The 144,179-nt window shown below is 42.3% G+C and overlaps 1 protein-coding gene across 1 annotated transcript; it reads right to left on the bottom strand.

Annotated features, from left to right (window-relative positions):
• Positions 1–50,133: 50,133 nt before the first annotated feature.
• LOC119652398 (neurogenic protein big brain) lies at positions 50,134–103,247 on the bottom strand. Its single transcript, XM_038056505.1, has 5 exons — positions 102,346–103,247; positions 94,968–95,134; positions 91,919–92,045; positions 54,974–55,181; positions 50,134–51,977 (listed from the first exon to the last, which is right to left on the bottom strand). Exons 1-5 carry the CDS (start codon positions 102,537–102,539, stop codon positions 50,826–50,828), a joined length of 1,848 nt encoding a protein of 615 aa, XP_037912433.1. The 5' UTR covers positions 102,540–103,247; the 3' UTR covers positions 50,134–50,825.
• Between the last annotated feature and the right edge of the window lie 40,932 nt (positions 103,248–144,179).

Genomic DNA, 144,179 nt, shown 5'->3' with positions numbered 1-144,179 from the left:
TAGATGGCGAAAATACCTCGAGCAGATTTCAACTGAAGAATTTAATCACCCTCAACTTCCACAATTATTCTCGACATTTCGATCAGTTCCACCTGTCAGCGCAACTGAAGTTGTGGAGGCAATAAAACGAATGAAATCGGGGAAAGTCACATGACCTGATGACATTGCATCTGAGCTCTGGAAAGCGAAGAGCTGGGACCCAACACTGTGGCGGACGGAGGAACACCATCTGACTGGCAAGAAAGTACCACAGTTCCAATATGGAAACAAGTCGGAATACCGGAAGCTCGCGCTTCGGGTATAAAGGTTTTGTGTTCATCTTATGTAAGAAATTTCAACGCACATTTCTCTATCCGTATACAGCTACAAATCCAACATAATCCTTCATATTTTTCCAAACTACGAGACATACGTACATATTACGCTCACCCTAAACAAACAAACTACCTATTTCCGAATACTGTACACATATAGGCACGTATATCAATTGATCGTACCCATATTTCTTCTTCTTATATCTATCTGAATTAGGCACTACCCGCGAAGTTCATTAGCACGCATATACTATATACCTACATACACACATGTCTGGTTGGAGTAATTGATATGATTAAAAAACTAAAACAAAATAATTCTTTGCGACCCCATCCATAACAACTCATTTCGTTGTGGTATTGACGAAATGATATGGGATGATGACGTCATGCGGGTTGTAGAGTACACGAAATTCACAAAAAATGGTAAAGTTTTACCCCCTATAACTTTGTTAGTAATAATTGGATTTTCTTCAAACTTGACCAAACTGTGCACTATGTTCTTCAGTATATGCATGCCAAATTTTGTACTTCTGGGATGAACTTAAGCGGGGTGCCAGGTAAATTTATAAAATGTGGAAATATACTATTATTAGCTTTATTTGTGGAGATATCGGAACCATATATATTTTGAGGCCTAGATTTCGTAGAGATGCACCACTATGATTTTTTTCAGATTTTTCGGTTGGATAGGTTCTGAGAACGAGAACTGTTACACTTTTTGGGGGTCATATTTTGAGCCCTCACTCCCCTATGTTTCACCCAATATCAAATATTGAACCAGTTTCGAAAAGCACTAGTTGAGACCTTTCATTTGATACCCCACATGGCTACATTCTATGAAAAAAAAATTTGCACCCTCCATTCACATGTATGGGGAGCCCCCTCTTAGACTTAACACAAGATGGCGCCAGTTACTGCATGTAAAGGGAACACCAGATTACATACTCTCACCAATTTTCGTGATAATCGGTCTAGCCGTTTCCGAATAAATTGGGTGTGACAGACAGACAGAGAGACAGACAGACAGACAGACGGACAGACGGACAGACAGACACCGTCTCGATTCTAATAAGGTTTTGTTTCAGACAAAACCTTAAAAAAGGTAGTCCAGCAGAATGTTCAAATTACCGTCCGATCCGGTTATTTTCCCATACCATGAAGATTTTTAAACGCATTCTTGACAACCGTATTCGCGAAATCGTTGAAATACCCGTGAATCAAGTCGGATTTGTCAAAAATTGCGGAACTACTGACGCAATACACGCTGTGCAGTTACTCATGGAGAAACACCGTGAGAAGCATCGCCCTCTTTACATTGCCTTTCTGAATCTAGAGAAAGCGTTTGACCGTGTACCACACGAACTCATCTGGTATGCTTTACCACAACACTTCGTGCCAGAAGAACTCGTGTGCTCGGTTCAATTGCTCTACCACGATCCGAAAAGTAAAGTTCGAAGTATGGCGGGTGTATCAAAACCGCTTCGTGTCTCTGTTGGAGTTCATCAAGGAAGTGCCCTCTCACCACTCCTCTTTGTCCTTGTTATGGACACCGTCACACGGGATATCCAACGTCCAGCGCCCTACACACTGCTTTATGCAGATGATGTTTTCCTAGCATCTGATAGCAAAAATGATCTCCAGCAACTTGTTCAAAAGTGGAATGATCGCCTCATGCAACACGGTCTCAGATTGAATTTAAACAAAACTGAATTTTTGACGACCGATCCCCATGAAACAGGCACAATCACTGTCAGCGGCAGTGATCTGCCCAGAACTGAGTGATTTAAATACCCCGGGTCAACGCTATCAGCCAAGCGAGAACTGCGTTATGAAATTGCTTCTCGCATTAACGCAACCTGGATGAAGTGGCGTTCCACTGGTACTGGTGTTCTTTGTGATCGACGTATCAACGAACGTCTCAAATCTAAAATTTACCGCAATGTCGTCCGTCCAGTCGCTCTCTATGGTTCTGAGTGTTGGCCGACCATAAAAGACAATGAACGGCGTCTCGCGGTAATGGAGACGAAGATGCTACGCTGGACTAGTGGCGTCACACGTTTAGATCACATCCGAAATGAGGATATCTGCGATCGTTATGGGGTTGCACCGATCGTGGAAAAGTTGCGAGAGAGGCGCCTTCGATGGTATGGGCAAGCAATTTGTGCCAACGAGAATTCACTTGCCAAGATTGGTCTGAACTTCGAAGTCGACGGTAAACGACCAAAAGGCAGACCTAAACAACGGTGGCTTGATACGCTAGATGGGAATTTAAAAGCCTCGAGATTGTACCCAGACCAAGCATTCGATAGAGCCGAATGGCGAAACCGGCCACACCGAGCCGACCCCGCTTGTGAACAGGATAAAGGCTGAAGAAAAAAGGAAGATGTCAGTACCACAACCAAGTGAACTCATATAAACCGGGACCTGGGCATATCTTATTTTTGCTTTTTTACTTTTTAAGGTTATGTGTAAACGCAAAACCTTATTAGAACTGATTCGATGTCTGTCTGCGCGCTCGCCTGTCTGTCCCTCAAACCTGATTTATTCGAAAGTGGCTGAACGAATTGTCATGAAATTCAGTGAGAACGTGTGGTTTTTGAATCCTTTTACGTATAGCAAGTGGCGCCATTTTGCGTTGAGTTTAAGCGGGGGCTCCTCATACATGCTGAGATCAGGGAAAGAGATAAATAGAGTATAGTTGGAGTTATTCTACTATGCTAAATCCTACCTGATCTCTCTTGGTGACAGGCCCCGCGACAGGTCGACCAAGAAAATGCATAGAATGTCGTTACAAATATGATGATCGGATTAAGTCACAGGCCTCGGAGAAATGCTAGGGCGTCCTCCTCAGTCGACGCGGCAGGACGGGCCCCGGTCCTGTCGAGAAATGGGCAAGGGTTCTTGACGCATGGACGGCGTCAGGACGTAAGCAAGTTAGTCCGCACACAACGAACAAAACAAATACGTGCCTGCACGCTAAATCTTGGTACCCTAACTGGAAAGACCGAGGAACTCGCAAGAGCCCTTCGGAAAAGGTGCATTGACATCTGCGCTCTGCAAGAAACCCGATGGTCTGGTTCCAAAAGCTACGACATTGAACGCGAACGCGGTAAAAGTGGCTACAAACTTCTCTATTTTGGTAACCCACACACTCAATATGGTGTTGGCATTGCCATCTCAGAGGGTTTCCGTGATGCCATTAAAGAAGTCGAACGATTTGATGATCGGCTGATGAAGCTCACCATTATATCAGCTGATCGCACTATTCACTTCTTCACCGCGTACGCACCACAGACAGGCCGACCAGATGCCGAGAAAGATGCCTTCTGGCAACTTCTCGATGAAAAGACTTGTCACGTGCCTGCTGACGATTACATAATCATTGCCGGCGACCTTAATGGTCATGTGGGTGAAAAGGCAGACGGTAACAGGTGCCATGGGGGAAAGGGGTTCGGAGCGCGCAATGAAGGTGGCGAGCGTATAATCGATTTTGCGGACACACATGACCTTGTACTTATGAATACATGGTTCATCAAATGATTGTCTCATCTTCCTACATTTTATAGTGGGAACAGTAAAATGAAAATCGACTATATTCTCATAAGACGTCAACATTTTACCACTGTCACTGATTGCAAAGTCGTTCCCTATGAGACCATCGCACCTCAGCATCGGCCGTCGATTGCTGTCCTGCGAATTAAGCCACCGATAAAACGGCGTGAGGAACGCACTGGCCCGCCGCGCATTAAATGGTGGCAATTTGGTGAGAAGAATGAAGAAACGGCCTCACTCATACGATTGGCAACCATTACGAATGTGGAAGAATCATGGAACCAAATGAAAGACACGATCCACAAAGCGGCCTCTGCAACTCTCGGGGTCACCAAGCCGGGTAAGCGGTACATCAACCGAGATACTTGGCTTTGGAATGATGATGTTGAAATGAACGTCCGTGAAAAGAAACGCCTCTACCACAAATTTCTCGACGATAAAACGCCTGCTAATTGGCACATTTATAAGAATGCCAACCGGGAAGCAAAGAAAGCGGTCGCAGTCACCCGAGCGAACCATTTCAAAAATCTTTACGATAAACTGGACACTCGGGATGGCGAGAGAGATCTGTATCGACTTGCTAAAAGCCGTGATGAACGCACACAGGATATCGAACACTTGTGTTGTGTTAATGACAAGAACGGTACTTTGCTTACCAATCGTCGAACCGCAACGGATAGATGGCGAGAATACTTCGAGCAGATTTCAACTGAAGAATTTGCTCATCCTCCACTTCCACAATCATTGCCGACATTTGGAGCAGTTCCACCAGTCAGCGCAACTGAAGTCGAGGAGGCAATAAAACAAATGATATCGGGGAAGGCAAGAGGACCTGACGACATCGCATCTGAGCTCTGGAAAGCGAAGAGCTGGGACCCAACACTGTGGCGGACGGAGGAGCACCATCTGACTGGCAAGAAAGTACCACAGTTCCAATATGGAAAAAAAGGTAGTCCAGCAGAATGTTCAAATTACCGTCCGATCCGGTTATTTTCCCATACCATGAAAATTTTTGAACGCATTCTTGACAACCGTATTCGCGAAATCGTTGAAATACACGTGAATCAAGTCGGATTTGTCAAAAATTGCGGAACTACTGACGCAATACACGCTGTGCAGTTACTCATGGAGAAACACTGTGAGAAGCATCGCCCCTTTACATTGCCTCTCTGGATCTAGAGAAAACGTTTGATCGTGTACCACACGAACTCATCTGGTATGCTTTACGACAACACTTCGTGCCAGAAAAACTCGTGCGCTGGGTTCAATTGCTCTACCATGATCCAAAAAGTAAAGTTCGAAATATGGCGGGTGTATCAAAACCGCTTCGTGTCTCTGTTGATGTTCATCAAGCAAACACCCTCCCAGCACTCCTCTTTGTTCTTGTTATGGACACCGCCACACGGGATATCCAACGTCCAGCGCCCTATACACTGCTTTATGCAGATGATGTTTTCCTAGCATCTGATAGCAAAAATGATCTCCAGCAACTTGTTCAAAAGTGGAATGATCGCCTCATGCAACACGGTCTCAGATTGAATTTAAACAAAACTGAATTTTTGACGACCGATCCCCATGAAACAAGCACAATCACTGTCAGCGGCAGTGATCTGCCCAGAACTGAGTGATTTAAATACCTCGGGTCAACGCTATCAGCCAATGGAGAGCTGCGTTATGAAATTGCTTCACGCATTAACGCAACCTGGATGAAGTGGCGTTCCACAACTGGTGTCCTTTGTGATCGACGTATCAACGACCGTCTCAAATCTAAAATTTACCGCAATGTCGTCCGTCCAGTCGCTCTCTATGGTTCTGAGTGTTGGCCGACCATAAAAGACAATGAACGGCGTCTCGCGGTAATGGAGACGAAGATGCTACGCTGGACTAGTGGCGTCACACGTTTAGATCACATCCGAAATGAGGATATCCGCGATCGTTATGGGGTTGCACCGATCGTGGAAAAGTTGCGAGAGAGGCGTCTTCGATGGTATGGTCACGCAATTCGTGCAAACGAGAATTCACTTGCAAAGATTGGTCTGAACATCGAAGTCGATGGTAAACGACCAAAAGGCAGACCTAAGCAACGGTGGCTTGATACGCTGGATGGGGATTTGAAAGCCTCGAGATTGCACCCAGATCAGGCATTCGATAGAGCCAAATGGCGAAACCGATCACGACGAGCCGACCCCGCTTGTGAACGGGACAAAGGCTGAAGAAAAAGAAGAAGAAAATATGGCTATGTGGGGTATCAAATGAAAGGGAAGAACCTCTTCCCTCGTAAATTCATCCTAGAAGTACAAAATTCGGCAATGGTATAAGGCATAATTTTATTAAGTTGGAAGGACATGCAACTACTAAAGCAGCAAGCAAAGTTATAGCAGATAAAATTTTCCATTTTGTGTAAATTTAGTTCATTCTAAGACGGCTTATAATGCGAAGCCGAATGAAAACTTTTTTTTTCCATTTTTAGCTTTTTTGGTCATTTATATATTAGTTCCAATTAGACCTTAATACCCGAAGCGTCCAGCTTGCGGTATTCCTTCTTTGACCATTTTAAAATTTTTTACTGACTGCAGGATTTTTTGCTGGCAAAGGACAATAAAGCTGCCATGTTATTGCAAATATTGCATTTGAAATTTCTGCGAATACGGGAACTCTGCGATTTTGATTTGATTTTATAGACAGCTGAAGATGATTTTTGTTTTTTTAGGGAGGCACGGCTTATAAAATGTTACTTTTTAAGGTTTTGTGTAAAACAAAACCTTATTAGAATCGAGACGGTGTCTGTCTGTCCGTCTGTCTGTCTGTCTGTCTGTCACACTCGATTTATTCGGAAACGGCTAGACGGATTGTCACGAAAATTGGTGAGAGTATGTAATCTGATGTTCCCTTTACATGCAATAAATGGCGCCATCTTGTGTTAAATTTAAGGGGGGCTCCCCATACAAGTGAAAGGAGGGTTCACATTTTTTTTCACAGAATGTAGCCATGTGGGCTATCAAACGAAAGGTCTCAATTAGTACTTTTCGAAACTGGTTTAATATTTGATATTGGGTGAACAATAAGCGAGTGAGGGCTCAAAATATGACCCCCAAAAAGTGTAACAGGTCTCGCTCTCAGAACTTATCCAACCGAAAAATCTGAAAAAAATCACAGTGATGGATCACTATAAAATCTAGGCCTCAAAATATATCCGGTTCCGATATCTGTACAAATAAAGTTAATAATAGTATATTTCCATATTTTAGAAATTTACCCGGCACCCCCCTTATGTTTATCACAGAAGTACAAAATTTGGCATGCGTGTAATCAAGAATATAATGCACGGTTCGGTCAAGTTTGAAGAAAATCCAACTATTATTAGCAAAGTTATAGGCGATGAAACTTCACATTGTTTTGTGAATTTCGTGCACTCTACAACCTGCATGACGTCATCATCACATATCAATTCGTCAATACCCCAACGAAATGAGTTCTTATGAATTGGGTCGCAGAGAATTATTTTGTTTTAGTTTTTTAGTTATTTGTCAGCCAGACATGTGTGTATGTAGGTACATAATATATGCGTGCTAATGAACTTTGCGGGTAGTGTCTAATTCAAATATTATAGATATAAGAAGTAAATCGGAAATATGGGTACGATCAATTTATATACGTGCATATATGTGTACAGTATTCGGAAATAGGCAGTTTGTTTGTTTAGGGTGAGGATAATATCTATGGCTGTAATATGTACGTATGTCCCGTAGTTTGGAAAAATATGAAGGATTATGTTGGATTTGTAGCTATATACGGACAGAAAAATGTGCGTTGAAGTTTCTTACATAAGATGAACACAAAACCTTTATACACGAAGCGCGAGCTTCCTGTATTCTGACTTGTTTTAGAAATGTTAAGGAAAATATTTGATGTTGGATATAACTTACTATTTCGTCGATCAATTGCATTTTTTTTGTAGCCATTTATGAGTTCAAACTCGTAGTTAGATATTATTTCGTTTTCTCAACCCGAGGTGGCAACTTGCTTAGCACGACAGGGGTAGCTGGGGTTTTGGGTTCATTCATCATCATCATCAACGGCGCAACAACCGGTATCGGGTCTAGGCCTGCCTTAATAAGCAACTCCAGACATTCCGATTTTGCGCCGTGGTCCACCAATTCGATATCCCTAAAAGCTGTGTGCCGTCCTGGCCTCCGCCATCGCTCCATCTTAGGCAGGGTCTGCCTCGCCTTCTTCTTCTACCATAGATATTGCCCTTATAGACTTTCCGGGTGGGATCATCTTCATCAATACGGATTAAGTGACCCGCTCACCGTAACCTATTGAGCCGGATTTTATCCACAACCGGGCGGTCATGGTATCGCTCATAGATTTCGTCATTGTGTAGGTTACGGAATCGTCCATCCTCATGTAGGGAGCCAAAAATTCTTCGGAGGATTCATCTCTCGAACGTGACCAAGAGTTCGCAATTTTTCTTGCTGAGAACCCAAGTTTCCGAGGAATACATGAGGACTGGCAAGATCATAGTCTTGTACAGTAAGAGCTTTGACCATATGGTGAGACGTTTCGAGCGGAAAAGTTTTTGTAAACTGAAATAGGCTCTGTTGGCTGACAACAACCGTGCGCGGATTTCATCATCGTAGCTGTTATCGGTTGTGATTTTCGACCCTAGATAGGAGAAATTGTCAATGGTCTCAAAGTTGTATTCTCCTTTCCTTATTCTTCTTCGTGTTTGACCAGTGCGGTTCGATGTTGTTGGTTGATTCGTCTTCGGTGCTGACGTTGCCACCATATATTTTGTCTTGCCTTCATTGATGTGCAGCCCAAGATCTCGCCCCAATGGCCGCCTGCTCGATCTGGATGAAGGCAGTTTGTACATCTCGGGTGGTTCTTCCCATGATGTCGAGATCGTCAGTGTAGGCCAGTAGTTGGGTGGACTTGAAGAAGATCGTACCTCTTGCATTTACATCAGCATCACGGATCACTTTCTCGAGAGCTAGGTTAAAGAGGACTCATGGCATCTCCTTGTCGTAGACCGTTGTTGATGTCGAATGGTCTTGAGAGTGACCCTGCTGCTTTTATCTGGCCTCGCACATTGGTCAGGGTCAGCCTAGTCAGTGTCATCAATTTCGACGGGATAGCGAATTCTCTCATGGCCGTGCACAGTTTTATCCTGGCGATACTATCATAGGCGGCTTTAAACTCGATGAATAGATGGTGCAACTGTTGTCCATATTCCAACAGTTTTTCCATCGCCTGCCGCATAGAGAAAATCTGATCTGTTGCTGATTTGCTTGAAGTGAAGCCTCTTTGGTATGAGCCAATGATGTTCTGGGCGTATGGGACTATCCGGCCTAGCAAGATAATGGAGAATATCTTATAGATGGTATTGAGCAACGTGATACCTCTATAATTGCTGCACTGTGTGATATCTCCCTTTTTATGTATGAGACAGATAATGCCTCGTTGCCAATCGTCAGGCATTGATTCGCTGTCCCATACTTTGAGCACAAGTTGATGAACCACCTGGTGTAACTGGTCGCCTCCATATTTAACCAATTCGGCTGTAATTCCATCGGCTCCTGGCGATTTATGCTTTTTTAGCCGATGAATTGCACGGAATGTTTCTCCTAAACTTGGTGGTGGCAGTATTTGTCCGTTGTCTTCAGTTGGCGGGACCTCCAACTCGCCGATGTTCTGGTTGTTCAGTAGTTCATCAAAGTACTCAACCCATCGCTCCAATATACCCATTCTGTCGGAAATCAGATTTCCCTCTTTGTCTCGGTGGGATGAGCGTCGAGCTGTATAAGGCTTCATCCTGCTGACTTGTTGGTAAAACTTCCGCCTTCTATGCCTGGTGCGGTTGCTCCCTGCAATTTCTAGTTCACAGATTTGTTGGTTCTCCCAGGCTTCCTTTTTCCGTCTGTGAAGTCGCTTCTCCGCTCGACGGAGTTCGTGATAAGTCTCCGCGCGTGCCCGCGTGCTTTGAGAGGGAAGCATTACTCGGTATGCGGCATTCTTCCGTTCCATTGCTAGCTTACATTCATCGTCAAACCAGCCGTTCCGACTCCTTTTGCGGTTGGGGCCAAGCATTTTTGTGGCCGTATTTATGATAACGTTCTTCAGGTGGTTGTGAAGGTCATTTGTTGATGCTTGATCTCCAGGTCCTCTGTTGATTGCGGTTATTGCGGCATCCATTTCCCTCTTATAGGTGTCGCGGAGGGTTGTGTTATGGATGGCTTCAGTGTTCACTCTCACCTGATTGTCAGAGAGGATTCTGGGTGGTGTTTTTATTCTAGCTCGGAGCACCATGCCAACGAGATAGTGATCCGAGTCTATATTGGCCCCCCTATATGTTCTGACATTCATCAAGGCTGAGAGGTGGCGGCGTTCGATCAACACGTGGTCAATTTGGTTGAAAGTGGTCCCGCCTGGAGAGGCCACCGTATGTTTGTGGACCGCTTTCCTCGCAAACCAGGTACTTCCAACAACCATTTCGTGTGACCCTGCTAACTGAATAGTCCGCAGTCCGTTATCATTTGTATTTTGGTGTAAGCTATGGAAGCCAACGTATCGCCTGAATACGGGCTCCTTGATATCATATCTGGGACAGGCTTCGAGGGTTCGTTCTACTGCCTCGTAGAAGGTATCCTTTTCCGACTCTGCAGTCTCCTCTGTAGGGGCGCGAATGTTAATGAAGCTTATATTTCTAAACTTGCCTCGCAAGCGCAGAGTGCATAGCCGTTCGCTTATGTTTTCAAAGCCGATAATAGCAGGTTTCATTTTTAGGCTGACTAAGAAACCTACTCCGAGCACATGGTTTACTGGATGACCGCTATAATATATAGTGTAGCGGCTCTTCTCCAGGAAACCGGTCCCTGACCATCGCATCTCTTGTAACGCTGTTATATCAGCCCTATATTGGGACAGGGTATCGGCTAGCTGTTCATCAGCTTCATCTCTGTACAGGGAGGGCACGTTCTATGAGAAAATGCGCAAATCGTTGATCCGTTGTCGTTGCCGGGTCCGTCGTTTTAAAGTCCATCCTGTCCGAGGCTCCTGTTGCGGCTTCGTAACAAGTTGTTTTCCATGTAGGGTTGTCAGCCCTATCCAACCCCGAACCTGGAGGACCAGTTGGTACAGTTTGTCCCGTTTTTAGGCGCGGAAGACTCGCCTTCATCCTTCTCCGTCTGTCTTTTCGTTAAGAAAGAGCTCCCAGCGGTCACCACGTGGAGGTGGAGATAGGGTTTGGTAGTAGAGCTGTTGGTATTGGTTCAGCAGGCATTTGCCAGGTTTTATGCTCCATCATGGGTACCAATCCACGTTTCACCCTGGGACCTATACTACCCTTTGACCACTACACTGGGTTCATTGGTTGGGGTAAAAGTGTGCTGAGCTGGGCTGTGTTTTTGTTGTTGTTGTGTTAACTAAGGGGATAGAAATCAAATGGAACTGCTCTCTTTCGTGTTGGCCTCCTTTATGGGTGGTTTATAACTAGCCTCTTTTTGGCTGGAGACTAGGGTTAGGTGTCCAGTTAAAGACAGATTTTACTTCGCTGTCTACTATCTTGTAGTCTGTGGAGATTTTTTTCAAATTTTTCTGTTGCTATTGGTTTTTCGATCTCTTTGGTTGTTTTCTAAATCAAGCTGTTATTATCAGCTTTTTGATAGAGATCATTAATAAGGTCCTTACTTTCGAAGTTTTTGTCTATACCTATCTAAAGTTTGAAAATTATATTTTTTTAAATACAGTTCCGCGAGATTACTCCACAAATGATTTTAAAAATTATCGAAAATAAGGTTAAAGAGTGCATCAAGTTTCCCACCCTCCCTAATAAAAGTTTCGCACTGCTGAATAACACCTGGATCGCTAAAGGTTTTATGTTGAACATGCAGGGTGAATCTCCTCTTCTAGCTTATATGCGCAACACATGTCTGAGGATATGCAACTTCTATTCTTCTTCTTATCGATCCTATTTGATGCATATTTCCAGTCAGTTTGTTTTAAGTATATGCCATTGTAATCAATTTGTTGAAATTAAGAAACTTCCAACCCCTTTCATTAAAAACAGACAGAATTTAGTAGTAGCCAAGCCTTGATGACTAGAACGACTAAATGGAATTTAATTAAGCAAAAATAGTTTTGTTACATACATGCAGGAAAAATAAAATGAAAAAGATTTGCTTTTTTAGAGTAAGCATTGTATCAAGCTTAATGCTGCATGGGAAGATTAAGAAACAAATTTCTTAAAGGCTGCTTCTAGTTTGTTTCAGAAGATAATTGACACAATAATTAAGTATTTACCATCGCAACCCCAAGTAATTTTATTAAGAATGATTCAAGCTCTAGAGATACAATTCTTGATTAGCGATCACTGTTCGTCACATCTGCCGAGACCTTTGGGGTCAACTTGCTTCATTCAGACAATTTGAGTTTAATAATTTGGTTAAGTGAATCTTTGCCGACTCCCTAAGGAAATTTAATTGGATCGTATGAATTACCGACTTCCGCTTTGTCACCATTTTTCATTGCATATTTTAATCATAATGGCCTGGAGGGATAATTTAACCTTTGGTAATTAATTTCATTTGCATACATTTTAGGACAATTTGTCGTTAACACCGAAAAGCAGTTGTGGACTTACAGTATTGTGTAATTCTGTGAGCAGGGTGACGAAACCACCATACATGTTATCGGGGATTGTCCGGCCCTTGTGAAAACTAGGTTAAGGAACTTGGAAGAATATTTAATACCAGATGCCAGGCTGAAATACTTGGAAGTAGGGAGCTATTGAAGTTCCCATCGTCGTTTATAGGCTTTATTGATATACTAAAGTTAATAGGTAGGGTGCAGTGCAATTTGTCTTGACAGTATTATTGCCGAGTTATCACAATCTCGGCAGATGCCAGATTTTACCTAATACCAGCACTAAGTGCCAAACATTTAAACTCGGACAATCCTACCTACTTAAAAGATAAAGGGACTCTGGTGGTCGTGGTGGTGGCAGTTTAATGAGAGATTCATCGATCTGCATTCATATTGTACATCAGATTAATGGCGAAAGGAAAAACATCATAGCTGCCTTCGCTTATTTGCCTTATGATTCTTTATATCCTCCGCCGACGCAAGAGCTAGGAGATCTGGTAGCGAATGCAGAATCAAGTGGTCTCGAATTCTTAATAGGTTAGGATGCGAATGCTTAACATATTTGTTGAGGCAGTAGCAAATGCAATCCAAGACGAGAGAAGCTATTTGACTTCAGCACTTTAGCTAGTCTCATGACTACAAACGTAAGGTGCACCGAACGTAATTTGTGGGACCGAGAAGAAGCGAAGTAGTTGACCTAACAATCTGTACCTGTAATTGTTGAGAGTTGATTACACACTAGCGGGTGCTATCATAGATGAGGTCTCAATGTCAGATCACCGGCACCTAGAATTCAATCTGATTATTGCGGGCGAACAGTCTGCAATACGAAGACGGAATCCTAGGAAAACGGATTGGACAAAGTTCATTGAGCTTCTTGGCAATAAAGTACAGCTCCCTAGACGACTAAGGACCCTTTTGGCGCTGGAAGATGAATTGAAAACTCTGAATTGTACACTTTTAGAGTGCTATGAAGAGACTTGTTCTATTTCCCGAGGCCAAAGCGGTAAAACGGTTCCTTTGTGGAATCACTAACTGCAAAAGCTCAGAAAATCAACCAGGCAACTTCTGAACAGTGCTTACAAAAGCGATAAGGACGAAGACTGGTTAAACTTCCGGAACCCTCAGCGTAAATATAACAGGCTCGTTAGGTTTTCGACATGAGACTCCTTTAGAGCCTACTGTGAGGAATTGGAAAGCAAAGAGAGACTTCAAGGCTTGGCAGAGTCCTTAAAAGGGATGAGCCGGCCAAGTTGAACTGTCTTAGCAAACCCGATGGCATTCTGATGACTTTCAGACAGGAATCAGAATAGACCCTCCTGGAAATACACCATTCGGGAGAACGAGTGGGAGAAGTGGTAGGGGGAGAGTTTATGGTTCATGCAACGCCTTCAACACGAAAGTGCTGCAAAGGGAACTGTAACACTGCAAAAGCGGTTGTTACCTATGAAAAGATGAGAGCTGCCATACTGTCTTTGAACATTTCAAAGGTTCAAAGCGCCTGGCATGGATGGCATCTATCCAGTAATGCGAAATGAGGGTATGGAGCATTTAGAGCGATTGCTAAGAAATATTTATCTAGCAAGCCTTGCTTGGGCTGTGTGCCTACCCCTTGGCAAAAGGTTAAAGTAGTCTTCATTCCGAAGCCCGGAAAAGATGACTATTCTAATCCAAAGCACTTCAGACAGATCAGCTTGACTTCATTCTTGCTGAAAAGTTTGTAGAGACTGGTTGAGCCTTACATTCATGGAACGCACTTAATTCGCACCCACTTAATGAAAACCAACATGCTTACCAGCGTGGAAAGTCCTCTGTGTCTGCTCTTCATTCTTTGGTTACAAAGATAGAGGATGCAACTCTGAAGGTTGAGTACAAGATGGGGATGTTCGTGGACATTGAAGGGGAGCTTGACTGGGCGCCTTTTCAAAAACTGCTGATGCTGCAAAGAATGCTTATCGACTCACTGCTACGCGAACTGCAGAGATGAGGGGTATAATCCTTCAACTTTCCGAAGAAGTGAAATATCTGGGAGTCACTCTAGATAAAAAGCTTCTTTGAAACAAACATGACGAGGTAAAGTTAAACCGAACTCTCACAGCTTATGGGCTGTGCAGACGGACCTTTGCCTCAACATGGGGACTTAGGCCTCATGCGGTAATGTGGAGATACATTGCAATCATTAGGCCGATGTTTGCTTATGCATCCATAGTGTGGCGGTGGTGAGACAAAAAGGTTTTCACCCTAAAATAGTCGCACTGCAAAGAACTGTGTGACTGGGTATCACCGGTGCTATGAGCAGCTCTGAATGCATTACTCAATGGCAGCGCCTGGATATATTTATTCAAAGCACTGCAATGAGAGCAGCTCATAGACTATTTCGATTAGATCTATGGGGAAACAATGAATGTAGGAGGCACTGAGCATTGGAAGAGTTACTGAGAGTACTGAATCCTGTTTTTACAATGCCTTCCGATTCTCGTGCCCCCACACATCTGTTTGGTAGAAGATTTGAGTAGTTCTCCACCTCCACCTCGAAAATCGTTCAGGAATGCAGAAACTGTTTGAACTCTCTCTCTAGATTCAATACGGTGGAACTACTGTGGGTACCTGGTCACTGTAGCGTAGATGGAAATGAAATCTCGGATGCTTTAGCGAAAGAGGGTTCAATCTCCTCCATGCCGGAACCGAAACCAGCAATTGGAGTACCAGTAGCATTGGCTAAGCCTGTCTTCAAAAACTGGGAACAAGCTTCCCACAGTTAAAGGTGGCAGAGCCCAAATGCTGCTAGACACACCAAACTAGAACCGAACATACGTACCGCAAAGTTCATCCTGTTGAAAAGCAGGAGGACTCGTAGGAGTATTATAGGCATTCTGACAGGCCATAATTCACTAGCTGGACATATGTCCAGAATAGGAATTATTCAAAATGATACGTGCCCCTCCTGTAATGAGGAAGCAGAATCCACGGAGTATTCCTATGTGAATGCTCCGCCTATGGTCGCATCCAGGATCAGATCGTCGGTGCCGATGTTCTCCAGTTGCGATACCACTAACGGAAATTCTGTGATACGTTAACGAATGCGGGATACTCCGTTAGATGGCGGTGTCGAGTACAATGGGCCACCACGGCCTGAGTGCTCAGAAACTATAGCTTTTCCCCCACCACACACACACATGGATTTGCTCTTGGTCTAATTTTACTCCACTCAGAGAATTGAGATATCAATCCTTTAAATTAAGTGGAGTCAGTCCACAAACTGCCTTACAAACAGTCGCACGCAAGTGACTCGCCGCTTCTTGCTATAAAAATAAGTGTGTAGCGAGTCGACTTGGTGACGCTCTTAGTTCGCTCGATGTTGCAAAGCTTCTGATGGATTCGGAATTTGGAGATATTAATCCGTATCCACCACTGGACGTTTTCCAAATGGATCTTCGTCCACGGCGATATTTTGAATGCATAGGCGTATTTTCTCATGGAATGTGCCTCCACGCCCCACGATCCGCTTCTGATGGATTCGGAATTTGGGGATATTAATCCGTATCCACCACTAGACGTTTTCCAGATGGATCTTCGTCCAAGGCGATATTCTGAATGCATAGGCATATTTTCTCATGGAATGTGCCGACACCCTGTCCCAATATAACACTGATGTAACAGTATGGCAAGAGATACGTTGGACAAGGACCGGTTTCTTGGAGAGAGCCTATATACCATATGTTATAGTGGCCATTCAGTAGACCATGTGCTCCTAGTCAGCCAAGAAATGAAACCTGCTGTTATCGGCTTTGAAAACATAAGCGGAAGTAATAAAACTTGTTTTTCCTGTTCACTAGTGTTGATTTTTATTTCGCATATATCGATATTTCGGGAACCACTTGTTCTCTTCCCTTCATCAGTGCTAACAAGCAGTTCCCGAAAAGTAAAAGTCAACACTAGCGAATAGAAAAAACAAGTTTTATAATTTCAAATAATTAATCGCTAGAAACACCGCGTAATAACACTCAGATAAGCGGAGGCAAGTTGTAATGCTTAGAGTGGAAATAGGAGATCAGGTCGATCATCCTGAGTGGCCGATAACGACCTAGAGGGCAGAGCTATCCCAAAAATCTAAACAAATTGGCTAAATTGACCGTGAAGGTCCGCTCACAAAGATTGAAGCTCCATCAAAGTGCTCGGTCGACACGTTCTTGCACGCCTCTGTGCTAGCCATGCTCGGGAATGTGGGGGGGGGGGGGGGTCCTTTGAGCGCTTTGATCCCTCACGCTTCTTTACTCAAAACAACGTGTCTATTCCGATGCGTGGGTCCGCACCGGATTCTAAACTCGACATTAAAACGAATTTCGCGACGGCCTATCGAAGGACAAACAGAACGCGAACTAAAATTGGAAATTAAAAGAAAAAAAAGCAAAAACGGCTCGACCGCGCGCGTAGAGCCGTAAGTCTCCGGACCCGAGTGCCGTGATCAAGGAGGGGAAGATCCACGACGGTTCACCGACTCAATGATCGTCTCTTCCGCCTCAGATCTTGTGTGAGGCACGGCCTCTGAGGTTCCCACCCTACCTCGACATCCTCAGGCCGGATATTCACTTTGAGGATGTCCCTTTAAAAAAACAGTTCCGCGGGAGGGAAAAAGGAGGATTTGAAAGGAAGGAAGTCCTCAAACCACCATCACTCTATTCACATTTCATCGTTTATCAAATTTCATAACATTAATCATAACAAAAGAAAAAGGAAAATAAAAATAAACAATTGGTAAAATTCAAAGAAGAAAATAATAAAAACAAAAGAAGAATAAATAAAAATAAAAAGAAAATAAAAACAATGACTCACCCAGGTCGTCACTCCGAGCTCGGTTGGCGCCTGGTGTACCAAGTTCTAAAAAAACCAAAATTTTATCAGAAATATGATTATACTATTTATATGCATATATCAATAACACCTAGTGCAAGTTGTGTAGGTAGCAGCTTTCGCCGTTGCGCATGCTCTGTGTCCTTTGATGTTACTAGTGATAATAAACACGAAATATTGAATGCACAAAAATCTGATCACTATTTATGTCACAGGATATCATCAATATCTAACGCCGTAATTTTTACTCTTGTGTAAGGTACTTGTGTACTTTTAGATTTATTCTAATTTATATTTCAAATATTTCCCGTTAGAGCACTAACGAAAGAGTAAAATCCACATCAATATTATTTCTATTAGTTTTCTACTTCCAGCTTAATGCAACTTCAAATTAAGCATAAACCTTTCACTCACTTTCTCCTTTCTTTCTTTCTCTTTATAATTTAATCAATTAAAAATTAAATATAATTCTACTTCCAGCTTAATGCAACTTCAAATTAAGCATAAACCTTTCACTCACTTTCTCCTTTCTTTCTTTCTCTTTATAATTTAATCAATTTTTAATTTAATATATTATATTTTTTTGTATCGAAACAAAGCACTCCACTTCTCGTGTACAAAGCTACACTTCCTTTGTCTTCCGCTTCGTCTCCTACACTCCAAAAGAAAAGACTCCCTTCTTGCTCTTCCTCCGTTGCTCCTCCAACCTTTCCACTTCCTCTTTTTCTTTTATCCAACTTCTTCAAGTCTTTCACCTTCTTGCTCCTTCAACCTGTCCACCTCCTCACACGCCAAATCGAAATCTCCTCCGTTACTTGTTCGCGCACCGCTTCCACGCTCACCAAGTAACACTCTCACTGTTCTTTGTTCGCGCACCGCTTCTATTCCCGCTACATAGCCTTTCTCGCTCGCTAGGCAATGTTGCGGCAACATGCGCATGCGCCTGCGGATGCGCAAATCATTCGCCTCTTGTCAAGATTAATTCGCCCGAATGCATTCAATAATGTGCAACCTACGGCGAACAATAAGCAATTGTACACTATTAAATGCATTGTTTAAGCAAATTAATTAAGAAAGAGCCGAATGAGATTCCGCTCCCGTCGCGCAGCTGCGGTCACTACAAAGTTTAGAAATATAAGCCTCATTAACGTGCACACCCCTACAGAGAAGACTGCAAAGTTGGAGAAGGACACCTTCTACGAAGTAGTTGAGCGGAACCCCGAAACCTGTCCCAGGTATCATATGAAAATAATACTTGGAGATGTTAACAGTCAAATAGGGACAGAGCTGTGTTCAGGTGATACGTGTACTCTCATAGCTTACACCAATGATAACGGACTGCGGATTATTCAGTTAGCAGTATCATACGAAATGGTGGCTGGTTTGCGCGGAAAGCGGAAATTAGTCCCAGACGGGACTAATTTCAACCAAATTGAACGCCGCCATCTCTCAGCCTTGATGAATGTCAGAACATATAGGGAACCAATATAGACTCGGATTACTATCTCGTTGGCGTAGTGCTCCGAGCTTACAACACCTACAATCCTTCTGACAATCAGGTGAGAGTGAATACTGCCGCCATCCACAACAAAGCCCTCCGTAACACCTATAAGGGGGAAATGGATGTTGCAATAACCCCAGCTAACAGATGTCCTGGAGATTAACCACCAGCAAATGATCTTCACAACCACCTGAAGGGCGTTATGATTGATATGGTCATAAACATAAGAGTCCCAACCGAATCTAAGCCAGCAACGAAACGGAAGAATGGCGCATACCGAGCAATGCCTCCCCTCTCAAAGCACGCGGGCACGCACAGAGGCCTATCACGATCTCCGTCGAGTGGAGGAGCGCCTACATAGACATAAGAAGGAAGCCTGGGAAAACTAACAGATCTGTGAACTCGAGAAGTACAGGGAGCAACCACACCAGGCGCGCAAGTTTTATTGATAAGTCAGCAGGATGAAACTTTATACACCTCGATGCTCATCCTGCCGAGACAAAGAGGGAAATCTGATTTCCGACAAAATGGGCATGCATATTGGAGCGATGGGTTGAGTACTTTGATGAACTACTGAACAACCAGAACATCGGCGAGTTGAAAATCCCGCCAACTGAAGACGACAGACAAATACTGCCACCACCAAGTATAGAAGATGCAGTCCGTACAATTCATCCGTTTAAAATGTAAATATATATTTCCAATGTATTAATATATGTTTCCAATGTAAAAATATATTTCGAGAGCAACCTACCACCTTCATCAGTATAAGGCTACTAAAAACAATTGCAATTAGTCGGTTCTTTTATATTTATTCATTAATTACTTAAGTTAGTTTTAAACATTTTTCAAACTATCAATTAGTTGTTAATTACTGCGGTGAGTCTTATTGATTTTTGAGGGGCAGTTACCTGAATTCGTGTTTAGTAACCCGGTCGCATCTTCTCTCAAAATTTCTAAACTTTCCCAAGGGGCCAAGGTTGTCGTTCGGTTTGTATGACGCAAGAGCTCAAGATTTTCCCGTTGAATGGTACGGGCTTCTACGATTATGTGCGCTGCCAACGTTAATCTTATGCACGACTTTTGTTTCTGAGCACTACTTACCGCTCCCTTGATGTGTTCATTACATCTAGTCGTTATCAGGCGTTTAGTCTGTCCTATTACAGTACGTTATTCGGTAGATCCCGCTTTTCTCCTCCGCTGCTAAAAGATCTTTGACGCTTCGCAGTAAATTGCGCAAAGTGGACGATTGACTCGAACCTACAACTTCTAGTTGAAACTTTTTTAACCTTCTTGATGTTGTTAAATAGGTAGGAATGCGGGATACTTTTCCATCTCGTGGTTGCCTCCTTATGCTGCGAGAATAGCGGCCTATAGGCATGCCTACTATGTTACTTGATTTTCCTTACGAGCTTCTCATTAGTCTGAAGATTATACCCATTCTTAATAGCGGTGTCAATAATATGCTGTCGTTCCTTATTGAATCCGCATTCCGAGAGAGGGTATGTGATCAGTCGGTGAATCATGCAATTATAGGGTTGCTGGTATCGTTTTTTGCGTTGCTGTAGGCTTATGGTATATCTCGAAATTAAGCTTCCCGTTAGAGTTGACATATTCAGATCTAGGAAAGGGTAGAGCCCATTCTTTTCTATCTCTAGTGTAAACACATTTTATGATGAATCTTGTATATAAAAGAGATGACCATGTCGATATCGTTCCCTCTAACAATCGTTAATACGTCATTTACATACCTAAACCAAACCTAAAGGTTATAAAACGTTCAAACACAGATTTAGAATCTGTTAGTACCGAAGCATTCCTAACTTAAAATCATGATGCTTCACTCACAACAAAAAATTACAAACGGTACATCCTTCATAACTCCTCAATCACTAACTCCAGTTGTAGGTTATGCAACTGTGAGGAGGAGACCATCCAGCACATAACATCTGCGTGCAGGATGTTGAGCAGTACCGAGTACACCAATCGTCATAACTCCGTCTGTAAGATTCACCATCCAAACCTTGCGTTGAAATATAACTTAGTGGCAACCTACCATCGTTATTATAAATATACTAATGTGAGAACGCTCAATTGATACCGACCACAGTTTAGTCACAATACACGAATGTGCTTCATAATCAATGTAGCCGTACCGTTAGGTCGGAACATTTTGAACAGCAGCACGAAAAAAATCCGGAACTACGGCCCCTTGGCGGATGATATGAAGCAGACTTGGAGACTGCAAAAGATAGAAGTAGTCCCAGTGGTAATTTCAGCGACGGAGTTAGTCTCGGAAAATTGACATAAAGCGGTTAAATTGCTCGATCTTAGGATTAGACTATTCATGGAGTTGCAAAAAGCGTTTATTCTTCCAACCTGTGCTATACTCCGAAGAGTCCGGTCCGGTAACAGTCTGGCCTAGTGGGCTCCAATCTTGATTCGTACTGTTTTCGGTTGACATCAATATATATCTGAAGTTTATAACCAAAGCGTCGCTGCTTGAAGTGTTTGCGACACTCGGTGATGTCGCAATACATTTTCGCATGGTCGCAAACACTTTGCGTTGAAGCGCAGCATCGCTGTGATGCGCGCATTTAGATGTTGCGTTCAGCCCATCCTGAGGTTGGTCGCCCCTCGGTCCAGTTGGGCGGGAAGAGGGTTGGTTTTCGGCTCAAATATTATATGTAATATTACAAAAAAATACTTACGGTTGATTCTGTCGATTTATTATTATTCTAGCTGCGCAAACGCTCCTGATAGTGAATGACGTCACCCTTGTAGTGAGCGAGCAAACGCATCGCGATAAATGTGCAGCCCTATCTATGGATATAACATAACTACTTGCTAGTGCGGCCTTGAACGGTCGACCCCGCTTGTGAACGGGACAAAGGCTGAGGAAGAAGAAAAGTGCGGCCTTGAATGATTGCATTTTTGTTACTTAGGCCTTTTTACCCGCACCTATCACATTGAGCAAGCGGTAATCGACGCAAGAACTTGGGCTGCACATTAAAGACGGCAAACCACCAAAAACGAAGGCAACAAGAACGTCAAACAGCACTAGTCAACTGAAAACAAAATAAAGACAGGAGGATAAAACTTACAACCGTAGGAAATTTTTTCTATCTAGGAATGGAAATCACGATACATAATAGGTATGACGACGAAGCCCGGGCACGATTGTTGGCAGCCAGGAGAGCCTATTTAAGTTTATGAAAACTGTTGCCGGCCCGCTGACTCCGTTGTCAAACAGTACAAAGGATAAAGAATAAGATGGGGGTTATTATAAGCCCCCATATGGGTCACAGCTTGTTGGCCACAGGTACACACCATCGTTGTTAGTTTAATCTTTGTCAAAAGTCCTTCCCCAAATTTAAATTCTTTTGGTCAAGGTCTATGCCTCAGCGAAAGAGTGAGTGGATGGAATTAGTGTAGTCCAGGTATTGGAGGAAAGATGTCATGATCCTTAGAAGCCCTCCACATCCTTCGCAAACAATAGGGAATAGCTAGAGTGTAATCATGAACCCTAAGTCAATGGAGAAAATTATGGCCAAGTTTATAACGGTTAACAATAATACATGGTACGACTTAAATAACCCAAATTATCAGTGACAAGGCATTTAAAGCCCTGGTCATCATTCTAATAAAGGGAGTGCTGCTTCTACGCCATTCATTTCTCGACAATATGTTTTACAAAATAAATCATCTAAACGTTAAATGGAAAAAATGACAAACTACTGTTATGGAAACAAGCTTCCTAACAATCAACCCAATGAAATAGGTACGTCTACGTAATTGGCAACAACCTGCCAAAACTGAGTGACTTTATTTTTTGGATCAGTGCCTGCAACCAATGGTGAACTGCGCCATAAAATGAGTTCATGTATTGGCGCAATCCGAAGAAAGTGGCGCTCTACAACTGGCATCTTGTGCAATCAGTCCATCAATAAACCTTTGCGATCAACCCATCAACGAAATTTTACACCACGTGCCCATTCCGCATACATGGGGCGGAACACAACAACCGGCGGGAACCGTCTGACTTGGTGACTGGGTCGAGCTCCCGTAACGGACAGCATGGCGTCGAAACCGCAGGTGGTTCAATGTCTAGGCGTCGCGATACCGAGCAGCATGGCTTCTCCCATTGCAGCTCATTCGCCACAATATGTGGCGACCACTTTAGGTTCACATAGGCAACGGATTAAGTGCACTGAGGATATGAACTTCTTTATCATCAGCTCCTACTACGAAATAACAATGGCGGAGGCAGGTACATCAACTTATCGCTCCTTATAGCACCAAAGATTACAGACCAGTACCGGTTTATTACTCACAGAGGCGCATAAGGGAGCGTGCTCGACTTGCAGTCATCGCAGGAACTGGTGACCAAGAGTGGTTGGGGGCAGAAGCAGCGATGTCAACAACGCTACGCCACAGTGTGGACAACAGTTTTAGTACTCTCCGAAGCATTTTTCTCCACCGTCCGGCTGAAGTTTCCGCTGAGGTTCGGGACGAATTCCAAAGAGCTTGTATAGAATTCTTCTTTAGAACGTTGGCGTGAATCGTCCATCCTCATGTAGCGGGCCAAAAATTCTTCGGAGAATTCTTCTCTCGATTGCGGCCAAGAATTCGCAATTTTTCTTGCTAAAAACGCAAGTCTCCGAGGAATACATGAGGACTGGCAAGATTATTGTCTTGTACAGTAAGAGCTTTGACCCTATGGGGAGACGTTACGAGCAAAATAGTTCTTGGAAGCTGAAATAGGCTCTGTTGGCTGCCAACAGCCGTGCGCGGATTTCATCATCGTAGCTGTTATCGGTTGTGATTTTCGACCCTAGAAAGGAGAAATTATCAACGGTCTCAGGGTTGTAGCCTCCTATCTTTATCCTTCCTGACCAGTACGGTTTGATGTTATTGGTTGGTTGGTTTTCGGTGCTGACGTTGCCACCATATACTTTGCCTTGCCTTCATTAATGTGCAGCGCAGCTAGATCTGGATGAAGGCAGTGTCTACGTTTCGGGTCGTTCTTTCCATGTTGTCGATATCGTCAGCATAGGCCAGTAGTTGGGTGGACTTGACGAGGATGGTGGTTCTTGTATTAACATCTGCATCTCGGATCACTTTCTCGGGATACCGAATTCTTTCATGGCCGTGTACAGTTTTACCCTGGCGATGCTTTCATAGGCGGGTTTAAAGTCGATGAAGAAATGGTGCAACTTATGTCCATATTCCAACAGTTTTTCCATCGCTTGCCGCAGAGAGAAAATTTGATCTGTTGCAGATTTGCCTGGAGGGAAGCCTCTTTGGTATGATACCCGACCTAGCAGGATAGCGGAGAATATCTTATAGATGGTATTCAGCATATTCAGCTTTTTATGTATGAGACAGATAATGCCTCGTTGCCAATCGTCAGGCATTGATTCGCTGTCCCATACTTTAAGCATCAGTTGGTGAAGCACTTGGTTTTATTGGTCGCCTCCATATTTAACCAATTCGGCTGTAATTCCATCGGCTCCTGGCGACTTATGGTTTTTATGCCGATGAATTCCACGGACTATTTCTTCTATACTTGGTGGTGGCAGTATTTGTCCGTCGTCTTCAATTGGCGGTACCTCCAATTCGCCAATGCTCTGGTTGTTCAGTAGTCCGTCAAAGTACTCAACCCATCGCTCCAATATACCCATTCTGTCAGAAATCAGATTTCCCTCTTTGTCTCTGCAGAATGAACATCGAAGTCTGTAAGGCTTCATCCTGCTGACTTATTGATAAAACTTGCGCGCCTGGTGCTTTTTGAGTTAGACCTGTTGGTTCTTACAGGCTTCCTTTTTCCGTCTGTGAAGTCGCTTCTCCCCACGCCGGAGTTCATGATAAATCGCCGCGCGTGCCCGCGTCCTTTGAGAATGCAAAATTGCTCGGTATGCAGCATTCTCCCGTTCCGTTACTAGCTTACATTCATCGTCAAACCAGCCATTCCGACTCTTTTTGCGGCTGGGGCCAAATATGTTGGCGGCCGTATTTATGATAACGTTCTTCAGGTGATTGTGAAGATCATTTTTGATGCTTCATGTCCAGGATCTCTATTGACTGCGGTTATTGCGGCATCCATTTCCCTCTTATAGGTGGAACGTAGTCAATTTGGTTGCAAGTGGCCCCGTCCGGAGAGGCCCACGTATGTTTGTGGACCGCCTTCTCGCAAACCAGGTACTTCCAACAACCATTTCGTGTCACACTGCTAATTGAATAATCGGTAGTCCGTTATCATTTGTATTTTGAAAGAATTGTATTGATTATTGTTGTTTTTGAAAATGGTCAGAGCGGTATAAACAGTAGGTGAATAAAACTGATGCATTGGTTGTAATATGATAGCTCTTGTTGCCCTACGAAGGCCAGTGTTATATTGGGTGGAGAACATATTCGTTAGGTTAATACGTGGTTAGCCGAACAAATTGCAGTTCCACCCACCTACTCGTCGGCTATTGTGGGAGAGTGGAGTCCACTGCAAGGCATAGCCAGCAATGCAATTGTTACCCCTCCTTAATGTGTCACCTATTCACTGCCCTTTCCTCCTTCCGATCACAGCACATACGGATGCCACACCTGCGCGTTCTTCGCTGGGTGTAGTATCAGACCAGCGTACTTCAATGATACGACGCAGACAGACTTTCACGAAGGTTTGGTAGCAACATACTAAGAACACTTGCACAGAACAGTCTCAACTTGATCTTGATGTTAAGATAACTGTATTTCCAGATTTTTGTCAAGGCAGCGAAAGCGGATCCAGCGCTGTTAATACATCGGGCAGCATCCAGTTCAATGCCACCATCGGTAGAAACCACACCGGCTAGATATACATGATGCTCTGTCTATTAATGCATTGGCTAAAGTCCATGACCCGGTGAGAGAAATCAATATAGTCGAGGTACTTGAGGAAAGATGTCATAGTCTATTGGATTCCTTCAAGACCTCCGAACAAGGTAGCATGAAGAACGTCACCGATAACAAGAAGAAATAATATCGCTTTGGACAAAATCCTCTGAGATTTTATTTCGGTGCAGCAGGTGATATTTTGCACTACCATATGTCGCTTTGATAATAATAATATTAGTTTCGCCGGAATGCCTCCCCCCTCCCGTCCTGCGGCAAGCACGCCAAACATACTCCCTGTTCACCCTACCGAACATTTTCTCAAAATCGATGAAGAGCAGGTGAAGTGCAGATCTAAACTCCGGGTACTGTTTTAAAATGATCCGAAGGTTGCTTATGTGTTCAATGTAGGAGCATCTAGCCTGCTCTCCGTGGATCATCCGAGATGCTCTTTGATGCGTCCCAGGATTATTTTAGCTATTATCTTTGTGATGGCAGATTGACAGCCCTGTTTGCAACCTTAACGGTCGTCCCCTTTCTACTGTTTGGGAAAAGGTCTCGGATTTCCAAGAGAGATGAATAACTCTGCGGGGAGACCGACAAGCCCCCGACTTTACTCCGTTTAAGTTTATTGATAGCCAAAATGATCTCTCTTCTGCTTGAAGGATTAGTTCGTACCCGCATATTAGGTGACCGGGTATTTCATTCACAAAAGGAAGAACCTCACCGGTTATAATACGGTTAAGAAAGTGAAGTGAAGTGAAGGGTTCCTTCCACCACTTCAGGTATTCATCATCGTGGTTGAGAAGTCGACGGTTAACGGCCTTCACAGGATTTGCGACCACAGATATACCTATATATACCTCTGAAATCATCGTGTTCCGTAGAAAATTCGCTCGGTATCGGAGTTCGAGCCCGTCACATCCACAATCGCTTGCAGCGGTCGATACAGCCTCCAATCCCTTCCGCTCATCGATCCGCTTCCACGATTCCGCAGTCAGCCATATCTTACGACGCCCCTTCGGGAGGTAGCCAACGACCTATGCAGCACACGAGAAAGCAGCCTTTTCCATGGCAACCCAATGCTCATCGATATTATCTGGCGAGTTACACAGTACATCTGCTATCCGATCAGCAAGATAGGTTCACCACTGTCGAGCAACAGCCAGATAATACAAGGGTCGATATTCAACTTGCAGCTCGCCAACCCTGCGAGAAGTGTCGGACGCATCCAGGCGTGCCAAGTGTTTCATATTTTATTCGAGTAGGAATCGTCAAGTTATAGGAGTTATTTTTATATGGCCCGCGGTTCGCCTTCAAGGATATAGAATAGTCTTGCCCGGCTGTAAAGGGCGAAAGGGAGCAGGAGTCTTGCCCGCCACTGCGCGCTCACCAATCGGAAGGACAACTGAGACCACAAAAAAGAAAAACAAAAATAATTTAATAATTTAAATTGAATAATTTAATAATTTAGTGTTATTTTTAGGATTATCATCATCATATTTAATGAAATTAATATTCAACAGCACCAACCTTCGAGCTCGAAGTTGACGGCTTCAGTGAGTGTTTTTAAATTTTGTTGCATTTCTTATTTTTCCTTTAGTTTTTTTTTCTCTTTTTTAAGGTTTTGTGTGAAACAAAACCTTATTAGAATCGAGACGGTGTCTGTCTGTCTGTCTGTCCGTCTGTCTGTCTGTCTGTCCGTCTGTCCGTCTGTCCGTCTGTCCGTCTGTCCGTCTGTCCGTCTGTCTGTCTGTCTGTCTGTCTGTCTGTCACACCCGATTTATTCGGAAACGGCTAGACCGATTATCGCAAAAATTGGTGAGAGTATGTAATCTGGTGTTCCCTTTACATGCAGTAAGTGGCGCCATCTTGTGTTAAGTTTAAGGGGGGGCTCCCCATACATGTGAATGGAGGGCGTAAATTTTTTTTTACAGAATGTAGCCATGTGGGGTATCAAATAAAAGGTCTCTATTAATACTTTTCGAATGTGGTTCAATATTTGATGTTGGATGAAACACAGGGGAGTGAGGGCTGAAAATATGACCCCCAAAAAGTGTAACAGGTCTCGTTCTCAGAACTTATCCAACCGAAATATCTGAAAAAAATCACAGTGGTGCATCCATACGAAATATACGCCTCAAAATATATCTGGTTCCGATATCTGTACAAATAAAGTCAATAATAGTATATTTCCATATTTTAGAAATTTACCCGGCACCCCCCTTATGTTCATCCCAGGAGTACAAAATTTACCATGCGTGTAATGAAGAACATAATGCACAGTTTGGTCAAGTTTGAAGAAAATCCAACCATTATTAACAAAGTTATAGGGGGTGAAACTTCACAATTTTTTGTGAATTTCATGCACTCTATAACCTGCATGACGTCATCATCACCTATCAATTCGTCAATACCACAACGAAATGAGTTCTTATGAATTGGGTCGCAGAGAATTATTTTGTTTTAGTTTTTTAGTTATTTGTCAGCCAGACATGTGTGTATGTAGGTACATAATATATGCGTGCTAATGAACTTTGCGGGTAGTGCCTAATTCAGATGGATATAAGAAGTAAATCGGAAATATGGGTACGATCAATTTATTTACTTGCATATATGTCTACAGTGTTCGGATATAGGCAGTTTGTTTGTTTAGGGTGAGCGTAATATCTATGGTTGTAATATGTACGTATGTCTCGTAGTTTGGAAAAATATGAAGGAATATGTTGGATTTGTAGCTATATACGGATAGAAAAATGTGCGTTGAAATTTCTTACATAAGATGAACACAAAACCTTTATATCCGAAGCGCGAGCTTCCGGTATTCCGACTTGTTTTCTTATTGCATTGCATGATTTAAGTTAATTTTTTTCATTCGCTCTATTTCTTTGCCACCTTACATATGCATAATTTATTTTTCTTTTTAATATAAAATGAATGGAGTACAAATCAAGCGTAATTTGAGGACTTCCTCCCTCAAACATGACAAACTGGCCTGAGGATGTCAAGAAAGGGTGGGAGCCTCAAGGGCCGCGCCTTATACAAGATCTGAGGCGGAAGAGGCAATAATTGAGACTGTGATCCGTCGTGGATCTTCCCCTCCTTGATCGCGGCACTCGGGTCCGGAGACTTACGGCTCCACGCGCGCGGTCGAGCCGTTTTTCTTCTATTTTCCAATTTTAGTTCGCGTTCTGATTATCATTCGATAGGCCGTCGCGAAGTCCCTATTAATGTCTATTTTGGAATCCGGTGCGGACCCACGCATCTGAATAGACACGTTGATTTGTAGTAATGAAGCGTGAGGGATCAAAGCGCTCAAAGGACCCCCCCCCCCCCCCCCCACATTCCCGAGCCTGGCTAGCACAGAGGCGTGCAAGAACGTATCGACCGAGTACTTTGATGGAGCTTCAATCTTTGCGGGCGGACCTTCACGGCCAACTTAGCCAATTTGTTTAGGTTTCTGGAATAGCTTTGCCCTCTAGGTCGTTATCGGCCACTTAGGATGATCGCTCAGATTATCCTATCCACCTAATACCATTACAATCGGTTTACTTTTCTTAGATGCCTGGGCGCCCAGATATACATATTTAAGGGGTTACACCACCGTCGATCAACGCGCGTTAGTTGTTGGTTGCATTACAGTTTAGTCATTATTCAGTGTCAGACAAACGAAACTAACCTACAGATTTTGGTTTGTACATTTATATCAGTTACAGTACCGCGAATAATATTCAGATACATGTTATAGGACATCAGTTGGATAATGACCTTTGAATTTGAATAAAAAGTGTATTTAAAGTGAATATAATTTAATATAAGTCGCGGCAGTTACAGTAACAGGATCGTTACTTTATTAAAAAAGAACAAATTCAAAGTTTAAATGAGAAAATTTACTTTCGCGGAGTTTCTGCTCAAGAATCCTAATTACAACTCAACTCATTCTACTTCTAATTCTTAATTTATTGCTGAAAAGTGCTAATTCTAACTGAATTGCATCCGGCATGTGTTGGAATTAAGTTAAGCGGATGATGCCGGGCGATCGGGCGACCTATACAAGTGATGCTAACTAGTCTCAGGGAAGAGACTAATACAACCCATTATTTTTATACATATATTACTTTTGTAATAAGATATACATAAACTTTTCCGGCACTACCCAACGCCATTCTGCTTCACACTACGGCTCAACTTGCGCCCAGCATAATAGTCCGAGAGCCGGCTATATGCAGATCTTATATACTATATAAAATACACGAACAGGATTTTGTACATAGCAATACCCGAGATGCCAGCATGTTATATATATATAGTTAAAAAAGCCCTCGGATTCTCTTCCCGCCCAGCCGGACTGAGGGGCGACCAACCTAAGGTTGGGCTAAAGGCAACATCCAAAGGCTCATATCACAGCGATGATGCGTATTCACGCAAAGTGTGTGCGACCATGCGAAAATGTATTACTACATCCCGATTGTCGCAAACACTTCAGCCAATGACGCGGAGGTTCTACACTAGAGAGACATGGATCTTATATCGAAAACAGTGCGGATCAAGACTGAAACCCATTAGGTCAGACTGTTACTGGACAGGACTCTTCAGACTACAGCACAGGTTGCAAGGATAAATATATATATATATATATATATAGAGAGAGAAATATATAGAAAGCAAAGAGTACTCTGGAGCGATGAATCGATGATTAATATGTTTGGATCCAACAATAGATGCTATGTTCGCCGCCAAATAAAGAATTGGATCCTAGGTACATAATTAAAATAATCAAGTTCGATGGAGGGAATGTGATAGTATGAGTAGCACTTTCTTGGCGTGGCATTGATCCTCTTGTTCGGATCAACGGGCGGGTGGATCAGATTAAAAAGACATACATTCTAGATTATACGCTGGGGTCTTTAAAGGTTTGAGTTCATGCCAATTAAAGAGATTTTCCAATACGACAATGACCCCAAACACACCTCACGACTGATAAAGTGTCAGTTGAAAGAACAAAAACTTAATGTTCTAAGGTAGCCAGCACAAACTCCCGATCTTAATGCCGTTGAGAAATGGTGAGCTGATGTGAAGCGAGACTTACGAACGAACAAGTCTAAAAACTCGATTGAATTTTCCGTAAATAGTGGAGAAGTTTGGAAAACACTACCCTTGAAAGATGTCAGGACTTGAGGGCTATCCGAAAAAATACTAACAGGAATCAAGCACAAACTAATCGCTCCAGAGTACTCTTTGGCTTCTATATATTTTCTCTGTCTCTATATATATATATATATATCCCTGGCGGACCAGGTTTATCTTCACCTGAGTTGCAAACGCAGAGCTGCATGCGACCAGGCGCGGGTCATGGGTTGCGGATAATGACATGACCCACCGGGTCAGCTACGAATATCGCAAGTTAATCTTGTAAATAAGTAGCCGCGGACAAGCAGAACGTTTCCCTTTGTGTTCGTCCTCCCTTACCGATTCTTCCCGTTCAGGGGGAGTAAACCTCCTTAACAAATCCGTAATCCAGAGTGAAGGGATCGACGCGCCTATCGGATGAATTGCAGTGACGTTACACTGTATTTCAGCGGCTCCCCTCCAAACACCTTCCCTACCTTTGGAGGTAACCATGGGGCATTGCAACATTGGGGCTCTGTTGCAGGGTTGACTGCTTCCCCAATACTTGTGGGAATAAAATTGGGGAAAACAATTTAAATTCTCTTAATGAGACCCCAGGGACACGAAGACAGTACCCAACACGGTTAAGGGTCGTTCAACAACATCAGAGCGGCTCTTCGCCCTTGGATGTTTTGGCGGTTATGCCGTCAACCACCAGGGACGGGAGACCTAGGCGTCGTATGGTTTGGACGAACCAACTCAACGAATTTATCGTCCGCGCCTATTACCGTGTCACGGATTTGGAACGGAATCCATCAGGGTACAGACATCGACTACATGACGCGTTCATAACCCGATTCCCGGAGCTAAGTCATGTTCCGGAGCAGAACGTTGTCAATCAATACCGGGTGATCGTGAATAACAACCGAGTTGCCTTACCAACAAGGCAACAAATCTTCCAGGAGGTTTCATTGAGCTCGGGCTGGAGTCACCAAATTACCGGACTAGTCAAAGGAGTGACACAAGTGCTCCACCTGTAAGGCACTCCATGAATCCAGTAGTCAGGAGAAGCTTAGTAACTGCGTATGTCGACCCAATTTATAATGAGGCTTTGACCGCATTCCAGGTCGCATTCACAGAGTATGCTGAGATTCTCCCAGACGCTAGGCCAAAGATCCCAAAACTGAAGTTTACTTCGGCAACTACTAACATCATTGCTGCCGTTGACAGAATTTTGGCTGATCGTTTGGCTAGCGAGATTACTGCTACAGAGGTTCATAGCCTGATCTACGTTGCAGCTGCCACGGTTATTCGTCTCCATAACCAACATCTTAGTGCGAATAACAGAGGTATGCGCAGAAGGAATTTACCGTTCTGGGTGTTTCGACTCAACAAAAGAGTCGAAAAGTTGAGAAAGGAGATTGGTCGTGTGACGCAAGCACTCCTTGGAAATCCATCACCAAGAGTGCACAGATGCGTTGCGAACATCATTGGAAACTACCATCTGTCCAATGATATGCCAATCGAAGAAATCCTCGAGGTGCTGAAGCAGAAACTTGCGGTATGCTCCAATCGCATCCGTAGGTATCAGAAAAGCTTTCAGCGAAGGACAGACAACACCTTGTTCTTCCAGAACCAACGGAGATTCTACAAAAATCTCACCAGCTCAGATAGGGAAAGTAACCTCAATCTGGATCAGGTAGAAGACTTCTGGAGAAGTGTTTGGAGCGAATCTAGCCGTTGCAATTTAGAAGCAGCGTGGCTCCCACACCTTATGCGTTCATGCGAGGCCCTCCCCGAAATGACCATGCCTGACGTAACTGAAGTCGACGTAGAAACAACCCTTGACAAGGTAACTGGAAGGCGCCAGGAGTTGACAAGATTCACAACTTCTGGCTGAAGCGGTTCAAGAGCACTCACAGGATATTTGCAAATCAATTTAATCAGATGATTGCCGATCCACATTTAGTTCCACCATTTTTCACCAAGGGGATAACTTTCCTCATCCCCAAGAACAGGGTGCCTCTTGCCCTTCAAAATATCGACCGATTACTTGTCTTCCTACCATCTACAAGGTCTTCATTTCAGTTCTGTGCGCGAACATCTCAAAACATCTTGATGTTCATAAATTGATAGCTGAGGAGCAAAAACGATGCGCAAAAGGCTCCCGAGGCTGCAAAGAACAGCTTATAATCGATACGGTAGCTGTAAAGCAGGCTGTCCACCAAAAACGGAACATCTCGACAGCCTACATCGATTATCAGCCTTTGACTCCATATCACATTCGTGGTTACTACAAGTGTTACGCTTGTATAAAATCAACCCGAATGTCGTTCTTCTTCTGAGAACAGTAATGAAGAATTGGAGCACGAAGCTATCGGTATCCTCACAAACATCAGGAGAGATACCAATCAGGCGTGGCATTTTCCAAGGCGACTCTCTAAGCCCACTGTGGTTTTGTTTGGCTTTGAATCCACTATCCCATCTTTTGCATGAAAGCAAATACGGGTTCCAAGTCAAGCATGGCATATTGTCGAAATGTACATTGAGCCATTTAATTTACATTGACGACATCAAATTGTATGCCAAAGACGAGAATCAACTTCGCTCCTTGCTGGACATCACCATCCAGTTCAGCAGGGATATCGGCATGCAGTTGGGTTTGGAGAAATGTCGCATAAAAACAATTGTTCGGGGAAAACACACCGACAACGAAGGATACAGCCAAAATAACATCTGAATTGAGGGTATGGATTCGGACGACGTCTACAAAGTCCTCGGCATATTGCAAGCAACAACACCCGCTGTGGCAATAATCAAATCTAAGTTGCTGGGGGAATTTGAACGGCGTCTGGATCTTGTCCTTAAAACTGAGCTGTAGGGGAAAAATAAAATCATGGCAATCAACACCTTCGCCATTCCCGTCCTTCTATACACTTTCGGTGTGATACAGTGGAGTAATACTGATTTAGAAGCTGTCAATAGACGGGTAAGGGTAGTTCTTGCAAACAACAACATGCATAATAGAGCTGCCGAAAAATTGAGGATCACTATCCCACGTCATCAGGGAGGAAGGGGGGTACTTGATTTAAAAACGTTGCACTACAATCAAGTGCATTCTCTTCGTGAGTTTTTCTATGAGAAACAATCCTCTAGCCAAATACATCAGGCTACCGTCATGGCAGATAATAAATTATCTCCTTTGAACTTGAGAAGCAGAGAATGGGATCCCGTGTCGAATGTTACTTCAGTCCAATAGAAGATCGACATGTGGAAAGAGAAACCCATTCACGGAGGTCATATCAAAAATTTGTTGTTGTCAGGCATTGACATCGAAGCCTCCAACAAATGGTTGACAAATGGTGTACTTTTCTATGAGACCGAAGCATTCCTAACTTCAATTCAGGATGCTTCGCTCCCAACAAAAAATTATAAACGGTACATTCTTCACGACTCCTCAATCACCAACTCCAGTTGTAGGTTATGCAACTGTGAAGAGGAGACCATCCAGCACATAATATCTGCGTGCAGGATGTTGAGCAGTACCGAGTACACCAATCTTCATAACTCGGTCTGCAAGATTCTCCATCAAAACCTTGCGTTGAAGTATAACTTAGTGGCAACCTACCATCCTTACTATAAGTATACTCCCCAGAGAATCTTGGAAAATGATCGGGTCAAACTACTGTGGGATCACACTATTGCCACCGACCACAGTGTTAATCATAACAGACCCGATCTAGTTCTGCTTCTGAAGGACGAACGAGCGTGCTTTATAATCGATGTAGCCGTACCGTTGGACCGGAACACTGTTGAAAAACAGTACGAAAAAATCCGGAACTACGGCCCCTTGGCAGACAATATGAAGCAGACTTGGAGACTACAAAAGATCAAAGTAGTCCCAGTAATAATTTCAGCGACGGGATTAGTCCCGCAGAACTTACATAAAGCGCTGAAATCGCTCGATCTTAGGGCTGGACTATACATGGAGATGCAAAAAGCAGTTATCCTTGCAACCTGTGCTATAGTCCGAAGAGTCCTGTCCGGTAACAATCTGACCTAATGGGTTTCAGTCTTGATGCGCACTGTCTTCAATATAAGATACATGTCTCTGTAGTGTAGAACCACCGCGTCATTGGCTGAAGTGTTTGCGACAATCGGGATGTAGTAATACATTTTCGCATGGTCGCACACACTTTGCGTTAAAACGCATCATCGCTGTGATGCGGGCCTTTGGATGTTGCCTTCAGCCCATCCTTAGGTTGGTCGCCCCTCGGTCCGGTTAGGCGGGAAGAGGGTCCGTGGGCTTTTTGAACTATATTTTTTCTGCGTACATGGAGGTGGAAAATCTTAGAAAGGCACGTCCGGCGTTCAGGCAACGGAGCTGCAGCGGTCTCTCCAGCCCCAGCCCTGCGGGACCACCATTAAGGCATTACTTCACGGGGTAGGTTTGCTCTTAGGCATTCGTCCTTCTCCTATTTGCGGCTTTCCTCATTCTTTGCTCCTTCAGCAATTCCTCCTGCATTTGGATGATTGTGGAGCCAACCGTAACCCACTTCTCCTCGGACTCCAGCATCTCCGCAACCAAGCTCTCCGGGGTCATGCTCCTGCCCAGCACCTGGTTTAAGCTCCTTCTCTCCATCGCAAATCGTGGGCAGTGAAGCATCACACGCTCTGGATCCTCCGGTATGCCATCGCATCTAGGACAATTCAGAGAATCATCCAACCCAAAGCGGCGCAGATACTGCCTGTATTGCCCACCGTGTCCCGTGAGAAACTGGGTAATGTGGTAGTTGGTCTCCCCATGTTTTTGCTCAAGCCACGGCCTAATGTTGGGAATGAGCCTGTGTGTCCACCGACCTTTCGTAGACTCGTCCCATCTGCGTTGCCAGAGATCATGCGACTCTGACCTTCCCGGATTTCTACGCTGTGCATGCCCTCCATGCGTCTCGCATGGTACAGGACACTCATTTCTTTAACGAGAATGTCAACCGGGATCATGCCTGCCACCACCAATACTGCCTCATCTGATGTAGTTCTAAAATCACTGCAAACCCTCAAAGCTGCTTCTGTTTCTGAGAGTTTGCAAGCGCCTCTGCCCACACAGGTGACGAGTAGAGCAGGATAGAGCCTTTTCTAGCCAAGACTTTACCGCTCTTACTGTTTCCGTTGCGTAAACCTCCACATCTTCTGGGTGTTTTGCTGCAACAACCACAGCTAGGTCATCAGCAAAGTCGACAATCGTAGTCCCCTCTGGGACGGGAAGAGCAAGCACCCCATTATACATGATATTCCACAACAGGGGCCAAGTACCGATCCCTGTGATACCCCGACTGTGACAGTGTACTCTTTGGGATCCTCATCCGTCCCGTACCAGAGAATCCTCTCTGAGAGGTAGTTTTCCACAAAATTCGCTAAATATCCGGGGACACCTATGTCAGCCAACGCCCCTTTAATTCTATTCCAGTTGGCCGAGTTGAATGCGTTTTTGACATCCAACGCCACCACGGCACAGCAGCCGCCAGAGATCGGTGCATATTTTGCCAGGTTTACCACCATAGAGTGGGCGCGTCGGAAAATTAGCGTTCCGACAAACCATTGCTGGCTTCGATGATGTGCAAGAGTCTGTTGTAGATGACTTTCTCCATCATCTTCCCCATTGTATCCAACAAGCAGATAGGACGATACGACGGTGGGTTTCCAGGTGGCTTGTCAGGCTTCGGAAGCTAACCCAACTTTTGCTTTTCCCACTGGCCAGGGAATATTCCTTCTTTTAGGCACACCTCGAAGGTCTTGGCGAAAAGGTCGGGCCTAGTCTTCACTGCCAGTTTCAAAGCTCGGTTGGGGATGCCATCCAAACCTGGGGCCTTGTTGTCACCGAACCTACCACATATTTCCCGCAGCTCCTCCACAGTTACAGGCGGTATTATGCCGTCATTTAGCTGGACAACCATTTGCCTTCCCCTATTTTCGTGGTGAGGGAACAGAGTGGTAGCAATCTGTTTCAGCAGGCGCGGACAGGTCACCTGGGGTGACTTCCGCAGTCTTTTAATCACCACTCTGTAAGTCTCACCCCAAGCGTTTATGTCGGCATGGTCACACAGCTGTTTGAAGCAGTTCTTTTTGCTCCTCCGAATGGCTTCCTTTAGGCGGCCACGCAATTGTCTGTGTGCCTCCTGTGTGACTCTACTGGCTGAAGTGGGACTCACGTATGTCAGGTCCACTATAGACCCCAGGCCCCTTCCCCGGAACGTGTAAGAAGACCCAACATTCCCCCGTACCACGTCGAGCTCCGCGAATGCTTCGAGGAGAACACGTCCCCTCACATTGGTTGTCCGGCTGCCCCATTAAAGAGCCCACGTATTGAAATCGCCTCCTATTATATTCGGCCAACGTCCTCTTGCATCCAAAACAAGAGCGGCAAGCATCTGCTCATACTCGACGAGTGTAGCACTGGGTGGAGCATAGCAGCTGTAGATATGGACGCCCTTCACCTTCGCTCTGATGAAGCCCTCCTCCGAGTACTCCATTATTTCCTCGAAGGCTTGTTCTCCACAGATCCAAACGCTACCATCGTGGTTTCGATATGGCTCACTTATTATGGCCACATGGATGTTTTTCTCAAGGATGGTTTGCGCCGCCTCGCAGTGGTTGAGGTTGATTTGTATCAACATCATCTGCAATTTGTGCTAAGGGCTCTCCTGTGTTCCGGGCACCTGCTGCTGCCTGCAATGTGCCGACAATCCACACCATCCTTTCCTTTACACAGTAGAGAATGTGACCAAAGCCAAGGCATCTAAAACACCGTTTTAACGCCACCTGTTCCCTAAGTCGACACATAACCCAGCCTATTCTCACTCTCCCTGCTGCTACCAGTTTGAGTGCGTTCCCTACTGGTAGGTTGATGATGGCGGTTTGTGTTCCTCCATAGGCTTTCCTTAGCGTTTTCACCGCTGACTCTTGTAGCCCAGCAAGATCGAACTGCTTCTCCAACGCTTCGCGAACCTCCTCCTTCGTCGTGATTTCATCTATATCTTTGCAGATTATAGTGATCTCCGGCCTGCTAGCCCATATGTCGGCTTCCTGTCCTAACGTCTTTCCGATTTGGCTCAAGAATTTGTCCGCGGTTACACCCTTGGATTTCTTAAGCTCCAACATAAGATCTTCTTCCTTCTGGGACCGTCTAATGCGGCTGACATTGTCTCCCAAATTGATGAGTTCGGGGTCTGCCTTCACTTTCCTGAGAATATCGGCCTATGACCCTTCGCCTCGTTTGGAAATGATAATCACCTCCGGTCTTATCTTCCTCCGATCATTCCTTTTCCGCGGTTCTACTTTTCTCCAAGCTTACACATCCGCCGTTGAAGGTCTGAGTCCTTTTCTCGAGGATCGCCGCTGCAATAGTTTCACTGGCGTAGTTTTCATAAATTCCGCCTTTTTGGGAGTTGAGTCCTTTTTTTCTTTTCGGGGTTTGCTGGCCTGTTTTGCGCAGCCTCTTCCCCGGTTTCTCCCCTTTTGTGTTTTTAACAGGCGTTACTTGAGTTGCCTGGTTCACTTTTCCAATCGGCGACTTCCCTACTCGTTCGTCCTGGGCCTTGCCGTACGCCAAACGGATACCTCATATCATGGCCCTTATATTTTGGTGAATGTTCTTGCGCTCCTTTATAAACTCACACAGTTCCATGATCTTTTTACCGAGGGCAGTAAAGGCAGCTCCACACTGATCATTGCCTAAAACATCGCTCGGGTGATTCGGCGTCAACAATTCTTCCTCATCGACACTCCCGCTATGCGCTTCCCGCTGGGGGTAACGATCGCGGAGGCCTGCGCCCGTGTGGGAGGGGATCTGTGAAGAATCGAGCTCCTTCTGAACGGATCCGTTAATGGAGCTAGTTCCAGTCCTTCCCGTACGCTTGTATGATATGATGCCACAGTAGCCCAGTTTCCCACTATCTGAGGAACTGCTGTCGTTGAATATCGACGGCCGGGAGTCCGCGTGCCCACTCCCAAAAACCGCCGGTACTGGGTTTCCGAAGCCCTGCACCGTAACTTCATTCTCCTTCTGCTCCTCCATGTTTGATTTTGTTTCTGGGTATCCTTCCCATAACCAATTTTTGTCCATGGATGGGCGTTTATTTCCCACCTACTCGGCCTGCGCATAAGCATGCCCATACACGCACATTTCCGGATCCATGCATGTGCATGCCCATGACACATTCGCCGAGCATTCTCTTATCCGCACGAAGGGACACGCTTGCTGGCAGATTTGGCAACTCCACACAGGACATATATATAGTTAAAAAAGCCCACGGACCAACTGGACCGAGAGGCGACCAACCTAAGGATGGGCTGAAGGCAACATCCAAAGGCCCGCATCACAGCGATGATGTGTTTTAACGCAAAGTGTGTGCGACCATGCAAAAATGTATTGCTACATCCCGATTGTCGCAAACACGTCAGCTAATGACGCGGAGGTTCTACACTACAGAGACATGGATCTTATATCGAAAACAGTGCGGATCAAGACTGAAATCCATTAGGTCAGATTGTTACCGGACAGGACTCTTCGGACTATAGCACAGGTTACAAGGATAACCGCTCTTTGCATTTCCATGTATAGTCCAGCCCTAAGATCGAGCGTTTTCAGCGCTTTATGTAAGTTCTGCGGGACTAATCTCGTCGCTGAAATTACTACTGGGACTACTTTGATCTTTTGTAGTCTCCAAGTCTGCTTCATATTGTCTGTCAAGGGGCCGTAGTTCCGGATTTTTTCGTGCTGTTTTTCAACAGTGTTCCGGTCCAACGGTACGGCTACATCGATTATAAAGCACGCTCGTTCGTCCTTCAGAAGCAGAACTAGATCGGGTCTGTTATGATTAACACTGTGGTCAGTGGCAATAGTGTGATCAAACAGTAGTTTGACCCGATCATTTTCCAAGATTCTCTGGGGAGTATACTTATAATAAGGATGGTAGGTTGCCACTAAGTTATACTTCAACGCAAGGTTTTGATGGAGAATCTTGCAGACGGAGTTATGAAGATTGGTGTACTCGGTACCGCTCAACATCCTGCACGCAGATATTATGTGCTGGATGGTCTCCTCTTCACAGTTGCATAACCTACAACTGGAGTTGGTGATTGAGGAGTCGTGAAGAATGTACCGTTTATAATTTTTTGTTGGGAGCGAAGCATCCTGAATTGAAGTTAGGAATGCTTCGGTCTCATAGAAAAGTACACCATTTGTCAACCATTTGTTGGAGGCTTCGATGTCAATGCCTGACAACAACAAATTTTTGATATGACCTCCGTGAATGGGTTTCTCTTTCCACATGTCGATCTTCTGTTGGACTGAAGTAACATTCGACACGGGATCCCATTCTCTGCTTCTCAAGTTCAAAGGAGATAATTTATTATCTGCCATGACGGTAGCCTGATGTATTTGGCTAGAGGATTGTTTCTCATAGAAAAACTCACGAAGAGAATGCACTTGATTGTAGTGCAACGTTCTTAAATCAAGTACCCCCCTTCCTCCCTGATGACGTGGGATAGTGATCCTCAATTTTTCGGCAGCTCTATTATGCATGTTGTTGTTTGCAAGAACTACCCTTACCCGTCTATTGACAGCTTCTAAATCAGTATTACTCCACTGTATCACACCGAAAGTGTATAGAAGGACGGGAATGGCGAAGGTGTTGATTGCCATGATTTTATTTTTCCCCTACAGCTCAGTTTTAAGGACAAGATCCAGACGCCGTTCAAATTCCCCCAGCAACTTAGATTTGATTATTGCCACAGCGGGTGTTGTTGCTTGCAATATGCCGAGGACTTTGTAGACGTCGTCCGAATCCATACCCTCAATTCAGATGTTATTTTGGCTGTATCCTTCGTTGTCGGTGTGTTTTCCCCGAACAATTGCTTTTATGCGACATTTTTCCAAACCCAGCTGCATGCCGATATCCCTGCTGAATTGGATGGTGATATCCAGCAAGGAGCGAAGTTGGTTCTCGTCTTTGGCATACAATTTGATGTGGTCAATGTACATTAAATGACGTAATGTACATTTCGACAATATGCCATGCTTGACTTGGAACCCGTATTTGTTTTCATGCAAAAGATGGGATAGTGGATTCAAAGCCAAACAAAACCACAGTGGGCTTAGAGAGTCGCCTTGGAAAATGCCACGCCTGATTGGTATCTCTCCTGATGTTTGTGAGGATACCGATAGCTTCGTGCTCCAATTCTTCATTACTGTTCTAAGAAGAAGAACGACATTCGGGTTGATTTTATACAAGCGTAACCCTTGTAGTAACCACGAATGTGATATGGAGTCAAAGGCTGATTTATAACCGATGTAGGCTGTCGAGATATTTCGTTTCTGATGGACAGCCTGCTTTACAGCTACCGTATCGATTATAAGCTATTCTTTGCAGCCTTGGGAGCCTTTTGCGCATCGTTTTTGCTCCTCAGCTATCAATTTATGAACATCAAGATGTTTTGAGATGTTCGCGCACAGAACTGAAGTGAAGACCTTGTAGATGGTAGGAAGACAAGTAATTGGTCGACATTTTGAAGGGCAAGAGGCACCCTGTTCCTTGGGGATGAGGAAAGTTATCCCCTTGGTGAAAAATGGTGGAACTAAATGTGGATCGGCAATCATCTGATTAAATTGATTTCCCAATATCCTGTGAGTGGTCTTGGACCGCTTCAGCCAGAAGTTGTGAATCTTGTCAACTCCTGGCGCCTTCCAGTTACCTGCCTTGTCAAGGGTTGTTTCTACGTCGACTTCAGTTACGTCAGGCATGGTCATTTCGGGGAGGGCCTCGCATGAACGCAACGGCTAGATTCGTTCCAAACATGTCTCCAGAAGTTTACTGCCTGATCCAAATCGAGGTTACTTTCCCTACTTAAGTTGGTGAGATTTTTGTAGAATCCCCGTTGGAAGAACAAGGTGTTGTCTGTCCTTCGCTGAAAGCTTTTTTGATACCTACGAATGCGATTGGAGTATACCGCAAGCTTCTGCTTCAACACCTCGAAGAGTTCTTCGATTGGCATATCATTGGACAGATGGTAGTTTCCAATGATATATATATATATAACGTGGCGTACCAGGTTTATCCTCACCTGAGTTGCAAACGCGGAGCTGCATGCGACCAGGCGCGTGTCATGGGTTGCGGATAATGACATGACCCACTGGGTCAGCTACGAATATCGCAAGTTAATCTTGTAAATAAGTAGCCGCGGACAAGCAGAACGTTTCCCTTTGTGTTCGTCCTCCCTCACCGATTCTTCCCATTCAGGGGGAGTAAACCTCCTTAACAAATCTGTAATACGGGGTGAAGGGATCGACGCGCCTATCGGATGAATTGCAGTGACGTTACACTGTATTTCAGCGGCTCCCCTCCAAATACCTTCCCTACCTTTGGAGGTAACCATGGGACATTGCGACATTGGGGCTCTGTTGCAGGGTTGACTGCTTCCCCAACACTCGTGGGAGCAAAATTGGGGAAAATAATTCAAATTCTTTTGATGGGACCCCAGGGACACGAACACAGTACCCAACACGGTGAAGGGTCGTTCAACAACATCAGAGCGGCTCTTCGCCCTTGGATGTTTTGGCGGTTATGCCGTCAACCACCAGGGACGGGAGACCTAGGCGTCGTATGGTTTGGACGAACCAACTTAACGAATTTATCGTCCGCGCCTATTACCGTGTCACGGATTTGGAACGGAATCTATCAGGGTACAGACATCGACTACATGACGCGTTCATAACCCGATTCCCGGAGCTAAGTCATGTTCCGGAGCAGAACGTTGTCAATCAATACCGGGTGATCGTGAATAACAACCGAGTTGCCTTACCAACAAGGCAACAAATCTTCCAGGAGGTTTCATTGAGCTCGGGCTGGAGTCATCAAATTACCGGACTAGTCAAAGGAGTGACACAAGTGCTCCACCTGTAAGGCACTCCATGAATCCAGTAGTCAGGAGAAGCTTAGTAACTGCGGATGTCGACCCAATTTATAATGAGGCTTTGACCGCATTCCAGGTCGCATTCACAGAGTATGCTGAGATGCTCCCAGACGCTAAGCCAAAGATCCCAAAACTGAAGTTTACTTCGGCAGCTACTAACATCATTGCTGCCGTTGACAGAATTTTGGCTGATCGTTTGGCTAGCGAGATTACTGCTACAGAGGTTCACAGCCTGATCTACGTTGCAGCCTGCCACGGTTATTCGTCTCCATAATCAACATCTTAGAGCGAATAACACGAACGAATAAACAGGTATGCGCAGAAGGAATTTACCGTTCTGGGCGTTTCGACTCAACAAAAGAGTCGAAAAGTTGAGAAAGGAGATTGGTCGTGTTACGCAAGCACTCCTTGGAAATCCATCACCAAGAGTACACAGATACGTTGCGAACATCATTAGATACTACCATCTGTCCAATGATATGCCAATCGAAGAACTCTTCGAGGTGTTGAAGCAGAAGCTTGCGGTATACTCCAATCGCATTCGTAGGTATCAAAAAAGCTTTCAGCGAAGGACAGACAACACCTTGTTCTTCCAACGGGGATTCTACAAAAATCTCACCAACTTAAGTAGGGAAAGTAACCTCGATTTGGATCAGGCAGTAAACTTCTGGAGACATGTTTGGAACGAATCTAGCCGTTGCGTTCATGCGAGGCCCTCCCCGAAATGACCATGCCTGACGTAACTGAAGTCGACGTAGAAACAACCCTTGACAAGGCAGGTAACTGGAAGGCGCCAGGAGTTGACAAGATTCACAACTTCTGGCTGAAGCGGTCCAAGAGCACTCACAGGATATTTGCAAATCAATTTAATCAGATGATTGCCGATCCACATTTAGTTCCACCATTTTTCACCAAGGGGATAACTTTCCTCATCCCCAAGGAACAGGGTGCCTCTTGCCCTTCAAAATGTCGACCAATTACTTGTCTTCCTACCATCTACAAGGTTTTCACTTCAGTTCTGTGCGCGAACATCTCAAAACATCTTGATGTTCATAAATTGATACCTGAGGAGCAAAAACGATGCGCAAAAGGCTCCCGAGGCTGCAAAGAACAGCTTATAATCGATACGGTAGCTGTAAAGCAGGCTGTCCATCAGAAACGAAATATCTCGACAGCCTACATCGGTTATAAATCAGCCTTTGACTCCATATCACATTCGTGGTTACTACAAGGGTTACGCTTGTATAAAATCAACCCGAATGTCGTTCTTCTTCTTAGAACAGTAATGAAGAATTGGAGCACGAAGCTATCGGTATCCTTACAAACATCAGGAGAGATACCAATCAGGCGTGGCATTTTCCAAGGCGACTCTCTAAGCCCACTGTGGTTTTGTTTGGCTTTGAATCCACTATTCCATCTTTTGCATGAAAACAAATACGGGTTCCAAGTCAAGCATGGCATATTGTCGAAATGTACATTACGTCATTTAATGTACATTGACCACATCAAATTGTATGCCAAAGACGAGAACCAACTTCGCTCCTTGCTGGATATCACCATCCAATTCAGCAGGGATATCGGCATGCAGCTGGGTTTGAAAAAATGTCGCATAAAAACAATTGTTGGGGGAAAACACACCGACAACGAAGTATACAGCCAAAATAACATCTGAATTGAGGGTATGAATTCGGACGACGTCTACAAAGTCCTCGGCATATTGCAAGCAACAACACCCGCTGTGGCAATAATCAAATCTAAGTTGCTGGGGGAATTTGAACGGCGTCTGGATCTTGTCCTTAAAACTGAGCTGTAGGGGAAAAATAAAATCATGGCAATCAACACCTTCGCCATTTCCGTCCTTCTATACACTTTCGGTGTGATACAGTGGAGTAATACTGATTTAGAAGCTGTCAATAGACGGGTAAGGGTAGTTCTTGCAAACAACAACATGCATAATAGAGCTGCCGAAAAATTGAGGATCACTATCCCACGTCATCAGGGAGGAAGGGGGGTACTTGATTTAAAAACGTTGCACTACAATCAAGTGCATTTTCTTCGTGAGTTTTTCTATGAGAAACAATCCTCTAGCCAAATACATCAGGCTACCGTCATCGCAAATAATAAATTATCTCCTTTGAACTTGAGAAGCAGAGAATGGAATCCCATGTCGAATGTTACTTCAGTCCAACAGAAGATCGACATGTGGAAAGAGAAACCCATTCACGGAGGTCATATCAAAAATTTGTTGTTGTCAGGCATTGACATCGAAGCCTCCAACAAATGGTTGACAAATGGTGTACTTTTCTATGAGACCGAAGCATTCCTAACTTCAATGCAGGATGCTTCGCTCCCAACAAAAAATTATAAACGGTACATTCTTCACGACTCCTCAATCACCAACTCCAGTTGTAGGTTATGCAACTGTGAAGAGGAGACCATCCAGCACATAATATCTGCGTGCAGGATGTTGAGCGGTACCGAGTACACCAATCTTCATAACTCCGTTTGCAAGATTCTCCATCAAAACCTTGCGTTGAAGTATAACTTAGTGGCAACCTACCATCCTTATTATAAGTATACTCCCCAGAGAATCTTGGAAAATGATCGGGTCAAACTACTGTTTGATCACACTATTGCCACTGACCACAGTGTTAATCATAACAGACCCGATCTAGTTCTGCTTCTGAAGGACGAACGAGCGTGCTTTATAATCGATGTAGCCGTACCGTTGGACCGGAACACTGTTGAAAAACAGCACGAAAAAATCCGGAACTACGGCCCCTTGACAGACAATATGAAGCAGACTTGGAGACTACAAAAGATCAAAGTAGTCCCAGTAGTAATTTCAGCGACGGGATTAGTCCCGCAGAACTTACATAAAGCGCTGAAAACGCTCGATCTTAGGGCTGGACTATACATGGAGATGCAAAGAGCGGTTATCCTTGTAACCTGTGCTATAGTCCGAAGAGTGCTGTCCGGTAACAATCTGACCTAATGGGTTTCAGTCTTGATCCGCACTGTTTTCGATATAAGATCCATGTCGCTGTAGTATAGAACCTCCGCGTCTTTAGCTGAAGTGTTTGCGACAATCGGGATGTAGTAATACATTTTCGCATGGTCGCACACTTTGCGTTAAAACACATCATCGCTGTGATGCGGGCCTTTCGATGTTGCCTTCAGCCCATCCTTAGGTTGGTCGCCCCTCGGTCCGGTTAGGCGGGAAGAGGGTCCGTGGGCGTTTTTAACTATATCGGAAGAAGGTAGTTTTTAGGGACTGGGAAAGGACTTTTACTCGATTTGGACCTGTGCAAGGACAGTGACCCAAGGCGGGAGGGATGAAGAGGACTGTGGGATTGCGGGGCATGTATTGTGGAGCCTAATTGGTAGGAGAGACCTTAATTTAGGGAAGAAGTTAATGTTTGCAGATATAACATATTGTACAGGCTAATTAATGTCTATTATCTTAATTTGGACTAAGTAAAGAAAAATAATGAAAGGTGATCTACACTTGCGCGGAGATTGACTGCCAGAACATTGGACTTATGCGGTTAGCCTCTGTGAAAGTTCCGGGAGGAGCTTTGCTAAAAGGAGGGGATGGAGTTAGGGGAGGCGTGGTGGTTGAGAGGAGAATTACTGTCCGAGAGGGGAACCAGCCCTGACACGTAGTACCTCTGCTCGCGTAACAATGCATTGCGTTAAGCGATATTTTTTATCAGCAGGTTAGGGTGGGACAACCACTTTTTCAGGCTGAGGCGCGACAACTTGATCATGTGCGGAATTATGGGACAAACCCCGGAAAGGTCGTACAGAAGAGAGGTGTTTGGCCTTCTTATTTGGCCGTTCCTGAGTATCGTCCTTTCAAAGCGTTGGAGGGCTTCTGCTACGTTCGGTGACATGGTAGCCCATACTGGAAATCGTAGGTCAGGATTGGACGAATAAGAGCTTTGTATAAAAGGGTTTTGGTGGCAGGGAACAGGGCCCGGAATGAGAGGCGTTTTTTTAAGGCAGCTCAGACCTTAAAGACATTGACAATAGCAGATCTGACGTGAGGGTTGGATTTGAGTTTGTTGTTGAGCGAGATTCCTCGGTATTTAATGTTTGATTTTGGCTTGAGTGTGTGGTTGGCAATGCGTGCATGCAGGTTTTTGCTTTCTGGAACTGTGCGCCAGTGGCACTTCCCATTGGGGTTTCTGAAGCAAATGACCTCAGACTTAAGGAAATTAACGGTGAGGGTCCACCGGTTGAAATAAAAGATGACCCTATTAGTGAGGAGTTTGACAGAGAGGGAGGCTATTGAGGGCCTGAGAACACTCGCATATAGGATGGTGTCATCAGCGAAGAGGATCCCTCCTGACGCGGGAGGACCACTGTCGTTGGGGGAAGAGGGCGGGAGAAGAGCTGCCTTTGTCGTGGGGGATAAGTTTACGGGAGGGAGGGGAATATCGTGGAGGAAGATGTTAAAAAGTTCGGGGCCTAGAATAGATCCCTGAGGGACTCCTGAGTTTACCGGGAAGTCGATGGAGCGTAGTCCATCGAAGTGCACGTGGCAAGTTCTGTTGGAGATGAAATCTGCGAGGAATCTGAATAGGTGGAGGAGGCAATTGGATTGGATTAGTTTGTAGAGCAATCCCTCTTCCCAAACTGCGTCAAATGCCTTTCCGAGGTCTAAGGCGCAGGCTACGGTGCAGTGCCTGTTTTCCAGTTGATTGAGGATATGGTCTTGCAGGTACTGGATTTCCTGCTCGGTGGATCTGAGGTTTTCGAAGCCGAATTGATTAAGTGGAATGATAGTGGAGTTGTGTCTATTGAGGTGACTTAGTAGGATACGTTCGAAGATTTTTCCAATATTGGAAAGAAGAGAGATAGGCCTCATATCTTTGAGATCGCCCGAGCACCCCTTCTTAGGGGTAGGTATGAGGAGGGCTGATTTCCAAGATACCGGGAAGTGGCCGTTGATGGTAGGCGCACACTTCCGCAGAACAAAGTTAGAGATGCCGTCGGGGCCTGAAGATTTTTAATTGTTGCACCGAGATATTGCAAGTTCAACGTTTTCTAGGGAGGTAAAAAAGGGGGCGAACGGGCCTGTTCTGACTACATCAACCGGGCATCTGGGAAAAAAGGGGCAAAGGTAAGACAATTCCAAGCTCAACCTTTTATCGCTGACAGTATTGGCAACCACCGAGTTCCAGATAGGTTCCGCTGTCGATTTGACTCGGAATTAGTGGCCGTAATAGTCTACGCAGGCAGATATTTTTTCCTCAGGGGAGTGACACTGAAGGTTACCTATTTTTATCGGGATTTGGTTGAAGTTAATAGAAGATTTTTTTCCGGGCTTTCATGAAGAAGCCCCTCGGAATGGAAGAATATGGAGAGGATAAAAGACTAAGGGTTTCGGGTCTTGCTCGACCCCTCGCCATTGCGCCGAAAGATGGGGTCAGTGAGGCAGAGGCGGTCCAGTTGGCATGAGGCAGAGCGTTAGGCTGCGAGACAGGAACAGACGAGGGTCTGTCAAGGTGGGGGAAGAACGAAGCAGATCTGGAGTGTGGGATGCTTTTGGCTCTTTCTTTGCGCTGGATAGATTCCAGCCTACGGGGGCACTTAGAGAAGTTAGCAGGGTGACCCAGTTGGCCACAGTTTGCACATTTGAGGGGTACCGCCGACTCCTTTTCGACGTTGTTTTCTACATTCGAACGGGGGCAGTCCCTGGAGCCGTGTGGGCTCGCGTACTTCACGCTGCTGGGATTGTATCCGCAATTTGCGGATACGTGGCCAACTTGTTGGCAATTTAAACTTTGGGTGACTTCCCCTTTTCGTGGCTTCTCCCAGATAATCCATTGATAAAGTAGCGTATTTTTTTGTGACGATATCGGCCTCCGCCTCAGAGTTGAAAGTCACACGGAAGAGGCTCAGATTGGTGTCATTGGCTCGTGACCACGGGGTGGAAAGCCTAGTTACGCGGACAGGCGTAATCTGCGTTAGCTCCTTGATTTCCGAAGCCACATCTTCGGGAGTGAACTCATGGAGGGAGATTCCTCTGAGGATGAGGGTTGGCTTCCTCTCCTCTTTCAGCGTGAAGAAATGGCCTTCCAGTTTGGTGATCTTAATTAGATGTATTAGTTTCTTATGGATATTGGGACAAATGAGCCGGTCTGTGAGCCTGTCGGCCGGTAGGTTGGTAATTTCAAATGTGGCATTTTTGTCTATGTTCTTGATTACAGTGCCCTGGCTATCAATCCATACAAGAAAATCGGGAGGATAGAGCCAATTCTATTCTTATCTTTAACTAACGGTGGGTTGGCCGTGTCAGCAGATTTCGCGGTTCCGGGAAGTGGGTGTGTCGTTGTCAAAGAGGAGATAAAAGCGGTTTTTGTTCGCTGGGGCCTCGTTGTTTGTTTTCGTTTGAAGACAGACTTATCTGAAGCGAGTTTTAATTCGTCTTGGAAACCTAGGATGTAATTAACACAGTAATTTGCTTCTCCAATCCGAGCGTCGGGCTTGTCCCCAGGAGGGAAGCTCTGGTCGTCGTCGACGGTTATGACAGGGCAGTCGTCACTAATCATTTCTTCGGCTGTAACGGTCTTTTTGGCCGAATGGAGGAGTTGTGTGGTGATATTAGAATTGCCCAATCCATGGGCGGCAACAATGTAAGCTGGTTCCGCGTCCTTTACACGCTGTAGTTTCGTGTCCCTCGAAAAAGGATGGCTTGTACCACTTTGTTATCGAGAAGTCACGTTTATTAATACTCTAACTGGCACTGTTTTACCGTTAAATAAAACCGATAAACACGGCTACACAACTGAATAACGATGATCGTAAGCTTGGCAACAACGCACAACCCCGATCTGAACACTGTCCAGAGCAATCGGTAGAACGAACCATTCTCTTAGGCGGACACAAGCAAACTCTCACTGTTAGATAAGTATTTAGCTTTCTTTACAGAATTTCCTTACTGACATTAGAGTCATCTTTTATCGTTCATCCTAACTAAATATTCGGCCTATTGTTATTCCATTTTGGTGTTCAGGCTTATTGTCATTACTACGATTTAAATTGACGTCACACGTATTTTATTTTTCCTAAAGTGATGTTACAGTATACAATTTAAATGGTTGTGATTATTTGTTGAAATTAGGTTAAAACCCTACAAAAGCCGGCAGGATTACTTTTCTGAAGGAGTGGCACAAGCTCAATAAATCTTGTTGTAATGCGATGATTTACGAAAAAGATAAGATTCAATGATTCGTCCCTGTGCGAGTATATAACGTTAGTGGAGCAATGAATTAACCAAATATTCGTGGAGTTCGTGTCAGTTCAAACATACATTTTCATTAAAAGCAGTCATTTTCTTATTCGAGTATACACTTTTTATTATAAAGGTAGACAGTGTGAAATCGGCTTTACACTAAACAAACTCTGCTGAATTTCAGACTAATTTTATCCAAAATGTAAATATAAATTAAATTATTATTTTCCTCTTATTTTTCACGACGCAGAACTTAAATTATACATACTGAACATGTAACTAATTATAGAGTTCAATTGAAAGTGATTTCCATATACCATTAAATATTAACCGAAAACAAATCTTCTCAATCGATCAGTCAGTTTACTTAATCTATTTTATATACAAACTTAAATTATTCTCTAGAATTGGAAACATTTGGTGGTAGTAATTCTTTATATTTCGGAACACACAATTTCTTATGGAAATGATCACAAATTTGGCACAAGTGGCAAAACAAACCAATATTTCAAAATGGTTCAGCACTATTGAAATATTGGTTTAGTGGAATTATTCTAATATAAACCTCTTAACTAATGGTATAGCAGGATCTATCAATTCGACACGTTAGGTCTGTCGTATTTATTGCCTTTTGCAGTGATTCCCTTTTTTCGCAATGCAAAATATATTTAATTTACTAGTTTAGATCTCTACTTCCGGTATTATTTTATTTCCTAAATTATTTATTTCCAAAACAACGTACATTACTTTTTCCAACAAAGGCCAGGAAAGCTCAATTTTGTCGGATAGGCATTATTCCGCCATACTGATGATTAACCATGCTTCCTTGATTGGAGCCCGACATAGGTTGCGGTGGTTTCGTTGCATACGTTTGTGCCACATTAGATGAATTATTCGCCCCACTAGACGACATTTTCCGCTCAGGCTGGCTTCCGCCACGTATTTGGTTCGATTGTTGTGACTGATACATCATGTTATCAATAGCAGGATTGCGTGTAGCGGGTAAAATGGCCGATCCATGATAAGAGCTATATGAACTGTCATCTGATTGTGCTGATGGAGCTTGGGCACGATGTCCGTTCGTTCCATACATCGATTCCGGTCGATTTGGCCGCATATATTTTGAAGATTCTTCACGCGCGTCATATTTCATGCCATCATTTGGTGCGGGATTATGCCGAGTACCATAGATCGGTTGGAATGCTGACACGTCTTGTGTTGGGCGTTCTTGAGGTGGTTGTTGCTGTTGCGCTTGATGTTGTTGATGCTGTTGCATCGGTACACTTTGATTCTGTCGTGTTGAACCGCGAATACCATATAAACTGCCTGATCTCTGCTGGAGTTGATTTTGGACATTCTGATTTTGTAGATGTGAACTTTGAGTTTGAGTGGCACGAATTGGATATAAACTTTGTGCTGGAACGAGCGGTCCGGGACGCGGAAGCAGATCTCTATTTATCGCCGTATTGCTTTTTGCGTAAACTGATTGCGATCGATTCAAATTCCCCCTTGTAAGCGGAGGCGATCTGCAGTAGAGGGACCTGGTACCCCCATATAGTGGTTCTCCCTGATCTAATTTGGTAAGCGGAGCTGTCGTATAAAGATTCTGACAATAGCCCCCATGCTGCCCTAACGTATTCGCAGGTGAACGATACGTAGACCCTTGGAATTTCGGATTTTGCATGTTTGGCTTTTCTAGCTCCAGGTCACAGTTGATTTCTTCCTCTGAATGGATGCTTAACGAATCATTGTCCAAATGATCTTTGCTCTTTCTAAGATGACGTTTCGAGTTGAATACATATTCATAGACGATTCCAGAAACAACGCCGCCAACAAGTGGTCCGCACCAATATACCCAATGATTGTCCCATTTATTCAGAACAAAAGAAGGCCCAAGCGATCTAGCTGGGTTAAGATAAGGCATCTAAAAAGACAAGAAAAACTCTTATAGAAATAATCACTGAAATAAAAACCGGAAACTAATCTTTTCATTGTAGACACATGATTTTTAGATGTGGTTTAAGTAAAGCAAGTCGAGTTCGACAATCTTAGGGTGTTATTTGTATTTTTTTTTTTATTACTGTATATATGAATGTAAAAAATCGAATATACATACATACATATATAAAAAATTTCAAACTCCATTCAATTCCAATGCAATAACAATCATAAAATTCATCTGTGCGTTCCCATTATGTTTTGTGTGAACCAAAACCCTATTACAATCGATTCAATGTTTGGCAGCCTGTCACGACATTTGGTGAGAACGTTTAGTGTGTGAATCCCTTTACATATAGCAAGTGGCGCTATTTTGTGTTGAGTTTTGAGGAGAGCTCCCCATATAGGCGAAAGGGGTTGGTACAATTTTTTTTCCACCAAATATGGCCATCTGGGGTATTAAATGAAAAGCTTCGATTAGTAATAATAATTGGCGCAACAATCCATATTGGACCAGGGCCTTGAAGTGTGTCAGAGCACTTCACACATACAGTTAGTTACATCCTTTTACGTCAAATTTAAGGGCGGGGCCCCCATATATGCAAAAGGGGATTGTAAATTTGTTTTTCATCAAATGTATTCATGTGGGGTATAAAATGAAAGGTCTCTATTAGTACTTAATTGTTGGTAGTGCGGGGGTCCAAAGTGATCATATCTTCAACGGGGTCCATTCGGGGTCAGAAACTACTCAACCGAAAAATCCCACCTCTAGGCTCCGAAATACCCTCCATACCGATATCTGTTCAAATAAAGTTTATAATAGTATATTACTATCATTTTTCGTAAATGGCTGCAAAGCCCAGTTTAGTGGAAATCGCACCATTACTAACAAAGTTATAATAGGTCAAAATTTCCGCTTTATAAATTCAAGACTATGAATGTCAATATCAACCGAAAGTGGATATTCTCACATAATATGTATATGCATTTATTACGTGATACGCACTAATGGAGCAAATACACACTCAGATGTCTTTATATAAGAAATACACAAAACCTTTCATAACTGAAGCGACCAACTTCCAGTTACCTGACTTGTTAATTAATAGTTACAATTTTTGAATGATGAATTAAAATTGGAAAAATTAGTTACTCACTCGTGATTAAGACTAATTAATTGTTAGTCGATCATTGCAATTAATAACTGCATCAATGATCAGTCGAATAGTTAGCTAACTGACAAATTACACTCTTTGATAGCAATCACCATTGGCAGTTTTTTTCTGTTCAGCCTTAGAAGAAATATGTACCTATGATTCCCCAGAACAATAAACCAGACCAATCCGTTTTTAAAATAGGTTTACTGTCTGTCTGTCCGTCACATGCATTTTTCTCGAAGACGGTTATAGCGATTGACACCAAATTTGGTAGAAAGGTGGGAACTGTGAACGCTCACGCATATAGTGAGTTACATCCTTTTACGATGAATTTAAGCGGGTCCCCATACATGCAAAAGGAGGGTGTAAATTTTTTTTTCATCAAATATAGTCATGTGGGGTATCAAATTAAAGGTCTCGATTAGTACTTTTCGAAGCCGGTCTTAGTTTTGACTTTTGTTGAAAACGTGGGGAGTGCGGGGGGTTGAAAGTGGTCATTTTTTTAACGAACCCATTCTCAGGAACTACCAACCCGAAAAATCTGGAAAAAATCAGGGGGCGGCCACTATATGGGACCTAGGCCCCGAAATACCCTCCATATCGATACTTGTTCAAATAAAGTTAATTATAGGATATTACTTTAATTTTTAGTAATTGACAGGAAGACCCCTCTTAAGTTCACCTTAGAATCACAAAATTTGCGGCAATGTAGGCTACAGTATAGAGCATGATCCTGCCAAATGTGGTGAAAATCGCACTATTACTAACAGAGTTAGTTATACTAGGTCAAATCTGTCGCTCCTCTGAAAATTCAAGACTATGAATGTCAGTATCACTTGAAAGTGGCTAATTTCACATAATATATGCATATTTTACGTGCTACATGCTAATGGGACAATGCACATCCAAATCTCTTTATAAAAGAAATACACAAAACCTTTCATATCTGAAGCGTCTAACTTGCGGTTTCCCGACTTGTTTTGTGAATATAGTTGTACCTCTTGATACTCTTCAAATGGTTCATCCGTCCGAATACGACAATTTCGTTTGATACTTGCGCAAGTGCACATAGCCCTAAAAAGTCCTGCAGAATTTCTGTTTTTCTTTGCATAAAAAAACTTGCGCAGAAAAGTAATAGATAATTTTGCTGTCAACAAAAAAGTTCAAAAGAATTCACCCCTTTCCAAAACACGGCAAACTGCCTACCTCAAAATCCGCCGTTAGACTTTTAACTGAATTTATTTTCGAAACCATATTATGAATGAGCAAATTTTATGGATACATACATGCCTATAGTAGTTAATAATTGTAAAGAAAGTTCAGTCAGGAGTAGAGGAAGCAAACAATCTATTTTCATATGAAAATAATCAAGCCAAAATATGTACGTATGTATATTGGTACTGTCATTTTTTTGTCCTAGTGTTCAGTTGAAATCTCTCATTCTACCTAGCGAAAAAATCATAAGAGGATTGTTTTCTATATATTGCAAACATGAATATGAGGCACTGGAGTGAAACAAGTTTTTCATTTCCCTCAGATAAATGAACAACAACAAAACAGCTCTGCCATAACGACAGAAAATCGGCGTGGAAGAAATTCAATGACGGCAACTTCTGAAACCAGTCTCAAATTCCTAAACGGCAGGTGTTCAAATTTCGGTCCAGGCCGATCGAAATTACAACGGCTGACTGTGGATGTGTCAATTCTGAAACCACGTTTCATTTTAAGATAATTTTACCTTGCGGATGAAGTCGAAGACTAAATATGATCCTACCAAAGACAAAATCTATAAAAAAAAAATCAGTGAAGAAATCTTTGAACTTACCGAGACAAAACTGCATGCACTGTACGCTGCTCCGATAGTTAATGGTGTATTTCCCAGGTACTTTTTGAAAGAGTCGGTAGATACGAAATAGGAGAGCACGACAATGAAGGTTAAGATGAATTCAACGCCGAAACGCTCCCAAGGCGCTAATGTTGCGCTGTGTGATATCGCCGCTTGTAAATTTCCTTGATAGCCTGGAACCGTTACGCTAGAAAAAAAAAAGCTTTAGGACCTTTTACAAATTAAAGATACAAAGTTGGGTTTGAAACAGAGCCGAGAGAGGACTATTTTTCTTTCGTTGACTAAACATTGAAAACTGGTAGAAGAAATATATTCCAGAGAAGCGTTGTGTTAACAATTAGGAGGATAAAATTATATTAAAAACTGAAACCTATAGAAGAAAACCAAAAAGCTTGTTGAATAGTAAAGAGGCTACGAATGAGCTTTCTAATGAACTCTATATCCCCTCCAAAACCCCGATCATTAAATGACGTAAATTAAATATGTTTTTTAAGATTTTGTGTATAGCAAAACTTTATTAAAATCGATTCACTGTCTGTCACACGCACTTTTCTCCAAAACGGCTAAACCGATTCGAACGAAATTTGGTGAACATATGGAAGCTATGAAATCCCACCCATACAGTGAGTGACATAAATTTACGTGCTGTTTGAAGGGCCGCTCCCTATCCATGTAAAGAGGGGATGTAAACATTGTTTTCATCGAATATAGTCTGGGCAATCAAATGAAAGGCCTCAATTAGTACTTTCCGAATCTGATATTAATTTTGACGTCAAGTGCAAAGTGCGCGAGCAAAGAGCCAAAATGTACACACTTAAAGTGAGACACGACTCATTATCGGAAACTACCCAAACCAAAAATCCGAAAAAAATCAGGAAAGTGCGCTTCGATGAAATCTAGGCCTCAAAATAAACTTACTAATAGTATATTACCAACTATTCGAAATTGACCAAAACCCCCCTTAAGTTCATCCTAGCACTACCAAATTTCGCACCAGCATAGATGATAATATTTTGTATACACGCGCCATTTCATGGCAGCAGTTCAAACTTAGCAATTTCGTGCGAATTTACTGCTTCCAAAGACATGCAAATGAGATGCTGACGTCATAATTAATGAGAATAATTGACACTCGCTTAAAATATTAAAGTCGCATTTATGAAAAATCTACTTCTCCCCAGCCCTTTTTAGGGTTTTGTGCAAAGCATTCATGTTAAATCTAAACTTCGAAAGAAGTCCCTTGGCGATATCTGTCCAAATAAACTTACTAATAGTGTATTACTAACTTTTACAAATTGACTGAAAAAAACCCCTTAAGTTCATCCTAGGAGTACTAAATTTTACACCGGCATAGAGAGGCAGTATCGTACATACACATGCTAAGTTTCATGAAAATCCAATCCAACTATTAGTGTCAAAGTTATAGCCGTTTAAACTTATCAACTTCGTGCGAATTTACCGCATCCTAAGCCATACAAATTAGATGCTGACGTCATAATTAACGAGAATAATTGACATTCCAGTAAAATATTAAAATTCCATTCATGAAAAATCTAGTTCTCCCCCGCCCTTTTTTGTACCTGTTGCAAGTTAAGTTCTTCACATTTACTAATCATATTAAACTCCGAATGTGAAGCGTATGAACTTGACTATTATCAATACAGTGCTTTCCATCAAATGATTTAAATCGCTTTCCAAAAAATAGAGGGCAATAGAAAGTTTAACTATGTGACACAGAATTGTCATGCACTCATCGCTCCTCACATCTTCTTCTTTCTTTTCAGCCTTTGTCTCATTCACAAGCGGGGATCGGTTTCGTCATTTTATTTTACCAAATCCCTGATTTGGGTGTAATCACGAGGCTTTTAAATTCCCATCCAGCGTATCAAGCCACCTTTGTTTCAGCCGGCCTTTTGGTCGCTTACTATCGACTTCGATGTTCAGACCAATTTTGCTGAGTGAATTCTCGTTAGCGCGAAGTACGTGACCATACCATCGAAGACGCTTCTCTTGCAGTTTTTCCACGGTGCAACCCCCACATTGAATATCTCGAGTCAATGCTATCAGCCAATGGAGAACTAGTTTATGCTCCTCACATAGGGAAACACAAAACCTCTTATACCTGAAGGGTCAACTTTCCGGTTTCCCGATTTGTTCTTAATTAATTAAATCGCATGAAGCATCATAGTTACGATGTAGAAAATGTGTTGAGTATGAAAAAAAACCGTCTGATACTCATTTTTCCTTTATACAACTTTCCATATTTTGCGATTCTTTGGCTATTTTTTACAACTCACAAAATAAAAATGCAAGATTTTGTTCAAAATAATAACAACCTTTGAGACTCTTATATTCAGATCCCAGCAGTATCAGACACGAAGGATTTTGTGACTCTATTATACAGGGTGCCGCGTTTATGATGGTACAAATTTTAATGGTGAATAATACCACTTGTTTCAGGGAAATTGGCCTATCGAATGCGCACTCTAGCTTTTACCATTCCAGAGTTATAGCGTTTTTTCTGAATAGTGTCAAAAGCCTTCACACAAAAATCACAATTTTCCACTTCCTCAACCATTTAATCCAGATTTGATACCGTTTTCGGGAACTACATGAAGTTTCTTATAAATAAATATTTTTCAATTGCAAGAGTCATCATCACTTCGAATTGAATTGAAGAAATTTCAAAATCGATTTTTGATCAATATACTACTGTGATCAAAAACTAAGGTGAATAGGTTTATAAAATGTAAATTCTTTATCTATTCTTCCAAATCAATTTCATCGTCTTCAAAGTAATCCCTCCGATAAAACGAACTTTTGCCAACGCTTTTCCAGTCCCGGAAACAGTGGGAATAGTCTTTTTTCGGTATAGCCTGTAAGACATTCTTCGATTCGGTTTTTATCTCCTCAATCGTGTCAAAACGGCGTCCCCGCATTGGCCTTTTGAGTTTGCTGAATAGCCAGAAGTCGCATGGAGTCTCGTCTCCAGTAATGATGCACTTCATGTGGTCCTGATAGTCAGACAGCAAAGTTTCACACACATAAACGCGACGCTTTTTTCCCAAAAAATTGACCGATTTTGGCACCAATCGAGACTTGCCGCGATTGAGACACAAAACATCCTTCACAATGGTTTAGGCTGAGCCAAATGATATTCCAACACTATCAACGAGGTCTCTAATTGTCAATCGATTTTCAAGCACCAAATCTTTGATTTTTGGATGAGGCCTTCGTCGGTAGACACTGATGGACGGACAACTCGTTGTATCACTAATAAACATTTATTTGTGCCATAGTTTGATCACCAAAGGCCTTCCGCAATATTTTCAACATGTTCGCACAAGAATATTCACTCCGCAAACAAAATTTGATGCAAGTTCAATTGATGGAAAGAAAATTTAGTAGTATTACGCATTAAATGCGAAGAAACGTTGTCTTGATATGGGTAAATTCACTTAAAAGCTTTAAATGTAAACAGAGATTTGTTTATTTATTTAATTTAACGGACCAACAAACAGAGTAAACTCCAATTACTTATTGTCCTCAAGAGGAGGAGAAAGCAAAAATCTTATTCTACGTATGAAACTACTTAAAGTAGAGAAGCTAATAGGACCAAGCTGTTCTCCGTTGTAATTTCGACAAAGCCTAGGAATCGGGGAATGAAAGTAGACTTCGAGTTCTGCGAAGGGCACGTCGGCAATGTCTGCACTACGTGTTTTATAAGACGCAGGACGGCAGGTGATCTCGTCAGCGGCGGAGCAATCCATCAGACCCGAGGAAAGTTAAAAAATGTGCATAAATCCAGATAGGAAGTGTTTTAGGAAGGGAAGGTTCAGAAAGCGGGGTAGTCCACACGAGGAAAGAGGGAACGGGTGGACTCCATCTTTGACGCGCTATAACTTGAGTCTGAAACGTACGATCACAATACTGTCAAAGAGTCACTTGTAGCACAGATTGTCGTCTTCGAATCGCCGTATAGTATGACCCGATGCGATAACGCTATCTATTGACAAAATACGACATTTATTTTTCCACAACCAAATATATTGCCGCTTTTGTGCTTAAAAATCAACTTCATTGGAGTTTTCTGGCGGTACATTTTAGAATTATAATCCACAACCAATATACCAATCAAAAAATATATTATTGATAATTTTTCACAAGATAGTGGTAGGGCTGTAAAAACAAAAAAAAAAAATTTTTTTAAGATTCGGCGTCGAGCAGTAGAACTCCCTTTCATCGCCATCTGGAAGCATAACATTTGTGAATTTTTTTTCGTCGAAAAACTCGATTTTCTTCTGAAGTTACTCCAGAATAACTAATTTTAAAAATATATCTAAGATTTCTTATACAAGACTAGGAATGTTTTAACGTATTTTAAGCCAATATACAATCTGGAGAAAAAAGTGTTTTCAAATAGATATAACCTCTTAAACCCATCCTAGGAATACAAAATATGACCACCGTACAGCGAAATTTGGAATGCATGCTACTATTAATGAAGTTATATTAAGTCAAAGTCGTCTTTTTGGTGTGAATTTACCTAAAACATAGATTTCTACACTAGTATGAAATTAAAGTGTAAAGTGTAACAATCATGAACTGACACTCTGGCTTCCAACTTGGTTACGCAAACGTGATGTGCATAATTTTTGGATATGCACATGAAAGCAGCATGTTTGCCACACAACCTTGCGGTATATGATTTCATCCACTGCAGTGTTATTCTGCCCTATTATGAAATGAATACCTTCCTACTGAAATTCCCATTGAAACAAGCAAATTTTATTTATAATCGTAGAGTTTGCACAAAACTTCAAATGAATGGACAACCTCATTTAACTCAAAATGAAAACACCGTTCAATGCATTCCCGCGATTCAATCGTTTTGAATAGATACTTATTGCAATTTACAGTGATTCTACACTACCATTTCGTGTGTGTTTCGCCGTTAATAAAAAAATAGAACCAGTCCCATTCGTTATACAAATATCAACAGTACGTACTTGACTTCATTCGCAATAGTTTCACAACTTCCAGACAAACTTAAAAACTCCGTTCTCTAACTCTATAAATTCATTAACAAAAGAAAATCTGTTGATCTAACTCAATCCTTTCAAGTATTGTCTCAGCTTCCTTCCGTGTTTTGTTCAGTTCGAAATAATCAAGTTTCTTCTATGCCTGGACCCAAATTTAATTATCAGGTTCTTCAATTCATTTTCAACTCAAGAAATATTGTCCCAAATAGATGTAATATCCTACATTCTCCAAATTGTAATCACTTCTTTAATTGAGTTGTTTAGTCTTTGCAAACTTCTTCTTCTTACTATATACACACCCCCGGTTACAACTTGTGCTACTTCTTATTTTTCTTTAGCCTTTGTCCCGTTCCCGTTTTCTTCTATTTATAATATAACAACGTTTCTAGTAGTTAACCCACTAAGGTTAAGTTAAGTTAAGGAATGTAGGTCTGGGTCTGGTCAAATAACAAAAAATAATGACTTTTCGTGGTGATTATATTTAGAATTTGTATCGTTTGTACAAGTCGGGAAACCGGAAGCTAGACACTTCAGGTATAAAAGGTTTTGTGTATTTCTTTTATAAAGAGATTTGAGTGTGCATTAGCATGTAGCACGTAAAATATGCATATATTATGTGAAAATAGCCACTTTCAAGTGATATTGATATTCATAGTCTTGAATTTGGCGAGGAGCGACAGTTTTGACCTAGTATAGCTTTGTTAGTAATAGTGCGATTTTCACCAAATTTGGCAGGATCGTGCTCTATACTGTAGCCTACCTTCTTGCAAAATAATAGTAATATACTATTATGAACTTTATTTGAACAGGTATCGGTATGGAGGGTATTTCGGAGCCTAGGCACCATATAGTGGCAGCCCTCTGATTTTTTTCAGATTTTTCAGTTGGGTAGTTCCTGAGAATGGGTTCGTTAAAAAAATGACCACTTTCAACCCCCCGCACTCCCCACCTTTTCAACAAAAGTCGAAACTAAGACCGGCTTCGAAAAGTACTAATCGAGACCTTTAATTTGATACCCCACATGACTATATTTGATGAAAAAAAATTTACACCCCCCTTTTGCATGTATGTGGACCCACCCTTAAATTGCTCGTAATGCGTGAGCGTTCACAGTTCCCACCTTTCTACCAAATTTGGTGCCAATCGTTATAACCGTCTCCGAGAAAAATGCGTGCGACGGACAGACAGACAGACGGACAGACAGACAGTAAACCGATTTTGTGTAAACACTAAACCTTAAAAAGAGGGAAATAAATATGTGGCTCCCACTTACTGGGACGCTACTACCGGGGCAGAGGCGAAGTAGTGCCTTATGAGTCGCCTCTGCCTTATACAAACCTTTAGCCTACACTTTCATAATCCCCGTCATTTTCAACCACAGAACAACAGAGGTCCACCAATTCGGTATAATAAGCAGCTGCGTGTCAGGACGCCAGACATACGTCATGAGTCTATCTTAGCTAGGTTCTACCACGTCTTGTTTTTTCCATACTTCTACTACTTTGTCTGCCTTCTTCAGTTACCCGGGTCTCAAATTCTCCGCTATTTTCGTTGTTGAGCAAATCATCAAAATACTCAGCCCATCGCTCCAATATGGACGGAAATCAGATTTAACTCTTTGTCTCGGCAGAAGAAGCATCGAAGTGTATTCGTCTGTAATATCCGATTTACTCGCAAGCGGCTGAACTAATTGTCACCAAAATTGGTGAGAAGGTGTCATCTATAAATCCCTTTACATATAGCTAATGGCGCCATTTCGTCTTGAGTTTGAAGCGAGCCTTTTGTTTTGCAAATAAAACCTTAAAACAAGTATGAAAGGTTTTGTGTATTTCTTAGAACGTAGCACGTAATATATCCATATATTATGTGAGAGTATCCACTTTGGGGTGATATTGACATTCATAGTCTTCAATTTTCAATGAAGCAACAACTATGACGTATTATAACTTTGTTAGTAATAGTGCGATTTCCACGAAACTTGGTAAGATCATGCTCTACATTATAGCCTGCATCACTTTCGTGGCGCTAGGATGAATTTAAGGAGGATTTCCAGTCAACAAAAAATTATAGTAATATACTATTATTAACTTTATTTGAACAGATATCTGTATGGAAGGTATTTCGGAGCCCAGGCACCATATGGTGACCGCCTCCTGATTTTTTTTCAAATTTTTCGGTTTACAGTTTCAATGATCACTTTCAGCCACTCCGCACTCCCCACCTTTACAACAAATGTCAAAATTAAGACCGGTTTCGAAAAGTACTAACCGAGACCTTTAATTTGATACCCCACATGATTACATTTGATGAAAAAAAATGTTACACTCCCCTTTTGCATGTATGGGGAGCCCCCCTTAAATTCAACGTAAAAGGATGTATCTCACTGTATGTGTGAGCGTCTCCAATTCCCACCTTTCTACCAAATTTGGTGTCAATCGATATAACCGTCTCCGAGAAAAATGCATGTGACGGACAGACAGACAGTAAACCCTTAAAAAGGGGTTGGTAACAATAAGACATAACTTTCGGTAGTTTAAATGAAATCCCACTAACTACTAACAAAGTTATAGAAGGTAAAAGTTTGGCATTTCATGTAAATATATTGCACTCTAAGATGTGTATGACGTCAGAAGCATAAAGTGAACTTATATGGACGATGGAGTCGATGGGGACATTTAAGCTTCCTTTTATTAGAATCGATTCGGTGTCTGTCTGTCTGTCATATCCGATTTATTCGGAAACGGCTAGACCCTATTGTCAGGAAAATTAGTGTGATCGTGTGGTTTGTTGAGGGGGCTCCTTAAATTTTATTTCATAAGATGTGGTCATGTGGGGTATCAAATGAAAGGGTTCAGTTAGTACTTTTCGAAACTGGTTCCATATTTGATACCGGCTGAAACATAGGGGAGAGAGGGCTCAAAGCATAACCATCAAAAAGTGTAAGAAGTCTCGTTCTCAGAACCTATCCAACCGAAAAATCTGAAAAAAACCACAATGGTGCATCTCTACGAAACATAGGCCTCAAAATAAATCCGGATCCGATATCTATGCAAATAAAGTTAATAATAATATATTTTCACATTTTAGAAATTTACCCAGGAACCTTATGTCCATTCCAGAAGTACAAAATTTGGCATGGGTGTAATGGATAACCTAATGCACGATTTGGTTAAGTTTGAAGAAAATCCAGTTGTTATTAACAAAGTTATAGAGGATGAAACTTTGCCAATTTTTCTGAATTTCGTGCATTCTATAACGTGTATGACGTCATCATCACATATCAATTCGTCAATATCACCACGAAATGAGTTCTTATGAATGGTGTCGTAGAGAATTATTTTTAGTTTTTTAGTCATTTGTATAACAACTACTCCAAACAGACACGTGTGTATGCAGGTATATTGTATATGCGTGCTATTGAAGTTTGCGGGTACTGTCTAATTCAGGTAGATATATTTGAACATTAAACCAGCCGTATGTAATATACGTACTATGTATGTATGTAAATCGGAAATTCGGGTACGATCAATTTATATACGGGCATATATTATTCGCCTATTCGGAAATAGGCAGTTTGTTTGTTTTCGGTGAGCATAATATGTATGGCTGTAATATGTACGTATGTCTTGTAGTTTGGAAAAATATGAAGGAATATGTTGGATTTGTAGCTATATAAGGATAGAAAAATGTACGTTGAAGTTTCTTACTTAAAATGAACACAAAACATTTATACCACAAGCGCGTAGCTTCCGGTATCCCGACTTGTTGACATATCCTCGTGGTCGTACCAAAAAATTACCAGAATGAATGTACTGCGAAAATAATACTTTGGAACTATGACTCGATAATATTTTCTATACTTGCTAGCCTCTAATTAACTTTTAATTAGAGAGATCCAATTTTCAATTGTGATTCCAGAAGAAACACAACTGCATAACGGTTCCCAAGAGCAGGTATCAGATTGTGAAAATATGCAGATGTGCATTTATCATGCATGGGCACTTTTTGATAAGCCTCAAGTACTGTTTCGAAGCGAATAAAAGCAGGACTTACAACTCAGAATAGTTGTAATTAACACTGCAAATTCAGGTATGTAAGCATCGTGGTTTTCGCCATTATTTTGTAACACAAAATCGTTTCTATAAGTCTTCAATGTATTAATATGAAATTTTTAGAAGTCAGCAATAATAAATACCCAAATCCGAAGACGAGTAGAAATTAAAAAAATGCATCGGCTTGGCTGCAGCGTTAGCCAAATCTGTACAATACCGAGGGTCTACAAGAACACCATGAGAAAATGGATTTTTCCGGAAGGAGAAAATGTAGAAGATAAAAAGAGAAGTTGGGGACAATTGGCACTTTCAGTAGAAGCCTAAAGAAAACCTGAATATTGACCGAACATAAGCCAGGGCAGGCACGCATACAGTGGCGAAACCATTATACGCATCCGGGGGTTCGGTAAATAAGTGTCGGGGCGTAACTGTACCACGGTACATTCGATTACCAAATGGCGGCAAAAGGCCTACAGAAAATGTATGAAGCTTTTATGTTTTGCAAAGAACGTTAACGGTCTCCTGAACTGCAGCCACAAGTTACAAAACCTTTCTTCGCTGATGATAACGCCCGTAGTCGATTGCGGCGTGTAAACACCCCGTTTACGGCCGCTTTGTGGATAGAATTGGATCCGACGCCCAACTTAAAGAATCGACAGATTGGGCTGGTAACCTCCCCCATTTGAATTCTACGGAGAATGTGTGGTCCAGGTTGAAGGAGAATATTAACAATTTACGGAAGCCAGACCCAAAAATAAGCATTCATTGATCGTGCATGTGCAAATGATGTTACAGATCCCCTTAAAGTAAAAAGAAAAGGAAAAACCTAATTTCTAAATACAAATTAAAGCACCAAAGAGGACATATCAAAGGTCATCAGGGTGGAAACTACATATTTGTACAAGTTCACCCCCCAATTATAAGCATCGACACCGAAGGTGACCGAGATAAACTCTTACCACATTTTATGCAAATCGTGCAATGCACAACATGTGTTCAAGCATACATCGAGACAAGTGGTATACTTAGTAATAAGAGGCAAGAGAGATATGTTTTTTATTTCACCCCATCGTAATTTTACCATCCTATCAACGGGACAGACCTCATGAATACTGTATTAACGTGTTTCACCCAATTTGTAGTTGATTGTTACTTTGGTGCGCTTTTTCCCGCAACGTATAATAAGATTATAGTATTGACCATATCAGATAAATTCATATATAGGGGCACATCAGATAAATTGTTTAATCATGACAGGACGCTTCTTTTCGATTACTTTCCCGACAAAAAATATACTCAATAGAAAGTACGGTTTTAGAGGAAATAATCTGCGTTACATCCAACTCAACGGAAATCCACGGTACTTCTACCAGTAGCGCATTTTTTCTTCTTGCTGTTATTCTTAACCTTTGAAGAATATTTAGATCGTATATTTTAACTCACAAATGTAACCTTTATTATGGGAGTATAATATCCGATATTTTTAACTTATCAGATTGAAGCTTTCATCATAGGAATGAGTGACAAAGAATTTCTTTGGAGTTTACAGAATTGAGTAATTTATCAATAATTTCCCAGAAGTGAATGTTTAGATCTAAGTTTACAACGTTGAAAAAATGGAAGTTTAACGTTACAACTAAAAGCTATTCCCGTTAAAAAACAATCCCAATCATTTTTCTTTTCAATTCCAGATGTTACAATCAAATGAAAGCCATAAACCCTCTTATTCATGTCATTCATACACATGTACACATAATGCGTGTATATATATATGCATTTATACAACTACTAAAACTGATCAGACTATAATCGTACATATCTCTCAACCACAAAAATTCCGTATTTAATCAAAAGGGTCCAATGTTTCATGTGAAAAGTGATATACATACACATAATAAATAAAAATGCCAAAAAATCAAGATGTGCATTATAGAACATCGTTTATCCAGTGCGTTAATTGGAAGGGTGCATGACTCCAGTTGTTTATTCTATGTCTTTGCTCCTATTTTTTCACTTCCCAAACTGGATTTGAATTTATGAGCTGTATGCCCGGAAATGTCAGGACAGAAAAGGGTCTTTTCGCGAGGGCAGGTTGTTGCGTACAATGAATACAGTGAGTGATTTCCCAATGCAGTTAGAGCTTCGCTTGTTCTGCACAAAATCATTTGCTTCCTATTTTAGGATGAATTATGTAACATATGCGGTCGAAATAGGTGAATTTACAACTACATACATTCAGGCATAGAAATGAAAAAATAACTAGTTTAGGAAATTATGTATTATATATTTGTATTATTTTGCAACAAATACAGTATTTTGGACGAAAAACACCATCCCATCGTGAAATAGCAGGCTTCGAACCTGCAATATATTTAGAGTCAGATGATCACTTTGAAAACTGACTATTCACCATATTTTTACTTCATTAATGTTTAATGAGTGAATCCAAAATTCTTCTATCACATAAATGCGTACTTCTAATTGGGTGTATATTACTTCCTTCACGCAATTGCAATTGTTTCGTAGGAAAGAACGCAAAATTCTCCACATTTATAATTTTGTAGGCACTTACCTTGTTAGATTTTGACATTGCTAGTGACAGGGTAAAATGGTTTTTTACATGATTTGCGTAAAAATTACGATTATGTCGGAAACAGGAAATTTGACCCTTTAAATATGAGGGGTTTTGTGTTTTTCTTTGGATGTACATCTTCCCGATTTGTAAGTAGATGACAATTCAATTGTGCACAATTTTTCAAGTTTTCAGTTATACGACGTTTTCGCTTTAAGAGTCTGTAATGTAAATAGTCTACTTGCATTAGCATCTGCCTTATACAATGAATGTGAACGTTATTTAGCAGCCATATGGTACAGAAGAGTTGGGCAAAATCATTATCATTATTACGTGATTATGATTAGGAATTTCATTACAGGATTGTAACCATAATCAGGTTTTCGTGATTATGATTGTAATCACAATTTAGAGTTAATTTGAAGGGAGACATCAGACAGACACATTTCACTTTAAGAAAGGGCAACAACTCTATTACTAGTTATGCCAGGCAATGGTACACACTATCATAGAATGACCGGCGAGTGGGCCGTCTTACAAAGACGTGATACAGAACAAGACAAGGGAGGAGTGTAGGCTCTTCAGGAAGACCTAGAGGGAGCTGAAACATGTTCCGCGTAGGTGTGGTTGACGCGTTATATTCCACTTAGGAGATAATGGCAATCATATATATTTAATACATACTTGCTTGATTGTGACACCCCATGCACGTCCTAGGGTGGAGTAAATTCACATGAAAAAAGCAAATTTGACCTACAGTAACTTCTTTGGTAATAGCGGGATTTCCACGAAACTTTTCAGTGTCATGCCCTACGTCTATTGTTACAAAATTATATGTTTACAAATAATCTTAATGGCAGTTTACACGCGGATGCGGGATTGATGGAGGAGCAATAGCTCTCTTGAACGTCGCAACGATACCAATACTTGTATAAATGACACGAACATATCCTCTTATCGTGGCGCCGTGACGTTTTAAATAGTAGTGATTGCTATGGGTTTTCTAGGGGGTAGAAAGATTTTTTAGTGAGGTTGGATAGAGAGGACCTCCCGCTTCTCCTTTCATACTCTCCATTTCTCCTGTGGGAATGGGATTCAAGATTAAACTCTTCAGTTTTGATATGAAAATAGCTCCATTGTGGAGGGCCACAATTTTCCAATGGGGCGACCTCTACACACCCTACGCATCCTCACCCCCCTCACAGAGATGAAAATTCTAAACCTACCATGATGATATAAAAGACTCATTTTGAGGGGCCATAACTTTCTAAGGGTGACCGATACGAGTTTTCATTGACATTGAAAACGAGGACCTCTTCCTTTCCTGTTAATCTTCCTTTCATCTCTTAGGGATGAAGTTGGAAATTCGACTTTTACCCATTTAAATAAATTTAAAGATGACTATATAAGTTTCTGGCAGATAAAAATTCAATCGCATTTATAAGCATATATGTATATATCAAAATCATGTTTAAATTTAACATTCAGAAGTAAAAATGACAAACCAAATTAACTAAAGTATCACTTTGTACTTTGCGAACTACACATTTTAAAGACTATCCCTCTACAAAATAATTTTATCTCTACAAAATACCAAACAATAGTAAACATATCCACTTATCCCGTATTTTCTCACAATTAGAACGGGAAACCACAAAAGTCAATTTTATTGCTCCCTCTTCGTATTCAACCATATATCGTGTGTTTCTAAAATTCATATTACATTTCTTATCTTGTAGCACATAACCACTTGATTTTATTACTACATATACGACAATATATCTGTGAACAGTAAAAATTTTCACCTATATTAGCCTTCTTCCCCCCGCGCCTAAATATCCGACAGTATTTTTGCAAAAACTTTTTATTTTCTTTTAAACGAAAAAAGTGAATTAGTCAGATTTAAAGGTTGCTACCACTCCTGAGGGAACGCCTTAACCACGTCTATGCGCCATTGTTACCAATTTCAAGCAATATACGATATATTCGTTTTGAGAATGATGGGGTCCTAAGTCCGCATCAACTTAATGCTGAACCGGACCACCTTAGGACCCCATCATTCTCAAAACGAATATTTCAACTCTGGCCAAGCTCTGGTCAATAAGGCGGATTTGCGCTCAATATAATTCGTAGTCATGTCGGGTTCTACGAATTATATAAAGGAGTACTCAACATCTGCGAGTCGCTACGGTTACACTGCTCCCAGGGCAGAGGTGAGGCAGCGTCTGACGATTTGCCTCTGCCCTGGTAAGAAACCGTAAAGCCGTCATCGCTTGACTTTTTTTGGAATATACGATAGTTTAACTCCTTCACTGCTACACAAGTTGCATATACCAATGTTGATAGGAAAAGTGAACTGACGAACAAGGGTGACATGATAACATTGTCCTAATACTTAATTCGCGAATTTGCACTTTCTCCTATTTTAACCTTTATTTTAAACAATTTCTCCCGCTTTCACCAATGCTCTATTTTCAATAGAAGGCCGTGTGAAGGCCGTTTTTTTTTTGTTTTTTTTTTTTTTAGAAATTTTTTGTAAAGAACTGGATAAAGTTACAAATACGAATTTTTCACTATATATTTATTAATATCATGAGTATGCGTCATAATTTTTCTAGCTCGGTAGCATTGTTCATTATTGAAATACAGAGCAACTTATACACCCATCTCCAAAAAAAGGTGTACTTCTGCTGCCACGTTAGAGGGCGCTGTGATTATTTTAAAGAAAAAATGGAAACGGTATTTTGACGTCCAGATTTAACTACAGTCCGCAAACTAGGATTATTAAAAAATATTAAAAGCTATTTTTTGGAAATTTTGGTGTTTTTAAGGCTTCTTCAATGAATAAAAAAAAAACAACTGAATGAATCGCAATTTTCCTAGTTTGTAGACCGTAGAAATATGTTCTGAATAAGTCGTGAAAATTTCAAAGAATTTCGTTGGATAGATTTTTGGCTATGGTCTAGCAGATTTTCAATATGCAGTTTCGAGAAAAACGCATCACCATTAATCTGCTACACCTAGTCCATAAACCTTAGGTTTCTTCAAGAAACACGTGTACACCCTTGGTTTCAATTCTTCTCCTTTTAGCGAATCATTCGAACGTCATTCAGACCTATAAATAAGCGCTTTATTACGACGATTGTCATAAATCTGGCGTGTGATTTATTACATGTTTAACACTGTAATTTCCGAACGACTCAGAATATCAAAAAATCACTTTACCCATATTTCCGTCCTGCACACGATACTACATATATGTATAGCATTTCGATAATAACAATTAAGTTTCTTCGGAATTCCACCAGACTATTCCAGTTATCCGACTGTCGACGATGTCGAAAGCTTGCCTCTAATTAATAAAGGGCAGGTAAAGTGTGGATCTCCACTATGATCCAGAAGGTGTGAAAAGATAAAAAGAAAAAGCGGAAAATAGATTCTGTTCTGCGTAAATTTTCGAAATGCTTTTCTATGCAAGATAGATTCAAGATGTTGCGCTTCTTCTGGATCCCAACGATCATGTTCCATGTTATGTCTTGCATTCAATGTAAAACTTCTGATTTCTGTAATTTTCAAATAAATGCAAGTAGGAACGCTACAGGAAGGATATACGCTACAAGAAACAGTTCCGCAGAGAGATCATCAAACTCGACGGTTTTACTTCATGCATCTAACTATGTATAATAACTGTGGAGCAATATGGTCTTACTTTGAACGACAACCGGATCGGTACGTGTCAAACATTCAATCATCGTTTTTTTTTTCACGTCAATTTTGTACCTTTTTAACGTTTGTGTGCAACAAAATCCTGTTAAAATCGATTCAATGTCTGTCTGCCTGTTTGTCTACCTGGTAATTTACTTAGAAGCAACTGAACCTATTGTCATGAAATTTGGTGAGAACATGTGGTCTGTGAGTCGCTTTACATGCAACGAGCGCCATCATTTTACATTGGGATATGGAGGGCTTCCCATACATGCGAAGTGTAATGTACATTTTTTGCCCATAGAATATGGCTATATGGGATACCGAATGAAAGGGTTACATTTGCATTTTTTGAAACTGGTCTTGCTTCTGATATTGGATGAAATATAGGGAGTCAGGTCCACAATCACATGTCGAACCGAAAAATCTGAAAAATTCACAATAATGCATCTATACGAAATCTAGGCCTCAAAATACATCCCATTCCCATATCTGCTTAAATGAAGTTAATAATGGTATATTACCAAATTTTAGAAATTTAATGAATGGGCAATGTTTGTTTGTTTAGCATGAGCATAATATTTATATACTTAATTTGGAATTTGAAGTTTTGAAATATGCGAAGGTACATTTTGAATTTTTAACCGACCTGTTTATTGCGTACAATAAATAAACAGCTCTACGATAGCACAACGTGCCGTCGCTGACGATAAGACGGAAGCTGCAGAAATCCACAAAACTTTCATTGTTAATTTCTGAACGCAGGTGCAAATTATCATTATTTTTTAAATGAATCTTCCTTTCATCAGTTTTTGAAAAGGAGAAACAAGTCGGGAAACCGGAAACTTGATGCATTTATATATAGTAATGTACTATTATTAAGTTTATTTGAACAGCTATCGGTATGGAGGGTATTTCGGAGCCTAGGGACCATATAGTGGCAGCCCCCTGATTTTTTTCAATTTTTTCGGTTTGGTAGTTTCTGAGAATGGGTTCGTTAAAAAATGACCACTTTCAACCCCTCGCACACCCCACCTTTTCAACAAAAGTCAAAACTAAGACCGGCTTCGAAAAGTACTAACCGAGACCTTTAATTTGATACCCCACATGACTATATTTGATGAAAAAAAAATTTACACCCCCCTTTTGCATGTATGGGGACCCCCCTTAAATTCGTCGTAAAAAGATGTAACTCACTATATGCATGAGCGTTCACAGTTCCCACCCTTCTACCAAATTTGGTGTCAATCGCTATAACCGTCTCCGAGAAAAATGCGTGTGACGGATAGACAGACAGACAGACGGTAAACCGATTTTAATAAGGTTTTGTGTTTACACAAAACCTTAAAAAGACATTGAAGAACAGAAACATAAATTCAAATCAAATTATCGTTTTGATTCTTTCTGGAACAAGTTCTGTTTTGGTTTTTTTTACGAAAGGGAAGAGAGAAGTGGTGGGTCCATAAATACCGACTTAATGAGTAGTAACGTTCCCACAAGTATACAAATTGATGGTGATGATATTTTTTAAAATTTACAATATTTAAGATATCTTACACCACTCAACGTTTACGTAATTTGATCGAGGTGGATTGTAAAAATCTGGGCAAACAAAGTGTGAAGGTACACCATAAATTGCCATCTAATTCATCGGAAAGTGAATCAGTATTTACTTTGCGAATGTAGCTATTATAATTTTCAGTGGATGTACCAAACAAGAAATGGTTTGCAAGTGAAAGGATCTTAGGTAAAAACTTGGATGCCTCTTCTATTGTTACCTAATGAGGCTATACTACACAAAGACAGAACTCACATTATATAATGTTTTTGATGTTTCCCAACAACACTTCTTTATAGATTACCAAATCACCATATTCGTTCCGCATGTATACATAGAACATTCTTTTTATACTGCTTTTGTTTTATATTAAAATTACGAAGAAATTATTTATTCGTCATTCCATTGATACTTCCCGATACATACATTTCATCTAAAAATATGTATGTAAATAGTAATAGTGTTCGATCAAACACATGTGGGAGACGTGTGACATGGCAAGATCAGGCTTCAGACATTACTAATCACTAATCGAAGTTCGTCTGAATACAACATTGTGATCAGCCAACAGTTTTTGTTGAGATGCACCATATTTCATCATCTAAATTCTTATTCTAACGTTGAAACTATTAAGTGATATATGCTTACGCGCGCATCTATTGCTATGAACAGCCTATTTCTATTTTTCGTGACACCAGTAAACTCGGAGTCAAAATTAAAGGATGGTTTCAGTGTGTTTAACACCGCAGTATTTACTACATCCAATGCAACAATATGATAATCCAACAGTAAACCAGTGTGTATAAAGGAGAATGGAAGGAGTAAATTTGCACGTCTCAGACTGTATTACAACGTTATACGTTCCCAGAAAGTGTCACACTGGAATATCTTCGAAAACATGATGATGCCATTATAATTAATAATCGCAATAAAATGCATTTTCATATCCTCATATAGTTGTCCTACATTTCCAATGGAAATTATCCGAGTGAAACTCAGCAAACAAATTTTTAAAATATCATGTAAGGAATTTCAGTCTTCGTGTCTATTATTCCATAAAGGTTAACGGGTGTAATTAGCCTAGGAAATGTAAATTTGTTGTCTCCTAATATAGTAATCTAGTAACAATATTAACTTTTCAAGACTGACTGAAATATAGAAGAGTGGGTAATTAAAATGTATATTCTTAAAAGCTTAATATTTCTCTTCTCAGAAAATGATAGTAATAATAATGATAATCGTTGAAGCAACAATAAAAATGGATCTAGGCTTTGAAGCGTGTTAGAGTATTTCATTCTCAAGAGCGCGTTAACCATACCTACGCGCCATCGATCGCGGTTACCTGAAATGCGCTTCAGTTTCGCCACGACCTCCCGAGACGTTCGCACTACTTCTCTACTGTTTTGCGCCAAGTACCCTTGTGGCGACCCATCCGTCAGCCATCTTGAGAGAATAGATTTTGCATCGCGTAGCCCACAATGCAATTGTCGCCCGCCTTTGAAGAATGACCTATCCACTGCCACTTCCGTCTTTCGATCACATCGGAATAAGTAGATAATGTTTCAGGAAAGATGTCATCGTCCATTGAATTCTTCCACGTCCTCCGGACAAGTCAGCATGAAAAACATGACCCAGCGGCTTTACTCCATTTGAGTGCATCGATGGTCGAAATGATTTCTCCTTCTTGGAGGAACAGTCCACATCCGCATCGTGGATGAGGATTCAATCTTTAAGGTAACGTAACGAAATAGAAAACCGTCACCTATTATTACTTCGTTAATAACAGTTCCATTTCCACCAAACTTTCCAATATGATGCTTCATATTAAACCCTATATTACTGCATTTCACAGATCCAGGAAGAACTTGAAGCGGGTCCGTAGTAATTTTCAAAATAAAATTATTCATTTTATTTGACAGACATCGTATTTTTCGGACAGATGGTTTCTGAGAACGGGTCCTTAAAGTAATTGACAGTTTCGGATCCCCGCATTCCTCCTATCAGCAACCTATAACAAAACTAATATTAGCTTCGAGGAGTACTAATTGAGATCTTCATTTCGGTGCAAAACAATTTTGCACCCCTCTTCTATGTGTATGGGAACCCGCACTTAAGTTCAACGTAGAACAATATAATTCACTGCACGTATAGGGTTCACAGTTCCAACCTTCCTGTCAAATTCCATGTCAATAGTTGTAAGAAAATTGCATGTGCCAGATAATAAAGTTTTGTTGAAAAAAACAACCGAACGGCTTCGAACGCTTTTCAACTTATATAAGACATTAGCAGAGCATTTCACATTGCATAAACGAATATAATGTTCAGTAACCTGTTGAAACTTTGCGATGCTTATGCATATGTAAAATGATATCATTCAAAAGCTTATCAAACTAAGATAGGTTCTTCTCCTCTAAAAAGTTTATTAGCTCACGATGATAACATGTTTGAAATTGAAAATTTTCAATGTTATTGAAATCGTTTCATATCTTCAATTTCACATTTTCCACTTCAATACGAAAGCCGAGGATTAACAGTCTAGGCAGGAGATAAGAAGTTGCGTTTTTATCTCAGTTTAATACCCATGGATATATCCATATATATGTTTATACATGCTCATATTTTTGCTTTTCTGATTCATTTCAACAAAGTTTGTCCAAAGCAAGCATGACAAGAATTATCAAATAGTTCTCAGTGAGGGAACTCCGTAGAAATTTCTGCTTATCAATAAAAATATGAGTATTCACGGAGCCTACGATGGTATTATTGGTAAACAAATATTTATTGGTGTACAGAAAGCCGTGGGATTGTGGAAAAGTAAATATTCATTGAGGGCTGTAGACGGTTACCAATTTAACCAGAGAATGAAAACAATGCTAATAGTCAACTTCTCCTCATCAAGTGTAAATTTAGATCCTTCCTTTCGTTTAATTGAAAATTCCGATCTGTGTGCTGTTTATTTATTTGATGGTGACGTTCCTGCTGAAACTAGGCTGGTTTCGGGCAAAAAGTCTTAATGAAGTAAGTAAAATATACAATACGACCGGAATTTTCAATGAAATGTAAAGAATGTACTGTGAAACTTATAAAATCATCCCTCATTTCCTTCCTCGAAGTATGACAGTATGTATGTACTTATGCTCTAAAGCATTGCGTGTACGTAAACATGCAATCTTACACATGTATAAGAAACTATAATCATAAATTTGGAAGGCATGCTCAAGTATGAACTCTTTGTCTAATAGATAGAAAGTATACAAGTAGAAATGCTCAAGAGTCGAAATGTTGAAGTATGTGAGTGCAGCTGTCCTCTTAAAGTATTGAATTTCGTCATCTCATATTCAGTTCTGGATCAACATGATGTGGGTTCAAATACAAGCCGATCCTCTGGAGGAAGCATTTATGATTCAAAGCCAGAGTGTCCTCCTTTGGCATTCAACGACTAGTGCACATACATCAACATATATTTATTATATTGGAAATTAATAAGAGCATACGTATCATATACATCTGTACGTACACATTGCGAACATGGAGTATGAATCCGTTTATAATATAAACACGTTTGCTTTCTACTTGTGGAAGGGGACGGATGCACAGAATCAAAAAAGGAGTAACTCTGTAAATAATTGCCATCAGTTCTACATAAAAGCGGAAAATACCCCAGCAGAGGCAGCACACCGTAACGAATCGTTTTGATCGATTAATAATATAATATTATATGGATTAATTTATCCGACAAACTCGACTCTGCATTCTGATCTCAGACCCAAAATCTTCACTCATGAAATAGTCAAAGCCAGTGAGCAGTGAGTCCGAACCAATTTCACTTACAATTTTAGCAAAAAGAAATTTTTCGATTCCACATATAAGTACATAGCTACAGACAAATGGTGCGCTTAAAATAAATCAAAATTTTCGATAAAAATCGTCCGAAAATTATTCATAAACAAGTCGGAAAACCGGAAGCTGGACGCCCCCGCGATATGAAGGGTTTTGTGTTTCCTTACGTGAGGAACTTCATCCAAACCCAAACACTGAAGAAGGAAACAAGTAGTCGCAGAAATATGCATATATTTACAAATAAATAAATTGTTCTAGTGAAGTTAAAGGAAACGATTTTGGATTTTTTATTTATATTAACACACTTAAAGGGGTCATCCCATATGAGGACCGTTTTTTCGCTTTTTTTAGAAACTTTCTGTGAAGAACTGGATAAAGGTATAAACACGAATTTCCACCATATATTGATTAATATCTTGAAAATGCGTAGTAATTTTTGCAGCCCCTATTCTATCGGGCCGCAAAAACGACTTCATTCATTCATTATTAAAGCAGACTTTCAAATGTAGTTTCGAGGAAAACGCATTTAAAAAGTAGAATGCGATTTTTAACCATAAAATCTTAACTGTTATTCTGGTATACCTAGTCCATAAACTTTAGGTTTCGCAAAGAAACACATCTAAAGCCTTGGCCTCAATTCTTTTGATTTCAGCGAAGTCATTCGAATGTCATTCGGACGATAAATACGCGCTGTATTACGGCGACATGTGACATTTTACTTGTTTAAAACTGTAAGTTCCGAACGACTCTGAACATCAAAAAATCACTGTGTCCATATATTCTACAGATACAATTGATGTAAAACAAATCGAATCCTCGGATCCGACACACGGGATGACCCCCTTAAATGCTCTAAACGTAAGTTTTAGTAATAATTAAGACCTTGCAGTTGGTATTCCACACAGGTAGTTTCGGTGAAAAGATGTTTACATCCGCCTTTGCATGGATGGGGATTTATGGTTGGATTTCATAGTTCCAATTTCATTTGAATCGGCGTAGCCGTTTTGGAGCCAACATGAAAAATGTTGTTTAGAAAAGCACGTTTCGAATTTTCGAAACGTTCGCAACGCATTAGGAGGGGCCAAAATTCAAAATAGAACTATTTACATTTTTCACCCACCTTAGTCCTTTGAGTATCTTATTTTTAAGGTGTTAAAGTATTTTTCAGCAAAAAAAAAGTCGGGATACCAGAAGCTGGATGTTGCCCAGCTAAATTGATTTAACGCAAGCATTTTCGTGAAATACAAAAGTTTCAACGTTCAAAATTTTGTTAATAATAGCTGGATTTCATTCATTTCCGAAGTTATGCCTTATGCCAATGCCAAATCTTGTATTTCTAGGATGCAATTAAGGGGGATTTTAGGGTAAATTTCGAAAATATAGTAATATCCTATTATTAATTTTATTTGAGCAGATATCGAAATGAGATATATTTTGAGGCTTAGATTTCGTATAACGGCATCATTGTGATTTTTTTTCCGATTTTTCGGTTGGATACGTTCTGAGAACGAAACCTGATTAATTTTTGGGGCACACATTTTTAGCCCTCAATTCCCTGTTTCACCCAAGCATCAGTTTCGAAAAGTATTAATCAAGGGTCTTTTATTCCATATCTCACATGATCATATTCTGTGACAAAAAATTTACATCGCCCTATCGCATGTATGGGGAGAGTCCCTGAAACTCAATACAAAAAGGGCATCAATTGCTATATGTAAAGGGATCCACAGACCACATTTTCTCACCAAATTTCGTGACAATTGGTTCAGCCATTTCCGAATAAATCGAGGGTGACCGGCTCTCTGTCCGCCGATAGACAGACATTGAATTTTTTTAATAAGGTTTTGTTTTGTCCGAAACTTAAAAATAAAAGATCGATTTTTGAAATTACTGAAGTATTCCAGTCATTGAAGCTTTCAACCTCAGAATTCTTTCAGCCAAGACCGATTGACATGAAATTTGGGGTGGGAGTAGGGGGAAAGAAACAAAAGTTATAAAACGCCACTATGAACGAAGGCGAATGTAATGCGATTGCGTTCACGTGCTCCGGCAAATATCGCGAATTGCAGCGTAACTTGTGCCGATTCACCTGCTCTTCATCGATTCCGAAAAGGCTTTTGACAGTGTGAACAGCAAGTATATTTGGGCTCCTCTATGCAGAGGCCACGTTCCGGAGAAAATCATAGCTATTATCAGAGTGCCATATGATAGAGCAAAATATTATGTGCTTGGTCGAGATAAAATTTCTGAGCAATTTGAAGTCTGACACCGGCTATTTCCTCTTGATATCGATAACGTTCTTCATGCCGCCTTGACTGGAGGGTGCGGAAGGTTTCAATGCACCATGACATGACATGACAAGCTACACTGAAAATAAAGACCATCAAAACCCAGGTCAGTCTCAGTCAGACTGATCATCGCGCTCTTCCTATCTACACACGAGTAAGTCGATCAATTTGCCTATTTTCGTAGGGTTTTTTTTTTTGTAGATGGTGGCACCGAACTTGATATTAGTCGACACGTTAATAACACTAGATCTACCTTTGCTGTTTTTCCAAAATATAGAACACCAATATAATGTTCAAGCTGTTCCGGCGGCAATGTTCTCTCTGTCCTTTTATATGAGAGCGACGCGGGCACTGTTACTTGAAGGCTCTAAACCTTAATAAATGCTGACTCCGCTGTGGAATTGGATTGTCATGGCCCAACACAATCTTAACCGAAGAAGTGGCAGGGGTTATACTAAAGTTTAAGGAAGAGCGATAACTCTATTGTAGGCTAAGTCATATAATGCAATTTATTAACCCGGAATGACTGACGAACGAGTCGCCTTAGAAATATGCGGCGTCGAACAATGAAGGAGCAGTGTATACTTCTCAAAAAGAGCTGGAGATGGCAGAAATATCTCGCCGAACCGATAACGATGGGGCGTAGATGTGATTACGCGCTATGCTCCATCTAGGGATAACGGCAACCATGATAATTAGTAATCAATATTTAATGTCATGAATAATTTTCCTAATCCGTAGTTGCCGCCAAATGGTCCGCAAAATCAATAACCGTTGCCTTGTCCGATATATGAAATCCGAACATCCTATTATAAATTACTTTACATCAGTTTGGTACTATATGATGAATTGAATAAAATGTGACTTGGTTTTATTTCAAATTTAATCGAAACAATCATATTGCGGAGGAAAATCCGTTTTTTATAGTGGACTCAATCAACAGATGTTACCGCCGACCATAATTTATGATAAAATCATCGATTTATCAATTGTCTATTAAAGTGAACTAGAGAATAAGATTCAACCAGTTCTGTACCTAGGATCATAATGCAGTAATATAATTAAAAATAGTATAAAGCATGTTACTGCCAAGTTTGGTGCAAATCGCACTATTATCATTAAGTACAACGGGTGGCATCATTTTACACTGGGTTTAAGGCGGGACTCTCCCTACACGTAAAAGGGGAGTATACTTTTTTTTACAAAATATGGTCGTATTGGGTATTAAATGAAAGGCTCAATTCGTACTTCTTTAAACTGATAATATTCTTGATGCCGAGTGAAACTTAGGAGAGCGGCTCAAAATATCAGCCCGAAAAAGTGTAACAGGTCCGTTCTCAGAATCTATCCAGCCGAACAATCTGAAAAAAATCAGTTACTTTGTACTACAAGTAGTAGCTTTGTACTGATGAAGGGGGTAAGTCGCTCCCGAAATGTATATTTACATTTGAAACTAAAAATTGTAGTTTGGAGGAAGTTACTCCTTGTCTATCAATCATATAAAGTGAATTCAGATGAACGGCGGATTTGGAGTTTGGGAATACATATGTCATTGTCAAATTGTTGGAGTTTGGAAATGTCATATAGCAAAGATTATTTTGAATTGCAGGTATATGCGAAAGGGAAAACGTAAATAGGAAATTTCGCACACAAGATGAACACAAAACTTTTATACCCAGGGCGTTCAGCTTCCGGTATCCCAACTTGTTTTTGTCCATTTTCTTAAAAAAAAAACTTTTGCAGTGCCTCTTCATTTCCTGGTCCTCATAGTCAGGCTCTCCGTTACTTCGATCTCTAAGTTATTAATATCTTGTTATCCGTTACAAATTTGATTGTTAGCACATCACATACTTGCTTTTCCTTCGTGCAAATCAAACAAGTCGGGAAACCGGAAGCTCGGTGCATTAGGCATAAAATGTTTTGTTTGCTTCTTTTGTGAGTATATTTGAGGGCAGAACTATCCCATTTGTACGCAGCCCGTTATGTATCTATATTTAGCATGTCAGATTATTTACTTTAGTGTGATATTGATATTTAGTTGCAGTAAACTTGGGAATAATATGGCTCATTATATTCTATAATACTATTTATAACTCTAGGAACTCTAGAACTTAAGGAGGGCTCTTACCCAATTTCCCCAAAAATATGGTAATGTATAATACTATTATTAACTTAATTTGAGCTGATATCGATATGGAGATTATGAGGCCTGGACCTCATATAGAGACAGCTTCATGATTTTTTTTCAGATTTTTCGATTGGATAACTACATTTTTTTAACAAACCCATTCTCAGAAACTTCATCTCTTTCCACTCCTCCCACTCCCCACCTTTCTAACAAATGTCAAAACGGCATCAAAAAGTACTAATCGAGACCTTTTATTTGATACCCAACATGAATTTATTCGGTGAAAAAATTGTATACCCCCTTTAGCATGTATGGGGACACCCCCTTAATCTTAAAGTAAAAGGATATCACCCACCGCATGTCTGGGCGTTCACAGTTTCCACCTTCTCATTAAATTTCGTGCCAATCAGTATAGCCGTTTCTGAGAAAAGTGCGTATGACAAACAGACAGACAGACAGACATTGAACCGATTATTTTGCAAACAAAACCTTAAAAGTCGAAAGAAAAAATAAGAGTAAACAAAGAGTGTATTTCCCTGTGGTGATGTGATGAGTTATGTACTTATAGTCACAAAACTGCATGTACTTGTAGTAGTGTAGTGGTAGCGAACGGACAACTATTACATCCTTCCCCCTAAGGTCATTCAAATCGCTCATAAATCTAATAATGGCAATATAACTTATCAACACTGTTTGGAGAAATCGATAAAAATCTCAACACATACATTGGTAAAACAGTGTAAATTTTTGGTTGTTCTTTAAAATTTTTGAAAGCCCTATCATTCTCGAAAAAAAATCGGTCAGAAGGTCATAACATAACGCGGTCACAAGCATTGCGCGAAATTGTGGTGGTTATCGATGTGCTTCCCCGGACAAAAAGGCCAACAATAGATACATCTGGAAGACCCCTTCTGAATATATATTTCTGTTTTTTACATTCTTGAGATCCCTTCAAAGTGTATACACCACTTCCAACCACATGTGAAATTTAATGTTCCAACTTCAAATAGTCTGAAAGGGAAGGACATTGTATCTAAATCAAAAGGGGTCAGAGATGATTGTAACACAGCAATTGCATAATGTAGATTATATATTGTTTTGTTAAAATTTCAAATTCGAATCCGCTTCAAATATGTTCAAAGAAGATCATAATGCACCGATTAATTCGACTGCGATATCATCGTTTAATTTTCCATTGTCAACTATAGGAACAATTAATCATATTAATGGCTTGCTGGGGTAAGCAACCGGAAGGGGTTGGAAGTTTGCAAAATTTTAAAGTGGGATAATACACTTGTCCGCACGACATGTGTCCAAGTGATTTGTGATCATTCAGTTAAAATATGCACCCCCTATTGAATGAATGGAAAATAAATAGCATAGACACGATGGTGAGAAATAACTGATTCTCACTCCGTACAAATTATTGTACATTTTCCCACAAATAGGGAAAATCGGTAGAGAGAGACGGTACCAAACATTGGGCAGGCCATTCTGCTTTTCCCAATAAAAACAATTAAAAATAAACATATAACTTGATAGTGCGTTTAGCAATTTAGGATACGAGAAATGCCTAAATATAAACTTCAACTTCAAACTTTAAAAGTAGTGTGTATACAATTTCTTCCTCTAAACACCTGGTTTTCTTTTTACTATTTGAATTGTGTTGCTGAATACGTTTTCGCTGCAAGATGGAATTTCTCACATCAAAACGGTATACAAAATCACCCCATTGAAAAAATTGAAGTCTTTCACTTAGATGGTATGCCAAATAGAAGTGATCTAGGAGAAATTTCTTGCAATGTGCGTATTAAACTTTTAAAATAATATTGGTGGACTAAAAAATTGTGTTTTCATTATACTGTTTGCCATAAAGGAAAACGCTTCTAATCAACTAATGGATTAAACAAGTGTTAGATGTGCATACATTCATATATGAATTGCTATCGTAACACTGTTCCATATAACAGCAGATGCGTGATATAAGCCACCCGAATAACTGGCCGAGATACATCATATTTCACTGTAAACTGTAGTCTCCGAAATTGAAAAATGTCTGCCATAAAAAGACAGGTTTATGAACTGGACATCAATTTCGAAATCGAAGCAGCGAATTTAAGAGTCTTTGCAGTTAGCCCTAATGAAACGATTATTAATAATAACCGTTGACGCAACAATCCCATTGGATCAGGGCCTTGAAGTGTGTTAGAGTACTTCATTCAAGACCGTAACGGTACACTACAGGATTACAGTACTCTGTAGGAGACAATGTGGTCAGCATTGCGCTCGCCCGAGTTTATTATTCTGATTTCTGGTATCCGACGTTAAATCACAATACAAATTCCACTGCACCCAGTGAGACTTGAACCGCGACCTTCCGTCCGACGGCCTTGTGCTCTAACCACCTAGCTATCCGGACGATTATTACTCATCTCTATTCATCTCTCGCTGATTTGAATCGAAATGAATTCCTGCTCGACCATGCAAATCTCAAAAGCCACAATCGAAAAACATTAATGTACACACCGCACCTTTTATTTAATTATCAGTTTTCATTCACAACTATTAACTGCTTATGTCACTAGTAGTTAATACTTCAATTTGTTCCACTAATAACTAAAAATTTTAAAAAAATTTGCCATTTAAAACTAACAACTAATTTTGTGCATTTTGAGTAATAATATCTACTTCCACTTAAATATACATCTGCCCATGATCATAACACAATTGAAATGTACCCGGTTGTCTTATAGTCAGAAATAACACCTTTATCAATCTTTGACGTGAACACGTGACGGCTGCATATTTCGCATATCTTAAATATCCATAAATTGTATCCATTACCTTAGCAGAACCAAATCTTCGAAGATTATTAGCAATCATGTGTTCACTTCTCATTAAGCTTTCCATAATATGAATGTAAAATGTTGTTACTGCATAAGAATCCTATTCTAAAAAAACCCTGTAATGTATGTATGCATAGTAACAATGTGTTGATGATGAGCAGATGGTCAACAAATATTCACACCCAACGAAGAAATTCGTACAAGTATAGAATGAAAATCGAAGACTGACCTTGAAGACAGTCACCTGGCTGATGGAAAAATCATGTAGGGGTAGGTACAGGTAAATGATTTGAAAGACTACCTTATCATATGGTATATAATACAAGTTTCTAGGGTGTCACCTGGCACGGGCAAAAGATATCGTTTATTCGTTTTTGTAGTATTGTACGTATCAAAACCGCTTCCTGTCGCTGTTAGTGTTCATCAAAGAAGCACCCTCCCACCACCCCTCTTTGTTCTTGTTATGGACACTGTCACACGGGATATCTACCGTCCAGCGCCTTAAACACTGCTTTATGCAGATGATGTTTTCCTAGCATCTGATAGCAAAAATGATCTCGAGCAACTTGTCCAGAAATGGAATGATCGCCTCATGCAACACGGTCTCAGATTGAATCTAAACAAAACTAAATTTTTGACGACCGATCCCCATGAAACAGGCACAATCACTATCAGCGGCAGTGATCTGCCCAGAACTGAGCGATTTAAATACCCCGGGTCAACGCTATCAGCCAATGGAGAACTAAGTTATGAAATTGCTTCATGCATTAACGCAGCCTGGATGAAGTGGCGTTCCACAATTGGTGTTCTTTGTGATCGACGTATCAACGAACGTCTCAAATCGAAAATTTACCGTAATGTTGTCCGTCCTGTCGCCCTCTATGATTCTGAGTGTTGGCCAACTACAAAAGACAATGAACGGCGTCTTGCGCTAATGGAGGCGAAGATATTGCGTCGGACTAGTGGCGTGACACGTTTTGATCACATCAGAAATGAGGATATCTGCGATCGTTATGGGGTTGCACCGATCGTGGAAAAGTTGAGAGAGAGGCGTCTTCGATGGTATGATCAAGCAATTCGTGCTAACGAGAATTCACTTGCCAACATTGGTCTGAACATCGAAGTCCATGATAAACGACCAAAACGCAGGCCTAAACAACGGTGTCTTGATACGCTGGATGGGAATTTAAAAGCCTAGAGATTACACCCAGATCAGGCATTCGATAGAGCCAAATGGCGAAACCGATCACGACGAGCCGACCCCACTTGTGAACGGGACAAAGGCTGAAGAAAAAGAAGATGAAGTAGTATTGTGCTCCATTCAATGAGCGCACCTAACGGCAGTAGTCTACGTTGCAGATAATTTTCCCGAAATTTAAATTAAATTTATTTATATAATATGTAGATGATCCAGGTTTAATTATAAACGGATATTTGCAGTGCCCATAAAATATGGGTATTAAGACCAACCTTTCATTTATTGAATACTCAAAAAGCACCAAAATATATCATTTCAAGGGGTCGCTCCACCTTAGACTATAGTTGTACACTGTTCTAAGAATTTAAATTATGTAGAACAACCACAGAAAATGGGCGCCGCGTAGGTCACCCACTCAGAAAGCAGATCGAAGAGTGATCATCAGATTTTTAGTTGGAGTCACAAGGATCTTACAGGACAGCATGCAAAGAAATATTATCAATCTACAATGCAAACAAGCCGGAAAGCCAGAGGCTGGACGTTTCAGGTATGAAAGGTTTTGTTTGTTTCTTATGTAAGTATATTTGAGTGGGGAACTATTTCATTTGTACGTAGCCCGTAATGTATATGTATATATTGATATTTAGTATTTTGGGTTGCAGTAAATTTACACGGGAAAGATAATTTTGAGTTACTATAACTTTATCAGTAATGGTACGATTTTGATCAAACTTGGGGATATCATGCCTCATACTATAGTCTATATCACCATATTAAAATTTTATAACCCGAGGATAAATTGAAGAGGATTTTTAGTCAATTTCCAAAGAAAAAACAGTAATATACTATTATTAACTTAATTTAAGTATATATCGATATGGAGAGTATTTTGAGGCCTGGCTACTGTATAGAGGCAACTTCGTGTTTTTTTTCAGATATTTCGGTTACGTGATTTCTGAAAATGGGGCCGGTAAGAAATCATCACTTTCGGCACCCCACACTCCTCGCCTTTCCAACAACTGATAAAACTAAGACTGGCTTTGAAAAGTACTAATCGAGATCTCTCATATGATACCCCACTGACTATATTAGGTGAAAAAATGTACACCCCCATTTTGCACGTATAAGGACCCCCTCCCCCATAAAGTCAATATAAAATGATGTACCTTACTGCATGTGACCTTGAAGTCAATGTAATTTACCGCATGTGTGGGCGTTCACAGTTCCCATTTTCTCACCAAATTTCGTGTCAATCGGTATGTTGTGTCACTGAACCAATTTTAACAACCACTGTGGTTTTGTTCGTAAAACAAAACCTTAGGCACTTCAACGTTTGAAAGGCAAATTTTAAGATGTTGTAAGACGGACCAATTTTTATCACGGTTCGTGACTAAAGATTACACTTGACCTCCATAACCATAATAAAGGTATATAGTTATGTGGTGCATTGATTGAAAGTTCTCACTAGCACTTTCTGAAGCCGGCCTTAATTTTAACATTTGTTAGAAAGGCGGGTTCTGGCGGGGTCGAAAGTGAACGTTTCTTTCACGGGCCCATTCTCAGAAACTACCCGACCGAAGGCCTAAGCTTCGAAATACCCTCCATATCGATATCTGTTCAAATAAAGTTAACAATAGTATATTACTATCATTTTTAGTTAACGACTGCAAAACATCCCGTAAGTTTAACATAGGATCACCAAATTTGCAGCAATGTAGGCTATAAGAGCATGATTATTGTTTGATTGAAATCGTATATTACTAACCGAGTTATAATAAGTCAAAGTTGCCGTTTCTGTGCAAATTGAAGACTTTGAACATCAGTATCACGCGAAAGTCGATTTTGTCACATAACATATGCATTTTTTACATGGTAGGTTCTCATCGGGTAGATGTTCACTCATATGTTTTCTGTAAAAGAAATGCACAAAACCTTTCATACCTGAAGCGTCCAGCTTCCGGTTTCCCAACTTGTTATGTAATTTAAAGTGGTATATATGTACAATTACAATTTATCGAACCACCCTGTACACAGTTGAGTACGCAGTTAAATACATTCAATGAAAATTTTGTTCATAAAGCAATAATTTTTATTCTTTCGTGTACCTGAACGTTCGTGAACAGAATGCGGTAGTAGCGCCCAGCACAAATTTTGTGAAACGTTATAGAACTGAGTCTCTAAATAAGATTGTATTTGAATAAACCATCTGCTGGCGCGTGCAGACCAATCACATTGAAAACATATACAGATAACTTTTGTTAAAAAAAAAGGAACTAACTGATTCAATATCCCAGGAAGAGATCTCATCTTTACTTGAGAAGGGTCATCGTGAGTGCATCTGTCTTCATTTGTACCAAAGCATATAGCCATATATGTATGCATAGGATCTTCTTTGTGTCTTTTCCTTCCAAGTAAATCATTCCTAAAGAAAAAACCGAACACAGCTCACCATTCACAAGCGGCACGAAATTTGAAATACATAATATAGTATATTCCAGCAGATGCACACCGAAAATCCTCGACGGCATGCACGCCTTGCTTAATTTCAAACACTTTCAGGCGGAAGATCTTCGTCTGCCGTCTTTGTGCTCTTTGGATTACTATAAAAACCATACCTATCTATTCAAAACACAAAGGGCAAAACATCCAAATCCGAAAAGGAATCCAGGTAATATTCTTCTGTTGCCAATCTAAAATTATAGAACAACTATAATAACGCATGAATTGTCGACGACGTGAATTGGTGCAGATGTCCTGTACTCCAATGTAAGTACCCTTGTTTCGAAAAGGAGTTCAACGGTGATAAGATGAAATAGAAAGTAAGTTTATATTGATTGAGCCTTCCTCTAAAATATTGCCCCACTCACCACTCAATCGAATTAAATCAGCGATGATATCTAATAAATAATTCGAAATATTGACAGATATGTAAATCGAGCAAAATGGACCTGAGCGATCCAAAGGGAAGTTGTTTTTTTTATAGCGCCGAGGTCTGAACAAGGTATACTAAATATTAATAAATAGATTCCTATGATATTCCTTGTATGTATTTCTTTTTTATCTACATATGAATTAAAATTAAATACTGGAGGTATTATTGTATAAAAATTACACAATAAGTTAGAATCATTCCTTTTAATATGTGATCCATTCACTGTCCAACTGGTACTCCCATATTTATTTTCTTCTCAAGTTGTCACAATTTCGACTGAAGCCAGATTTTACCTAATACTAACACAGTGCCAAGCACACCTCTACGTATTTCCATTCAATGTTACCAATGCCATTCGATATGTTTCCGTGATTAGCTTAAGATTCTATCTAAGGTTTTGATGTATCACCTAATTTTGCTTTTCAATGTATTGGACCGACCCCATTACAATGCAGCCAGAAAACCGATGGTCCCACATTTCAACAAGGCGGGTTCATCAGCTCCACGACAGAATTTGGATGATGTATTCGAAATTTGGACATATTAGTTCATATTCGGCATTGGATGTTTCCCAGATCGATCTTTGTTCACGCTATTATTGCAAATGCATATGACAGTATAGGGATAGAGAACACATTCAATGCGCATAATACCTTCTTTCCCAAAGGATGCGATTTCAGCCCCAACTTCACACGTCCCAGGAATTCCCGCATCAGAGCATTTTTCAAATTACCAGCTCCAGCGCTAGAATTACTAGATACTTGTACAAATCCTTTACACGGGATGACCCCCTTAAATGGACATAAGAATTTTCCGTTTTCCCTTTTTAGGGTTTTGTGTTAGAATTCCAATTAAAATCGTCACACATTTTCTCGGAAACGATTATAGCGATTGATACCAAGTTTGGTGGAAAGGTGCGAACTGTGGACGCTCACGCATACAGGGAGTTACATTATTCTACATCGAATTTAAGGGGGTCCCCATACATACAAAAGGGGGGTGTAATTTTTTTTCGCCGGCTAGTACTTTCCGAAGAAGAACGAGACTCACAACTGGAAATAGAAAGAATCAAAGCCTCTACTTTAAGAGCTATTACAGCTAAGGAGCTGCTAAAACATCGGAAAAACGAAACCAATGATTTAACAATAAGTGAGTTTAAGTTTCTACTTCAAGGGTTGTCGAAGCATCTCGACCACATATAAATTTTCGAGCAGAAGCAAATGACGCGAAGCTGAACATTCACGACAGGCTCGAATAAAATGAAGAATCGATCCTAATAAAGCAGTATTCAATTGAATGAAGACTACGAGTACAAAATGCATCCAAATATTCTCATTGATCTAATGGGGGTCAAAGGGTAGTATAGGTCCCGGGGCGAAACGTGGATTGGTACCCACGATGGAGCATAAAACCTGGCAAATGCCTGCTGAACCAAAACCAACAGCTCTACTACCAAACCCTATCTCCACCTCCACGTGGTGACCGCTGGGAGCTCTTTCTTGACGAAAAGCTGCAGACGGAGAACGATGAAGGCGAGTCTCCCGCGCCTAAAAACGGGACAAATTGTACCAACTGGTCCTCCAGGTTGGGGGTTGGGTAGGGCTGACAACCCTACACGGAAAACAACTTGTTACGAAGCTACAACAGGAGCCTCGGATAGGACGGATTTTAAAACGACGGACCCGGCAACGACAAAGGAACAACGATTTGCGCATTTTCTCATGGAACGTGCGCTCCCTGTACAGAGATGAAGCTGATAAGCAGCTAGCCGATACCCTGTCCCAATACAGGGCTAATGCAACAGCGTTGCAAGAGATGCGATGGACAGGGACCGGTTTCCTGGAGAAGAGCCACTACACCATATATTATAGCGGTCATCCAGTAAACCATGTGCTCGGAGTAGGTTTCTTAGTCAGCCAAAAAATGAAACTTGCTGTTATCGGCTTTGAAAGCATAAGCGAACGGCTATGCACTCTACGCTTGCGAGGCAAATTTAGAAATATAAGCCTCATAAACGTTCACGCCCCTACAGAGGAGACTGCAGAGTCGCAGAAGGATACCTTCTACGAGGCAGTAGAAAGAACTCTCGAAGCCTGTCCCAGATATGATATCAAAATCATACTTGGGGATTTTAACAGCCAAGTAGGGAAGGAGCCCGTATTCAGGCGATACGTTGGCTCCCATAGCTTACACGAAAAAACAAATGATAACGGACTGCGGACTATTCAATTAGCAGGGTCACACGAAATGGTTGTTGGAAGTACCTGGTTTGCGCGGAAAGCGGTCCACAAACATACATGGGCCTCTCCAGACGGGACCACTTTCAACCAAATTGACCACGTGTTGATCGAACGCCGCCACCTCTCAGCCTTGATGAATGTCAGAACATATAGGGGGGCCAATATAGACTCGGATCACTATTTCGTTGGCATGGTGCTCCGAGCTCGAATAACAATACCACCTAGAATCCCTGGGAGAACCAACAAGTCTGTGAACTAGAAAAGTACAGGGAGCAACCGCACCAGGCATAGAAGGCGGAAGTTTTACCAACAAGTCAGCAGGATGAAGCCTTATACACCTCGATGCTCATCCTGCCGAGACAAAGAGGGAAATCTGATTTCCGACAGAATGGCCATGCATATTGGAGCGATGGGTTGAGTACTTTGATGAGCTACTGAACAACCAGAACATCGGCGAGTTGGAGGTCCCGCCAACTGAAGACGACGGACAAATACTGCCACCACCAAGTTTAGGAGAAACACTCCGTGCAATTCATCGGCTAAAAGATCATAAGTCGCCAGGAGCCGATGGAATTACAGCCGAATTGGTTAAATATGGAGGCGACCAGTTACACCAAGTGGTTCATCAACTTGTGCTCAAGGTATGGGACAACGAATCAATGCCTGACGATTGGCAACGAGGCATAATCTGTCTCATACATAAAAAGGGAGATATCACACAGTGCAGCAATTATAGAGATATCACGTTGCTGAGTATCATCTATAAGATATTCTCCACTATCTTGCTAGGCCGGATAGCCCCATACGCCCAGAACATCATTGGCCCATACTAAAGAGGCTTCACTCCAGGCAAATCAGCAACAGATCAGATTTTCTCTCTGCGGCAGGCGATGGAAAAACTGTTGGAATATGGACAACAGTTGCACCATCTGTTCATCGACTTTAAAGCCGCCTATGATAGCATAGCCAGGGTAAAACTGTATACGGCTATAAGAGAATTCGGTATCCCGACGAAATTAATAAGACTGACTAGGCTGACCCTGAATAATATACGAGGCCAGATAAAAGCAGCAGGATCACTCTCAAGACCATTCGACATCAACAACGGTCTACGACAAGGGGATGCGCTATCATGCGTCCTCTTTAACCTGGCCCTCGAGAAAGTGATCCGTGAGAGGTACGATCCTCTTCAAGTCCACCCAACTACTGGCCTATGCTGACGATATCGACATCATGGGAAGAACCACCCGAGACGTACAAACTGCCTTCATCCAGATCGAGCAGGCGGCCATTGAAGCGAGATCTTGGGCTGCACATCAACGTCAGCACCGAAGACGAATCAACCAACAACATCAAACCGCACTGGTCAAACACAAACACGAACAAGAATAAGGATAGGGGAATACAACTTTGAGACCGTTGACAATTTCTCCTATCTAGGGTCGAAAATCACAACCGATAACAACTACGATGATGAAATCCGCGCACGGTTGTTGTCAGCCAACAGAGCCTATTTCAGCTTACAAAGACTGTTCCGCTCGAAAAGTCTCACCATAGGGTCAAAGCTCTTACTGTACAAGACTATGATCTTGCCAGTCCTCATGTATTCCTCGGAAACTTGGGTTCTTAGCAAGAAAAATTGCGAACTCTTGGCCGCGTTCCTCCGAAGAATTGTTGGCCCCCTACATGAGGATGGACGATTCCGTAGCCTACACAATGACGAAATCTATGAGCGACACCATGATCGTCCGGTTGTGGATAAAATCCAGCTCAATAGGTTACGGTGGGCGGGTCACTTAATCCGTATGGATGAAGATGATCCCACCCGGAAAGTCTATAAGGGCAATATCTATGGTAGGAAAAGAAGACGAGGCAGACCCTGCCTAAGATGGAGCGATGGCGTGGGCCAGGACGCCAGACAGCTTTTAGGGATATCGAATTGGTGGACCTCGGCGCAAAACCGGGATGTCTGGAGTTGCTTATTAAGGCAGGCCTAGACCGGATACCGGTTGTTACGCCGTTGATGATGATGATCTAATGGCTATATTGTGCTTACATTTCCCCGCTTTGAAGTTTCAGTAAGAAATGCTTGGTAGGCGGTATTCTGGTAAGGTCAATTTGCAACCAACCACTATTTACAGCATATTCGTAAAAACAATGCATGCTTTCAAATGACATCGTTTGGAACGACGAATCCCCCCACAATTTTGCTATGCGTTCCAGTTCCCGCGCCATCCCGGTTCCGATAATTCCCGGCAAGTTGCGTGGCATTTCAATGGCAGAATCGAATCTGATCGGCCAACTCGAGTAGGTGGGGACGAAGTACCAAGGTAAGTGAATCATCTGATTTCTTTACTTCTTCCGGTACACGCAGAAAATTCGCAGTTTTTACGAATATCCCTAGGCAGAGTAATGTCTGACGGATTCAACTAGTTCCATATAAAATTAGGGTTCATAATTTTCTTATGTGGGTTTAAACTTTCTTAAATAATATTTATCTTTAAAATTGGCATTACTACTTACCCGTAGAGTAGCGCTGCACCAGCAATACCTCCACCACATTGTGCAGTTATGTACATTGCTGCTCGCAAAGGTGACAGTGCACGTATAATACATGAAGCAAAAGTGACGGCCGGGTTAATATGAGCACCTGAAAATGTAACATTTTTCATTAATAAACTAAATCGCAGGTTTGGAATATATATCTACATGTACGGGATTTATGTTGTAGATTCTTTGTAAGAGCTCAGGGTTTATTTGGATTTGCTCTAGCCGCACCTGGATAAGTCCGATATATGGCTTCGAGTAGAGTGGACCGCTATAGCTCTGACCAGGTGTGGTGATAAACACTGTATCAGGGGCGAGCAACTAAATAGCTTTGACTCGGCCTGACAAGTGTAGAAGCTGAAGAAGATAAGAAAATCCTCCATGATTCTATCTTGGAGAAGATGAAAAACTACTCTCCTTTTGAGCAACAAGGAAAACGCTGTGACTCAGTTGGATAAATAATCATTTTTTAGTTACAGATTCTTGGCCTTATACATACATACAGGAAACAAACATTCACGGAAAAAAAAATTAGGAAACCTGATGCTGGACGATTCAAGTAGGAAAGGTTTTGTGTATTTTTTATATGCATAAGTATAGTCAACATCCAAAGCCGTAGATTCCAGTCAATTTGCACAAAACGAAAACTTGGTCAATTGACTTTGTTAGTAATAGTACGATTTCCACCAAACCTGGTAATGTTGTGCCGTATATTTTAGCGTTAACGTTACAATTTATAATTCCAAAATTATAATATTATTTGAGTAGATACTGATATGGAGGATATTTCGAAACCTGGATATTCTATAGTGGCAGCTTTATGATCTTTTTTCGAATTTTTCGATTGGGTAACTTCTGAGAATGGGTCCGTGAAAAAAATAACCACTTTTTAGTCCGCACACTACCTCCTTTTACAGCAAATGTCAAAACTGACGGGAGAAAAGTACTGAGACTTTTCATTTGATACTCCACATGACCACATTTGGTGAAAAAATAATGGGGACCCTCCATTAAACTCAACGTAGAACAGTGTTATTCACTACATGCGTGTGAGTTCAGTTTCCACTTCCCCAGTAAATTTCATATCAATAGTAGTAGACAGACAGACAATAAATCGATTTCAATAAGGTTTTGTTTTCCACAAAGCCATTATATCAACTATTCTCGCTAATTATGGCATCAGCAATTTATTTCTATGACCATTGACTTATGCGCAATATTATCTTTTCCATGCTGCTGCAAAATTTACAATACACCTTGAACGAACTCAATTTCAACAAGTTGGTAATATACTATTATTAAGTTTATTTGACCAGATATCAGAATGGAATGTATGTTAAGATTGAAATTTCATGTAAACGAATCACCCTGACTATTTCAAGTTTTCTGAGTTGAAAATATTCGTTTTGAGAGTTGAGTAATTTCGGAAAATGAGTCCTGTCTCACTTTAAGTTTGCAGTTTGAAATTTATGTCGAAAACAAAGTCTACTTATGAAGGTACTAGTTGAAGCCATTTGATACTTCACACGGCTATATTGGGAGAAAACAAGTCGGGAAACCGGAAGCTGGACGGACGCTTCAGGTATGAAAGGTTTTGTGTATTTCTTTTATATAGTGATTTGAGTGTGCATTTGTAGTACTATAACCTAGCACGTAAGATATATGCATAGATTATGTGAGAATATCCACTTTCGCGTGATATTTACATACAAAGTCTCAAATTTGCACAGACACGGCAACTTTGACCTGTTATAACTTTGTTAGTAATAGTGCGATTTCCACCAAACTCGGCAGGAACATGACCCCTTACATTGTGGTACTAGAATGAACTTAAGGGGGGTATCGCAGCCAAAATTATTGTAATATACTATTATTAGCTTTATTTGAACAGGTAGGTAGAATGGAGAATATTTTGCCTAGGCACTATATAGTGGCAGCGTCATGTTTTTTTTTCAGATTTTTCGGTTGAGTAGTTCTCCCGTAGTCCCCACCTTTTAAGCAAATGTCAAAATTGTCACCGGTTTCGGAAAGTAATCACCGAGACCTTTCATTTGATACCCCACATGACTATATTTAGTGAAAAAAAATGACACCCCCCTTTTGCATATATGGGACCCCCCCCCCCCCCTTAAATTCGACACAGACGGATGTAACTTACTGTATGCGCGTGCGTTCACGTTTCCACCTTTCCACCAAATTTGGTGTTAATCGCTATAGCCGTCTCCAAGAAAAATGCGTGTGATCGACAAACAGACAGACAGTAAACCGAATTTAATTTGTGTAAACACAAAACCTTAAAAAGGGAGCATGTAACCCTTTGCATGTATGGACAGCCCCCTTCAAACTCCACGCAAATTCATGCCACCTATATGCGTGGGATTTCATAGTTCCCATATGTCCACGAAATTTGGTTTCAATTAATGCAGCTATTTTGGAGAAAAATGCATGTGACAAATAGACAGACAGTAAATATATTTTAATCAAGTTTTGTTTGACACAAACCCTTAAAAAAACAAATCCGAAAGCAGTCATTATCAACTCCCTCAAATGTTGCTTTTAATCTATTTATGTATATGAATGATGGCCAATAATAATGCTCTAATACGCGAGTACATTGCCATCGTAAATCCCCTAATAAACTTCATAAAACAGCGTCAAAAACGCCATTTAAAATTGCAATCCAGCATTGAAAGACAAGTGCATATTTTTAATGAGCTTTGATACCACATTTATATTCGCTTCCGTTGTCTAAAATCATATTTCCTCTACTCACAAATCATTTCAATGTATGTATGATACTAGTTTTGCGTCATGACAAAACTGACAAGCGTTTGTATAAACATTCTCTCAAATTTATTTGTGATATGAGATAACTGTGATGGATTTCCAGAAACCACAATATTGAAGCCAACAAACCACAATAAAAGAAAGTGCAATTGGGTGATACTATATACTATGCCTCTCAATAATAACTACTCCAGACTACGGACTTAAATGCACTCATTTCAACCAAGGAATCGCTCACCTGAAACATGCATGAAGCATTGTGTTAACGTAGCAACCGCAAATCCTGAAGCAAGTGATGTTGCCAGAAGTACAGACGAAACACTAGCTCCCACTCCAGCTCCAGCTGCTGCTCCACATACAATAAATACATAGAAAAATGAAGCTACACATTCTGATATTATTGACCTATAAGCAAAATTGGAAAAAACATAAAATTAATGAATTATATTGAAATAAGGCCAAAAGGCGCCTCCTATAAATGTTAGAGTTACTTTTATTAACTGCCGTACATTTCAAGACAAAATACAAGTAAAAGGTATGGTTCATAAGTGCGTATTTGATTGAAGCAGATTATATCCGCAAGAACAAATTCATTTAGCTTAAAATTATTATGGGAAATATGTATTAGAGAAGCAATTCACCTTACACACCACCACAAAAATACAATACACAAGAGAGTAGAAATGTTCAGTAATCTCTATATAGGCTTCATGTATATAGGGTATTTCAGAAGTACCAGACAAACTGTATGTAGGTGATTCTTCACGCATGTCTAAATAGCTGCCACAGGTGCGTTAATTTCTAAATTAATTTCCTTTATTTTCTACTCCCGATAACTCGTACAAAACTGTTAGTCCCTTGACTTTACGAACTATCGGGATTCTACTGTAATTCAAAAACTGCACTAGTTGGATCATTGAATAGCACCTAAGACTTTACTGTAAAATATAAAAGCCAATCTATAAAAATAATAAAGACAAACATTTTGTTTAGCTCCCCTAAAATTTTGTTGTTTAACCTATCCTTCCTCGAATTTTAGCATACACAATATACTATCTATTGTGGTAGAAAAAATTAACTCTTCTTCACTATGATAGAATTATATTCATAATATTTTATCCTAATTACTCAATTAATGAGGGCTATAATAGCTTAATTGGAAAACTCCTCCTCGAAAGAAAAACACAAAAAACCCGAAACTAAAAACACTAAATATGTAGAAAGCTCACAACTATTGAATAATGGTCAGAATTAAATTGCCCTAACTTTCATTAAAAGACACCATTACGTGTTCAATTATTCAATTAGCAGGGTCACACGAAATGGTTGTTGGAAGTACCTGGTTTGCGCGGAAAGCGGTCCACAAACACACGTGGGCCTCTCCAGACGGGACCACTTTCAACCAAATTGACCACGTGTTGATCGAACGCCGCCACCTCTCAGCCTTGATGAATGTCAGAACATATAGGGGGGCCAATATAGACTCGGATCACTATCTCGTTGGCATGGTGCTCCGAGCTCGAATAACAATACCACCTAGAATCCCTCTGACAATCAGGTGAGAGTGAACACTGAAGCCATCCACAACACAACCCTCCGCGACACCTATAAGAGGGAAATAGATGCCGCAATAACCGCAGCCAACAGAGGACCAGGAGATGAAGCATCAACACATGATCTTCACAACCACCTGAAGAACGTTATCATGGATACGGCCACAATCATACTTGGCACCAGCCGGAACGGCTGGTTTGATGGTGAATATAAGCTAGCAATGGAACGGAAGAATGCCGCATACCGAGTAATTTTGCATTCTCAAAGAACGCGGCCACGCGCAGAGACTTATCACGAACTCCGTCGAGCGGAGAAGCGACTTCACAGACGGAAAAAGGAAGCCTGCGAGAACCAACAAGTGTGTGAACTAGAAATTACAGGGAGCAACCGCACCAGGCGCGCAAGTTTTACCAACAAGTCAGCAGGATGAAGCCTTATACACCTCGACGCTCATCCCGCCGAGACAAAGAGGGAAATCTTATTTCCGACAGAATGGGCATATTGGAGCGATGAGTTGAGTACTTTGATGAACTACTGAACAACCAGAACATTGACGAGTTGGAGGTCCTGCCAACTGAAGACGACGGACAAATACTGCCACCACCAAGTTTAGGAGAAACAGTCCGTGCAATTCATCGGCTAAAAAATCATAAGTCGCCAGGAGCCAATGGAATTACAGTCCAATTGGTTAAATATGGAGGCGACCAGTTACACCAACTCATCAACTTATGCTCAAAGTATGGGACAGCGAATCAATGCCTGACAATTGGCAACGCGGCGTTATCTCATATATAAAAAGGGAGATATCACACAGTGCGTTATGGGGTTGCACTGATCGTGGAAAAGTTGCGAGAGAGGCGTCTTCGATGGTATGGTCATGTAATTCGTGCTAACGAGAATTCACTTGCCAAGATTGGTCTGAACATCGAAGTCGATGGTAAACGACCAAAAGGCAGACCTAAACAGCGGTGACTTGATACGCTAGATGGGGATTTGAAAGTCTCGAGATTGCACCCAGATCATGCATTTGATAGAACCAAATGGCCAGATCGTTCACAACGCGCCGACCCGCTTGTGACGATGAATGTAAGCTAGCAACGGAACGAAAGAATGCTGCATACCGAGTAATGCTCCATTCTCAAAGGAAACGGGCACACGCGTAGACTTACCACGAACTCCGGCGAGCGGAAAAGCGACTTCATAGACGGAGAAAGGAAGCCTGGGAGAACCAACAGGTCTGTGAATTCGAAAAGTACAGGGAGCAACCGCACCAGGCGCGTCACTTTTACCAACAAATCAGCAGGATGAAGCCTTACACACCTCGATGTTCATCCTGCCGAGACAAAGAGGGAAATCTGATATTCTGTCGACATATTGGAGCGATGCGTTGAGTACTTTGATGAACTACTGAACAACCATAACATGGGCGAGTTGGAGGTCCCGCCAACTGAAGACGACGAGTAAAAACTGCCACCACCAACTATAGAAGAAACAGTGCGTGCAATTCATCGGCTTAAACATCATAAGTCGCCAGGAGCCGATGGAATTACAACCGAATTGGTGAAATATGGAGGCGACCAATTACACAAAGTGGTCCATCAGCTTGTGCTCAAGGTGTGGGACAGCGAATCAATGCCTGACCACTGGCAAAGAGGCATTATCTGTCTCATACATAAAAAGATATCACATATCACAATGCAGCAATTATAGAGGTATCACGTTGCTGAGTACCATCTATAAGATATTCTCCACTATCTTGCTAGGCCGGATAGCCCCATACACCCAGAACATCACTGGCCCATACCAAAGAGGCTTCACTCCAGGCAAATCAGCAACAGATCAGATTTTCTCTGACTGTTGAACTGTTGGAATGTGAAAATCAGTTGCACCATCTATTCATCGACTTTAAAGCCACATATGTTAGCATAGCCAGGGTAAAACTGTACACGGCCATGAGAGAAAGTGATTCGTGATGCTGATGTAATCGCAAGAGGTACGATTCTCTTTAAGTCCACCCAACTACTGGCCTATGCTGACGATATCGACATCATGGGAAGAACCACCGGAGACGTACAAACTGCCTTCATCCAGATCGAGCAGGCGGTCATTGGGGCGAGATCTTGGGCTGCACACCAATGAAGGCAAGACAAAATATATGGTGGCAACGTCAGCACCGAAGACGAACCACCAACATCAAATCGCACTGGTCAAACAGGAAGAATAAGGATAGGAGAACACAACTTTGAGACCGTTGATAATTTCTCCTATCTAGGGTCGAAAATCACAACCGATAACAGCTACGATGATGAAATCGGCGCACGGTTGTTGTCAGCCAACAGAGCCTATTTCAGCTTACAAAGACTGTTCCGCTCGAAAGGTCTCACCATAGGGTCAAAGCTCTTACTGTACAAGACAATGATCTTGCCAATCCCCATGTATTCCTCGGAAACTTGGGTTCTTAGCAAGAAAAATTGCGAACTCTTGGCCACGTTCGAGAGAAGAATCCTCCGAAGAATTTTTGGCCCCCTACATGAGGATGGACGATTCCGTAGTCTACATGACGACGAAATCTATCAGCGATACCATGACCGTCCGGTTGTGGATAAAATTCGGCTCAATAGGTTACGGTGAGCGAGTCACAGTGCTATTTTGTGCCGTGATAGAGTGCATTCTGTCACCGATATTATTTGTTCTTGTCATCGGTGACTTCGTTGCCCGGAGGGCGTGGAGAACTTGAATGGACTACGATACCTTGCCTCAAACAACTCAACTATACTGATAACTTCGGTGCCCGGAGGACGTTGACAACTTCAACCGACTACTATACCTTGCCTCCAACAACTCAACTACACTAATGACATCTTCCTCTCCCACCGAGTTGTGGAATTTGGTCAAATGACTCTGGATTTGGAGAAGGAGGCATGTAGAGTCAAACTGAAAATAAACACCATCACGACCAAAGTTTGTAATGTGACGGGCCATCGCCCTCTTCCTATCTACATTAATGGATAGAACATCGAAATTTGGAAATGCAGTCATCTCAACACCAACGAAACGACTATTTCATGGTAATATGTTTTCTGTGTTGCTATATGAGGGAATCCCCGCCACTACCATCCAGGAGCTCTAAGCCGTCGTCAGCACTTGCCTGCGTCGTGTTTTCGCAATACCGTGGCCTGATAAAATTTCGAACAAAGAACTTCGTCGACGTATAGTGCATTTATTCAGAGAAATGCAGAAATGACAATCAATAGGTCACACAGAAAGAAATCGCAACAACTGCATCACTGGCAACGCCACGCAATTGAGTCGACCCAAAATGACTGATGAGTAGGGCGCCCCATAAAAACATGGCGCAGAACGGTGCAGGAGAAGTGTAAACCTCTCGAAGCGCAGTTGAAGCACTAAGTCTCATCCGGGGGTAACTGGCACCCATATGCAGTAAAGTCAAAAAAGTTTACCTATCTGCTTTTAGACCGATCAGCTTTTGTGAATTATTGTGTCAATTTATATGAAATAGCAAACAATAAATTTGCATAATGTATATGTTTTATTAATACTTCAGGCTTTTTTTCATATGCATCTAGGCATTGGCTCATTCGTGAATGATGAAATGAAATGACTCTTAAGGGGGTCATCCAGTGTGAAGCCCGTTTTTTTTTGTTTTTTTTTTTAGAAATTTTTTGTGCAGAACTGGAGAAAGATGCAAATACGAATTTTTCACCATAGATTTATTAATATCTTGAACGTGCATAGTATTTTTTCCAGCCCGAGCACATAGTTCGTTATTGAAATACAGAGCAATTTATACACTCATTTCCAAAAAAAGCTGTCTTCCTGCTGCCACGGTAGAGGGCGCTGCGATCATCCTAGAGAAAAAGTAAACGGCACACAAAACCTTAAAAAATAAGCACCCACTTTGAAATGTCATGTTTTCTTATTTATTCCTATCTTTCAGTAAAAATATATACATATTTTCTTTTCATCACGAGGATGTACCAAATTATATCAATAATTGAAAGTCCCAAACATAAGAATTCTAATAAAATTGACCAGAATCTTTGATATTAATCAAGTCTATTTTTATTATTTAGGTAGAAAAAATACAATAAAATTCAATTCATGAAATTTGAACCCAAGATATATTGAAATTTTATTTTTCTCTTTTGTGCTTTGAAGGATCTGGTTGTTTTAAACGCCAAAAACGGCATTCTACAACCCAATTTTTCGTACACTCTTAACATGGCGTTAGCTAGCTGTTCCACTTTTTTAGCTCTATGGTTCCCTAAAAACCCTTTTATAACTACTTTGAGACATCAAGTGCCGTCAGTAAACTTTTATCAAAATTCTGGTTTTTCATCAATGTGCGTACCTGTGGTCCCTCCAATATTACTTCTTTGAATCTTGTGTCACTTAACTTTGAATGAGACTTTCCGCAAACAAACTCTCACCTTTCAGGCCATACTTGTGTAGAATAGTGCCTTTCATTGAATCTGTTGTCGCACATACAAAGCACACAACCGTATTTAGTAAACCCACCCTGTAGTCCGAATAAAATACCTATAACTTTGAGATCAGTGCATAATTGACGCTTGGTTCGGTGAGTGTGTTTGCGTAAGCATTCACGGTTCCCAACTTTTCACCAAATTTGGTGTCAATCACTATACCCGTCTCCGAGGAAAATGCGTGTGACGGTCAGACAGACAGACAGTAAACCGATTTTAATAAGGTTTTGTTTAAACAAAACCTTAAAAAATCCAATAAATCGAAAACGTCAACTGTTTCTTATACGCTTTCATCTATGACTCATAAGCTATTCACTTCACCTATCAGGAAAGTGGGTACTAAAATGGTGTAACGCAGTGAAACTTACTAATAGCATATTACCAACTTTTGGAATTTGACTGGAAACTCCCTTCAGCTGATTCTAAGAGTACCGAATTTGGCACCAGCAAGATAATATAATAGTATCGCGCATACTACTGGAGTTTCGTGGAAATCCAGATATTAATATCGAAGTTTTAGCAATCCAAACTTATCAATTTCGCCCGAATTTACTGCTTCTTAAGCTATGCAAATAAGATTCTGACGTCAAATGAGAATAATTGATATACGAGTGAAATTCTGAAGCAGTATATATAAAAAAGCTGCTTTTTCCAAACCTTTTTAAAGTTTTGTGTAAAACAAAAGGGAGGGCGGCAACGTCAAAATGGTAATTTCATTCACGGACCCATTCTCAGAACCTACTCAACTGAAAAATCAGAAAAAAATCACAAAGCGCCTAGGCTCCGGAATATCCTCCATTCCGATATCTCTTCAGTTAAAGTTAATAATAATATATTAATAGAATTTTTAGTGATTAACTGTAAAATTTGTTTTGTAAAAAGAAAGCACCTGAAAGCGATACAGGTATCTATCTGCCTGTTGTCTGATACAGACTGTTTAACGTCTAAGACAGACTCAGACATTTGTCTGAGGCAGGCTCGGACATTTGCTGATATCTGATACAAGCGCAGACATTTACGTGACAAAAGAAGAAGAAGAATATCTCATGTCTTTGCTTTCAAACGCTTTCTATTCTCAAAACAATTCAAATTGTAAGAATTTATCGGTATTCGTATTTACGAATAAAAATATACCCAACACTCTCTGGCACAAGGTACACCGAAGCTAACAATATACATGTTTTTGCAAGCAAAATCCACATATTTCATAACGGTTTCTACCCATGCATTAACGTTTTATTATTTCTTGCAAACACCCAAACGGTGACAATCGGCCGAAAATCAAATTGAAAACTTGACCAAAAAGATAACTTTTCAGAGTTACCTGTGGCGGCCGAGGCCTACTTAACTTTACCTTGTATTCAACTTTGGCGAGTCCCTACTTTATAGGAAATAATTTGAGTGTTTCTCTATCCCCATTATCATAATTATTTTAAAAAGGACTAAATATTTCTAAGGATGTGCCCTTCTCCAGAAATGGATTTTCAGTTTTTGCTAATGACACCTGATTGCCACCTGCTAGTAATTTCAATTTGCTACAAGAGAAAAGGTACAAACCGCCAAAACTCCAAAGTACGAATCTCTGCTTGCATGCTTCTCTTCCCCTGCGCCGACGAACTCGACAGCCGAGCTCCAATTGTTTGCATCAACGAACGATCCTTTCGTATCGTCTCAAGACGCTCAAATAAAGTAATGATGTGAAAATCTATATTTTGCTCGGCCGAAGGCACATGGAGGCTTTCGTCTGCCATGCTTGGATCAGAAAATGGTAATACAGCCGCAGTTATAAAGCAAATCAGTGTTGTCCCGACTCTGAATATTGTCCCAATTCACGATTTCATGTCAGTTATGTGCACTCCAACGGACAATTCAATGTTCACAAAAAGCCAACGAATTATACAATGAATCCACTGGCACTTTTAGTAAGCAGCCGAACTGTCGAATCGAATCAGAATCGAACGAGTTTACAAAGACCGTGTAATTGACTTCAATTAAATTTAATTGATCCAGCGATGCAAGCAACGGCAAACGCGTCTTTGCCTCCGATATCTAAATATTGTTCGCAAAACGTTTAGCCTTCATGGATTAAACAAACGAAATTTTCGTCTTTCGCCAAACGAGGAAGAACCCGATGAAACCACTTTAAACGCAACTGAAAATAACACAACAATAAGGAACTTAGAAATTCACTTTAAGCAGCCGTGAAGCGCTCAATTACGCGTTGAACACTGTTAAACTCCAAATCCCGTTCGCGCGTAATCAACCAAAAGAAACGAAGCGCACAGAGAAAACCACCGGCAAACACAAACGACCTGAACCAAGTGTCGCCAGCACTGCGGCTCAACACAGACGACCCTTTCTCCCGAAATCAACACCAATCCGCGATTTTCCCTACAGCCTTGAGTACATATATACAACGAGACACATGCGACCAGCTCCGAAGCCAGTTGGCGCGGGCGAAACTCGATCGCACACCCATTCAAGTAGTAGCGAGGACGACAGACAGAGGAACCGGTGCAGTACCACGTGTGCGACAAGCACTTGTCCGAAGCGCTCCGAAAGTTGATTTTATTCGTAGGGCTGTGAAAAACGTATCATTATCGTGCATCGCAGCGAATGTTCGATACTTTTCGTGTAAATTCGCCTAAAAGTAGTAAATGCAAGTCCACCACCTGTAAAAATGAGAAAACAAGGGTGGTTGATAAGTTTGGAATAGATTAGGAATTGGTTTTGTGTGAAACTGAACCTTATTAAAATCGGTCCAATGCCTGTCTATCCGTCTGTCACACAAGATTTACTCCGAAACGACTGGTCCTATCGTCACGAAATTTAGCGAGAATATGTGGTCTGTGAAGCGCTCCACGTGCGACGAGTGGTACCATTTTGTGTTGAGTTTAACGGGAGCTCCCAATATATGCGAAAGGGAGTTGGGGATTTTTTTTCACAACATATAATCGTGTAGGATATCAAACGAAAGACCTCAAGCGAAAGAGCGTTTCGGAAATAAGAAATATTAGGTAAAACACAAGGGAGTGGGGACCAGAGTTGGACAAAATCATTATCATCATTACGAGATTCTTCTTTTTCTTCAAGCTTTATCTCGTTCACAAGCGGGGTCGGCTCGCCGTGATCGATTTCGCCATTTGGTTCTATCAAATGCCTGATCTGGATGCAGTCGCCAGGCTTTTAAATCACCACCCAGCGTATCAGCGTATCGTTGTTTTGGCCACCCACCGTCGACTTGACGATGTTCAGAACAATTTTGGCAAGTGGATTCTCGTTAGCGCGGATTATGTGATCACACCATGAAAGACACCTCTCTCAATAGCCATCCATATCGATCGCGGATATCCCCAGTTCCGACGTGATCAAAACGTGTGGTAAATTTTAGATTTGAGACGTTCGTTGATACGTTGATCACAATGAACATCACTTGTTGAATGCCACTTCATTCATGAACACCAACAGAGACACGAAATGGTTTTGATACACTCGCCTCACTTCCAATTTTACTTTTCGGATCGTGGTAGAGCAATTGAACCCAGCCCACGAGTTTTTCTGGCACTGAGTGTTGTCGTAGAGCAGACCAGATGAGTTCGTGTGGCACACGTTCAAACGCTTTCTCTAGATCCAGAAATGCAATGTAAAGAGGGCGATGCTTTTCACAGTGTTTCTCCATGAGTAACTGCGCAGGGTGTATTGCATCGGTAGTTCCGCAGTTTTTGACAAACCCGGCTTGATTCACGGTTATTTCAACGATTTCACGAATACGATTGTTAAGAATGCGTTCAAAAATCTTCATGGTATGGGAAAGTAACCGGATCGAACGGTAATTTTTCCATGCTGCGGTGCTTTCTTGTCAGGTAGATGGCGTTCCTCCTTCCTGAATAACCCGATTAAAGAATTCACTGGGCTACAGTGTTGGGTCCAGCTCTTCGCTTTCCAGAGCTCAGATGCGATGTCGTCAGGTCTTGTGGCTTTCCCCGATTTCATTCGTTTTATTGCTTCCTCCACTTCAGTTGCGCTGACAGGTGGAACTGCTCCAAATGTTGGCAATTTAAAATCTGCTCGAAATATTCTTCGTATCTATCCGTCGTAGATCGCCGGTTGGTAAGCAAAGTACCGTTTTTGTCATTGACGCAACAGAAGTATTCGATATCTTATGTCCGTTCGTTTCGGCTTTTAGCAAGTCGATACAGATCTTTCATGCCATCCCGAGTGTCCACTTCATCGTAAAGATGTTTGTAATGAGACGCTCGGGTGACAGCGATCGCTTTCTTTCCTTCCCAGTTGACATTCTTATAAATTTACTAATTGGCCAGTGTTTTATCGTCGAGAAATTTGTGGTACAAGCGCTTCTTTTCACGGACCTTCATATCAACATCGTCATTCTAAAGCCAAGTATCTCGGTTGATGCACTGCTTACCTGGCTTGGTGACTCTGAGGGTTGCAGGGGCCGCTTCGTGGATCGTGTTTTTAATTTGACTTCACGATTCTTTTACATTCGTAGTGATTGGTAATCTTCTTTCTTTCTTTCTTTCTTCTTTCTTTCTTCTCCTGAAATCGCCTCCATTTAATGCGCGGCGGGCAAGTGCGTTCCTCACGCTGTTTTATCGGTGGCTTGGCCGATGTTGAAGTGCGGTAGTCTCATGGGGAACGGCTTTGCAATCAGCGTCTTATGAGAATATAGTCGATTTGCGTTTTACTATTTTCGCTATAAAATGTAGGAAGATGAGACAATCGTTTCATGAGCCTTGTATTCATTAATACAAGATTATGGGTGTAAGTAAAATCGATTATACGCTTGCCAACCTCATTGCACGCTCCAAACCCCTTTCCATCATGGCACCTGTTACCAAAAATTCACCATCTTAGGCTCTTTACCTAGGCTATGCTATCATCGGCGGCTTTAAAGTCGATGAATAGATGGTGAATTTTTGGCCCCCTACATGAAGATAGACGATTCCATAGTCTATATAACGACGAAATCTATCAGCGATACCATGACCGTCCGATTGTGGATCAAATTCGGCTCAATAGGTTACGGAAGGCGGGTCACTTAATCCATATGGATGAGGATGATCCAGCCCGGAAGCCTGTAAGGGCAATATCTATGGTAGAAGACGAGGCAGACCCTACCTGAGATGGAGCGATGGCGTAGGTGAGGACGCCAGACAGCTTTTAGGGATATTGAATTGGTGGACCTCGGCGCAAAACCGGGATGTCTGGAGTTCCTTATTAAGGCAGGTCTAGACCGGATACCGGTTGTTGCGCCGTTGTTGATGAAACACAACAGTTAGTCCACACCAGGGTGTTAGAACACTTAAAGGAGGCCGAATTCGCTAAAAAACAAAAATAACCCACACATAAGGTCCGCGGTTGCCAGTCACATAATAGAGCAGGGACACCATATGTCATTGGACAACGCCAGTATCTTGAAAAGGTGAACGATCTTAGGAGACTAGATTTCTAGGAGAGTCTCCACATTTCGAAAATTCCCCCCGAAAAAAGGCTAAACATGGGCATGTGCAACAACATTTCTACCTTGGTGGAACTTTTAGGAAGGACTAGGAGAAGAATAGAAGCCTAATTAAGATATTATAATCACAAGAAGAGCAATAAAAATTCAAATGTTGGAAAACCATTGAAAGAAGGGGACAGGTAGTCCCCGAAACACGTTTTTGTATAAATTAGATACTTTTAACCAATAAAACGGAAAAATATCTTCCAAGGCACTCTTTCATCTCAATTAGTACTTTTCGAAATTGGTATCTTATTTGATATCGGGTCAAACATAGGGGGTTGAGGGCTTAAAATATGACCTTCAAAAGGTGTAAAAGGTCACGTTCTCTGAATGTATCCAACCCAAAAATCTAAAAAAAAATCGCAGCGGTGTATCTAAGAAATCGAGACCTCAAAACGCATCCCGTTCCGATATCTGCACAAATAAAGTTAATAATAGTATATTTTATATATTTTTCAAATTTAGCCGGAAAACCCGTAGTGCAGTGGTATAAGGGATAACATAAGACATATCTTTGGGAAGTTTGAAGAAATCCAGTTATGATTAACAAAGTTATAGAAGGTAAAACACTTACATTTTCTGTAAGTTTCCTGCATTCTAAACCGTATATGGCATCATCATAACATATCAATTGGTCAATATCACAAAGTGAGCTCACATGAACGGGAGGTCACAGGGAAACATTTCATTTTAGTTTTTTAATCATTTATATACCAATATCAATTACTCCAGGCAGCCATATGTATAAATTAATGTGTATATGTGAATGAAGCTTTGGGGCGCGGTATATTTAACAGGCAGTATCCACACTCAATAGACCGGACTTGTGAATGGATTGGGGAAGCTTATCCGTACATATCATTGGCACTAAGCCACATGTAGATACTGCCAGATGTTGAGGGCCTATGATGTGTACGGATAAGCTTCACCAATACATTCGCAAACCCGGTCCATTTAGGGTGGGGACAGCCTATTAGATATAATGTGATTCGTACAGCATAAAGAACATTGCTCATGATTTCATATGATTGCATGATTATGATTACGGTGATTACGACTGTACGATGGCATGAGTACATGTTTACGATCATAGTCATGCCTGTGATTATGATTACAATCAATCACTTAATCACCCAAAACGTGAAACAGGTCTCGTTCTGAACCTATCCATCCGAGGAATCTAAAAAAAATGCAGCAATGCATCTCTACAAAATCTAGGTCTCAAAATACATTAAATTACGATATCTGCACGAATAAAGTTAATAATAGCATATAACTATATTTTAGAAATATACCCGAAGCAAATCCTTATGTTTATGCTAAAGGTATGAAATTTGGCGTGCAGCTAGAAATCTCTCTGAGGTCCCCAAAGAATGTTTTACCCAGCGTCCGTAACCGTAGGAACTGCCTAAGGGTTTCCCCCTTCTCCGCAGCTTCGGCAATGCGAATTGGGCCAGTGCGCCGTGCAGACCGTCGTTATCTTGAATTCATTTGGACGCGAGTTATGGATCTCACTTCATGTGGATAAAAAAAAAACAATTTCCTCGAATTGTAAATATTTCATTGTGACACGAACGATGGCAACTTAACAACTCAACTCAAGCTATTATAGTTGAGTAGCATCATTTATAATATTACAGTGATGCTTACTCATGTGCATGTGCGTATAATAAAGTGCGTTGACATATATTTGCTTAGAGTATTGATGACGATGCATGGCATCTGTCGCTGCCGATTTGATGATAGTGCATAGCATGTGTCGGCAGCAGATGGTCGCGTTGAGGTATTTTGCGTCTAACACAGGAGTTCTCGTGCTCGGGCTATCTTATAAGCGGGGCAAATCCAAATCTAAGGCACGAAGCTGCTAAGTAGGGCGAGTAGATTCCGGCCTTGACAGCCGCCAACGAGACGCCAACTGTACCTGCCGAAGGGTTACCAAGAGTAGAGCCATGTCTGGCCAATCCGTCAGCCTGCTGACTCCCTTCTATGTTCCTATGCCCGGGAACCCAGAGAAGGATGACCTTGAGCATGTCGCTCAGACTGTTCAGCGCGTTAGTGTACTGCCCCACCATCCTCCAGGCTGGTCGTCGCCGGGTGGAAGGCCTTAATGGCCGCTATATTACACTTGGGGCTCGGATCATGCTCCAGCCACCGATGGACTTCCAGCATCGCCAGTATTTCCGCTTGGAACACATAGCTGCGAGCTGCGAAACACCTCGGATACACTGTGTGTATTCGAGAAAACCCCCGTGCCGACTCCACAGACCATCTTTGATCCATCACTGAACAATACTTGCCATAACCTTGCAACACGCCGCCGGTTTTCCACTCTGCCATGGTTGGAAAGTCCACAGCAAAGTTTCACATGAAGTTCAGCTTGCATGTGGCATAGTCCGTGGGGAACGCCCAGATTTCCCGAGATGATTCGTCTAGGATGTTACTGTGGTCGTAGGACTTCGCTGTTCAGCATTCGGACTCACGTAGTCTGACGGCACTGCATGCTACAACGTATTTAATGTGGAAGTCTAGGAGAAGGAGATGCAGGAGTACATTGAGAGAATCTGTTTGGCAGGACTGCAGAGCCCCAGTAGCATCTGCATACGCGGTTCTTTGAATCATATTCTGCTCTATTGTACTTTTTTGTTCAAATCCTGTCACCATATAACAGAGACGGAAACATCCCTGAGACTAATATCATCAAGTCGTCGGCATACGCCACTACCTTCACCCCGCTGCTGTCCCACATTTGTAAAATTTCATCCATCACAATTAACCCGAGCACGGGAGAGAGTGCCACTGTTCACAGTTCTGGTCAAGTGGTTTTCTCCCAAATTCGACTGGATTATCCTGGTACTTAGCATGGATATCATCTAATGTGTAAGATATCCCTCCAGTACGATATTGTTCAAGACTTCCTTGATGGCGTTGGTATTAACGTTTTTTGAAAGCTCCCTCTATATCCAAGAAGGCAGCTAGAGTATACTGCTGTGATCGCTCAAACGTGCCAATTATCTCGTGGAGAGCGGTTTCTGTGGATTCGCCTTTGAGGTAGGCATGCTGGGCTGGGACTTAGAGAAAGGCGTTCTCTCCATAATCGCCCTTAGGTCGATGTCCAGGATGCGCTCTAGGGTCTTCAGCACGGAGGTGAGGCTGATTTGTCGAAAGTTCTTCGCAGATTCATGGCCGTGTCTGCCCGCTTTCGATATGAAAAATACTCGTGCGCGTCTCCAGGTGTGGTACGTGTCCTAAGAGATATGGCTCCGGTAAATCTCAACAAGCCACGGCACAACTCTTTCCTGCCACTTCTGTAGCATGAGTGGCATTATGCCATCTGGGCCCGGACATTTATATGCGGAGAAGTTGTTTATATCCCAGCCGATCAAATCCTCGGTAATTACCAATTTGATATTCTTGCGAAGCTGAGGTGGCCACAAATTCTCCAAGCAAGGTTTTGACTCACAGTCCTCCTCGCTGGTGGGAAAATGCGTCTGAACCGTCCAGGAGCCTTTCGACTTTTTAAGGAAGGATGGGCTCTTATGTTCCTTGGAGAGAATCTTATTGAGCCTCGCGGATTTGCTCGTGGTTTCCGTTTTCTGATAATAGTGCAACCAAGACCGCCGACTTGTACTTCTTCAGGCAGTCCATTCACGTTTGCTAATATTTATGCCTGTAGTAGATGTTCAAGATTTCCCTGGCCAGCATGTGGAGACTGGAGAGATGTTTATTCAACCACGGTGACAGTATCTTCTTGCTTACTTAGAAGGCCATGAGACTTTAAAGACGGTATCGAATGCCTTTTCCAGAGCCCCGATCTTTGACTCTAGTTCGTCTGTTGCGCCAATCTTGCCAATTGGCGCACCGAAGAGTTTGTTCTTAATTACTTGACCAAACTTTCTCCAGTTCATCCTCCTGGGGTCTTTTAAGGGTTTGGAGACCTCTGCGGCAAGATCCAGACTGAAAAGTATCCAACTGTGATCTGAGAAGTATCTTTGGTTAGGCACTCTAAAGTTCTCCACCCTAAGAATACCATTGTTGGTTACTGGGCTAGTACCAAGGTACTCCTCCCAACCATCACCGTTGTGTTGTGGTTCTTCTGGCGGAGCTGATCGGTCGTGAGGCATGTAAGTCGAGGAAATACACAAGTTCTCTCCCCCATCTGCTCCAGTTTGACCACGCCTAAGTCGCTGGAATTCAGCTCCAGAAAAAAATGCGTGCAGACTCTTCTTCGCGAGGATACATTCTCTAGGTCTATCCTGATCAGCGTCTCCTGTGCTGTGGAATAAATTAAAATATTTGCCTTAGAGCCTTCTGATGGGTTGGTCGCCTCCGACCCAAGGTATTATGTCTTCTTCTACGAGGAAAACAAGCAGATTAGTGGAGACGCACTTCAAGTGCTGCTGATTTATCTGCATTACCCTCAGCATGATCTGCCTGTGTGGGGAGTTCGTCAGTCCCCGTCGGACCGTCGATCCTCATTTCCTCCAACAGCTCGTTGGCGACGTCGATTAGATCCAGGTCGTCGTCCGGTTTTGCTGAGCGGAACACCTTTTCCTTTCCGTTCTTGACTCCGAACCGCACTGTATAGTCGACCTTTACCAGAACTTCCAGGCACTCTCCGTTTATGGGGAGTAGGCAAGGTTGGCTGTTTGTCTGGGGTTCCTCGTCCTTGATAACAACCCAGTCGTCCATGGGGTTTTGAAGACGCAGGGACTGGACGAGCTTGTCCTTATCCATGCGGATCTTCGGCAACCAGATGCAAGTGACCGGTCTCCTGGGAATCTCGTCGTAGGGGATGACTTCGAGCTTTACTATCTCCTAGGCGTCGCTTATCTTAGTGCCCACACCTCCGAAGCTAATTTCCCGCTAGCAGAATTACCATCCGCCAGCACCACGTCGCTGAAGCGTTTCGCAGTTCGTGACTCGTCCGCTGGCTGTTGCTGCCTACTTTTTTCCAAATGTTTTTTAACGTCCGAGCTCTTGCCCACTCTGCTTCGTTTGTGATCTTGTTCGACCTCGTCTTGAAATCGATTGCGTTTAGAAGCGGTGGGCTTCTCCTTTTGCTCGTTTGCCAGGCGTTTGCTGTTGTATTCCTCAATACAGATCCTCGTGGACAGTACCGCCTCGCATATTCTTAGTAACCTTGCTAAGAATATACATGGCCTTCTGGTACTGGCTCTAAGCAGAACACCAGCGGACTTGTCGACCTTTACTTTTGAGGGATCCCCCAACGTCGAGGGTTTCGGGTTAGGAGTACTATGTCCGGTACTCGGGACATACAGTTTGACGGCAGTGGATTCCACTAGCCCGTCTGCCGCCTCGCTGCGGGAGGTCCCTGCGGTTAATTTCAGCACAGTGACTACGGCTGGTACCGAGTATGCTGCGATGGTTACTGTCTCCTGGCTGGATACCAGCAGCTCGTCCTTCGATGATGCGCTTGGCATCACCAACTCTTCTTCTATCGTCGGTTTATTTATTTTTCAAATTTAGACCATTTCTTGGTCCCACGAGTAGTCCGGGAAGAATGCCCACCTTGACTAGTCCGGCCACCAGGGTAAGAGTCTTATTTGAAACTGAAGGTGCCCAAGGTATTCAAAATTCGTATACTAAAGACCAAGCTCCCCCATTGACCACGCAGCCCTTGGCGTATATTGTTTCACCTTGGCTTGGGGCCCTATTAGCGCCTTCTCTAGTGCAGGGAGGACGATTACCGGGCTGTTGCTTTGGCTCATCCCTCCGCCAGATCCACTTGTCCCTAACACATGACCAGCAGACAAACAGTTCCTTGTCAGTTGGATGAACCTACTTTCAGTCCGATCCTATAGACGCGCGTCCGAACACTCAATTTGAGAAGAAAGATGGCCTCCTGAACTGTAACGTGTCGCTATATGAAACAACAGTTGGATTACTTACAAATAATATTTACGAATTATCGTCAGAAAAATATAGCACGTCGGAATACCGGAAGCGCGCGCTTCGGGTATAAAGGTTTTGTGTTTATCTTATGTGAGAAACTTCTATGCACATTTTTCTATCGTATATAGCTACAAATCCAACATATTCCTTGATATTTTTCCAAACTACAAGACCGTATGTCATATTACAACCATATATATTATCCTCACCCTAAACGAACAAACTCTGAATACTGTACATACCCATGCACGTATATAAATTGATCGCACCCATATTTCCGATTTACTTCATGCACGAAAGCATACATATGTACGTATATAGTACGTATATTAAATACGGCTGATTTAATGTACAAATATATCTATCTGAATTAGACACTACTCGCAAACTTCATTAGCACGTATATACTATCTACCTACATACACATATGTCTGTTTGGAGTAATTGATTTTCATGTACAAATAACTAAAAAACTAAAATAAAATAATTCTTTGCGACCCCATTGATGATGACGTCATACACGTTATAGAATGCACGAAATTCACAAAAAATGCGAAGTTTCACCCTCTATAACTGTTAATAATAGCTGGATTTTCTTCAAACTTTAACAAATCGTGCATTATGTAATCCCTTACACCCATGTCAAATTTTGCAGGGGGTTGTCGGGAAAATTTCTAAAATGTGGAAATGTACTATTATTAACTTTATTTGTGCAAATATCGAAACCGGATGTATTTTGAATCCTAGATTTCGTAGAGATGCACCACTGTGCCTTTTTTTCTGATTTTTTGGGTGGATAGGTTCTGAGAACGAGATCTGTTACACTTTTCAGGGGTCATATTTTGAGCCATCACGCTCCTATGCTTCACTCAATATCAAATATGGGACCAGCTTCGAAAAGTACTAACTGAGCCCTTTCATTTGATACCCGACATGGCCACATTCTGTGGAAAAAAATTTTGGAGCTCCGATTTACATGTATGGGGAGCCCCCCTTAAACTCAACACAAAATGGTGCCACTCGCTATATGTAAAGAAAACAACGACCACATGCTCTCACCGATGTTCGATTTAAAATTGAATTACATTCAACTGTTATCTTGAATGGTGTTTTTTATCGGGTGTCACTCAATCTCAATTTCTTGTTTTTTTTTATGGATGTATATGTGATAAATAAGTATATATATTAAATTTTTTTTGTAAGGTTAGTGTCTCGATGATTGATATCCTCAGAATAAGTAATGATAAATATCTGTACATATTAAGGTTATTTTTCTACAGTATAGTCACTATAGATTTGATATCGTTTTGACAATTCTTAGCTGTCTTCTTTCCATTTACCCTAATTAAGATAGTTATTTTATAAAATGCATACATACATATACCTACATAGTTTTAGGCGTAAAAGAAAAAGGAAAAGAAAATTTTAATTATTATGATTTTAAAAAGTTGTTTTTCTTTTAAATTCCAAACGCGAATCTATGTTTCCAAATCAGCGAGCAGTACAACTCGAAAAGTTTTCATATGATGAACTTGAAAATTCAACTATAACTTCCTCATTTGATTCTCCAGTGACGTACACACGATTTTAACAATTGTTAAAAACGCTAATTTATTTTCCTATTGTGATTCTGCAAAAAAAATCTAAAATTATAATCGTATGTACTTTCATCAACGGCGCAACAACCGGTATCCGGTCTAGGCCTGCCTTAATAAGCAACTCCAGACATCCCGGTTTTGCGCCGAGGTCTACCAATTCGATATCCCTAAAAGCTGTCTGGCGTCCTGATCACGCCATCGCTCCATCAAGCAGGGTCTGCCTCGTCTTCTTTTCTAACATAGATATTGCCCTTATAGACTTTCCGGGCTAGATCATCCTCATTCATACGGATTAAGTGACCCGCCTACCGCAATCTATTGAACCGGATTTTATCCACAACCGGACGGTCATGGTATCGCTGATAGATTTCGTCGCCATGTAGACTACGGAATCGTCCATCCTCATGTAGGGGGCCAAAAATTCTTCGGAGGATTCTTCTCTCGAACGCGCCCAAGAGTTCGCAATTCTTCTTGCTAAGAACTCAACTCTCCGAGGAATAAATCACAGTTAGATTCTAGACAGCTACCACACTCCCCCTTGCCCCTCAAGGGGGGAAATCAGTGCGAGTATGCACGATTTCAAATTGTTTTGTCCTTGAGCGTGAGCGAGATGTAGCAAAAATCCGATCAGCTGTGTTTGACATGCCGCCCGGACTTGTCAATGTTTTGGTGAGATCGGCAAGTTTTTACTTATGTATAAGTGAATACGTAAAACAATTGTTTGCTATATGGGTGAGCCCGGCAGTAGTACCAGAATAGCAAAAACTCACCGATCTCTCTCTTACCAATTCGATTTGAGGAAGATTATGCCTTTTCCTTGTTTAGCGTCTCTGATGTGTACAGATAAGCTTCCTTCAGCACATTCGGGTGTGGGGTCATTTTAGTGTGGGTATTGCCTATAGTAGATCTACTGTGGAATAAATGAGGACTGGCAAGATCATTGTCTTGTACAGAAAGAGCTTTGACCCTACGGTGAGACGCTTCGAGCGGAACAGTTTTTGTAAGGTGAAATGGACTCCTACCAAACTGTAAGCTGAAATAGACTCCTACCAACAACCGTGAGCGGATTTCATCATCGTATCTGTTATCGGTTATGATTTTCGACCCTAGATAGGGGAAATTATCAACGGTCTCAAAGTTGTATTCTCCTATCTTTATTCTTCTCGTTTGGCCAGTGCGGTTTGCTGTTGTTAGTTGGTTTGTTTTCGGTGCTGACGTTGCCACCATATATTTTGTTTTGCCTTCATTGATGTGCAGACCAAGATCTCGCTCCAATGGTCGCCTGCTCGATCTGGATGAAAGCAGTTTGTACGTCTCGGGTGGTTCTTCCCATGATGTCGATATCGTCAGCATAGGTCAGTAGTTGGGTGAACTTAAAGAACATCGTACCTTTCGCATTTACCTCAGAATCACGGATCACTTTCTCGAGGGCCAGATTAAAAAGGACGCATGATAGGGCATCCCCTTGTCGTAGACCGTTATTGAGGTCGAATGGTCTTGAGAGTGATCCTGCTGCTTTTATCTGGCCTCGCACATTGGTCAGGATCAGCCTAATTAGTCTTATTAATTTCGTCGGGATACCGAATTCTCTCATGGCCGTGTACAGTTTTACCCTGGCTATGCTATCATAGGCGGCTTTAAAGTAGATGAAGAAATGGTGCAACTGATGGCCATATTCTAACAGTTTTCCCATCGCTTGCCGGAGAGAGAAAATCTCATCTGTTGCTGATTTGCCTGGAATGAAGCCTCTTTAGTATGGGCCAATGATGTTCTGAGCGTATGGGGCTATCCGGCCTAGCAAGATAGCGGAGAATATCCGATAGATGCTACTCAGTAACGTGATACCTCTATAATTACTGCACTGTGTGATATCTCCCTTTTTATGTATGAGATAACGCCTCGTTGCCAATCGTCAGGCATTGATTCGCTGTCAAATACTTTGAGCATAAGTTGATGAACCACTTGGTGTAACTGGCCGCCTCCATATTTAACCAATTCGGCTGTAATTACATCAGTTCCTAGTGACCTATGATTTTTCAACCGATGAGTTGCACGGACTTTTTCTCCTGTACTTGGTGGTGGTAGTATTTGTCCGTCGTCTTCAGTTGGCAGGACCTCCAACTCGCCGATGTTCTGGTTGTTCAGTAGTTCATCAAAGTATTCAACCCATCGCTCTAATATGCCCATTCTGTCGGAAATAAGATTTCCATCTTTGTCTCGGTAGGATGAGCATCGAGGTGTATAAGGCTTCATCCTGCTGACTTGTTGGTAAAACTTCCGCGCCTGGTGCGGCTGCTCTCTGTACTTTTCTAGTTTGTAGACTTGTTGGTTCTCCCAGGCTTCCTTCTTCGTCTGTGAAGTCGCTTCTCCGGTCGGCGGAGTTCATGATAAATCTCTGCGCGTGGCCGCGTTCTTTGAGAATGCACCATTACTCGGTATGCGGCATTCTTCCGTTCCGTTGCTAGCTTACATTCATCGTCAAACCACCCGTTCCGAATCCTTTTGCGGTTGGGGCCAAGTATCTTTGTAGCCGTATCAATGATAACGTTCTTCAGGTGGTTGTGAAGATCATGTGTTGATGGTTCATCTCCACTACAGTTATTGCGGCATCCATTTCTCTCTTATAGGTGTCGCGGAGGGTTGTGTTATGGATGGCTTCAGTGTTAACTCGCACCTGATTGTCAGAAGGGATTCTAGGTGGTGTTGTTATTCTCGCTGGGAGCACCATGCCAACGAGATAGTGATCCGAGTCTATATTGGCCCCTCTATATGCTCTGACATTCATCACCTCTCAGGGTGGCGTTCGATCAACACGTGGTGAATTTGGTTGAAAGTGGTCCCGTCTGGAGAGGCCCACGTATGTTTGTGGACCGCTTTCCGCGCAAACCAGGTACTTCCAACAACCATTTCGTGTAACCCTGCTAATTGAATAATCCGCAGTCCGTTATCAATTGTATTTTCGTGTAAGTTATGGGAGCCAACGTATCGCCTGAATACGGGCTCCTTCCCTACTTGGCTGTTAAAATCCCCAAGTACGTTTTTGATATCATATTTGGGACAGGTTTCGAGGGTTCGTTCTACTGCCTCGTAGAAGGTATCTTTCTTCGACTCTGCAGTCTCCTCTGTAAGGACGTGAACGTTAATGAGGTTTATATTTCTAAACTTGCCTCGCAAGCGCAGAGTGCATAGCCATTCGCTTATGTTTTCAAAGCCGATAACAGCAGGTTTCATTTCCTGGCTGACTAAGAAACCTACTCCGAGCAAATGGTGTACTGGATGGCCACTATAATATATGGTGTAGGCGCTCTTCTCCAGGAAGCCGGCCCCTGTCCAACGCATCTCCTGTAACGCTGTTACATCAGCCCTATATTGGGGTAGGGTATCGGCTAGCTGCTCAGCAGTTTCATCTTTGTGCAGGGAGCGCACGTTCCATGAGAAATTGCGCAAATCGTTATTTGTCGTTGCCGGGTTCGTCGTTGTGTAATCCATCCAGTCCGAGGCTCCTGTTGTGGCTTCGTAACAAGTTGTTTTCTGTGTGTTGTCAGCCCTATCCAACCCCCAACCTGGAGGACCAGTTGGTACAATTTGTCTAGTTTTTAGGCGCGGGGACTCGCCTTCATCCTTCTCTGTCTCTAGTTTTTCGTTAAGAAAGAGCTCCCAGCGGTTACCACGTGGAAGTGGAGATAGGGTTTGGTAGTAGAGCTGTTGGTGTTGGTTCAGCAGGCATTTCCCCAGTTTTATGCTCTATCGTGGGTACCAATCCACGTTTCACCCTGGGACCTATACTACCCTTTGACCGCTATGTATTTTACTAGCTGAAATTTTGTCGTTCATGAAGAATTTTTTTATGCTTCAAATGGCGATCCCTTTATGAGATCACATTTGGATACTTTCCAATCTAAATCCCGCTGTAGATGTTTCTAACCCTTTCAGAGACACTAGGAGGATAGATAGGAGGATGCGTGGTTTTCGTACCAAACGGCTGCAGCCGCGGCTATGAGTAAGCTAAGGACTTTCGACCAATCTGCCTCTCCTTTTTCGTGTTGAAGACCCTAAAGCGCATCCTTGACATCGCCTTAAGGCCAATTATGGAGAGAACGCCTTTCTCGAAGTGTCAGCATACCTACTTCAAAGGCAAATCCAGCGGTCGCTACACCACTGCCTTCTTGGATAAAGGGGGATCATTCAATAAGGTTAGCACCAAAGCCATCAAAGAAGTTTTAACCAGAATAGGATTGGGGGTTATTTTACGCATTGAATAGTATCCAAGCTAAGAACCAATAATTCAGTCTGATCTAGGAGGTAGCCACTTGATCACAGCTGTGAGTATAGGTGCCATTTTTCCGGTCGTCAGGCTAATAATGCCGCGTATTGGGCAGGAGTGAGGTTAAGGTGGTGGGCGTATGCCGACGATTTGGTTATATTGATGATATTGGGTGTTTCCCTTCGTTATGAGCGAAGTTATGAAGGGACGTCTACAAGAAGACCTTTGCAAGGAAATGGTGTCTTCGGCTGAGGAAAGTTGTCTGGATATACGCAACCGCGGTTCGTCCTATCCTAACGCACGGTTCCATTGTGTAGTAGCAGGCGCTAAGTAAGAGGTAGAATAGAACGAAACTTCATAGGATCCATGGGGTGCTACCTGGGGCTGCACTGCTGCCCGGCAGATGTTTTCAATGTACTCCCAGACCTACGCCCCTTGGATCCCCACATTAAATTCCCTGTAACGTGCAGTGCTGTCAGACAACGCGAGTCCGGTTGTTGGACGACGAAGTCGTACGGCCATAGTACTCTAGTCATTTCCAACACACAGCGTAGCCAGGTCTTACGGTTAATCAGGATTCGCTTGTGTATTTCAAACGGAAGTACTGGCTACACAGAAGGCTTATCGATGGCTAGAGCATGGTCCGAGCACCAAGCATAACGTAACCATTTGAAATGACAGCCAAGCGGCAATTAAGGCTGTTTTTGCGCTTGTCCTTTAGCGAAGCGCTAAGAACCCGTTTTATGGGCTTCAGGTGGAGTACCGAAACATCAAGTAACCTTAAATGGGGCGAAGTTCTTCGGCGCAACTCCAAAAACCTTTTGAAGCGCGGAATGAAATCGATTGGTTTTGAACATTCTCCCCGGCGTTGAAAGCATGTTCAAATAAACTGATACTAATGCTGTTCTTGAGGAGGCGCGTATAAAATATTACATTGCTTTATTACATCTTAGTTTATATTATAGTGACTGAAAATTCAGGGGCATCTGACTGATATTCTGGCTGGGGCTTGTGCTTGGGTTGATCCAGCAATGGCCTAACCTTGCGTTATAAGATAATGCCTGCGATTAAAAGGACTGCAAAGAACCCTAAACTATGATATCCAGTTGGGTAGTGGTTGATTGTGTGGTCTCTGAAGTTGCCTAAGAAAGAGGTCGCTTCTCCTAATTTGAGCCTTTCGCGTAATTGATCGACAACCTCAGGATTGAAATCGTGGAGTGGCGGACTATGTAATTTCAGCAACGTTTCGTGCGGGATGAAGTCCGTGATTTTGTCAAAAGGCATGTAGAAGCGCTCTTTTGACTGGGAGATCGTGCCAGGTCTTTGGATGATCATCTGGTCTTGTCTTATTGAGCATTCTGGTAGGATCTCGACAATCCCGTGTCCTTCGATTGTCATTTGGCTAAACGCATTGTGACAGATAACATTGATAAGTGCTTCGCCATGTAACGCGTATATACAGCGGTTCCTGGCGTGTAACTGGAATCAATTCGGGTGGTTTGCCATTCTTTAATTTGCACACTTTTCTACTGGTTTCACCACTGAAGACGTGTATCTCACAAGCGTTGAAGTCCAAACCCTTACGGTATACTGGGCGATGACGATCGCAAAGGTATACATCGTCAACAGTTTGTAATACTCGCTTCCGTGTAAATTGATGGCCAGAAACGAAGTTTATGTATCAATAGTAAATGCCGTGATATACATTGGAATTGGGATGATTCTGAATAGGTTGAAATCCGTCGTTACCTAGAGCGGAAGCCGTAGTCAGAATATAATGTTCTTCTTGATGGCAGTCGCTTGCACCGTGAGGAGTTTGTATATCTCCACCACGTTTTCCGGATTAGCCGGCAGTCATACGGATGGTTTCAGATGCCTCAAGACTTCCATGAGCGCTTGAGCGAGTTGATCTGAGTCCAGCGATTGCGGATTATACACCCGTGGTGACCGTCAGTCATAACATAGATCAAAACTAACTAAACTATTACGAATGTCCGTTAAAATCAGGATGACCTGTGTTGTGAGTAATAACAAGTCGGGAAACCGGAAGCTAGACGCTTCAGGTATGAAAGGTTTTGTGTATTTCTTTTATAAAGAGATTTGATTGCGCATTTGTCCCATTAGCATGTAGCACGTAAAATATGCATATATTATGTGAAAATAGCAACTTTCAAGTGATATTGGCGTTCATAGTCTTGAATTTGCAGAGGAGCGACAGTTTCGACCTAGTATAACTTTGTTAGTAATAGTGCGATTTTCACCAAATTTGGCAGAATCATGCTCTATACTATAGCCTACATTGCTGCGATTTGTGATTCTATGGTGAACTTAAGGGGGGGTTTTCCTGTCAATTACTAAAAATTATAGTAATATACTATTATTAACTTTATTCGAACAGGTATCGGTATGGAGGGTATTTCGGAGCCTAGGCACCATATAGTGGCCGCCCCCTGATTTTTTCCAGATTTTGCAGGTTGGTAGTTCCTGAGAATGGGTTCGTTAAAAAAATAACCACTTTCAACCCCCCGCACTCCCCACGTTTTCAACAAAAGTCAAAACTAAGACCGGCTTCGAAAAGTACTAACCGAAACCTTTAATTTGATACCTCACATGACTATATTTGATAAAAAAAAAATACACCCCCCTTTTGCATGTATGGGGGCCCCCCCTTAAATTCGTCGTAAAAGGATGTAACTCACTATATGCGTGAGCGTTCACAGTTCCCACATTTCTACCAAATTTGGTGTCAATCGCTATAACCGTCTCCGAGAAAAATGCGTATGACGGACAGACAGACAGACAGACGGACAGACAGACAGACAGTAAACTGATTTTAATAAGGTTTTGTGTTTACACAAAACCTTTAAAAGAGAATGATTACAAAAAACTTTTTCGACGACTGGACTCCGAGTTGTAATTGATTACTTAAAGTGTATAACAAACTAATTATATTGAATTAAATTAATTGATCTGATATTCTAGTCAACAATAAGTACCACTATTATACAGTATAAGGATTTCTATCGGGATTTTATCATGTCTTGTTTTATCAGAGGGAGATTTTTATGTGTATTTTTCCTAAGTGAAACCTATAAGTGAAGAACAGCTATAATTGATAAAAAGAATATAAGTATTAAAAAGCGATCGCTGTCATCCGAGTGTCCTAGTACAAACATTTTTACGATAAAGTGGACACTTGGGATGGCTTGAGAAATCTTTATCGATTTGCCAAAAAGCCGAAACGAACCCACAGAGGATATCGAATACTTCTGTTGCGTTAATGATAAAAACGGTACTTTGCTTACCAACCGCCGAGCCGCAACGGAGAAATAGTAGGAATATTTCGAGCAGATTTTAAATGAAGATTTTTTTCATCCTCCACTTCCACAATCATTGCCAACATTTGGAGCAGTTTCACCTGTCGGCGTAACTGAAGTCGAGGAGGCAATAAAACCAATGAAATCGGGGAAAGCCACACGACCTGACGACATCGCATCTGAGGTCTGAAAAGCGAATAGCTGGGACCCAACACTGTGGCTCAGTGAATTCTTTAACCGGGTTATTCAGGAAGGAAGAACACCATCTGACTGGCAAGAAAGTACCACTGTTCCAATATGGAAAAAGAAAGGTAGCCCAGCAGAATGTTCAAATTACCGTCCGATCCGGTTACTTTATTTTTTGAAAAACTACTGACGCAGTACACGCTGTGCGGTAACTCATGGGAAATACTGTGAGAAGCTTCGGCTTCTTTATATTGCATTTCTGGATCTAGAGAAAGCGTTTGACCGTGTGCCACACGAACTCATCTGGTATGCTCTACGACAACATTTAATGCTAAAAGAACTCGTGCGCAGAGTTCAATTACTCTAACACGATTCGAGAAGTAAAGTTGGTAGTGTGGCGAGTGTGTCAAGACCATTTCGTGTCTCTGTTATTGTTTATGAAGGAAGCGCCGGCCACAATCACACGAGACATCCAACGTCCAGCGCCCTATACACTGCTTTATGCAGACAATGTTTTCCTAGCATCTAATACCAAAAATGATCTCGAGCAACTTGTCCAAAAATGGAATGATCGCCTAATGCAACACGATCTCAGATTGAATCTGAATAAAACTGAATCTTGGACGACCGATCCCCATGAAACAGGTACAATCACTGTCAGCGGCAGTAATCTATCCAGAACTGAGCAATTTAAATATCTCGGGTCAATGCGATTAGCCAATGGAGAATTGCATTATGAATTTTCTTCACGCATTAACGCAACCTGAATGAAGTGGCATTCCATAACTGATGTTCATTGTGATCGACGTATCAATGAACGTCTCAAATCTAAAATTTACCACACGTTTTGATCACATCCGAAATGAGGATATCCGTGATCGATATGGAGTTGCACCGATTGTGGAAAAATTGCGAGAGAGGCGTCTTTGATGGTATAGTCACATAATTCGCACTAACGAGAATTTTAAGTAATCCAATTAAGTAATTATGATTACTTATTATTTTTATTGAAATATTTAAGCGAACTCAATGCGAATTTTATACAGCAAACTCAACGCGAATTCTATACAGTAAACTCAACTCAAATTCTATTTTCAAAAAGGACTTCCATATTCTTTAGCAATTTTCAACTTAATAATTAAATTCAGTGACAGGTCTGAAAAACATAATTACTGCGATCTTCCACTCCCTTGGTGTGCCACGCAAAGTGGATAGATCCGCGCCATCTATTCGCTCGCAACATTCGAAATAAATTTCAAATGCTGCGAATCCTGCCGCGCCACATCACTCCGCCCCCAGATGAAACCTAGGGGGTTTCAGCGACTGATCCCCGAACTTCGTTCGCCGTTAATCCACAAAGCGGACACGACGTTGCTTCGGGGCGCACGCGGGTTTCAGCCTGGACAAAGAGACCGCCTTTTTGTGACCACCGATCTCGAGCTGGAAGAAATGTTCTCCCCGCTCGAGAACGCGGTACGGGCCCTCATATGGAGGCTGCAGCGGCTTCCGGACGGCATCCGTCCTGATCAGCACATGCGTGCATGTGTCCAGTTCCTTGGGCGAACAAGCAGGTATGGACGAGTGTCGAGTGGGTGGTGTCGCCTTGATGCGCCGGAGATTGTCCCTCAGCAGACGCACCAACCCCGACTCCGTGAGACCCGATCTCTTGTCGAAGACCGGATCGCTTGGGAGTCTTGGGTTCTCCCCGTAAACCAGCTCCGCGGGGCTGGCAGCAAATTCCTCTCGGCGGGTTGTACGAAGGCCGAGTAGGACGAGAGGCAAGACTTGCGTCCAGGACGGGTCGTCGCGTGCCATAATGGCGGCTTTCAGCGTCCGGTGCCAACGTTCCAACATCCCATTGGATTGTGGGTGGTATGCCGTAGTCCGCTGGCGTTTAAAACCAAGGAGTTTGCCTAACTCGGAGAAAAGGGTGGACTCAAATTGCATTCCCTGGTCAGTGATGACCACTGCAGGGACGCCAAAGCGAGGTATCCACTCTCGACAGAGGGCTTCAGCACATGATTGCGCCGTGATGTCTTTCAGAGGTATTGCCTCAGGCCACCGCGTGAACCTGTCGATGATTGTGAGGCAATACTTATAACCATGCGAGTCTCGCAAAGGCCCTATAATGTCGAGGTGTATGGTGTGGAAACGCTTGGTAGTGCGGGGGAATGAGCCCACTTCTTTCCTAACATGCCTGGAGACCTTACATTTTTGGCATGCGATGCACTCTCTGGCCCAGGAATTAATATCCTTGTTCATGGAGGGCCAGAAGTATTTTCCGGTGACTAACCGGTTTGTTGTCCTGATGCCGGGGTGCGCCAAGTCGTGAACTGCGTGGAACACTTCCTTGCGAAATGTGGCCGGAATGTATGGCCGAGGTCCCTTTTCCGAGTCTTCGCAGCAGAGCGAGAGGTTTGAGCCGAAGATGGGCAACTCCCGAAATTTGTATTTGGGGTTGGACTTGAGGCTCTGAAGTGCTGCGTCATCCACTTGCGCCTTGGCAATAGCCGAGAAATCGAGTGAGGCGGGGATGTTAACTTCGGAGACACGAGACAAAGCGTCAGCAACAATGTTGTCCTTCCCGGACACGTGCTGGATGTCCGACGTAAACTGGCTTATGAAGCTCAGGTGTCGAAGCTGACGAGGGGACGCTTTGTCGGGCTTCTGTTTCAAAGCGAACGTGAGAGGCTTATGGTCCGTGAACACTGTGAACGGCCTGCCTTCTAGGGAGAAACGGAAGTATTTGATGGACAGGTATGCGGCGAGCAGTTCGCGATCGTAGGTGCTGTAGTTCCGTTGAGCGGGATTCAACTGCTTCGAGAAGAAGCTCAACGGCTGCCAAACTTGGTCCACCTTTTGGTGAAGGGCAGCACCTACTGCGATGTCAGAGGCATCAACAAAAACGGCTAGGGGTGCATCTTGCAGATGTACGCTACCGTGTAGATTCTCTTCTACCGCAAAAAACTAGGTCCGCGGGGGGTTTTGGCGGCGGCCACCCAGAACGCAGCACCACGTCGCCTAACTATTTTTGACCCCCTCAGCAGGCGCAACTACCTCGTCGACACGGGTGCGGAGGTTTCGGTTCTTCCCGTACCCCAGCATCATCAACTTTTCCCTCAACCGCTCAAACTTGCGCCAGCAAATTCCTCCCGCATAAACACGTACGGGTATAGGCAAGTGGACGTGAGTCTTGGCTTGCGTAGGACGTTTTCGTGGCGTTTCATCCTGGCGGATGTCAGCTTCCCCATACTAGGCGCAGACTTCCTGTGTCACTATGGATTGCTGGTGGACTTGCAAAACAAGTCTCTTATAGATTCCACGACCAACCTTAATACGTCGGGACATATGGTATCTCACCCAGGCAATAATCTTTCCGTTCTTTTAGAAGACATTACCAACTCTCGTGTTCGGGCACTTCTCCAAAAGTTCAGCCAGATTACTACCAACTGTAGTCTCTCCAAACCAGTGAAGCACAATGTGCAGCACCACATTATCACTACTGGTTCCCCGATCTTCTCAAAGGTGCGTCCTCTACCATCTCAGAAACTGGCAATTGCACGGAAAGAGTTTGAACAACTCGTTCAACAGGGTATCTGCAGGCCCTCAAACAGCTGTTGGTCTTCCCCACTGCATATGGTCCCTAAGCCAAACGGCGAATGGCGCCCATGTGGGGATTACAGAAGGCTAAATGCACAGACTGTTCCTGACCGATATCCAATTCCACTCATCCACGACTTTGCGCATCACCTCGCGAATTGCCGCATCTTTTCGACCTTGGACTTAACCAAGGCTTATCACCAAATTCCAGTAGCTCCTGAAGACATTCCAAAGACGGCAATATGCACACCCTTTGGACTCTTCGAGTTCACCCGGATGACTTTCGGATTGTGCAACGCGGCGCAAAATTTATTTCGAATGTTGCGAGCGAATAGATGGCGCGGATCTATCCACTTTGCGTGGCACACCAAGGGAGTGGAAGATCGCAGTAATTATGTTTTTCAGACCTGTCACTGAATTTAATTATTAAGTTGAAAATTGCTAAAGAATATGGAAGTCCTTTTTGAAAATAGAATTTGAGTTGAGTTTACTGTATAGAATTCGCGTTGAGTTTGCTGTATAAAATTCGCATTGAGTTCGCTTAAATATTTCAATAAAAATAATAAGTAATCATAATTACTTAATTGGATTACTTAATTGGTGACCCCGGAACTCGCACCAACAGCATCAACAACTAGGATCCCGAATTCCCAGAACCTGCAAAATTGAAAAACTCAAGCACATCATCATCCCCATCAACAAATCGCAGTCTGCGCAAGCACAATCGCCCAGCAGGCAACCGCAACAACCGATTGGAGATAAATAAGAGTTCCGCATCCGCAGCCGCCACCGCTGCCGCAGCCACTTTCGCCGCCGCACTCAACTCCACCATCGCCGACATTGGTGAAGTTCTATTAACGACAAAAATTCGTCCGAACAACACGGCAGAAATAGAACTTCCAAGGACTGAGAAATCCTTCCAAAACATCAGTAGACCGTACGGCAAGCGATTTTCACGCGTTCGCATCTACAATTGAGTGTGGAGTGCCGTGGTAAACATCACGAAAACGTGTCACATCTCCACATCCCGAGTCGGAGCAGAGGCAAGAAAGAAAAACGCGAGAAAACCTTCTCTACACAGTGTACTGCGCGACACACGTCGGACCCTCACCAGAAGTGGATTTTCACGCGACTTCCCGTACGCACGCCCTCCTGCACAACACCTTTCACGCACCGAACTAGTCATCATTGCCACAACGATCAACAACGGCAACAAACGGACGTCCCCAGCACCGCCAACGCCGCAGCTACAGCCGACAAACAACGAGGAGTTATTCTTAAGAGAAGTTATTATTCATTTATATATAATATATTATTTATTCAGTTAAAAAAAAAAATAGTAATAAAAAAATTGAAATCGCTGCAAGAGACGGCGTGCAGGTGTTTAGCATCGCGAGTCCTCCATTCTCATTGGTGGTGTTTTTGGTCTGCGCTGGATAGCGTCCGCTTCGTTTTTTCTCGTTTCGTGCGTGCATTTGTGGGTGCGGCCTGCCGTGTCGGTGAATTGAGGCGCGAGATTGCTGCATTAACAGCCAGTATAGCCGAGATGCGGGCGACGTTGGACGCTCAGCGTTCGGGCGCCAGATCGCGAGCACGCTCGCGGTCTGCCATCCGAAAAGGGCGATCAGGTAGCAGGTCGTCAGGACAGTCCACGGACCCAGGGATTTGCTGGTACCACCGCAGATTCGGGGATAAAGCGACAAGATGTACGCTACCGTGTAGATTCTCTTCTACCGCAAAAAACTAGGTCCGCGGGGGGTTTTGGCGGCGGCCACCCAGAACGCAGCACCACGTCGCCTAACTATTTTTGACCCCCTCAGCAGGCGCAACTACCTCGTCGACACGGGTGCGGAGGTTTCGGTTCTTCCCGTACCCCAGCATCATCAACTTTTCCCTCAATCGCTCAAACTTGCGGCAGCAAATTCCTCCCGCATAAACACGTACGGGTATAGGCAAGTGGACGTGAGTCTTGGCTTGCGTAGGACGTTTTCGTGGCGTTTCATCCTGGCGGATGTCAGCTTCCCCATACTAGGCGCAGACTTCCTGTGTCACTATGGATTGCTGGTGGACTTGCAAAACAAGTCTCTTATAGATTCCACGACCAACCTTAATACGTCGGGACATATGGTATCTCACCCAGGCAATAATCTTTCCGTTCTTTTAGAAGACATTACCGACTCTCGTGTTCGGGCACTTCTCCAAAAGTTCAGCCAGATTACTACCAACTGTAGTCTCTCCAAACCAGTGAAGCACAATGTGCAGCACCACATTATCACTACTGGTTCCCCGATCTTCTCAAAGGTGCGTCCTCTACCATCTCAGAAACTGGCAATTGCACGGAAAGAGTTTGAACAACTCGTTCAACAGGGTATCTGCAGGCCCTCAAACAGCTGTTGGTCTTTCCCACTGCATATGGTCCCTAAGCCAAACGGCGAATGGCGCCCATGTGGGGATTACAGAAGGCTAAATGCACAGACTGTTCCTGACCGATATCCAATTCCACTCATCCACGACTTTGCGCATCACCTCGCGAATTGCCGCATCTTTTCGACCTTGGACTTAACCAAGGCTTATCACCAAATTCCAGTAGCTCCTGAAGACATTCCAAAGACGGCAATATGCACACCCTTTGGACTCTTCGAGTTCACCCGGATGACTTTCGGATTGTGCAACGCGGCGCAAACCTTTCAAAGGTTCATTCACTCAGTCCTGCGAAACCTCGAATTCTGTTTCGTATATTTGGATGATGTTTTGGTCGCTTCTTCCACTGAGTCTGAGCACTTAGCCCATCTCGAGTGCATTTTTCAACGTCTCCTTGAGGCCGGTTTAGTCCTAAACGTTGAGAAATGCAAATTCCTTCAACAACAGGTGAGATTCCTCGGCCATTTCATTTCCCCTGAAGGAATACAGCCCGACCCAGACAAGGTGCAAGCAATCACAAGCTTCCCGCGTCCAAAGACAGTGAGGGAGTTGAGGAGGTTCTTGGGCATGCTAAACTTCTACCGTCGTTTCCTGCCCAAGGCCGCCCATCTCCAGTCCATTTTGAACGCGTACTTGTCTGGCCCCAAAACTAAGGACACACGAGAGATCGTGTGGTCTGAAGAGGCTATCTGCGCGTTTGACAAATCTCGTCAACAACTGGCTGACGCTACACTCTTGGCATTCCCTCTGCAAGATGCACCCCTAGCCGTTTTTGTTGATGCCTCTGACATCGCAGTAGGTGCTGCCCTTCACCAAAAGGTGGACCAAGTTTGGCAGCCGTTGAGCTTCTTCTCGAAGCAGTTGAATCCCGCTCAACGGAACTACAGCACCTACGATCGCGAACTGCTCGCCGCATACCTGTCCATCAAATACTTCCGTTTCTCCCTAGAAGGCAGGCCGTTCACAGTGTTCACGGACCATAAGCCTCTCACGTTCGCTTTGAAACAGAAGCCCGACAAAGCGTCCCCTCGTCAGCTTCGACACCTGAGCTTCATAAGCCAGTTTACGTCGGACATCCAGCACGTGTCCGGGAAGGACAACATTGTTGCTGACGCTTTGTCTCGTGTCTCCGAAGTTAACATCCCCGCCTCACTCGATTTCTCGGCTATTGCCAAGGCGCAAGTGGATGACGCAGCACTTCAGAGCCTCAAGTCCAAACCCAAATACAAATTTCGGGAGTTGCCCATCTTCGGCTCAAACCTCTCGCTCTGCTGCGAAGACTCGGAAAAGGGACCTCGGCCATACATTCCGGCCACATTTCGCAAGGAAGTGTTCCACGCAGTTCACGACTTGGCGCACCCCGGCATCAGGACAACAAACCGGTTAGTCACCGGAAAATACTTCTGGCCCTCCATGAACAAGGATATTAATTCCTGGGCCAGAGAGTGCATCGCATGCCAAAAATGTAAGGTCTCCAGGCATGTTAGGAAAGAAGTGGGCTCATTCCCCCGCACTACCAAGCGTTTCCACACCATACACCTCGACATTATAGGGCCTTTGCGAGACTCGCATGGTTATAAGTATTGCCTCACAATCATCGACAGGTTCACGCGGTGGCCTGAGGCAATACCACTGAAAGACATCACGGCGCAATCATGTGCTGAAGCCCTCTGTCGAGAGTGGATACCTCGCTTTGGCGTCCCTGCAGTGGTCATCACTGACCAGGGAATGCACGCCTGCTGAGGGGGTCAAAAATAGTTAGGCGACGTGGTGCTGCGTTCTGGGTGGCCGCCGCCAAAACCCCCCGCGGACCTAGTTTTTTGCGGTAGAAGAGAATCTACACGGTAGCGTACATCTTGTCGCTTTATCCCCGAATCTGCGGTGGTACCAGCAAATCCCTGGGTCCGTGGACTGTCTTGACGACCTGCTACCTGATCGCCCTTTTCGGATGGCAGACCGCGAGCGCCCGAACGCTGAGCGTCCAACGTCGCCCGCATCTCGGCCATACTGGCTGTTAATGCAGCAATCTCGCGCCTCAATTCACCCACCTCATCCGACGGTGGTTGAACGGCCGCCAAGGTTGGGCGTACGTACACCTCCTGAACCTGGTCGGCCGTCGCTGCCAGTTCCTCCAAGGAACCGGAGACGCAAGCGAGGATCGCCTGGGTGCCCTCCGGGAGCCGACGCAGCCAGAGCGACTTGATCAGGTCTTCGCCGATCTTACTCCCACCCAATTGCCTCATTTCACGAAGCAATTGGCTGGGAGTTCGATCACCTAAGGTTAAACCTGCCAGCAAGTGGTCTAATTTTGCCGACTCGCTTGCCGACAGGCGCCTGATCAACTCGCTCTTGAGCTGCACATACGATGTCGACTTCACCACGTCGGACACCAGAAGTATGGACTCTTCGTCCAGGCCGATCACCGCGTAGTTGAAACGGGTCGCGTCCGATGTGATGCCGGACATTTGGAACTGTGCTTCCAGATGCACGAACCACAGTTCGGGGTTCCGCCACCAAAACGGAGGAACGCGTACGGCGAGGGCGGTCACTTGCGGGTTCGATGGGCCTGCTGCGTCTTTATTGTCAAAAGACATCTTGTTTCACGAAAAGTACGAGATTGAAATGCAAACGCGGTGAGTTTATTCTGAAACGCGGTGAACTTTACACCGACACGGCAGGCCGCACCCACAAATGCACGCACGAAACGAGAAAAAACGAAGCGGACGCTATCCAGCGCAGACCAAAAACACCACCAATGAGAATGGAGGACTCGCGATGCTAAACACCTGCACGCCGTCTCTTGCAGCGATTTCAATTTTTTTATTACTATTTTTTTTTTTTAACTGAATAAATAATATATTATATATAAATGAATAATAACTTCTCTTAAGAATAACTCCTCGTTGTTTGTCGGCTGTAGCTGCGGCGTTGGCGGTGCTGGGGACGTCCGTTTGTTGCCGTTGTTGATCGTTGTGGCAATGATGACTAGTTCGGTGCGTGAAAGGTGTTGTGCAGGAGGGCGTGCGTACGGGAAGTCGCGTGAAAATCCACTTCTGGTGAGGGTCCGACGTGTGTCGCGCAGTACACTGTGTAGAGAAGGTTTTCTCGCGTTTTTCTTTCTTGCCTCTGCTCCGACTCGGGATGTGGAGATGTGACACGTTTTCGTGATGTTTACCACGGCACTCCACACTCAACTGTAGATGCGAACGCGTGAAAATCGCTTGCCGTACGGTCTACTGATGTTTTGGAAGGATTTCTCAGTCCTTGGAAGTTCTATTTCTGCCGTGTTGTTCGGACGAATTTTTGTCGTTAATAGAACTTCACCAATGTCGGCGATGGTGGAGTTGAGTGCGGCGGCGAAAGTGGATTCGGGATCCTAGTTGTTGATGCTGTTGGTGCGAGTTCCGGGGTCACCAATTAAGTAATCCAATTAAGTAATTATGATTACTTATTATTTTTATTGAAATATTTAAGCGAACTCAATGCGAATTTTATACAGCAAACTCAACGCGAATTCTATACAGTAAACTCAACTCAAATTCTATTTTCAAAAAGGACTTCCATATTCTTTAGCAATTTTCAACTTAATAATTAAATTCAGTGACAGGTCTGAAAAACATAATTACTGCGATCTTCCACTCCCTTGGTGTGCCACGCAAAGTGGATAGATCCGCGCCATCTATTCGCTCGCAACATTCGAAATAAATTTCAAATGCTGCGAATCCTGCCGCGCCACAAATTCACTTGTCAAGATTGATCTGAACATCGAAGTCGATGGTGGGCGACCAGAAGACCGGCTGAAACAACAGTTAATTAATACGGTGAGCGGGGATTTGAAAGCCTCGCGATTGCATCCAGATCAGGCATTTGATGAGTTAAATGGCGAGACCGATCATGACGAGCCGACCCCGCTTGTGAACCAGCCAAAGGTTGAAGATGTAAAAATTGTTAGAGGCAACCATGCTGAGAAAATTTTGTTCCCAGGACCTAGTCTCGGTCAGCTTACAATACCAGGTTAATGGCAAGAGGAGAAACGTCATAGTTGCCTCTGCTTACCTACCCTACGTTTTTTGGGTCCTCTGTTAACGTAAGAATTAAAGGATCTAGTAGTGTATGCAGAATCAAATGGTCTTAAACTCTTCATAGCTTGTCATGCGAACGTATTTATCACTTCAGCTGGTCTCATGACTGCGTGAGGCCGAGAAGAAGGGAAGTAGTTGACCTAACAATCTGCACTTCAAAATTGTTAGAGGTGATTAGAGACTGGCGGGTACTAGATGAAGTTTCACTCTCAGATCACCCGTTACTTGAATTTAGTCTTACTATTGCTGGCGAACAACCTGTAATACAAAAACGGAATCTTAGGAAATCCTTCTTTGGCGTTAAAAGATCAATTGGAAACTCGGAATCGCACTCTTTTAGAGTACTTTGAAGAGGTTTGCCCAATTTCCCGAAGTCATCACGGTAAAAGTGTTCGGTGGTTAGAGCATAAGGCTGTCGTACGGATGGCCGCGGTCCAAATTTCACTGGTGGCAGTGTGATTTGTATCGTGATTTGGCGTCAGATACTAGTGGACTCAGCTGTGAATGAGTACTTAAGTCAAATCAGGATAATCATTCCGGGCGCAATGCTGACAACATTGCCTCCTACAGGGTACTGTAATGTACCGTTACGATCTTGAATCAAGTGATCTAACACACTTCAAAGCTCTGATCCAATTGGATTGTTGCGCCAACGATTATTATTATCACGGTAGAACGATTCCTTGGTGGAACCGAGAATGAGTTTTCTTTAGAGCATACTATAAGGAACTGGAAGGTGAAAGAGGGACTTCGAGGCTGTGCAGAGTCCTTAATAAAGTTGAGTTGGCCAAGTTGAACTTTCTTAGAAAACCGGAAGGTACTTTCACGAACTCCAGCATTGAGTCTATACACACTTTCGTGGAAGTACGCCACCCAGGAGAACAGGTCTCAGAAGTCCGTGGCGCCTTTGACTATGCGCCTATCGAAAAGTTCTGTAATGCCAACAGAAAGCATAGTGTTGATGAAACTTTAATTAAGTGGATCTATGCTATGCTAACACAGATAGTGCTGTATGCTGAAGTGGGTGTTGATTGCTACCTAACAATGGAAGTGACGAAAGGTTGCCCTCAAGGTGGTGTGCTATCGCCATTTCTGTGTAGTATGTTGACCGACTCTCTACTATGCGAACTGCAAAATCTGCCAATACACGCTCAAGCTCATGTGGATGGCGTGGTTGCGCTAGCTGTTGGCCTAGATCTCGGAGCAGTGTGTAGAAATATAGAACGCGTCGTTGATTTGTTTGTGAACCAACACCCCCGGCCTGATCTCGCCGAACTGTTATCATTCGGGTTATTTGCAGCACGTGCCGCCTGGTTCCATATATTATCTTGCGCAGTTGTTTTTCACGAATGGGATTTGGTTGGTCGCTAGTCTTGGTGACTGTGTTGGTGCCAAGCTGATGCGACCAACCCCTTGTGTGAAATAAAACTACCACACCCGATTTGCTCGGAAACGACTGACCCGATTCTATGAAATTCAGTGAGAATTTGTTCTGTGTGTCCCTTTACCTGCGCCATTTTGTGCTGAGTTTAAAGGGGGCTACATACGAAAGAAGGGTGTAAATTTTTCTCCACAGATTGTAGTCAAGTAAGGTATCAAATAGAGGGGGAAACATGTTGGAATAAGAACTCAAAGTGTATGCCCCAAAAAGTGAATCAGGTCTCGTTCTCAGTACTACTCCAGCGGAGAAATCCGAAAAAATCACAGAGATGCATCTATATGAAATCTAGGCCTCAAAATACATCCCGTTCCGATATCCGTTCAAATAAAATTAATAATAGTATATTACCATGTTTTAGTAAGTTCATCCCAGAAGTACAAGTACTTAGCATCAACATAGGCCATCATATAGGACATAATTCTGAAAAGTTTGAACGCAGTCCAACTATTATTAAAAAAGATATAGAAGGTCAAAATTTCGTGTATAACGTCATCATATAAAGTGAATTTATATGAACGGCGGAGTCCATGGGAACATTTTAGTTTTCCTTTTTTGGCTTTTAAATAATAAATTTAATAATTTAATAAACCCTTTAATTTGTGGAACAAAATCTCATTCAAATCCGTCTGGCGGTCTGTCGGTCTGTGTGTCTGACGATCTGCCCGTCTGTCCATTTGTCTGTCACACGTGCTTTTCTCAAAAACGACTAAACTGATGAACACGACATTTGATGAGAAAGTGGAAAATGTGTTGCTACCTCTATCCTTAAAGGTCTTAATTTCTTATCAATCGCTTCACGCCACTTAACACTCTCCGTCTGGCGATGTATCAGTTCTCGAATAGTCATCTCCTCCGACTTTGCACTGTCCCGCCAGGTATGCTTACCCTGCTTACAAAATTCTTCCTCCTGTTTCGTACCTTCTCGCATGGCCTCCTCCTGCCATTTTACACCTTCACTTATGACCTCTCCATGGTCTGCTGCTTTTCGGCAGTTTCGCTCCTCCTCTTTAGTCACGTCCTGACTGATCACTTCTTGTGATTTTCGAATATCCTGACTGAACTGCAACTTGTCAACTTACTTCTGCCGTTTTTCAACTTCTTGCACCATCTCTTCCACCGGCTTTGGAATCTCATTGTCGTTCTCCTGATACATTGGTTTTTCATCCTGATACACTACAGTTCCCTCTTTTCTTTCCTGAGGTTCTTCAGGGGAGTCTCCAACTCGCTTTGTAGTTTCTGTTATTTATTCTGCTACTTCTGGAGTACCGTCGCACTGCGATTTTTCATTCTCTCGGCACGCTAATTGCTGAGCGATTTCCTTTTGTTCTCCGTTCAGCTCCTTTTCATTAAATATTTCTTCCAACCTTTACTTGAATTCTTCATCTTGACGTCTCAACCATTCCTCATATAGTCTTCTAGATTGCTTTTTAAATTCTTCTTGTTGTTTGCCTTTCATCTTGCTACTTTCTAGATTACTCCTGTTGTCTTACAAACTCTTCCATAAATTTTTCTTGCATCCTCGATAAAGTTATTGCGAATTTCCATATCGTTGTCATTTATCACGAAAGTTCCAGTAACTTCCTCGGGACTCTCGTTAGTCGATGTAGGATCATGCTGGAATTCACGTTCCTTAACGTTATCACCTCGGAACCGCAAAACTTCGCGAAGCCTCTTTAGTAATTCTACTTTACTCCCTGTTGTAGAGAACGCCAGCTCACTTTTGAGCTGCTCCACATTTAAACCCTCTAATTTAACCATTTTCGCTTACGCAATGCCACCGCTTTCACAAATTACTGCGTTCTTCACTCTACGTAGACTCGTCACTATTTACGTTACTTGCTTTACGTAGACTCGTATCACTGGATTGCGTAGCACTAGATAAAAACCTGTTCTATAACTAATCTAATCTAACTGACTTTACTAGAAAACTATTTCGCGCCTTTGCAAGATCTCCTTACCGCCATTAGAGTCGCCTGTTAACAATTATCTTAACTAAATATTCGCCCTACTGTTAGACAATTTTGGTGTCCTGGCTAATTGTCATTACTACGATTAAAATTGACGTCACACATAATTTTCCCAAGTGGTTTTCGTCACAGTACTTAAATTCTACTCAAGACCTCGGAGTCACTTTCGACAGTAAGCTCCGCTTTGACACCCATTGCCTAGAAGTCATCAATCGAGCAGCAAAATTGTCAGGATTTGCACTTCGCTCTTCCTCTGACTTTGACTCCATCCAACCATCCTTAGCTCTTTTCAATTTCCTCGTGAGGAATACCCTCGAGTACTGCTCCGTGATCTGAAAATGTGCAACGTAAATTCAGCCCTTCCCTATTCTTTAACAAAAAGCTTCCCTCGTGTGGACTACCCCCACCCCGTGTGGACTACCCCCACCCCGTGTGGACTACTCCCGTAAACATAATACCTTATTAAAATCGATTCAATGTTTGTCTGTCTGTTTGTCTGTCTGTCTGTCACACCCGATTTACACAGAAACGGCTGAACCGATTACTTCGAAATTTGTGTCCCTTTACATGCAGCGAGTAGTGCCATTTTGTGTTGAATTTTAAAGGAGAGGGAGGCCACATGTGTGCCCCAAAAAGTGAAACAGGTCTCGTTCTCAAAACCTACCCAACCGAAAAATCTAAAAAAATATCACAGTGATGCAACTGTATGAAATTCAGGCCTCAAAATCCCATTCCGATATCTACACAAATAAAGTTAATAATAGTATATTACCATGCTTTGGAAATTTGCCGAAAAGCCTCCTTAAGTTCATCCCAGGAGTACAAAGTTTGATATCAGCATAGACGATGATATAGGACATAATCTCGAGCTCGAAGTCTACTACTATTCCCCGACTCCTAGGCTTTGCCGAAATTACAACGCACAGCAGTTCGGTCCTTTTAACTTCTCTACTTTAAGTAGTTTTAAGCATAGGATTAGATTATTGCTTTCTCCTCCTCCTGAGGACAATAAGTAATTGAAGTTTACTATGTTTGTTGTCCGTTAAATAAATAAATAAATTTTTGTGTTTTTTCCTTATTTTTCTCTTTTTCTTGTTTGTACAATTGTTTATTACTATATTTGTCTATTCTATTATAAATACATTTATCTTATATTAACAACTTACGGGGATCACCCCGTGTGTCGGATCCGCGGAATCGATTTTTTTGGCATCAATTGTATCTAGATATAATATAGAATATATGAGCAAAGTGATTTTTTGATATTCGGAGTCGTTCGGAAATTATAGACTTCACTAAAAGGACAAAAATTAAAGCCAAGACTATACATGTGTTTCTTGAAGAAACCTAAGGTTTATGGACTAATTATAGCAGATTAATGATCAGTTAAGATTTTATGGCTAAAAATCACATTCTACTTTTTAAATGCGTTTTCCTCGAAACTGTATATTGAAAATCTGCTGCCACCATAGCCCAAAATCTATGCAACCAAATTCTTTGAAGTTTTCACGCCTTATTCAGAACATATTTCTACGGTTCGTAAACTAGGATAATTGCGATTCATTGGATAGTTTTTTTTATTCATTAAAGAACCCTCGAAAAAAACACGAATTCACAAAAAAAAAAGTTTAACAGGCGCCAAAAATTTAGCTTTTAATATTTTTTAATAATCCTAATTTGCAGACTGTAGTTAAGTCTCAAGGTTAAAATGCCGTTTTTTTAAGATGAATGCAGCGCCTTCTAGCGTGGCAGCAGAAAAGCACCTTTTATGGAAATGGGTGTATAAATTGCTGTATATTATTATATTGTATATTCAATAATGAACTAGGTAATCGGGTTGACAAAAATATTACACATGCTCAATATATTAATAAATATCTGTTGAAAAACTCATATTTGTATCTTTATACAGTTCTTCACAAAAAAATTCTAAAAAAAGGCGAAAAAAACGACCTTCACACGGGATGATCCCCTTAGTGCTCCTTATAATCGGATCACTTACACACCAATCATTTTCAGTATTGATTGAGCGCTTTCGTTTAATACACCAATTGACCATATTCTGTGAAAAAAACGTTGCTCATCTCTTTCGCATATATGAGGAATTGGCGAATTGATTGCATCTTAAGCTATGAGAATAAACTCGGGTAATGAAATAATCCTGTTTCCTCTGCAATATTCGGGCACTTTAGGCAATATGGAAAACCATAATGTCCTCTGGGTTGGGGCTTAAGAAAATACTCAAAGCCTTCCCTGCTTGCCGTAAGAGGCGACTGAAAGGGATAGGACCTGCAAATTTTAAAACTTTACTGACCTTTGACTATTGGATATAAACTGGACATTCTGCGCTTAAGGGAAGTAAGATGGTGGGACTTTAAAGAATACTCCTCTCACCCTTGCAACAATGTAATGTAATGAAGGTATTTCAGAGCCTAGGTACCATATAGTGGGAGCCTCTTGATTTTTTTCAGGTTTTTCGTTTGGGTGGTTGCTGAGAATGGGACCGTTAAATGATCACTGTCGACCCGCCGCCCTCCGCACCTTTCCAACAAATGTCAAAACTAATACGGGTTTCGGAAATTACTAACCGAGACCTTTCATCTGCTACCCCTCATGACTATATTTGGTAAAAACAAATTGCACCCACCTTTTGTATGTATAGGGACCCCCGTCGGCAGAGCATGCTGCTTGCTTTATACAAAACCTTAAATAGGGCACACGTTTTGTGTGCCTCAGTTTTCCGCCGGTTGAATACAGATAAGGGAAACGAGCACTCATATCTATTATATATTCACTGATACAATAAAGGCGATATGTTAATTAAAATATAATTAAGGCCCAGTCAGTAAGATAATTAGATAAAAATAGTTACTATATATTTAGATTTAGTGGGGCTACCGACTTTTGTAAAGCTGTCCCCGGCATTCTGTGGGAGCTCTTTTTAAAGTTCGACTCGAAACATTCGCGAGTACAACGTCTAGCTTAGTGAATGCTTTGAGGAAAACAAGACCCCTCACATTCCTTATCCGGCTGCCCACTGTCTGCTATTTTGGTCGGCCAACGTCCTCCTGCAACCAAAACCAGTGCGACAAGCATCTGATCAGACTCGGTGTAACGACGGGTAGAGAATGGCAGCTGGTCGGATAACGACATGACCAACTGAGTACGAATATCCCAAGGTAATCTTGTAAATAAGTAGCCGCGGAAAAGCAGAACATTTCTATTTGCGTTCGTCTTCTCTAACCTATTCTTTTATTTCTAGGGGAGCAAACCTTCTTTAAAAATCGGTAATCCGGGGTGAAGGAATCCACGCGCCTATCGAATGAATTGCAATGACGTTACACTGTATTTTGGCGATTCCCCTTCAAATACCTTCCATATCATTGGAGGTGACCATGGGACACTGTAGCATTAGTGCTCTGTTGCAGAGTTGAATGTTTCCCCATTACTCGCAGGAAGAAATTGGGGATAACAACAATTTAAATTCTTTTGATGGGACCCCAGGGACACGAAGACTACCCGACCCAGTTAAGAGTGGCTCAACAACACCAGAGCGGCTCTTCGCCCTAGGATGTTTTCATGGTCATGCCGTCAACCAGGGACGGAAGACCTAGCCGTCGTATAGTTTGGAGCGAACCAACTGAACGAACTTATCGTGTCACAGATTTGGAAAGGAATCCATCAGGGTATTGCTACCGAGTCCATGACGCGTTCATAACTCGCTTTTCGGAACTAAGTCATGTTCTGGAGCAGAACGTCGTCAATATTTTGGTTGTTGAGCAGTTCATCAAAATACTCAATCTATCGCTCAAATATGCCATTCTGTCGGAAATCATATTTCCCTCTTTGTCTCGGCAGGATCAGGTTTGAGGTGTGTACTTCCACATTTTTCTGTCTGTGAAGTCGCTTTTCCCCTCGACAGAGTTCGTGATAAGTCTCCGTTGCTAGCTTACATTCATCATCGCCCCAGCCGATCCGACTTTTCTGCGCCGGGGGCTAAGTATGTTTGTGCCGTACCAATTATAACGTTCTTCAGGTGGTTGTGAAGACCTTTCGTTGAGGCTCCATCTGATCTCTGTTGACTGTAATTATTGCGGCATCCATTTTCCTCTTATAAGTGTCGCGGTGGGCTGTAGTATGAATGGCTTCAATGTTAATTTTCATCTGAATGTCAGAGGGGATTCTAGGTGGTGTTTTTATTCGAGCCCGGAGCACGATGCCAACTAGATAGTGATCTGTGTCTATATTGGCCCCCCTATATGTTCTGACATTCATCAAGGCTGGGAGGTGGTCAATTTGATTGAATGTGATCAAGTTTGGAGAGGCCCACGTTTGTTTGTGAACCCCTTTCCGCGCAAACCAGGTATTTTCAACAACTATTTCGTGTGACATTGCTAATTGAATAATCTATAGTCCGTTATCATCTGTATTTTTATGTAATCTATGGGAGCCAACATACCACCTGAATGCGGGCTCCGTTTCTACTTGGCTGTCAAAATCCCCAAGTATGATTTTGATATGATACTTGGGACAGGCTTCGAGCGTTCGTTCTACTGCCTCGTAGAAAGTGTCCTTCTGCGACTCTACGGTCTGCTCTGTAGAGGAGCAAACGTTAATGAGGTTTATATTTCCAAATTTGCCTTGCAAACGCAGAGTCCATAGCCATTCGCTTATGTTTTCAAAGCCGATAACAGTAGGCTTAGTTTTTTAGATGACTAAGATAACTACTCCGAGCACATGGTTTACTGGATGCCACTATAATATATGGTGTAGCGGCTCTTCTCCAGGAAACCGGTCCCTGTCCAACGCATCTCCTGCAACGCTGTTACATCAACTCTATTTTGGGACAGTGTATTAGCTAGCAGCTTGGTAGCTCTTTCTCTGTGCAGGGAGCGCACGTTCCATGAAAAAATGCGCAAATCGTTATTCCGTTTTCCTTGCCGGGTTCGTCGTTGTGTTGTCAATCCAGTCCGAGGCTCCTTCCGTGGCTTCGTAATGACTTGTTTCCTTGTAGGGTTGTCATCTCTACCTAAACAACAACCTAGAACCCAAGTTGATACAATTTGTCCCGTTTTCAGACCCCCTCCCCCCTTCTCTATTTGCAGGTTTTCGTTAAGAAAGAGCTTCCAGTGGTCACCACTTGAGGTGGAGATAAAGTTTGGTAGTAGAGCTATTGGTGTTCGTCTAAAAGGCGTTTCCCTGGTTTTATGCTCCATCGTGGGTACCAATTTGCGTTTCTCCCTGGGACTTTTACTACCCTTTGACAACCATGACTGCCGATCCGAAATTAGTTCCACAATTTTTCACCAAGGAGATAACATTCCTCACCCCCAAGGAACACAATAATAATAATAATTATCGTTGGCGCAACAATCCATATTAGATCAGGGCATTGAAGTGTGTTAGAGCACTTCATCCAAGACCGTAACGGTACACTACAGTATACTGTAGGAGGCAATGTGGTCAGCATTGCGCTCGCCCGAGATTATTACCCTGATTGCACTCAGGCACCCATTCACAGCTGAGTCGACTGGTATCCAACGTCAAATCACGATACAAATCCCACTGCCACCAGTGAGATTTGAACCGTGACCTTCCGTACGACAGCTCCCGAAGCTGTAAAGAACAACTTATAATTAATACGGTAGCTGTAAAGCAAGCTGTCTACCCAAACCGAAATATCTCAATAGCCTACATCGATTATAAATCAGCCTTTGACACCATGTCATATTCGTGATTACTGCAAATGTTACAGTTGTATAGTAACAACCCGAATGTGGCTCTTCTCCTGAGAACAGTGATCAAGAATTGGAGTGCGAAGCCATCGGTATCTTTACAAACATCAGGAGAGGTACCAATCAATGTGGCATCTTCCAAGGCGACTCTCTAAGCCCACTGTGGTTTTGTTTGTCCTATCTGCTGCATGCACAATAGAGCTGCCGAAAAATTGAGGATCATCATCCCACGTCATCAGATAGGGTAGGGAATACTTGATTTAAAAACATTGCACTAAAATTAAGTGCATTCTCTTCGTGAGTTTTTCTATGAGAAACAATCCTCCAGCCAAATACATCAGGCTACCGTCATGGAAGATAATAAATTATGTCATTTGGACTTGAAAAACAGAGAATGGGATCCCATGTCGAATGTTACTTCAGTCCAACAGAAGATCGACATGTTGAAAGAGAAACCCATTAATGCAGGTCATATCAAAAATGTGTTGTTGCCCGGTGTTGACATCGAAGCCTCCAACAAATGGTGTACTACTCCATGCGACCGAAGCATTCTTAACTTCAATTCAGGATGCTTTGCTCCTAACAAAAAATTATAAACGGTACATTCTTCATAATAATCGTTGTCGCAACAATCCATATTGGTTAAAGGCCTTGAAATGTGTTAGAGCACTTCATCTAAGACCGTAACAGTACCCTACAGTACACTGTAGGAAGCAATGTGATCAGCATTGCGGTACACTCTTCCTGACTCCTTAATTACAAACTGCAATTATAAGTTATGCAAGTGTGAAGAAGAGACTATTCAGCACATAATATATGCGTGCAGCATGTTGAGCAGTACCGAGTACACCGAAAAGGATGCGCAACAGGCTCCCGAGGCTGTAAAGAACAGCTTATAATCGAAACGTTAGCTGTAAAGCAGAATATCTGTCAAAAACGAAATATCTTGATAGCCAACATCGATTATAAATCAACCTTTGACTCCGTATCACATTCTTGGTTACTACAATTATTACGCTTGTACAGAATCAACCCAAAGAATTGGAACACAAAACTATCGGTAGCCTCAAAACCATCAGAAAAGATATAATCAGGTGTGACTTCTTCTAAGGCGACTCTCCAAGTCCACTGTGGTTTTGTTTGGCTTTGAATCCGTTATAATATCTTTTGCTTGAAAGCAAATACGGGTTCCAAGTTAAACATGGCATATTGTCGAAATGTACATTAAGTCATTTAATGTATAATGACGACATCAAATTGTATGCCAAAGACATGAACCAACTTCGCTCCGTACTGAGGGGGAGGGGTACTTGATTTAAAAACATTGCACTACAATCAAGTGCATTCTCTTCGTGAGGTTTTCTTCGAGAAACAATCTTCTAACCAATTACTTGGGGTACCGTCATGGCAAATAATAAATTGTCTCCTTTGTTGTTGTTGGCAGGCATTGACAAAGAAGCCTCCAACAAATGGTTGACTAACGAGGTACTATTCAATGAGAGAACTTCATTCCAAAAAAATATAATAAACGGTACATTCTTCACGACTCCTCAATCACCAACTCTAGTGATTGTGCAGGATGTTAGGCAGTATCGAGTATATCAGCCGTCGTAACTCCGTCTGCAAGATTCTCCATCAATTTTATTTTATTATGTATATATATATTTCGGGAGCAACTTACTCCCTTCATCAGTACAAAGCTAAAGCTTTTCTCGGCCTTATGGCTAAGATCAAAGTGTAGTTGCGCTGGCAGTTAAGTCCTTGAGTGTTTTACGTAGGTACCTGTCGTGGAGACTTAATCCCACGATTTTCTTAGGACACGGATTGATTTTGTGACCACAATCAAAGCCCCGCTGAGACAAGCAACAACGGTACCAGTCTATACAAAGTACATGGCTTAACATTCATACTGGTGGATGCAAGACCTACCTAAATCTCTACCGAACTAAGGAGTACAGCACCCGTGTTGAAACGCAACACCACGCCGAGGCCCGATGGTCTCTTCCCGCTTGAGCATCACCAACAGCCCCCATGAAGCTCCCACTAGGGGGCCAACCGCAAACAACCGAGCTGTACTCATATACGACAGGAATTCTCCCGAAGTATAAGAGTCCAGGGGCTACCTCGGTTCTCATGGTACCAGTATACCCCTGGTAAGGTTTCGTGACCGAAGCCAGTTCAGATGAGTCCCCGTGCAGACTCGGGTCTGATCGCCCTAATTAGGCATTAGCATTCGCCTACTGCATCACGGCCGGCAAGCCAATGCGATACAGCGGTTCCCAGTGCCACCACGTGGAGGTTCATTGCGCGCTCCGAATCCCTTTCCAATTTAACTTTAATAGTCCAATTCTTAGCAAACCACAATTTTTAGGTACACCGGAACATAGACTAGGTTTTTACAATCAATACTCGATAGATTTAACAATTAGACTTTATTAATTAATTTATTTAAAGAATGAAGAAAGAGTGAAGTGTCTATTTACTCGTTAGAAGCAGAAGAGAATTATCTAGCTTCATGTGTTTCTTTTCTGCCCCTAACTCATGGCACACTTTTCTCGCTAGTCTTCCACTCCCGTGGCGAGCCCTACAAAGTAGATAGTTCCGCGCCATCTATTTGTTCGCATTCGCAACATTCGAAATAAATTTCGAATGCTGCGAATCCTGCCGCGCCACATCACTCCGCCCCCAGATGAAACCTAAGGGTTTCGGCGACCGATCCCGAAACTTCGTTCACCGTCAATCCACAAAACGGACACGACGCTGCTTCGGGGCGCACACGGGTTTCAGTCTGGACAGAGAGACCGCCTTCCTGTGTCCACCGATCTCGAGCTCGAAGAAATGTTCTCCCCTCTCGAGAACGCGATACGGGCCCTCATATGGAGGCTGCAGCGGCTTCCGGACGGCATCCGTCCTGACCAGAACGTGCGTGCATGTGTCTAGTTCCTTGGGCGAACAGGCAGGTGTGGGCGAGTGTCGAGTGGGTGGTGGCGCTTTGATGCGTCCCAGATTGTCCCTCAGCAGACGCACCAACCCCGACTCTGTGAGACCCGATCTCTTGTCGAAGACCGGATCGCTTGGGAGTCTTGGGTTCTCCCCGTATACCAGCTCCGCGGGGCTGGCAGCAAATTCCTCTCGGTGGGTTGTACGTAGGCCGAGTAGGACGAGAGGCAAGACTTGGGACCAGGACGGATCGTCACGTGCCATAATGGCGGCTTTCAGCGTCCGGTGCCAACGTTCTAGCATCCCATTGGATTGCGGGTGGTATGCAGTAGTCCGCTGGCGTTTAAAACCTAGGAGTTCGCCTAACTCCGAGAAAAGGGTGGATTCAAATTGCATTCCCTGG

The sequence above is a fragment of the Hermetia illucens genome, chromosome 3 (assembly GCF_905115235.1).
Source record: "Hermetia illucens chromosome 3, iHerIll2.2.curated.20191125, whole genome shotgun sequence".
NCBI classification, from domain to species: domain Eukaryota; kingdom Metazoa; phylum Arthropoda; class Insecta; order Diptera; family Stratiomyidae; genus Hermetia; species Hermetia illucens.
Note: the sequence above shows the minus strand (reverse complement) of the source record. Positions and strands in the feature narration are given on the sequence as shown.

Bases quoted from the DNA above. Each gene is read 5' to 3' on its own strand.
- LOC119652398 (XM_038056505.1), bottom strand. From the start codon at position 102,539: ATGGCAGACGAAAGCCTCCATGTGCCTTCGGCCGAGCAAAATATAGAT. The intron at 95,135-102,345 runs GTTTGTACCTTT...TTTTGCTTATAG, and splicing joins CGTACTTTGGAGTTTTGGCG to GTCAATAATATCAGAATGTG. The intron at 55,182-91,918 runs GTAAGTAGTAAT...TTTTTTTTCTAG, and splicing joins GGTGCAGCGCTACTCTACGG to CGTAACGGTTCCAGGCTATC.